The sequence below is a fragment of the Sceloporus occidentalis genome, unplaced genomic scaffold (assembly GCF_023333645.1).
Source record: "Sceloporus occidentalis isolate IW3139 unplaced genomic scaffold, rSceOcc1.0.p SCAF_15, whole genome shotgun sequence".
Classification (NCBI taxonomy): domain Eukaryota; kingdom Metazoa; phylum Chordata; class Lepidosauria; order Squamata; family Phrynosomatidae; genus Sceloporus; species Sceloporus occidentalis.
In genome coordinates, this window is record NW_028316995.1 from 14,038,429 (window position 1) to 14,182,607 (window position 144,179).

Here is a 144,179-nt window from a genome sequence, read left to right on the forward strand (position 1 = left end):
AGGCCCGTGTAAATTCAAATTAAAAATAAAATACTGCTAGTTATTAAATAGTTAATCTTGAGTTAATAATTTCAATAACTTTAGGATTTTGGCAGATTGCACACAGCACAGTGCAGTAGTGCATAGTTTTACTTTTTAAGCAGTAGCACTGAAGAGAACTTCCTCTAATTTTTTTGTCTTTAATTCGTTTTTCCTTTTTTTTATTTTTATTTTTTTATTTTTTTTTTTATAGTTTTTTAAACACTACACTACACTACACTACACTACACTACACACACAACACAAAATTTGAAATGGATCCTCCTTTTGGGACTAAGGAGGGACAAGCTCCATCTACCACCACCACCACCACCACCACCAGCACCACCACCAGCACCACCACCAGCTCTAAGATGCAGCCTTTGCGTCAGTCTAGTCGGCCAAGTAGGCCAAGCTCTCGCTTATCATTTGGGGAAGCATTGCTTGAAGGATCATCAAGTAAAGGAAAGGCACCAAAAGCAGGCAGTAGTAGTGCGGCTAGGCCCACAAGCTCTATGGTTTTTTACGGAAAGCCTAAAGCACCAGAAGCACGTTCAAAGTTAAAGGGTAGCACAAGTAGTACCAGCCCAGTGACTAAAAAGAAGTGCCTTTTGCCCCAAGCAGCATCTTCCCCATCCACCAGCAGCATGCAAGGTACCAAGCAGAGCCAAATTAGCAGCAAGACTCAGAGGGGTCCCAAACCAAAGCGATCTCATTCCTTTGTAGGGAAAACCACCACCACCACCACCCCCGCCTCTACCACCACTAGTGCTGCGCCTACTGTTCCCACTGGTACCGCCACGCCATGTCCTCCTAGTACCTCTAGCAAGCCACCAAGTCCTTACAAAATTTTTGTAAAGACAGTTAGAGAGAGGGCTACACATAGTGGAACTCCACCTAGCGAGGTAGCAGAGGAGCCTGAGACTGAGAGGCCAAGTGCAGAGTCTATTCTTCCTGCTCGCACTACTACTAGTCACGAGTCTCACGACGATATCAGTCTTAGCTCCAGCCTAGCAGGAATTCCATTCGATCTGGCTAATGAAGAGCTAGACTATGAGCCAGAGGAAGTAGAGGAGATGAGTGGTCAGGAATCAGATTCCTCAGGGAGCAGTGTCCAAATGACTAGTGCACAATTTTCCCCTGAGCCTCCACCTTCTCCGCTACGATCATCACCATCACCACCACCAGCAGCAGCAGCAAAACCTAGCAAATCTAAAGCAATTAGCAGTCCCACTATGGCCAGTACTGTTACCACCAGTCCCACCACCACTAGTTCTGCCTCTGTTCATCCACCCCGAGCAGTAAGAGCAGCACCCAAGGCACACTCCAAGGCTATGCGCGCCCCAATTTGGGAGCACTTTGAAAATGTTGAAGAAGGGCGCTATGGAAAGTGCAAACATTGTGGGAAGCTAATAAGCAGAGGGAAAGTGTCTGGCCATTTTACCAGTGCTAGCATGAAGCATCACCTCAGCACTCAACACAACGCTGTGCTATTGGGGAAAGATGCAGAGGTAAAACTTAGTGCAGGCAGCATAGCTGGTGGCCGTGGAAAAACCCCAACAGCTTCTTCTTCTGAGCCAATAGCAGCAGCAGCAGCAGCAGCAGCAACTAGTGCTGGCAGCCAGAGACCAAGGCAGGTTGGAGCACTGCATGCCCAGCCCACCCTGGAAGAATTTGGGGCATTCCACTCCAAGAGAACGATGCCCAAACAGCAGGCCAATAAAGTAACGCGACTTATTGGTCAGTTCATTGCTGTTGGAGGGGCATCCTTCTCCATGATTGAAGGGGAGCCTTTCAAACAATTGATGGCGGCTGTGGCTCCACAATACACAGTTCCGTCACGTTCCACTTTCAGCAGGAACATTGTCCCCTCGCTGTATCGGTCCTGTGTTGCAGCAGTGAAAGAGGAGCTTTCCAAGGCTGCTGATCAGTGTGTTCATTTCACTACAGATTTGTGGAGTGCACCTAGCGCCCAGCATGCCTTTCTTTCTTTGACAGCACACTGGTGGCAGCCCGGTGTGTCTAAGGAAGTTGCTGCAGCAGGCTACCGATCATTCCTTCTCCATGCAGAAGTGATGGATGAAAAGCACACTTCCCAAAATATTCTGCATGCGATTAGGAAAATGTTTAGCCTTTGGGTGGGAGCAGAGGCGGGCACCAATGTTGAAGTTGGTTTTGTGGTAACTGACGGAGGTGCCAATATGGTGAAAGCGCTGCGAGATGGTCATATTGTTGGTGTGCGCTGTGCAGCCCACATCATCCATCTTGTAGTGAAGGCAGCAATGTCAGAAGGAACTAATGTGGCAGCAGTAGTTCTGTCCCGCTGCAGAAAGATCGCTGGGCACTTTCACCATAGTGTTAAGGCTAGCCAACTTTTGAGGGAAGAGCAAGAGAGGTCAGGTCTTCCCGTACACTGCCTACGTCAGGATGTCAGTACACGGTGGAACTCCACGTTAGACATGCTAGAGAGGATTTTGGAGCAGCAGAGGGCAATCCATAATCTTGCCTCAGAGCACAATATTGGGATTACCTCTCCATTGAATAGGGAGGATTGGACAGTGATCGCCCAGCTAGTGGCAGTCCTTAAACCATTCAGGGATGCCACAGAAAATTTAAGCTCAAACACTGCCAGTCTGGCCCAGGTAATCCCAGTGTTCTCCCATCTAGGCAGCAAGATGGATGTGTTCCTTGGAAACCGTGAGGCTGTTCAAGGTGGCACTCTACATCCTGACGTAGCAGCCATAGTCAGGAAGCTGAAGGATCTGCTAAAAGTACACCTTCGCAAGCGAATGGAAGAGAGTCCCGAAATGATGCTAGCGTGCCTTTGTGATCCAAGAATTAAGGGAAAGCTAGCTTTGAAATTCAATGTTCTCAGTAGCTACCGGGAGCAATTGGTCAACAAGGTGCGTGACTGGCAGCGTAAAATGGGAATGCTGTCCGAGGAGGGTGAGGTGCAGGAGGAGGAAGAGATGATGTGGTCTGCTACCCCTAGCAGCAGCATCAGCAGCAGTGCCACAAGCAGCACAACACAGCTGAGTGGAGCAGCTGCGTTTTGGGAAGAGGCACTTGGCAGTATAGTTGGACCATCTGACAGAGCTAGCAGCAGAAAGGAGAGTAGTGCTGCTGAAATGGTCAAACTTTACCTCTGTGAAGTTCCTTCTGCTCCTAATGTTGATCCTCTTAGCTACTGGGATGAAAAGAAGAGTGTGTGGCCTGCACTCTCATGGGTTGCGCAGCAGCTTCTATCATGTCCGCCAACCACTGTTCAAAGTGAGCGCGTGTTTTCTATGACTGGAAACATACTGAGTCCACAGCGCTCACGCATGGCACCTCATCTGATGGAGCAGATTGCCTTTCTTAAATTCAATCTGCCCAAATTGGGTTACCCAGCTCTTAGCTTGGAAAGTTAAATTTTTTCTCTCTAATGTTTAAGGTAGTTTCTCCCCCTGGTTGCACTTGCTGCGGTGTGGCAATGCCTGCTACCTCCGCTGGTGTAGCCAATTTACGCTAGGGCCTAGTGTCTGAGCTCTGTAAGTCCGCTCCCAAACGCCTAGGACTGACAGTCTTTGGATGCTTTGCCCTGGGGTGAAACAGGTGAGTGGGTCGTCAATTGCCCACTCATTCACCTTTTTCCGTTTCCAACGCTGCTGCTGGTGGTGGTGCCAGTATCTTTTGCCAGTTCACTTCCTGGCTGAAATCATGCCTCAGATGTCCCTAATGGAAAGGGTAGTTTCTCCCCCCTGGTTGCACTTGCTGCGGTGTGGCAACGCCTGCTACCTCCGCCGGTGTAGCTAGCTTATGCTAGGGCCTTGTGTCTGAGTTCTGTAGGTCTGCTCCCAAACGCCAAGGACTGACAGTGCTTGGATGCTTTGCCCTGGGGTGAAACAGGTGAGCGGGTCGTCAATTGCCCACTCATTCGCCTTTCCCAATTCTGCTGCTGCTGGTGGTGGTGCCAGTGTCTCTCTTCAATGCCAGTTCGCTTCCTGGCTAGTGTCATGCCTCGAATGTCCCTGATGGTAAGGGTAGTTTCTCCCCCCTGGTTGCACTTGCTGCGGTGTGGCAACGCCTGCTACCTCTGCCGGTGTAGCCAGCTTACGCTAGGGCCTTGTGTCTGAGTTCTGTAGGTCTGCTCCCAAACGCCAAGGACTGACAGTGCTTGGATGCTTTGCCCTGGGGTGAAACAGGTGAGCGGGTCGCCAATTGCCCTCTCATTCGCCTTTCCAATTTTTCAATGCTGCTGGTGGTGGTGGTGGTGGTGGTGGTGCCAGCATCTCTTCTCTGCCAGTTCGCTTCCTGGCTAGAGTCATGCCCAAAATGTCCCTAGTGGTAAGGGCAGTTTCTCCCCTCTGGCTGCGTCTGTTTGCGGTGTGGCAACGCCTGCTACCTCCGCCGGAGTGGCCAGCTTACGCTAGGGCCTTGTGTCTGAGCTCTGGAAGTCTGCTGCCAAACGTCTAAGACTGACAGTGTTTGGGTGCTTTGCCCTGGGGTGAAACAGGTGAGCGGGTCGCCAATTGCCCTCTCATTCGCCTTTCCAATTTTTCAATGCTGGTGGTGGTGGTGGTGGTGGTGGTGGTGGTGCCAGCATCTCTTCTCTGCCAGTTCGCTTCCTGGCTAGAGTCATGCCCAAAATGTCCCTAATTGTAAGGGCAGTTTCTCCTCCCTGGCTGCCTCTGTCTGCGGTGTGGCAACGCCTGCTACCTCCGCCGGAGTGGCCAGCTTACGCTAGGGCCTTGTGTCTGAGCTCTGGAAGTCTGCTGCCAAACGTCTAAGACTGACAGTGTTTGGGTGCTTTGCCCTGGGGTGAAACAGGTGAGCGGGTCGCCAATTGCCCTCTCATTCGCCTTTCCAATTTTTCAATGCTGCTGGTGGTGGTGGTGGTGGTGGTGGTGCCAGCATCTCTTCTCTGCCAGTTCGCTTCCTGGCTAGAGTCATGCCCAAAATGTCCCTAATTGTAAGGGCAGTTTCTCCCCCCTGGCTGCCTCTGTCTGCGGTGTGGCAACGCCTGCTACCTCCGCCGGAGTGGCCAGCTTACGCTAGGGCCTTGTGTCTGAGCTCTGGAAGTCTGCTGCCAAACGTCTAAGACTGACAGTGTTTGGGTGCTTTGCCCTGGGGTGAAACAGGTGAGTGGGTCGCCAATTGCCCACTCATTCGCCTTTTCAATGCTGCTGCTGGTGGTGGTGCCAGCATCTCTTCTCTGCCAGTTCGCTTCCTTGCTAGAGTCATGCCCAAAATGTCCCTAATGGTAAGGGCAGTTTCTCCCCCCTGGCTGCCTCTGTTTGCGGTGTGGCAACGCCTGCTACCTCCGCCGGAGTGGCCAGCTTACGCTAGGGCCTTGTGTCTGAGCTCTGGAAGTCTGCTGCCAAACGTCTAAGACTGACAGTGTTTGGGTGCTTTGCCCTGGGGTGAAACAGGTGAGTGGGTCGCCAATTGCCCACTCATTCGCCTTTTCAATGCTGCTGCTGGTGGTGGTGCCAGCATCTCTTCTCTGCCAGTTCGCTTCCTGGCTAGTGTCATGCCTCAAATGTCCCTAATTGTAAGGGCAGTTTCTCCCCCCTGGCTGCCTCTGTCTGCGGTGTGGCAACGCCTGCTACCTCCGCCGGAGTGGCCAGCTTACGCTAGGGCCTTGTGTCTGAGCTCTGGAAGTCTGCTGCCAAACGTCTAAGACTGACAGTGTTTGGGTGCTTTGCCCTGGGGTGAAACAGGTGAGCGGGTCGCCAATTGCCCTCTCATTCGCCTTTCCAATTTTTCAATGCTGCTGGTGGTGGTGGTGGTGGTGGTGGTGCCAGCATCTCTTCTCTGCCAGTTCGCTTCCTGGCTAGAGTCATGCCCAAAATGTCCCTAATTGTAAGGGCAGTTTCTCCCCCCTGGCTGCCTCTGTCTGCGGTGTGGCAACGCCTGCTACCTCCGCCGGAGTGGCCAGCTTACGCTAGGGCCTTGTGTCTGAGCTCTGGAAGTCTGCTGCCAAACGTCTAAGACTGACAGTGTTTGGGTGCTTTGCCCTGGGGTGAAACAGGTGAGTGGGTCGCCAATTGCCCACTCATTCGCCTTTTCAATGCTGCTGCTGGTGGTGGTGCCAGCATCTCTTCTCTGCCAGTTCGCTTCCTGGCTAGAGTCATGCCCAAAATGTCCCTAATGGTAAGGGCAGTTTCTCCCCCCTGGCTGCCTCTGTTTGCGGTGTGGCAACGCCTGCTACCTCCGCCGGAGTGGCCAGCTTATGCTAGGGCCTTGTGTCTGAGCTCTGGAAGTCTGCTGCCAAACGTCTAAGACTGACAGTGTTTGGGTGCTTTGCCCTGGGGTGAAACAGGTGAGCGGGTCGCCAATTGCCCACTCATTTGCCTTTCCCATTTCCTTTTCCATTTCATTATTTTCCTTCTGATACACAACCAACCAAACATAACACACACAATAACACATATAACACATATAACACACAGTGACATCACACATAACACACATACACACACACTTACAATGCACAAAACACAAGGACCTTTTCCTTGTTATTTGCCCTGGCCTTCACTCACTAATAGCATTACATTAACACTATAACTCACACTTCACCCTATAACATTTTTCCATCCACATACCTGCCAACAGACCCAACTTTTTCAGGGACAGTCCTGCTTTTTTCCAGTCCTGTCCCATCTAATTTAGCTAAACTAGGTATGCAAAATGCAAATACACATAGGTAGTTATAGCTCGGTAGGTAACGCTACTATAAACATTTAATAAATATAATCAAGTACTAAATAATAAATCTAACTTTAAAATACATTTAAATAAACCCCTATTTTTTTTTAAAAAAAAACATTAAAATTAAATTATTATTATTTAGACATAATCCATCTTTAACCAAACCAGTGCACTGCTACTAATCTTAAACATAACCGTACATTAACCCTAAGCTATTTTTTAGTTCTTGGCCAACATTTTTCCATCAGCATACCTGCCAACACACCCAAGATTTTGGTGGACAGTCCTGCTATTTTCCAGTCCTGTCCAATAAGTAAGTTGGGTTGTTGCAAAGTATGCCATTGTAAATAGGTAGCAAATGTTAGGCATGTAAAGTGGTCCAAAATCAATTTAAAAATGTAAAATATTCCCTATTCTTTTATTAAACATCTATGGACAGTACACCTCGGTATGTGTGTGCAACTCTATTGGTCGTTTCGGCAGGGGGCTCGCCTGCCATCAACGAATGAAGTGCATTCTGCAGTTCTGCAATTCACTCGTTGATGCCAGACCAGCCCCCTGCCGAAACGACCAATAGAGCTGCACACACGTACCTTCACGGCAGCTGCTGCTGCTGTGATGTGTTATTAACCCCGTATTAACCCCTGCTAGGCAACCAGGAGGAAAACGAAGATTAAACGAGCACGAAGAATGTCCGCGAATATTCGCCCGAAGAGAAGACAGGAACGGGCGAATATTCGCGGAATACGAAGATTTTTTTTTCCCCGAAGACGAGCACGAAGACGAACACGAAGAGCCCCCTGGTGCCCAAGTCTAGTTAAAACGCTATGCTGATTCCATAGCTTAAGAGTTCCGAACTTCTACTGGTATTAATATCACCCTTACAAAAAAATACTGCAGTTTTTCTGAAGTAATACTGCAGTTTTTTGGACATGAAAAAACTGCAATACTGCACTTTTACTGCAGTATTACTGCACATTTACTGCAGTTTTACTGCATTTGTACTTCACTGTACTGCAGTTGTACTGCAGTTATTTTTGTACGGAAGTACAAATGCAATAAAGCTACAGCACATTGAAGTAAAACTGTAGGTTTGCAATATAAAAAAAAGTGCAGTAAATGTGCAGTAATACTGCAGTAAAAGTGCAGTAAATGTGCAGTAATACTGCAGTAAAAGTGCAGTATTGCAGTTTTTTCATGTCCAAAAAACTGCAGTATTACTTCAGAAAAAACTGCAGTAATTTTTCGTAAGGGCAGCACACTAACTTTGCATCAGGAGCTTCATGGAACCCTCACATCACCAAGTAAAATGCAAGGCGCTTGATCAAGTGGTGTAAAGCATTCCACCACTGGACTCTGCAACAGTGGAAATGTGTTCTGTGGAGTAACGAATCAAGCTTCTCTGTTTGGAAGTCTGATGGATGTGACTGGATATGGCGGATGAAAGGGGAACATTACCTCTCAGACTGCATTGTGCCAATTGTAAAGTTTGGTGGAGAAGGGATAATGGTATGGATTTCAGGGGTTGGGCTAGGTCCATTACTTCCAGTGATGGGAAATCTTAAATACCAAGACATTTTGGAAAATACTATGCTTCCAACTCTGTGGGAACAGCTATTTTCTATTCCACCATAACTGTGCCCCAGTGCACAAAGCAGAGTCCATAAAGTCATGGTTGGATGAGTTTGTTGTGTAAGAACTTGCCTGGCCCGCACAGAGCCCTGTCCTTAAACATACTGAACAACTTCAGGATGAACTGGAACAAAGATTGCAAGGCAAAGATTGCAAGCTGATATATAGCTGTTATATGTATTTTAGAAGTCCCTGTTGATGTTAGGGTCAAGTGTACCAAGTGTCCATAATAGTGTATTTGTAATAATAATAATACATGGTTAAGGGCACTTGGTACTTCTGTACATGGAAGAAAACTTGTAAAACACCATGGGAGAAAAAAAAATCAGAGAAACTCTGATTCACAGCAAGGAATACGATTCCAATGGAAAATATAGAGCTAGATGAAGAGTCTGGCAAGTACTCTATGTGACACAGACATACATCAAATGTATTATATACAGACTAAAGAGAATACTTAGCTTATGCATATTGCATTGTAACATTTCTTATGTTTGGGATAGATATGTTTTTTTTAGGATCAGTGATGTTTGGTTGTACAGAGATAATTAGAATTCCTGAGCTAGTAGAACTCAGCTTTCCAACAACCAGAATCTCAGTGACATTAGGGATGTTTTAGATTCCTTGGTTATTTCATATTCATATAAAAAATATTCAGTCAATTCATTATTTATACTATACATTAAGAATAAATGAACAACAGGAAACATGAAATAATGAACTGTTGTCTTAGACAACATTACCCATGATGCTTTTCAAGAAGAAAGATAATTAGCAACAGAAAGGTCATGGAAAATAATAATATGATTAGATGGCAATAAAAAAAGTATGGGCACATATTTGGATACAGACCAAGTTTCTTTTTTCACTTTAACTGAAAATCATTCTTTCAATATTTAATGAAATGCTTATGTTGCAGCACCTGGTCACATTGTCACTACCATCTAACCATTACCTCCCATGTGGGTCATTACTGCAGCCATTTGAATAGGGACAAACTGTTCATCAACCACAATAATGCCAGTCTTTAAATATCTACAGCTCCAAAAGAGCAGGAAACAGAATAGTCTTGGCTCTGTTCTTGGGGGAAAAAGCCAGGGGCAAAATATTGCTTTCTCTCATAACAGCCTATGCCATTAGCAATATTTTTTTCTTTGTCCAATTCAAAAGAAGCCACTTTGTTTTATCAGCATTTGCATTTCCTCAATGGCAAACCTTGGAAGTTCTTGTACTGTAACATATGAACAGAAAATACAAGCTACTTAAAATGTTATAGACCTAATACATCAATTGTCAAAATTATCCAAACAAACAGATGTCTTAAGTTATATTAATTTTCAAGGGGTTTTGCTCTTGGAACAAGAATTAAGAATCATCATCAGTGTTCAGATCTCAGCCTTTTCAAGTTGCAATGCCAGTTCTATAAAGATCTGACTACGAGTCTAATGGAATTTAATTACTTTAGAGATATTAATCATTTGTACAGTAGTAGAAGGAGTATTTTATTGCCACTTCTAAAAGCTTTTAGTTCTTATGCAAAGCAAGCTGTCAGTTGATATAATGGGTAGATTTCCAATAAAACATTTTGTTAGGCACATTGCTTAAAAATATAGATTTGTTGTAATTTATAAGGAAGTTTTTACCTTTGAACCTGTTTGTGATGTTAGTGAATATTATCATGTCCTTAGGTAAGGTAGGATGTAATAATACAGGGGTGTCCAAGTTTCTTCTGCAGTGGGCCAGCAATATATGTGTGTGTAGGCTACATTCATTTTTCATTGAGAAAATATGGCTCAATCAACCCATAATTCAAAATAATATGCAGTATTATAAATATGCAGTGTATAATAAAAAAATGTAATCACTTGTAAGTGACAGATTTAGACCACTGATATTGATCGGAGGGATCAATCAATACCCAGTGACCTAAAGTGTCAGTAATAATTGATCAGGTTGCAATAAAATGTAAAATATCTAAAAATAAAATGTACGGGTGTTTTAGTCATAACTTGCTTGTGTTTCATTCTAAAACCTTGGATCACAGTTGTCACTTATGGGAGGGGTACATCAAGTGACTGTCATAATGATTACAATTTTCCTGCTGCTGTGTACTATACTTCCCATAATCCTCAGCCAGTATCATGGGGGACATTCAACTGGCTGAGCATCAAGGGGGCGTTAGGTTTTGCTTTTTTTTTGTCATCCTTTGTTGCTATTAAATTTACTTATGTTGAACCACATTTGAATCATATTTGTATATTTATAATGAATATGCGTTCAGGAAAAGATGGGCATGTATTGTGGGCTGATTCGTGGCCCAACGGGCCACTTCAGTTGACTTGCCCCCCAGACCTTAGGCTGCCAGCCCTCCCCTGCTGGTAACTATCTATAGACTGTGTATATTACTTTGCCTTGCTACCTAGCACCAGGCTACTACAGAATTGGTTTGGAGTGCAATAGCATATTATTGGTTTTGTATATATATATATATATATATATATATGTATATATATATATATATATATGACACGTTTATACGCTTTGGCAGATTTTTCATTTAAAATCTTAAAAGATACGTTTCAGAATGGCATTACCTGTGATATATCATTGAAGGGCATTTGGGTAATTTGCCGAATTATGTATTTTATTAAATTAATTATAAATAACTGGTTACATGTACTATTTTTTACATCACAATAGTAATGTCTCTACTAAAAGCTAAAACTGCAGTTATTTTATGCATATAAATTATACACAATGGAAAACAGTGCAGATCCATAGCCTTTTATAAAAATTTAATTTCTGGTTAAATGGATTCATGAAAATAAATGATTAAATAAATATTTCATACATTATACATTGTTTTAATGCCAGGTGCATACATTCTTTAATATATACAGTGCTCACAAAAAGTATTTGCCCCTTCCCGAGTTCTTCCACTTGCGAGATATAGGGTTTTTACCTTCAATGAATGAAATGTTTGCTCACATTGCATTTGTGTCACGTCTGCCCACACCAGAGGCACTTACCGTGGAATTTCTTCTGCCCAAAATACAACCAGGTAAACCAGGACTTAGAGGCAGGGGACGGCTGGCAGCCTAAGGCCTGGGGGGCAAATCTAGTCAAGTGGCCCGTTGCGCCACCAAATCAGCCCACCATCCATGCCCATCTTTTCCTGATTTTCTAAAGCATATTGATGTAGCGTGATGGTATTGGGAGTAATCGGTACACTAAAAGTTTTCATACACGGGATGCCTGAAGCATCCCGTGTATGAACAATTTACTGCCACTAATCCTTTTTAATAAAATATGCAAATTAAAATAGAGTAAATAACACAAAACCTTTACTGTTCACTGATTTCAGGGCCTAGAATGTTTTGTCCACTGAAGTGACTACAACTTCAAGAGGGCGTTTTCCCATGGGATTATTAAAAATTATGTAGTATACCTACAGAAAATAAAGTAGTCAGTGCAGTCTTCCCTCCTTCTGACCCTACTGTGACTTTGAGAGATCCTCTCCCCTGTAATCATCCCTAGAGTCCCTTTGTCCCTCATTCACTAAGCCATAACTCCCTTTTACTTACTCCCTGTAGTTCAGGTATAGATCAAATAAACACCACATGTAAACAGCACGGGCAGGTATAGATCAACTGAATAAGACATACAAACCCTGTATTTGCAGGTATTCATAAATAATGTATGTAAACATAGCATAGCAGATAGAGATGAAAAGAATAACACAAAAACCCAGCTTTGCAGGTACAGATCAACTGGAAATCACATAACAACTCAGCATCAGGTATAGATAAAACCCCCTAAATTACAGGCATAGATCACAGATTACACACCCCAAAGCCAGCCCCGGTGTCCACACAGGCTCTGCAACACCGACACCCAGACATATACCATGAAAGGCTCTGCCACACTAACACCCAAACACACACATACCAGGACAGGCTCTGCCACACAGACAGCCAAACTCACACACCAGTACAGGCTCTGTCACAACGACACCCAAACACACACACACCAGGAGAGGCTCTGCCACACCGACACCAAAACACACACATACCGGGACAGGCTCTGCCACACAGACAGCCAAACACACACACCAGGACAGGATCTGTCCCACCGACAACCAAACACACACACCAGGACAGGCTCTGTCACAACGACACCCAAACACACACACACCAGGAGAGGCTCTGCCACACCGACACCCAAACACACACATACCGGGACAGGCTCTGCCACACAGACAGCTAAACACACGCACCAGGACAGGCTCTGGCACACCGACACCCAGACATACACCACGACAGGCTCTACTACACCAACACCCAAACACACATACCAGGGCAGGCTCTGCCACACAGACAGCCAAACACACGCACCAGGACAGGCTCTGTCCCACCGACAACCAAACACACACATACCAGGACAGGCTCTGTCACACCGACACCCAAACACACACACACACACCAGGACAGGCTCTGTCACACCGACACCCAAACACACACACACACCAGGACAGGCTCTGCCACACCGACACTCAAACACACACACCAGGACAGGCTCCGTGCCACCGACAACCAAACACACACACCAGGACAGGCTTTGTCACACTGACACCCAACCCCACACACCAGGACAGGCTTTGTCACACCGACACCCAAACACACACACCAGGACAGGCTTTGTCACACCGACACCCAAACACACACATACCAGGACAGGCTCTGCCACACAAAAAGCCAAACACACACCAGGACAGGCTCTGCCACACCGACACACAAACACTAGGACAGTCTCTGTCACACTGACACCCAGACACACACAACAGGACAGGCTCTGTCACACCGACACCCAAACACACACACACCAGGACAGGCTCTGCCATACCGACACCCACACACACACACCAGGACAGGTTTTGCTACACTGACACCCAAACACACACATACCAGGACAGGCTCTGCCACACAGACAGCCAAACACACACACCAGGACAGGCTCTGTCCCACCGACAACCAAACACACAGATACCAGGACAGGCTCTGCCACACAGACAGCCAAACACACACACACCAGGACAGGCTCTGCCACACCGACACTCAAACACACACACCAGGACAGGCTCTGTCCCACCGACACCCAAACGCACATGCCAGGACAGCCTCTGTCACACGGACACCCAAACACACACACACCAGGACAGGCTCTGTCACACGGACACCCAAACACACACACACCAGGACAGGCTCTGCCACACCGACAACCAAACACACACATACCAGGACAGGCTCTGCTACACAGACAGCCAAACACACACACACGACAGGCTCTGCCACACCGACACTCAAACACACACACCAGGACAGGCTTTGTCACACCGACACCCAAACGCACACGCCAGGACAGGCTCTGTCACACCGACACCCAAACACACACACACCAGGACAGGCTCTGCCATACAGACAGCCAAACACACAGACACCAAGACAGGCTTTACTACACCGACACCCAAACACACACACCAGGACAGGCTCTGCCACACCGACATCCAAACACACACATACCAGGACAGGTTCTGCCACACCGACATCCAAACACACACACCAGGACAGGCTCTGCCACACTGACAGCCAAACACACAGACACCAAGGCAGACTCTGCCACACCGACACCCAAACACCAGGACAGGCTTTGCTACACCGACACCCAAACATACACACAGGACAGGCTCTGCCATACCGACACCCAAACACACACACACATCAGGACAGGCTCTGCCACACAGACATCCAAACACACACACCAGGACAGGCTCTGCCACACAGACAGCCAAACACATACACCAGGACAGGCTCTGCCACACCGACAGCCAAACACGCAGACACCAGGACAGGCTCTGCCACACCGACACCCAAACACCAGGGCAGGCTTTGCTACACCGACACCCAAACACACACCAGGACAGGCTCTGTCACATTGACACCCAAACACACACCAGGACAGGCTCTGTCAACATTTTTTTAATTTTTTAATACTTACTTTTTTGCTGCCTTCCTTCGACGTGCTCTTCTAGCTGTCACAAGGAACTGTTCTGTGTGACTGTGCCCCCTAGAGCGGCACATCACACTGTCAATGTGATGGGCACAATGATTTTAAAGCGGCCGCGTGTCTTACCGCCGCCTTAAAAATCACAGCCACAATGGCTGCAATGGCATCTCAGGCACCAGCTCTAGCCCCGACCCCTAAACCTACGTCATAGCCGTACCTCCAGCAAGGTAAGTGTATGTCTCTGCGCCGACAGACATCTACCTGCCTACTGGTAGAGGGATGGCCAGACAGATCCTCCTGTCCCTTGTGTTGGAGGACAATACATTGCAGTTATATTTAGACATCTTTTATTATAAAACATAATATACATCTATACTTTGATTATATAGTTAATATTTTATTTTTTGTGCATGAGTTCAGCTTGGTTTATAATATTTCCAATTTTGAGGTTTTTATCTTATTACTATCTTTTATTTATATAGCTCCAACTCCAATTTACGCAGCACTTCTAACAATATTAAAGAGGTATGACAAGACTAGAATTGACAGAATAGACAAACCGAGGGCAGAAGTGTATGGAGGAAAAGTGTTATGGAGGGCCTTATATGTTAAGACAAGGATGTGGTGGAAGGGGAGATTCTGATCATGGATGTACGGCCGACTAATCTGCAGCAACTGCGTGATGCCATCAAGTCCATATGGACTAAAAACTCTGAGGAATATTACCAGCACCTTGTAGAAAGTATGACACGAAGAATGAAGGCAGTTCTGTGTACCTAATACAGTGGCCAGTGAGTATGTATTTATATAAATTCCCTCCTTAGGCTACATACAAAATGAAGGACCAAGAGAGAAATGTCTATGAATCAATGCAGAGAGACAAAACATATACTGTATATTCCATCCTAATAAATGAAAATGAAGCTGTTGACGCTTGAGGAGAACCCCTTTATGTAAATTAGGACTGTATTCATATGTAACAGAAATCAAGCACATCAGAACATTTGTAGTAATAGTCTACATAACAAAGCAGGAAAATTATAATGACATTTAGTTTTTTATTGTCTTAATTTAACTTGTATTTTTAATTAAACCATACATTTCTCTTTTCTCATATTTTCTTAATATAATGTGATCTAAACAATAGTTTCTAGTTCTTCCAGCTGAGTTAATTTATGAAGGGCAGGAAACTAATTTAATTCTTTAATTCTCCTTATCTATAAGAGCACTAAGATGAAATCAAAAGACCAAAGCAGAAAGCACCCAAAACAATGTTAATTGGAGAAAGAAAAATTCTATATTTGTATTATGCTTGCATTGTTTTCATTCTAACACCTTATTTTTCATGTATATAAGAGAACCCAAACTACTCCAGAGCGAGACAAAGATCAATGCTGAATGAATTACTTGCCACTGGTCAGACTCACTTTAATAAGAAAAGAATTGATCCATTAAGCTAAACCTAATTCCTGACCAAAAATGCTTGAAATTCTTTCATCATGTTGCTTGCTATATAAAGACTTACACTATTTGGGAGAAACAAGCTCATGCTGAGCCTAATACGATTAAATTTGTTGCAAATTTACTTACTAAAAAATCTATCAAGCTTTTAATATTTGTTACTAATACCAAACATTCTTATATAAAACCTTCATTGCTGTATTTGTAATGTACAGACTCATAAAACACGCAACTTCTATATAAGCAAAATTTTGGTAATGCCTTTAAAATATATCATGTTTGTATAAAACACTTTTCTACTTTGATGAGAGAAAACAGGAAGTAATGCCACATAATGTCAACGTTCAATTGTATTCTGGGGTGGAAAAAATGTAAGACATAAGAAAGAAGACAGAGAACAAAAAGAAGCAGAGACAGGGACAGAAAGGCCGTCAACAGAGAAGCTAGGTAGACATTAAGAAAGAAAGAGACAGAGTGAATGAGAATGTGAGAGAGTGAATGACGATGTGAGAGAGCATAAGAGAGTGAGTGACAGTGTGAGACAATGTGAGAGCATGAATGAGGATGAGCGACAACAAATTTTGTTTCCTAATGGAAAAAGCCATCCAAAAAGGCAGGAAACACAATTTGCTGTCCGTAAACGAATTCATCAAAAACAAAACAAAACATTTGTCTAAATCATGTTTGGTCTATTTCCACAAATCTACAAATGGCTACGGACTAAACCCACTGTAGTCTGTGCAACAAGGAGGTAAATTGCCCTGATTGCAATATGGTTAAAGCCTGCTCTTGGCATCATGTTCAGTGCACATGCCACACGCTTAGTTTTCGCCTTCTCTGCACACCTCAGTCTTCTTGCACCCATCAGAAATCAAAACACTTGCTCTTTTCTTTAATTACAGTCTTGCATCTCACACAGAAAGACTAAGGTGCACAGGCTGAATGGGTCTGAACACAAAGAGCTGCTTATCGTGCTGAATGCCATGGGCTGCTAACCGGCTCTTGTAGAGGGAGCCACACTTTATTTCATGCACTTAAGTAGTGCTTATTTGGGGCTGTGCAGTCTTACACAATGATCTGTATGCCCGAGTTTTTTCTCATTCTCAGAGTATAAAATTAACCAATTTTAGCAGACTAGCTTTCATAATTCAGTTTTCTATGATCTACACAATTTTAGAATGATGACAGAATATGTCACATAATAGTAAAATAGAGCCTGCCATTTAAGTGCTTTCTAAAGGATAACCTAAATGTAATTTGTTTGAATGTGTGAAAGTGTACTATAACATCACCTGACCCGGTAAATAAGTCATAGACCAACTATTAATTGGGTTGGTATTTGAAAGTTGCTTTATATGTCATTTTTAGGTTTATGTTAATAATTACGATATAATAACTAGGTTTCCATTTTACAAGTGTGATAATTAGAAGCCTACTTTTTTGGGAATTCATTAAGTACATTTCGTTTGTGCACATTCATAATTTGACAGGGCCAAGGTGAGCATGATTAATTGCACTTTTGATTTCACTTCTTCTTTAATATGATCTATGCTCCTGTTTTGTATAAAAGTGTAATACTGGATTTTAACAGTATATTCCTCCTATAAATAAAGATCTAAATTTGCAGCTCTGCATAAATTATACCTAGAGATTTTATACCAAGGAAAGTTTTACATGGATTTATATTATAGATAGATGATAGACCTTAAAGAGATTAAGTCATAAAACATAGCCACTATCAAACTCGTGGAACATATATTATAATTACAGTTCCTGGTAAATTTTAGCTAAATATTGTCCACATAAAAATTTGAATTAAAGTGCAATGATTCAGAGGACAGTGTGCATCATTCAGAAATACCATTAAACCAAAAATAAACCAGTCTAAAGATATAGTATTAGATTATAATAGAACTGGTATGTAGTAGACTTGTGTATTAATATGCGTACAAATTTTTATTTTAATTTTAAGGAAATATGCCAATTTTGAAGAAAATAATTTTAACATCCACTTTAAGTGCTCATCCTAAGCAGGGCAGTTCAGTCTGGAGATATCTGAAAGAGGACATTTAAAAATTAATTACAAAAGCTTGTTTTGAACACATTTAAAGTGTATATCAATATGGGCATTAAAAATAGTCTTGTACTGGACTGCGTCCAATACCAATGAGAATAGCAAAGAAGTAACTCAACTGAAGTCACTGACAATGATCTCTAGTTTACACATAATTATCTATTATATCATATAGGTATAAAACCCCATACTGTTTGCACTTCCAAAAAAAAAGATGCCATTGTTTGTCATTTTTGCATCTTCCAAGATGGCTGGTCAAGCTGTTATTTTTGGCTCATCATGGAACCCAAGCAGGAAGTGAGCCTCTATTTGGAATTCTGCCAACTATTCAATGTTGCTTGCTAGCAACTTGCCCAGGAAAAGGATCTATTCTTTATTAATAGTTGTGATATTACTTTTCTTGATCTGCCATATTTGACCCTGTTTTGTTTTTTGGCCTGTTGCCATGACTCAAAGTATACTGTCTGCTGCCAGCCACTAACACAGATTTGTGTTGACTATCCTTCTGCCTAACAGACCTGCAGTCCTCAGAATGCATTTGTCACCTTTCACCAGAGGGTCTGCTCCGGGACATCCGCTGCTTCCACAGCATCTGTTCTCCTTGCTGGGGGTTTGCTACAGGGGTCCTGGGGGCACTCCAGCCTCCTTTACTGCAGGTCTGCTAGGAGCACACATGTGCTATGATGGCTGCTTAAAACCTCCAGGTATACGGAGGTTATGACATCACATGCTAGGGGGCGGGGCTATGATTGGCTAATCAGCAGGTTCATCTGTTTGGCACCATATTTAAATCCCCTGCTCACTCTATTCTGAGCCCTTGTGTGGTACAAACTATGTAACTAAGCCCTGTGTGTTACTTGCTGGTATTTTGGTTTCCTGACTCCTGTTTTGTTCCTGACTACTCTCTGATAGCTTCCTGGATTGATTTTGGATTGTTTTGCTGACTGCATTGACCTCAGACCATGACCTGTTTATTCTATTGGCCTGTTCCTTCTGTGGATTCTCCAAAGCTACTCGCACCTGGGAGCTCAATCCTTAGGGAAAGGTAGCTAGAGGGTAAAAAAAACTTTGTGCCTGTTTTTGGTCCTATTTCTATTTTGCTATTTCCCACATTTCTGCATGCTATGCCTTGATTGGGCAAATGTATGTTTGCTTTTCAGAATAGAGCCACAGGGCTGAATTTAAAGCTAGCGATAAATGTATCAAAACAATCCTCCAATAGACTGCAATGAAAAATGCAGTAAACAGAGATTTGAGTTAGGGTGGTTTTCCATTACAATCTTGGGATGATTACATGTGATAGTATTTCTGACATTGAATTTGACCCATTGACTCAATAGTTAATTTTAGGCACTGACATTTGTTACAAAAAGCCAATTAACGAAGCTTTTAGTCAACCTGTACACTACTAATGTCATCTATATATCCAAGAAGCTCAGAATATGACATTTCCATTAAAGAAACACATGGTCCTTCTACCATCATTAGATTTACATCCTTTACTGAAGTCTCAATAAGTTATAGAACTTTTATATGTACTTTTAATAGCTGTATTTTTTGTACCTATATTGGTGATATAGACACTAATATGTAGTTGACTTGTGCATTCGGCTTCTTACGCATTGCAAATTTTAAAAAATTTCGTCTCACTCTCTGAATGTCTCCCTACGTTCTTTGCTGCCCACTTCTGCATCTTGCCGCTCTTCTTTATTTCTTTTCTCTCTTCTTTATTTTCCACATCTCCGTGGACGTAACCTCCAGGGGAACTTCCGTCAAAATGGTGGAGACTGAATTTCATTTAGTCTAGTTTATCTCTGGCTTTTATCTCACATTTGCAAACAGAGTCTATAGGAGGGCTACTATTTCACTACTTATGATTTATCTCTGGAAATTATGTCCAGTCCATTGGATTGTGGCTAATTTAGAGGCTGTCCAATAAAGCAAAGAAAAAAGTACTGGTACCGGTTGAGGGAATCCGTTGGCCACTGGGTGCAAGTCTCCCCACTTGTCTGTGGGGAGACTTGCACCCCGGAAACAGAAAAAGCAACTGGAACAGGCGTTCCCCTGCCTGGGGGCTTCCTGCCATGTGCCCTGCCTGAGAGCTTCCAGCAGTCTGCCCTGCCTGAGGGCTTCCAGCCCCCTGCCAGTCCAGCTACATATCCCTGTCCCCTATATGAGTTTAAGGTGCCATCCAGTCACAGCGCCCTGTCAAGAGACTTTCCAACCTGTGTGTTACCTACAACCTGTATATGGTATGTGCCTTTTTCTGCTGGGTAAACCATTCCTGTTTGTAATACCTGATCAGCCAGCACACTCCAATATCATAAATATCCAGCCTTGTGTGTTCTCTTAGCCTGTCTGTACCTTTTTGTGCGGTATCATGCATTGTGAGATACAGACAGAGCCCCAGGTATCCCCTGCAACTGGGCTCCTATTTGACCTGCTTATCCAAGTCCTGACAACCTTTTACATGGTTCACTGATGAGGTTCTATCATTGACATGATTTACTTTGTAGTTGAGAAAAAGATTTGCCAATTGGCTAAAAGGTCTCTCACCTATGAAACATATCACTGATTGTGATATGGCAAGGTATTTGTGGCTCATCTCAATAACAACGATTATTTCATTGTACCACTGTAAACTTCTTGGATGTTGTGTTAATTGGGTATTCAGCGCCAGGCAGTTTTAACTGATGTTTACAGGAAGCCCAATTCTTGTAAATGATATTGAATTTTTACTCTGGGTACCCAATAACCCCAAAGTTTGAATTTTGAATGGGATATGGCTCGTTACTTTTAAGATATGTTCTAGCCAAGTGTGTATTTATAGGTATTCACTATTATAATCCAATATGGACTATTTCATATCTCGGATAACTTTTCACCTATTATTCTTTTAGTATGCAAGAGCTTACTGATCCAGATCAAGTATTCAGTCTGATCTATTTAGATTCACTTACTAATTTTATCAGGACCATGAGGGTCTCTCATCCAATGTTGTAGGGACTGGATTATCTCTGTGATTTTTTAGTACAACAGGTCATAATATATTATAGCTTTCCAATGTTGGGAGTTGACATCGTTTTCATTTCTCTGTGGGCCTTACTATTTGTTGATTTGTCTACTATGGTTTTCTGAAATATGTTATGATAAATTGTTACTTGTTATCTTAATCATTTTTTACTAGCGTGTGGTGAATTTATTTACATCAATAAAGATGTACAGATCCTCTGTAATTAACAATTATTAAATACACCTGGTAGGGCACTTACGAGTGCTACTTATTTCCTGGTGTGGGTAACAGAAACAGACTCCTTTGGACAAAACCCGTTAGGCTCTTGACCTGACTTGTGACAATTGCACACTTTACTTGTTACAATAAAAGTTACGTTTTATATATAAGGATGCTTGCCATGGTTTCCTATATCACTGAAAACACCTGTTTTGGTTGTTTTTTCAAAGTGCTAATTCAGAGGCTGTGAATTAAGAATTATGAAATAATGGCATTGATGATCTAAATCTAGACCAAACCTCACATAAAAGGAGTGTTTCCAATCTAATTAAACAGTAGAACATTTATTCTACATTATTTATACATGCTTAGAAAGCAAATTGTTACTGTGCATTACCAATGCATTTCATTTTAAAATCCCTTTGTAGTTTTAATTCTAGAAGAGCACCACAAACACACTAACAGGGCCAGCAAGATCTCCATCTTTCAGTAGAGAAAGTAGAAACATTTCATCTGCTAGCAATGAAAATAAAACACACTGCAAATTGTTAAGATGTTGTGAAACTATATCATAATATTATAGTTAATATTTATACCTCTATTATTTCATTATTTTTACTCAAATTGTGTTGTGTCATATATAAATGTTATGATGTAGCATCAAACAATTATTTAAACCAAGTTAGATTGCATTACATAAACTGTACAAAATGTGCATGATCAGGGCACGAGCTGTAACACAGAACTATTTTTTGGGTTCAGTTTGTTAACTTAAGTTGTTGTTTCTCATATTAGAATAGTATTTCCAGTAGCAGACTGAAATTTCAAATGCAGGACTTCTGCATTTGAGTTGTTTTACGTGCTATAGTGTTTTCTGTTTTTCTTTTCACCAAAGGATGTTACAAAAATAGATTTTTGGTTCTAATGAAATTGAAAAATGCCATAAATAAAGCATGCCTCCTCTCATATTTATGAATATTATACAACTAGTCAATATAACTTAAAGCTATCAATATAAATAGGCAATGGATACATTGTAATTTTTAATGCAATACTATATATTGCATATAAACTAGCCTTTTGTTTTTTTCCCCCCATAAACTTAATACCTATCATCTTTTAGCTTGGAATATAATATATGTATTCTTATTTAAACTTATCTTGCAGATAAGGAATGTTACAGAATAAAGTCCACAAATGAAAAAACACTTTCTATAGATAAAAAATCAAAGTTCTGTCAAATGTATCAGAAGATATACACCTAAAACATTTGTACCTTTGCCCAAGCTCTCCACCAAACTAGTCCACACTCTTCATCAATGAATTAATGATATGAAAATATTTAACTTCTAAATAACTAAATCACTTTGGTGTAATTTCTGTTTATTAATCTACCTATAAGTAAATGCAATAAAATTACTTAATCCAATGTAGTTTAGCTGGTTACAGCAGTCATATTTAAATAGTTCAGAAACAATTATTTAACTTGCTGATATTTACTTGCTGATATTTAACTAAGCACACATTAAAAAAAATAATAATATGACCTATAAAAATGCAGGGCTTCCAGGAATTACAGTTGTTTTATTGCAGTTAGTAAGACGGAACATAAATTCAGATGGGGAATCTTTACAGCGTGGCAAAGTATTGGTGAAATACTGTACATAGGCATATTTTAATACTTTTATTATAGCTATTGTTAAACATAAACATTTTCTTTTCACAAGACCCACACTATGCAGCGTATTATAATTGATTAAAACTTCTTTTACTGGACATAAGCAAATATAAATCTTGAAAACTATCACAAGCTATGACATTTTCTACTAATTAGGTGCAATTAAGTGGTTCCCAATGATTATTTTCATTTATTGTCCTGTTTTCAGTGCCTGGATATTCACGCCTTATGTATAAAAGCTAATTGAGTCCTCAATGAAGCATCAAAACCTACATCCTATGCCTTGAGAATTAAATAGATTATTTCTCGCATGTAAGGTTAATTTAGTGTTAAAGTACTTTTCAGTAAATTACTATAAGAATGAGGCAGGAACACTGACAAATGCTCTTTTAAGCCTCAAGATATTAAAGATCTTAACAACTTAGTAGAAACCCAATTTTTTTCCCTGTTAACACATAATTATTATTATAGAACAATAATATTATCTTTTAGCCATTTTTACTTAACATATTTTCTAACCTAAGCAGCATCACAAGGAAAAGATGACAGTCCAAGAGCACAGGAAGGGACAGTCTATACAAATGTGGATAATGTGCATTCAGGTAAAGGCTGTTGGAAAGAGGAGGAAAATCTGTCAAATGTGATATATATATTTAATACCATATTTAGGTCAATATATTAAAACAAATTGAAAATAATAATGAAAATAATAGCGTTTTAAAACAAATATGCACCTTTCCCAAACACTACATTTTACAGTTCTATACTCAACGTATGCCAAAGTATTTGCAGATTAAAATAAGTCAAATGTAAGTACTAAACTCTTTTTTATATGTAAACCATGAGGAAAAGTATCTTATCTTCCTCTTCTCAGGATCTGTACGATTATTTATCCCCGTTAAGTTTAGGATATGATGAGATAATGATGCTCTGCCACACGCTGCTGATCTGTTTCCATTTGGTAAAGTAAGATATTTCCAAAATAATTACACATGTAGACAAACAAAAAAACAAGATATTATATATGCTGTTTTATCTAACAAATTCAGTAATGCTAAAAGCTCTGATGATGGCAGCTTTCCTTAAAGCGACTTTTATAATGTCAAGGTTTTATATCTCAAGTTTAAAATAAGCTAAAGGACCTAGAAACTCTTGAATTTTTTTTTGCCAGAACTTACGATTTAGCCCATTTTTTATTTTACGTTTTTCCACAAAGTTTATAGCATTGATATTAAAGTATGAACTTATGTGTTGTCAGGGTATAAAATGAATACTAAAGTATGAAACTATGTATTGTGACGGTATAATATCAATAATTTCTGTCTCTTGTTGAACTTTCTACATCACACTTTCATGTATACAATTTACCTGACAATTCTACTGTTCCAAATTACACATTTTGCAAACAATTATTATATAGGGGAAACATTTAATATCCTATTGAATTACACATTTATTAGATAGATACATTTGTCAACTCTAATTTTAAAATGACCATAACATTAAATCTAGTTTGCAATAAATTGTACATTAAAAAATATATTTAGCAGTTAATATTTTTCATCATACACTACACAATTCTAGTGGTGAGCTGTGGGAGAGATTAGTCCATATACAACTACCCTAATATGTTTTTACATTTACGCTGATACACTACAATTTTGTAAGCACACAATGTTTCTAAGATGAGATTTAATAGCCCTGTTACATATTGCTAGATAACAATTAAGACTCTTACACATGGCATCTTTATGTATGAAGTATTATTACTATCCATCAAGTATGCAGTTCATTTAAAATAGAACCTCTCTTTATTCTATACTGTCAACTTGCACAACATTTTTTCTTCTGTACTATAAAATGTTAATAGCTAATATCCAATGCTTTTATGACAGTGCCATTTTTCAAAGCTTCATCAGTTCTTTCAAATGGTATCATTATCATTTAAGTTGTTTATTGCAATAAAACAAGAAGAGTAGTGCACTGTAATCTGATGTCTTCTTAAAATAAGCAAAAAATCCATCACAATTCCATCACACCCATAACACTCATGCCATTGCCTGTATTAGGACACATATATCATTTTTATTTTCTCTGTTATTTTTGTATACATTTTAAAGAAAACCAGTATACATTATCTATGCAATTTAACTTGCATATTAATTCCAATAATGATCTGGTTCACAGAGACATTAGTTTGGGTTTTTAGGCAAATAAGACAAATCGGGTTTGTGTGATTCCTAAGTAACTGTATCAAAAAGAATGGCTTTGACTTATGTGTTTTTAGACGCATACAAGTATAATTTAGTCTTTTGTTATTCAGTGGACTAACATTATTGTTAACAAAGATATAATACTGGGTTGAAAGGTGCCTAGGAAAGTTACAGCTATTGTAGTCCTAATAATCTAATACGATAAGGTAGGAACTCCGGTGGCCAAGATCTCAACTGCCTTGCCAGAATTCAATAATAGTGGACAGGGGTGTCTCATTTGATATGGAAGTATCTTCTGTCACTCAGTAGAGTCGCAAAGGGAGCTAGAAAAGAGATGTCTGTACCATCAGTGTATATATATATATATATATATATATATATATATATATATATATATTTATGTCTTGTTTACCCATTGTACAGTGCTGTGGAATATGACACAGCTTTATAAATCAATAAATAATAATATGCATCATTTTATAGTATTATTTGACACAATAATGTCATAAACCCTAATAGTTATGGTTTTTTAAGTTTTGTAAAAAAAATTTAAAAAAAACTTTGCCATTTTCAACTTTTGTTCACATCCTCCATATAATAAATATACCAGTAAACATAATTTTAAACAAATGACAAGGCTAAATATTTTGTATTTGCTCACTTTCACTAAAATGACAATCTCTGGAGTAGAATGATAAAAAAAAGTCTATTATCCATTTGTATTCACTGAAAATGAGGCACATCATGAAAATCTGATAAAAATAGACCAAAAAATATATTTGGGCCAGAGGGTGTTAATGTGTAAGCAATGTGAATGAACATCATGACAAGTTTCTAGTTATAAAAACCTTTTTTAGGAGTTAATAAAATGCATTCTGTTTCTTTTAAGTCAAAGATGAGATAAATTTGAAACCGTACCTTGGTTTCTTGATGCAAGGACTCGCCACATGAGATCGTCTCCAATGCATTACTTTTGGCAAGCAGACTTGTCGTTCCGTTTTTCCTGCATGCATTACAGAGAATGTTAAATCAGTTTGGTGTCCATATAAATTTCTTTGAACCTTGCCATTGCCAGCGGTACCCTGTCATCATCGAGAGGAACACCATTTTCAGATCTTCAGCAGGTACTAATTTAATTTCCTCTACATACAAAAGCAAAGCGTGATTTTATAGATCAATATCTGATTATCTATGTTTGATATGTTGGCAGATAAAGGCCCTTATTCTGGTCCAAAGACTTTTTTGAACCTCAGAGGTATACCATTTTAGTTCCCCTGGGATCTGATTGGAAGGAGGTCTCAAAGGTCTGCAACAAACCATCCTGCTGTTGCTTGTGTTCTTCTATAGAGACTTTCTAAAGATTGAGATGAGAAGAAACGAAGATCAAGAACCAGGATGCCTTTTTACCCATTTTAATCTTTCCTGGTGTCTATCTTACCTAAAAATAATCGTTTATAATACAGATTTACAAAAAAAGTGTGATAATGGAGCTGAAAGGGAGAAATGGAAAGCAATGTCTGACCCTATATGATTTCATTAATGATGAGCCATCAACTTTCAAACCTAAAACGACTTTCTTCTTTTCTCCTCATCCACATGTCAGAGGACTTCAAATATAGCACCAGATTATAGAATCCCATTTAACAGGCCCAACATCTGAAAACACATGAGGCTTGAATATTAACTTCTTTTAAAATTAGGTTGCTATCTGCTTGTCTTAGTATATATTATACAGTAAAGGCTATCATTCCCCAAAGAAGGAAAAAATATATTCCTTAGTGCCATAAAAGCTACTAAAATGATCACTTAATGTTCAGTGGCCAAAGCTAATTAAACATAACATGACTAAGAAAGAATAATAAAAAACACACCACAAGCTGAATTCAAGACCAATATTATTATATTGTACATTATTGTAATGTTCCCTTGTACTGACTAAAGACCAAGATTCAGATATACAGACTGTTCTATGTTTGAGAAACACTCCTTGTGATATTGCTAGATAGTATAAGCAAATGGAATGCATTAATGTACTTCCTATCACTTTAGCCGCACCATCAGTATTATTCACGTGAAATTCAAAAATTAATTTTGTATACTTTTTATTTTTTTTATTTCATTATTATCTACAGCTTATTTATTAGCAAATTCAACAACTAAGGCTTATTTGTATGTAGTTTATTTAGTCTATTAAATACATCACTTAACAATTTACACGATATATTTTTAATTGCTACATTTTGTCTTTGAGTTTAAAGTAACATTTTGTTCAATATTTATATCCTTTATAAGAACTCTGTTCTCCATTTGGTCTTTATTTCCAACTTAAAATTAGTCAATAGATTTTTGTTTTGTTCATTTAAAAACTTTTTTTTTTTAAAAAGAGGCAAAGCTAGAAATGTTACTTCCTGTATACTGAACCAGAGTCCAACATGACTGCCGCCTAGGATAACACTGTTTTTAAAAGGAAGATTTTTATATAATTAAATAGCTTACTTAATTGAAATTCCCTCTAAAGAAAGAAAGCATGAAAAATAAAATAATTTTCACATTTTGTAGCATAAATTATTTTGTCTACCAACTAATTAACCCTTTATTACATTTCACTTTTTAGTTCATATTGCTGAAACTGTAATAAATTAATGTAATAAAATAAATACAAATGGATTCAACAATGGGTTCCTGTATGTCTTCTCATTAGATATTTGCTCCACTTCCTTCTATATGCAGAGATCTCGTGTTTCTGCTTCCTTCCAAAAACTTAATGAGCTTCCAGTTGTACCAGTTCTCACAATTCTGCTGGATAAATGTAGCCTATCACTTGGTAGTCTGCACCATTAACAATGTTATGTTTTAAATAGGTTCTCTCACAGACCAAATCAATCTATTTTTCGTTCCAAATAATATTTACAAGTCTGTTGTTACCTGTTAAGTTGTTTCTTCAGATCACCATATTCACATGTATCCATTTCCATCTAAGACACCTCAAAAACATACTTTTTCTAAACTAAGATGTGCCAAGCCATTTCCTCCATATTCTCATTCTGTAATCGGCAAACCATGTGTCTGTCTTCCTTGGCTCCTTCTGTTACAAATGAGAAGTGTTCCTGCTGCTATCATGCTCACTGGCTACTACTTGCTCTCTTGATCCCACTCCCTCTTTTTACCTTTATTGTGGGTCTTACACCCACACACATTTTAACTCCTCGTCATATACTGGTGCCTTTTCTGTTTCCTTCAAACCTGTTAGTGTCACAAATCTTCCAGAATACCTAATGTGTCCCTATATTTATCTGCGGTATGTTTGTACATCATAATTTGACATTGTTGTCTCTTAATTTCCCTGCTAGAGTTCTTGAACTTGTTTATTTATTTCACAAGTGAAAATATGCAAAAACGTCAAAAGTGCTGGAACCAAAACACTCAGAAGAGGCATCATGAAAGACTGTATGGGCAAACCAGTCACATCTAATCTGTTGGTATTGGCGGGTTTTACAGAGAAATAAATAATTATAATAACATAATAATAACAACATTTTTTGTAGAGGGATTCCCTAGTAGTGTTTTCATGAACCACTGAAGCCAATTAAGAGATATAACCTTTGGACACTAAAGGTTTAATACTGTAGATGTTAAATCAGCTAAATCAAATTGCCTGTTAAACAGTTGATTAATTTAACTTACCACGTTGTCTGTATGAGATCATAGAATGTAGGGATATGATCATTATCTAAGGGACTAGGCGGGTGGATAGATATTAATTAGCAACAGTAATGTAACTTTATCCACCTTCTAAATGTTAGAAGGGTCAGCAAAATATCTTCCAAGGCAGTCAGGATAACAATGCTGACATTATCTGTGGCATGGTATCTATTGCCAAGGATTATATAATAAAGCAATACCTCGGTTAGGTCTAGTAGTAGTATTTAAAGTCTGTCCCGTCTTGTCCAGGTTAGGATGAAGCGATGCATTAAAGTCACCCCCCCCTCCTATAATTACCTGTGGCAACTAGCAGACACCAACAATGACAACAGACAGACAAAAATACTCATAAGACCTGTTCAGACCATATATGTTAGCCAAGAGGAATCTCTGACCCTTAATAGAGAAAGCTATTTTAATATAATGTCCCTCAAAGTCAATCTTTGTCTTATAAATTATGTAATCTAGAGTCCTATTTAAGACAATTGCCACTCCCCTAGAATTGGAATAAAAAGGGGTGGCAATACACTCCCCTATCCACAAATTCTTAAGAGTGTTGGTGTCCCCAGTTTTCCAGTGAGTTTTGAGGCATTGTGGGGCTTGTATGATTTGAGTTTATTGACTATTTACTTCCTCTTCAAGGATGTGTTCAGGCCATCTACATTTCAGGATACGTCTACTATTTTTTTAACTAGCGCCTATAACTTATATTCCTCCTGCCTCTTTGTATAAAGATCAAACGATGATATATATATATATATATATACAGAGCGGGCCTTAGGCGTTGTGGCGCCCTGTGCGGACTACTCCTCTGGCGCCCCCCCTCACTGCCCCCTCAAACTACCCCTTCAAACTACACCCCCCTTCTGCCCCTTCAAACTACACCCCCCCTCTGCCCCTTCAAACTACATCCCCCCCCACTTACCTTGTTGCCGGAGTCCAGCGGTGAGAGCGGGAGGCATCCGTCTTAGTCTGGCGCTCAACATGAGATGCCGGCACCGCGACGGAGTCACGGAGAGTAAGGGGCGCGGAGCGGCTGCTGAGAACTTCACGAGCAACCGCTCGGCGCCCCTGCCCGGGACTTAGATTAAAGCACCGGGTTTTTTTTGTTTTTTTTAAAACTTTATTTAACATGAATGATGTTAAATAAAGTTTTAAAAAAAGCGATGTTTCAAGTTAAGTCCCGGGCAGGCGCCCCTGCTACCATGGCGCCCTGTGCGGTCGCACAGGTCGCACACCCCTAAGGCCGGCCCTGTATATATATATATATATATATATATATATCACATTTTCATTTGTATATATTGCTACATCATTTATCTTATTTCTATAAAATCTCTCTGTCTTCTTGTTGCTTCATCATTAAACACACAATTATCATTTTTTTCATTACTGTATATTCCCTTTTCACACATTTTTATTTATCAATGTAATCCTGGTCCTTTTCTTATTCCAAATGCATTAGTTTTCTACACTCATTCTATTATTCTTCACATGTAATGGAGGATCAAATTCAGATCTATTTTAAATAAGTTTCACAGAAACTCACACCTATGATTTTAAGGGCCACTAAACACAAATTTTGAGAAGCCAATGTTCAGCAAATACCTGTCTCCTAATCAGTGAAGAGGAGGAGCACGCAAATGGAAATCTATCACTATTTCCCAAAGTACTCCTACATTGTTTCAAGAAAATCAGTCAAAAGAACGTGTTAGAAGAGAACCCTTCACATTTCTTAGAAAATACATGGGGTTCTCATACATCTTAGTGCATTTAAAATTAAAATTGAAGAATCCAAAGTTATTTTACAGAGGGTAAATTTTCATCTGTGAGCTATGCTAGCCAATTGGATTGAAAATGGAAAAAGTTATTTACATTTTTAAATCTTCTTTGCTCTATGCCGGCATGAAACTGGCATAGAGAGTGTTTTGTGTGCATCCCCTTTAAGACACTGGCAGGTACTGTAAGTGTCTGAGTTTGGCTTATTTTCCATGTGAACATTAGACAAATGTTGATGCCTATATGTACAAACAGATGGATTTCAATATATTCCTCTATATTGGAAAGCTCTGAATTATTCATTATAAGGCAAAAAATGTATGGACCGTTTTGGCTTTTGCAGTTGCATTTAGCTTGGACACACAAGCGAATCCTGAGCTGGGGCGAATCTCCTAAGTGACATCTCTAAGTGAGGAGTTACAAGCAAAGAAGGAGAGTATATTCATTACTATTGCAAGGGGGAGCACTGTGTTTGTTTGTGTTGTGTTCAGTGTAAAGTTTTGTTGAAAAAAGCAAAAAAAAAAGGGTAAGGGCTATTTCAGGTGTGTTGCTAATTAAGTAACCTGCTTTGTGAGTTCTGCTTGGCTTTTGCAGTTGCATTTAGCTTGGACACACAAGCGAATCCTGAGCTGGGGCGAATCTCCTAAGTGACATCTCTAAGTGAGGAGTTACAAGCAAAGAAGGAGAGTATATTCATTACTATTGCAAGGGGGAGCACTGTGTTTGTTTGTGTTGTGTTCAGTGTAAAGTTTTGTTGAAAAAAGCAAAACAAAAGGGTAAGGGCTATTTCAGGTGTGTTGCTAATTAAGTAACCTGCTCTGTGAGTTCTGCTTGGCTTTTGCAGTTGCATTTAGCTTGGACACACAAGCGAATCCTGAGCTGGGGCGAATCTCCTAAGTGACATCTCTAAGTGAGGAGTTACAAGCAAAGAAGGAGTTAAAAAGCAAGAAGGAGGGTAAAGTATAAATCCTTGTGATTGCATATAATATATTTATATATATTTTGCGCCTTACTGTCTGTTTTTGCCAGTTATTGGAGCTATCCCCATTGCCAAGATGTCCTCCATGTTTGACAATGCGGTCAGGTGTACATCTTGCTCAATGTATGCAATCCTTGAGCAGCGCTTCGAGGGTGCATATTGCTGTGCGAGATGTGTGCGGGTTGCTCATTTGGAAGCACAAATCCTGAGTCTAGAGGAGCAACTGGCAACACTGAGATCTATTGACAACTTGGAGAGGAGTCTGCTGCTCACTGAGCAAGCTCTCTCGCAGGTAGAGGTGGGGGAGGATAGTGGGATGGAGGTACAGGACAGTCAGGCAGCTAGCTGGGTTACAGTTAGAAGGCGGGGTAGGGGGAAAAGCGCCAGGGAGGCTAGTCCTGATCTAGCACACCCCAACAAGTTTGCCCGGTTGGCAGATGAGGGGGATGTTAGTTCAGAGTTAGCAGTACTGCAGCAAGTCACTGCCTCTGACCACCAGAGGGGTGTCTGCTCCAGTAAGGAGGGAAGGAGGAGCGCAGGGCAGGCCAGACAGGTGCTGGTAGTGGGGGACTCAATTATTAGGGGGACAGACAGGGCGATCTGTCACAAAGACCGGGATCGCCGAACAGTGTGTTGTCTGCCTGGCGCTCGAGTTCGGCACATCGCGGATCGGGTTGACAGATTACTGGGAGGGGCTGGAGAAGACCCAGCAGTCATGGTGCACATTGGCACCAATGACAAAGTGAGAGGGAGGCGGAGTGTCCTTAAAAATGATTTCAGGGACTTAGGTAGCAAGCTTAAGGCAAGGACCTCCAAGGTAGTATTTTCTGAAATATTACCTGTACCACGTGCCACACCAGAGAGGCAGCGGGAGATTAGGGAGCTAAACAAGTGGCTCAGAAGCTGGTGTAGGAAGGAGGGGTTTGGGTTCATGGAGAACTGGGCCGACTTCTCTGTCGGATACAGGCTCTACGGTAGGGACGGGCTGCACCTCAATGGGGAGGGTGCAGCTGTGCTTGGGGAGAAGATGGTCAGAAGGGTGGAGGAGTGTTTAAACTAGGGAAAGGGGGGGAGGGAAACTACAATATAGAAGGGGAAGATAGTGTAGATAGAGAGCTGGGGCTTATAAATGTACCTGGGGGTGGAGCAGAGGGAGGGGTTAGAATAGTTAATAGGGATAGGCTTCATAGGGAAAAAAACCATACACCTCTAAATTGTATGCTTACTAATGCCAGAAGTCTGACCAATAAAACTGACGAACTGGAGTTAATAATGTCTGAAGAAAATTATGACATAGTGGGTATAACAGAGACATGGTTGGATGATAGCTATGACTGGGCGGTTAACATACAGGGGTATAGTCTATTCAGGAAGGATCGGAAAAAACGAAAAGGGGGAGGAGTTTGCCTTTATGTAAAGTCCAGCCTAAAGGCCACACTGCGGGAGAATATATGTGAGGGAAATGATAATGTGGAGTCATTATGGGTAGAAATATATGGAAAGAAAAATAATAAAATACTGATCGGGGTTTGCTATAAGCCACCAAATATAATGGAAGCAGCAGAAGATCAATTATTAAAGCAAATAAACAAGGCAGCTAATCACAATGAGGTGGTTATTATGGGGGACTTTAACTATCCCGACATAAACTGGGAAACCGAGACCTGTGAATCTCATAAAGGAAACCGGTTTCTGACTATAAGTAAGGATAATTATCTGTCCCAAATGGTACAGGACCCGACCAGAGGGGGCGCCCTACTGGACTTAATATTAACCAACAGACCTGACAGAGTAACTAATGTGCAGGTCAGGGGACATCTAGGAAATAGTGATCACAATATGATGCATTATAACTTGTCCTTCAATAAGGGAACTCTTAGAGGAGCCACAAGAACTATGCACTTTAGGAGGGCAAAGTTTGATCAACTAAGAGAAGCCCTTAACACTGTAAATTGGGAAAATGTCCTCAAAAACAAGAGTACAGACGCTCAATGGGAGATTTTTAAGAATATCTTAAATTCTCACTGTGAAAGGTACATACCGTATGGGAATAAAAGAGTCAGGAACAAGAGAAAACCAATGTGGATAAATAAAAATGTAAAGGGGGCAATAAATGGCAAAAAAAAGGCATTTAAGCTACTAAAACAGGAAGGCAGTGAGGAAGCACTAAAAAGCTATCGGGAAAAAAATAAAATATGTAAAAATCAGATAAAAGCAGCAAAATTGGAGACAGAAAGACTCATTGCCAAAGAGAGTAAAACAAACCCCAAAATGTTCTTTAACTATATAAATAGTAAAAAGGTTAACAATGAAAGCGTTGGCCCCTTAAAAAGTAATGAGGGAGAAGTTATAGACGGGGATCAGGAAAAAGCTAATCTATTAAATATATTCTTCTCTGCTGTATTCACAGAGGAAAATGAAATGCCAGGTAATATACAGCAGGATGAGATAAATGCCCCAGTACATGTCGCCTGTCTAACCCAGGAAGAAGTGCAGTGCCGCCTAAAAAAAATCAAAATAGACAAATCACCAGGTCCAGATGGCATTCACCCCCGCGTTCTAAGGGAGTTAAGTAATGTAATAGACAGACCCCTATTTCTAATATTCAAGGACTCTATAGTGACAGGGTCTGTTCCCCAGGACTGGCGCATAGCAAATGTTGTGCCAATATTCAAAAAGGGGACAAAAAGTGACCCGGGGAATTATAGGCCTGTTAGTTTAACTTCTGTTGTGTGTAAACTGTTTGAGGGTTTCCTAAGAGATGCTATTTTGGAGTATCTCAATGAAAATAAGTGTATGACTCCATATCAGCATGGGTTTACAAGGGATCGGTCCTGTCAAACTAACCTGATCAGCTTTTATGAGGAGGTGAGCTCAAGACTGGATCAGGGTGAATCGCTGGATGTCGTATATCTTGATTTTTCCAAAGCATTTGATACGGTGCCACATAAAAGGCTCGTACATAAAATGAGAATGCTTGGGCTGGGGGAGAATGTGTGTATGTGGGTAAGTAACTGGCTCAGTGATAGGAAACAGAGGGTGGTTATTAATGGTACATACTCTGAGTGGGTGACTGTTGCTAGTGGGGTACCACAGGGGTCAGTTTTGGGTCCTATTCTTTTTAATATATTTATTAATGACCTTGTAGAGGGATTGCATAGTAAAGTATCAATCTTTGCAGACGATACTAAGCTCTGTAACGTGGTTAACACAATAGAGGACAGCGCACGATTACAAATGGATCTGCATAGGTTGGAGGCTTGGGCTGGGATGTGGCAGATGAGGTTCAACACAGATAAATGTAAGGTTATGCACATGGGGAAGAAAAATCCAGGCTGGGAATATGTATTAAATGGGAAAACACTGGGGACGACTGACATGGAAAAGGACTTAGGAGTTTTAGTTAACAGTAAATTTACCTGTAGCGACCAGTGTCAGGCAGCTGCTGCTAAGGCAAATAAAATCATGGGGTGCATCAAAAGGGGCATAGATGCCCACGACAAGGAAATAATTCTACCCCTGTACAAGTCACTAGTCAGACCACACATGGAATACTGTGTACAGTACTGGGCACCAGTGTACAAGAAAGATATAGTGGAGCTGGAGAGGGTTCAAAGACGGGCAACCAGAGTAATAAGGGGAATGGGAGGACTACAGTACCCAGAAAGATTATCAGAATTGGGGTTATTTAGTTTGGAAAAAAGACGGCTTAGGGGGGACTTAATAACTATGTATAAATATATAAGGGGACAGTACAGAGATCACTCCCAGGACCTATTTATACCCAGGACTGTATCTATAACAAGGGGACATCCTCTACGGCTGGAGGAAAGAAGGTTTCTACACCAGCACAGACGGGGGTTCTTTACAGTAAGAGCGGTGAGATTATGGAACTCTCTGCCAGAGGAAGTGGTGATGGTAAACTCAATAAAAGAGTTCAAAAGGAGCCTGGACGTGTTTCTTGAAAGCAATAATATTACAAGTTATGGATATTAGATTAATAGGGACAGAACGTTGATCCAGGGATTTATTCTGATTGCCATATTTGGAGTCGGGAAGGAATTTCCCCCCTGGTATGGGGCAATTGGCATCTGCTTCATAAGGGTTTTTTGCCTTCCTCTGGATCAACACAGTAGGGACACAATATGTATATAGGTTGAACTTGATGGACTTTGGTCTTTTTTCAACCTTATGAACTATGTTACTATGTTCATTCTTTGATTTGCACAAGTTGTAACAGGACTTGATCCTGTTACATTTCTTTGTACATTATTATGCGTGTTCCATGGTGTGCTAGCCGACGGCATGCATAGTACTGTCCGTGAGTAATGTTTTCATCCCACGTCTCTGAGCCCTGCTGGTGCGTACTCATTTTTCTAGTGGTCGTAGTACCTTCATGGAATATGTATGAATTGGTTGTATGTTTAAATGTATCCTGCAACGATATTCAAAGTGCAGACCCTGTTCCCGATTAGCTCAAAGTACCTCCCCCAACCTATTGGCTGTTTTGATTAAATGTCTCTGTCCCCCCCAACGTACTGCCGTTTTGATCATTGCTCTGCACTGTTTGTTCAATCTGATTGCTCATCATGCCCCAGGTACTTAACGCCCTTTGGCTACAGATACAGGTGACTTAATTCTGGGTTTGTTTCACCAGATAACATTGTTCTTAATAATAAAAATCCCCATTTTTGTCAATCAGTGCATCCTGACTGGTGTGTTTGTGATCCGGTTCTTAGGAAACTCTCTGTGGACAAGCTATTTTTTTTACTTTGTGAACTGATGTGGCTACCCATCTGTAGGCAGCTCCGAGTGCCAATAAGGTGGCAACGATGGCCAGGTACCCTCCAGTATACCTGCTTAATGCTTTAGATTGATCATACTTTAAGGCACACAAACAGTTACCTGTAACCCACTTATTTAACGTAACAATATTGTAAACATAATTCAAGTCACGCTTTAGAAACAGATCACATATAAAACCTATTTATTGAAAACTGAGGCTCATATTCCAGTTGTACATGTCTGGATTGCTGTTTTACACCATCAGTCTCACTACTGAATGAAGTAAGGACCACCAACAGTGGAAAGATATTGTATTTTTGTGAAAAAAACAGTATCCAATTTTGAGACTGATGTCACAGGGCAAGATGTTGCTGGTTGTTTTATTCTCAGTTCCAAAAAAATAGATATGCGATTGGAATTAATACTGAATTGTGCCATTCTAATTCTAATAATAATTCTAAATCTGAATACATAAAATTTTCTGATATTTTATATTATCAGTTCTAACAATAGAGCCATATCTTGAAAAAGTAAATACTACAAATCAGAAGTAAAATATAAATAGATGTTTCTATAGCTTCCAAAATTAGATATACAATATTAAATAATAGGATATTTATGTTATCAACTGTATTTCCTGAAATTTAAATAGTATATATTATTATTAAGTAAGAATAATAATCAGGACCAATATCATATTAATCTTTCTGAAGGATAATAGAACAATACCTTGCATATAGCATATTATTGAATACCCTTTACTGTGCAGGTGAAATATTTTTAATTCCATTTCACAAAATTGTCTGCAATGTCAGCACATCCTTATTTTTAACAATCATATGTTTTCTGTGATATCCCCACATGTATTTACAAGGAAGAAACCACGAAAAGTTAAAAGGACCTTGCATTTATCATATGCATTTGGGTACATTTGAAAGCAGTACTGATCTACATTGGAAAGAACTGTTATTATGTAATGGCTTACCAAAGGTCACAGAACAATGGATGCATCAAATGACTTCTATTGTGAAATGGGCACTGACTTGGATTGGAAAGCACAGCAAAAATGGCCAAGTCTATTCTCTAAAGTGGAAGTGCTTGCAAGTTAGCCAAACCTATTTGTAACTGCAAATGCAACCACAACCAATGATGGCTGTTGTGTCCCTTTGAAGTACTGCTCTCTCTCCTTTCAAAATTAATTAACTCCCTTTATCTGGGTGAAGTCTAAATCTTTAAAAGTGATACTTTTCCATCTCCATCACTTTTTCTTTAGTTCGTTTCAGGAATATATGCATATTTAAAAATATTTAGTGGAAAAAGCTAAAAGTGATAAAGATTCCATATGATAAATAGTTTTATCACTGGTGAATAATCGTTACAGCTTTAGTACACTTGTATAATAAATGAAAAATAGCTCCATAAAAACATACAATAATGAAGGTAATTAAGAAATGTGTATTTCTATTTATGTCAGATCATTCATGCTTTAATTAGAAATGTCTTTTTGGATTTTTTTTTGTAGCCTGCATTTGCATCATCAGCAGAATCTTGAGTACAATTAGTTATAAAGCTAACTCCTACAAGTTAGTGTAAGATCTGCTTGATTCAATAAATTTTATGTGTAATTGTTCCTGACTCAACATCTTTCATTTATTCATCAAAAAATTTTAAGTGCTCATCTTAAAATCATAAAAAGCCATGATCATATAATTGTCTAATCCAGATTTAAGTAAGCCTTAAAATATACAATGGTAATAAATTTTTGCTTGTAAAATGTTTAAGGATATCCAGTATGAATGCAGCTTTGAGGAAACTGTAAATACGGGACACAGGTAAACACCGGAACAAGTGGTAAACCCTTAAAGAAGCTGTAAAGGCCATATACAATGCACATTGATTAATATTTATAAATAAAAAGGTGAATAACCCATTTAAAAAAAAAATATATATATATATATTTCTGAATTAGATTTGCTACTTTTAATATTGATTAGTGAAAAAACAACTCAAATATGGGCAATGGCTCCTACACATTTTACTGTTGATGCTTAATTTTTGTGCTGTTACATGCTGATCTATTTGATCACCTTCTGAAACAAGGAACCATTCTCCTAAGATTGTGTGTTTGCATACAAATTCTGGCACAATAGTCCAATGATATAAATTGAAATATTTTATTTTTTCGGCTTTTTATATTATTTCCTCCTACCACAGATTTATACTTTTCCATTGTTAGTGTCTTGTTGAACAACTTCACTTTTAGAGGAGTACAAGAATATTACAGATAAAGATCATATGACAAAATTACATAACATGTATCCAAGACAAACGTTAACAAACAATTAGGCCACTTCTAATCACAATTCCTCTACTTATATCCAAGGTTATAAGTTAGAACCCCAAGGTCTTTTACTCACTAGTTTATGCCCTGCGTCCTCATTTCAGTGTAATGGGTGATAACTTAACCAGGAGGCCCACCAATTATTGAATCTATCTATATTACCCAGTTGACGCCCATACCTTTCTCCATTTTGTGTTGAAATGAAATTTGATTTACTATAGAAGTCCATGAAGGGGCATTTATTTTTTTCCAATTCCTGGCTATAGCCACTTTCGAGGTCATAAGAATTTGGATCATACTGGATTTTTGGTAGACTGGGACTGATTTTGAAAGGAAGTGAAACAGAGCCATCTGAACGGTGTTGAAAATTTTTAAATCCGTAATTATTGAGATTTTGCAGAATTTCTGGACACGTGCAACCATCTTCATGTTATTTCTCAATTGCAATCATTACTAGAAAAGAGTTGATTACAAAATCAAATTCTACTAATTAGGGGAAAATATGGCATAGAACATGATGTTTTACTAGGAAAAAGCTATCCATTGTATTAATTTACGTAAAGTACATTATACAATGCTTCATTGACGGTATCTAGTTCATAATAAGATTCACCGATTCTACTCTAATATGTCCAGATTATGTTGGCAGTGTAATAGAGCAGAGGGGACACAATTCAATATATGGTCTTGTGAATTTCTTAAAAACCACATTTCCCAAGTGTTTCATGTTATCTTCAACCAATATTTCTAAATTTCTCCTCATTTTTTTTATTTCATTTAAACTTACCTTTTGAGATTTTTTTTAATTTTATTTAAAATTGCCTATCTTGTGAGACTCCAGAAGAAACGATCTTGAAATGAAGTTAAGTCTTGAATTAACCAACAAAGCGGCTCAGAAAAGTTTTTCTGTCTTTCTAAAAGACATCTGGTCTCCCTGCGAGAAAGTCATACGCTTAGGTCTTTAAGCCCACAAGTGAGTTAGTTTTTGATTTTGTCGGCATGTCTCATCTCTTAATTATCTTTGTGACCTTTAAGTAATGAGGATATAAGCTCAATGTGTGGGATGGCTCTGTTTCCCTTTTGTTTATTGTTTGCGATACATGAGATTATTTTGATATTAATGTACTTTATTAGTATAAGATTTGTATTTTGTATGTTAAATGAAAGTTATAAAGAAAAATGTATATGCTAATATACTATTTCCACAAAGGAAGCCTAGCATTGTTCAAAATGTCTTGGTATGTCCCCTTCAGTGTACGTAAAAGGCTTTAAATTGCATGAAAAGCAGAAAGGACCACACATATTAGCAGAGAGTAGTGAATTTAGCACTGAGCAAATTATAGGTCACTTTTGGTAAGAGTGACCTCAGTTTTGTGCTAAGAGCGGAATTCAGATTTAAAAGAATCCAAAATGTTAGTTACCAGTGTAAAGGTAAGAACATTGTGTAAGTGCATTTAAACAGTATTAAAATAAATAAAGATTGACCCCTAGGTTGTCTGCCATGTGTGTCCTACATAGCAGGCAAAGTGGGCCTCCATAGCCAGCTACATAGGACATACACAACTGTCTTTTTGAACCTCCCTAGCCCCATCAGTGACTTTTAGCCACTTCAGACACTGCCCTGTATTGAGGAAAGGCCTTCCTTCATACAGCAGTGCAGTTCTTTTAATGAAAAAAAACCTGCCAGGTCACTCCATATGCAGCTACAGGCACAAGGTGAAGTTTCTTTGGTGCCCATATTTATGTGGAGACCAGCCCTTACACCCTCTACTGAATTATTACTCCATCATTGTGATTGTGCTGAGCTAAACTCTTCAATGCCACAATCACATCATGGGCAGAATCGCAACATTGAAGGGGTTAAAGCTGCACAATCACTGTCATGAAGGCTTGTGAGGACACAGTGAAAATCAATGCACTGCTACTGTCATGGGACTTGAACTAGCAACCCTAAGCATGGCAGCCCATGCGCCTACTACTCTCACTACAAAAGTTGACACCCTGTGCCCACATTCACTCTCACTTACTATACAAAAATAGCAGCATTTCGGTGACGTCCTCTCACCCTATTAGATGATCAAGGGAGATGACATTACCGTAACCGTCGCCATTTTGCCGTAAGCGGAACTTTCACCAAAATGACGGCGCTTTCTGTGATGTCCTTTCCCCAGATTGAAGGATCTGGTGAAAGGACTTCACTGGAAGTGCGGCCATTTAGAAAGAGAGAAGATAGAAGAAGATGTGTAAGTGGAAGCAGAAGCAAAAGTGGTCAATAGAGAAGGTAGGAAAACATTTAGAGAGCGTTAGAGAGCGGATGAGAGTGTGAGTAAAAGGGCCTGTGAATTTTGCCTATGTATTGGGCCATATACTTGCTACACTCAATCGAGTAGGTCACACACTGGAAGGAATAATTAACATAATCCTTTATTGTGCATCTTTTTTTTTTGTAACAGCAGAAGTGAAATGCTAATCTCCTCAAACAATTTGCAATGTTTACAGATATATGCCCACACTGATACATACCATTAGATTGTAACCAGCAATTGCCTCATGGCCCTTTTATTTTGTACCAAACTGGGGGAGAGCATATTAAAGTTTTAGCCCAACAAGAAACAAATTTAAGCCTTTTGGACATCACTTATGTTAAATTGAAATCCATATGCATGACTTTAATATATTTGTTAATACTTTTAACTGCCCTAAATTCACTACCATATGATTGAATAATGCAAAAAATGACATGTTAATTGCGAGACTTGATCTTGTTGGTTAAAAGGTGATCTCTAATCTAAGGCCTGTTCCTTAAAAAAAATGTTTAACTCTGGAAAATTGGCCTGTGGGTATACCCTGAATAGTTGGGTAGGGTGGCAACTCTGAGCATGTAAAAGGTTCACTAATAAATAAAATAAAAGTCAACACGTTCTGAGGGACCTTCCCCAAGACTCCCCATGCCAGAGACTATGGTTTGTCCTCGGGGGAGAAAATACAAAAATAGGTCCCTTGAGCCTCATCTATGTTAAGAATGCCAGCGTAAATGCCATCATCTATGAATTCCAGCTCCACAATGAAGCCAGAAAAAGTAGTGTATTTGAATTTTGGTGCTCTTTAGTTTTTATAATTAAATGATGCCACACCACTGAAGTGTAATCACCTTCTTCACTAAAATTAAAAAAGTGAGTGTGCACAAAGTATTAAAATCAAGCAAAAATATTTTTTTATATAGGTCACAATGATATTGTTCAGGCAGTTCTAATTTCGAAAGTATATCTTTTGTATTTGTATTAATTTTCAGCTGTTACTAATTAGTTGCTTTCCAGTGAGGAGAATGGAAATGAAAACTTGCCCATTGAATTGTGGATTGTATTGTTAAATAGTTAAACAAAAATGTAAATATAAAATAAAAAAATTCCCACAGAAATATGAGTGTGCCCCAGATCATAAAGACATGGTAAGATGGGCTTGGTGATAAAGAACTTGACTGTCTAGCACAGAAACCTGACCTCAACCCCATCTAACACCTTTGGGATGAACTGGAACAGAGATTGTGAGCCAGACCTTTTTATCCAACATCAGTGCTTGACCTCACAAATGCTGTACTGGATGAACGGGCCAAAATCCCCAAAGAAACAATCCAAAATCTTGTAGAAAGTCTTCCCAGAAGAGTGGAAGCGAACTACATATCAATGTCTATGCATCTAGAATGCAATGTCAAAAAACTCCTTGTTGGTGTAAAGGTCAATACTTTGATACTTTTGATGTAGTATGTGTATGTATCGTGACAAACCCTGTAGCATGAGGGCCATTCATGTCACATTCGCATGTGATTCGCATAGAGCTCTACACGCTGCCCGGACTAAGCACCGGGGACTCAGAAGCACCGTTAAGTTTGGAGGAGGGAGGGGGAGGGAGTGTTAAATTGGGGGCATAAGGCATTTCTGGAGTGCTCTGTGAAATGCCTTTTAACCCCCTTAATGCCACTCTCCCTCCAGAAATGCCATTTAACCCTCTATATGCCACTCTGCCTCCTGAAATGCCTTATACCTCCCTATATGCCACTCTGCCCCATAATATGCCTTTTAACCCCCTAAATGCCAAAGTGGCATATAGGGGTATAAGGCAATTCTGGAGGCAGAGTGGCACATAGGGGGTCAAAAGGCATATCATGGGGCACAGTGGCATTTAGAGGGTTAAAAGGCATATCATGGGGCACAGTGGCATATAGGGGGTAGATGTGCATAACTGGGGGGGCAGGTTGAAAAAAGGAAATAAAAACAAAATATTTTTCTCAATCATAGCTTTTATTAACAAGCAATTGTTCACATAATTTACATGAATTAACATTTACTGGTAAAACTTTTTTTCCTATAGGGTCGTCTTATATTCAGGCTTTTTCTTTTTTTTTCATAAATTAATATTCAGATTTTGGGGGGTCATCTTATAATCGAGCAAATACGGTAATATAAAAGCTATACTTTTATACAATATATATGCAACCTAATAAAGTGCTATATTACCACTGATTAATTACCTTTTTGGTCACTAATCATTGATCCGTCTCACTTCAATAGCCAGGGACCTAATCTGATCATCATCCCTAACACTAACATTATACAGTACGGTAACCTAACATCTTATGCTATCAGCTAACTCCTATTTTCACTAAACTGAAAGGTAAAGGGGTGACTTTGAGGTCTTTGGGCTTTGTGCTTTCGGGGAATAGATATTTGGGACCTTTACTGTGTCTCACATGAGACATGGGCCTATTTACATTAACCTCTTAATGATCAATGATGTGTAAACAATGTTATGCAAAAACATACAGTAAGGACCAATGATGAGAAAAAATAAAGGTGGGAATAGAACTCAATAGGGCAAGCAGGAGGTGGGGTAGAGAATGCAATGGAAAAAAGTGCTTATGGTGAGAAAAGGTAAGAAAGTAATTACTATAAGAATACTATATTATAAAAGAATACTATAGGGGGTGTGGCTGGCCGGTCTTCAAGATGGACGCGTAGTCACTTCACTCCTCCGTGATGCCCTGTATTTCGCCCTAATTTCAGCGTTTACCTCTACCTTACCTGCTCCATCAGGTGGCTCGGTGTCTCGGCATGCCAGGCAGTACCCGAAAACCCGCAAAACGGAAAACGGTACCTGCGATTTTTCACCGAAAATCCTCCGCTCCGGATCTTCCCGCGCTTTCCCTCATGGAGCCTGTGGGCCCTTCTGCTGCGGTGCCTGTGGCGCCATGCACGAAGCGGGATGTCGACGAATTGAAGGACCTCGTCCTTTCCGTTAAGCAGGACCTCATGGATCACATCCACAACGAACTCCGGGTGTTGACGAGAGATGTTGCCGAAATCGGATCCCGGACAGACGCCCTTGAACGCACGCAGACTGATATCCAGAGGGACCAACGCCGAATGGAATCCGACGTGGACGCTCTGCAACAAGAGGTTCTCTCTCTGCAGGATGCACAGGAGGACCTCGAGAACAGATCGAGGAGAGCCAATTTTCGCTTGCGGGGCATTCCGGAGACCCTGCAGGATATGCCGGTCATTCTGGCCCAGGTCTTCACCCAACTGCTCCCTCACGTACCTGCTGGTGAGGTCCCTGTGGACCGGGCCCATCGGGCCCTGCGCCCTAAGCCTAAACCGGGTGAACGACAGCGGGACATCGTCGTCAAACTCAGGGACTTTTCTCATAAAGAGGGCCTGATCAAAGCTGCACGTACCACCACCCTGCGGATTGATAACTGTGAGGTCCAGGTCTACTCGGACGTCGCCCCCAGGACCCTGCTCCGTCGGAAGGCCCTTAAACCTCTCACGGATCACCTCCGATCGCACGGCGTTCCCTACCGTTGGAGGTTCCCGTTTGCCCTCCAGGTCGTCCGGGGTGATGTGTCGCGCACGGTCAAGTCGCTCTCCGATGCTGAGTCTCTGCTCCATGACTTAGGCCTGCCTGCCATCGCCGCCGGCCGGCGGAGGAACCGACAAGATCCGGGTCCCCATCGGGCGGGTGAGTGGTTTGACGTTCCCCCGGCACCGCTTAGGCGTGACTTGCCGGCTCCTGATGCTGCCCGCGTGGCTGACTGATCTCGGCTACGACGTTTCCTGCTGCCTGCACGGCTCCACCGCGTATGGTCTTCGTTGCACCCCTGCCACCCCGGCGAACGGACGTGTCCGCTTCGACTTCCCGGGTGGCCGGTCCTCAGTGATGTGTTCCAGCCCCTGCTGCTCGTCGCCGGTCGCCCCTCGGTGCTTCCGGATGCCTCGGATCCCTGGACGCCTTCACTCCCCGGTTGCTCGTTCTTCGGCCTCGTCGCCGGGGGCTCCCCGCCGTTTGGACTCCTTGTGCTGGGTCTCGTCCGCCCCGACCCCTCGGACTTACCTTGTGGTCGTTTTGTTTGGGGCCCTCCGTGCTGCCTGTGTCAGCTAAGTTCACCATACTGACTTTTTTTTTTGTTTTGTTTTGTTTTTTTGTTTTCCATACATGTTTGAGCCTTTATTTTGGTTTTCCGTTATGCTTTCGTTATACACAATTGGCTGGCGCCGGGCCCGCCATGACACTTTCTTACACCCGCTCCTCATTTTCTTTCGCCCATATGTTTTAGGCACGTTTCTGCAGGCCGTTTTGCCGTAATCTCGCCGTGCCGTCACTACTTCCCCTTTTCATTTGCTATTTTAGGATCACTCCCCTTGGCGCTGTCAAGATTTTAAGCTGCTGGCTAGAGTGGGTTTATTTTAGAACCTTCTATATTTGGCTGTTTTTGTGTTCACATTCCCTGACTTGAACGATGTTGTTTCCATAGGGTGATGAGTGATGCATTAGTACTGGCTCGCTGCATTCTCAGAGACGTCCCCTATCTTTAGTTCCACGTTCCGGTTGAGGGGTCTAATCCCCCTTTCACGCATTCTTTCCCATTACAGACGTCGCGTTGGGTTTTGTTTTTCCGACTCCCGCGATCTGCTTTTCGGATGCCGTTTGCTCTGCTAGCATGGTATTCCATACCTTACCACTAGGTGGCAGACGTGTTTTCTCCATTTTCTGCAGAGCACTACAATTTTTTTTTTGTTTTTCTTTTTTTTTCCTATTTCCCTTTGACTCACTCCATGTTGGCCATCATATTGACTCTTATTTTATGTTTTGCATACATGTTTAAGCCTTTGTTTTGGTTTTCCGTTATGATTTACTTATGTACACTTGGCTGGCGCCGGGCCCGCCATGACACTTTCTTCAACCCATTCCTCATTTTATTATGCTCCTTTGTTTAGTGCATGTTTACACCGGTCGTTTTTCCGGATTCTCGCCGTGCCGCCGCTACTCCACTTTTCATTTGTTGGTTAGAGGTATCGCCTCCTTTATTAGGGCTGGAGGTCCCACCTTGGTGATTTGCCATGCCAGTTCCCCCTCGAGACCTTTATTGGTCACTTGATCTGACACCTGAGACTGTGTCTCGGACGCCGAGTCAGTGTGGTGACTCGCCGGTCAGATTGCCTTACTCCAGGCTGCCCTACATTCCGTCCTGTAGGGTTCTCTGGCAGCTCCTACCCCGTATGCTGTATCCAATGTGTGTATTGCGTTTTTTGTCCCCTCTCCTTGTCCCTCTTTACCCCTTTTTTTTTTTTTTTTTCTTCTTCTCCCTGTCTTTCCTTACTTCTCCCTTGTTTTCTTTCTCTCTTCTTTCTTCTCCTCGGGCGCTCCAGGTTACCTTCCGTCTCATGGCTGCCACATGGCCTCTCAGCTACTTACCTACTCATCTGAATGGCGAGTGACGTCAAGATAATCTCACACAATGTCAAGGGGCTGAATTCCCCCCGGAAGAGGCGCCTGGCCATGACCTACTACCAGCGACACCGAGGTGATATTGTCTTACTCCAGGAAACGCATCTTCGAGCCTCGTATATCCCGTCATATTGGAGCAAACATTACAGTGCACACTTTCACGCCCCTCACCCAACTCTGAAGAAGAATGGGGTCAGCATATTCTCCTCCTTGGGCTTCCAGCTTCAGAAAGTGACTGCTGACAAGTGGGGCAGATACCTCCTGGTGACTGGTCTCCTGCACTCCCAGCCAACGGTCATCCTCAACGTTTATGCTCCCTCCACAGTGGCTACCTCTTTCTACGCGCACATCACGGATCTCCTGCTTTCGCACCGCAACCACCGTGTTATAGTAGGAGGTGACTTCAACACGCTGTGGGATGCTTTTCTGGACAGACGGGGTCCCTCGCCCTTGCTACATCCCCCTCCTAATTCCAAATACCTCAAGGAGTTCGTGAAGACAGCTGCCTTGGTGGATGCCTGGAGGCTTCTCCATCCGAAAACCCTGGATTTTACCTTCTATTCACACCCTCACCAGTCCTATTCTAGGATAGACTATATTTTCCTGGGGCAAAAGTCGGCTCACTCCGTGGTCTCCTCCGTTATTCACCCTATCACGTGGTCTGACCACGGTGCCGTGGAATGCACTCTTCACCTGTCTAGCGCACCAAAGTCGCGGGGACTATGGAGACTCGACGAATTTCTGCTCACTGACCCCCTAGTGCTGGAGGAGCTGAATAGAGACTTAGAGGACTTTTTTTTACCATAATGAAATCCCTGATACTGACCCGCTCCTTGTTTGGCAGACCCACAAGGCGTTTATTAGAGGCTCTTTTCTTCGTATTGCAGCTCGCCGCAAGCGTCTCTACCGGGAAACTCTGGACTCTCTTACTTCCAAGCTGCAAGATCTGGAATCACGTCATAAACACTCCTTGGACAGTAGTATTCTTCACGATATCATTCAGCTGCGGGGGGAAATTAACCTCCTTCACAGTAGACAGGTTCTGCACTGGTTTTTTGAAAGGGCCAACAAACCTGATGCCATGCTGGCCCGGAGGCTGCGGGCGCAGAGGAAGTCGCAGAATATCCCCAAAATTGTGGACTCTCACCAGAACACCTGGGTCCACCCTGCGGACATTGCCAATCAATTCGCTGAGTACTACCAAACCCTATATGATGGCAACAAGGCTCCAGACAACATGCATGATCAAGGTCCCCTGCTCCGTTTTCTGGACTCCCTCCCCCTACCGACCCTTTCCCCGGGTCAGGTCGACTCGCTGAGTGGCCCCTTCACGGAAGAGGAAGTCCGGTCTGCCTTAACTTCTCTTAAGCCCTCTAAAGCGCCGTGCCCGGATGGCCTCCCGGGCTCCTACTACAAAAAATTCCAGTCTCTGCTCCTCCCGCGCCTGCTTACCCTTTTCAATAGGTTTCTGTCGGGAGTCCCACCCACGAAGGAGATGCTGCAGGCCAAGATCATCGTTATTCATAAAGACGATAAAGACCCGTCCAGCTGTGGCAGCTACCGCCCAATCTCCCTCATAAATGCGGATATTAAATTGTACGCAAAACTTCTGGCGACCAGGTTGGGGGCGGTTCTCCCGTCGTTGATTCACCCGGACCAGGTGGGCTTCATTCCTGGCAGGGAGGCTCCGGATAACATCCGACGTACCGTTGACCTGATTGCTGCGGCCAAGATGACTCGTCAGGGCTCTATGTTGTTGGCGCTCGATGCGGAAAAGGCCTTCGACAGAGTCGACTGGACTTATGTGGGCTGTCTTGGACAGATTCGGTCTGGGAAGCAGCTTCCTCCGGGGGGCCCGAGCCCTGTACTGCCATCCTTCAGCCACCGTAGCCCTGATGGGCTGTGAGTCGTCGACACTCAATATTTGCAATGGCACGAGACAGGGGTGCCCGCTTTCCCCGCTCCTGTTTGCGCTCTGCATTGAGCCTCTAGCCGTGGCTATTCGGAACCATCCTGACATAGCGGGCATTCGGATCCATGATACTCAGTACAAACTGAGCCTATTTGCGGATGACATTCTACTCACCATCACCCACCCGCTCGTTTCGCTTCCAAACCTCTACGCTACCCTCGGCATGTTCTCCAAGCTCTCAGGATATAAAATCAATGAAGCCAAATGCGAGGCCCTGGATCTCAACCTCGCTGACTCCACCAGGAGCTCAGTGGCCGCCAGTTTTAATTTCACATGGCAACCTTCCCGGCTCAAATATTTGGGTATCCACATTACTAGAGACTTTGCTTCGCTGTACCGAGCTAACTCCCCCCTCTCCTTTTAGCTCTTCGACGGGAGCTCGACCAATGGTCCCGCTTCTCCATCTCATGGCTGGGCCGCATATACGCGGTGAAAATGAACATCCTCCCCCGCGTTCTCTACCTCTTCCGAGCGCTCCCGCTCCCTGTCTGCAAAGCTGACATCACAACTTTCCAATCCCGTATCTTCCGGTTCATATGGAGCCCTCGACGCGCCAGGATTAATAGGGCTACAATGTACAAACAGAAGTCGACGGGGGGCCTGGCCGTCCCTCATCTGTACCTGTACTACGTGGCGGCTCGCATCTCCCAGTTGGAAGCTTGGTCCTTTCCGGCCTACACCCTACCCTGGATAGATATTGAGCGCTACTATCTAAACCAACAGATTCAGAAGGTGCTATGGATGGATCCTCCCTTGCCTCTGCGGACGGAAGTATTGCCATCCATCACGGCGGCCCTCACCTTGTGGCGCTCGTGGAACGCCAAGCTCCGTCTCCGTGGCTCGGTCTCCCGCCTCACTCCTCTGTTGCACCACCCGCTCTTTCCGGAGGGCCATCATGTATCCCTTTTCCGTTGGTGGAGGGAGGCCAGTCTAGATACCTTGGGGTCGGTGGTCCGGGCGGGGGCGATGGTGCGGTTCCAGGAACTCAGGGATTCCAGACACATACCCCCCAGCGAACTCTTCTGGTACCTGCAGATCCGTCACTTTGTAGACGCCCTCCTCAGGAGAGGCGCCTTGTCTCAGCTGACTATCTTCGAGAGGCGCTTCCTTACTGGCAAGAGGTGTAAGGGTTCGATTTCCACTTACTACTCTCACTTTCTGGACGTTACCTTCCCTCACCCTCCTCCATACGGCGCAAAATGGCATGAGGAGCTTCAGCAGACCTTCCCGGACGACGCCCGGGAAGAGGCCACGACGAATGTGCACAAACTCACGGTTAACACAGTTACCAAGGAAAGGGCGTTCAAGGTTCTTGCGCACTGGTACCTGTCGCCGGTTCGGATTTCGCGTATGTTCCAGAATAGTACTGCTAATTGCTTTCGGGGCTGCGGGGAGAGAGGTACTTACCTTCACGCCTGGTGGACTTGCGATTTGGTACGCCCAATTTGGTCTGCCTGTTTTGATATGCTGTCTTCGGCCCTGGGCGTAGCAGTTGCACCTTCGCCAACTGTCGCCTTGCTGGTCATGGATGCTCCTGACCTGCCCCTGTCGCCTGCCGCCCAGCGCCTCATCCACCGCATTTGTTCTGCCGTTAAACAGGCCCTGGCGCGACGCTGGAAGGGCCCTCCTCCAGCTCAGAGTGAAATCTTAGCACGAATCTGGCACCTCCTCACGATGGAGCACATCACCGCCAAACTCAGAGATGAGCTTCCGAAGTTTGAGAGCATTTGGGATCCTTGGCTGGCTGCCTTCACAGACACTAGAGCATCTGCGTCCTTGCTTCGTCTTTAGCTGCGGCCGAGTGGGTACTTACCTGGATTGCTCGCTCTCTTCTCTTTCTCCTTTTTTTTTTTCATTTTTTTTATCTCTGCTTCTCCTCTCCCTTTTTCCTTTTCTTTTGTTCTTCTTTTTCTTCCCTCCACTCTCCCTACCGTTCCCCCCCCCGCAGTCTCTACTGCCTTAATGTCTTGTTTCCTGACCGCCGCCTGTAGTTTGCGGCCGATGGCCTCTTGGCTTGTCCCCTCCTCCTTGTATAAAGTCGCCCTATGTGGCGGTGCGCTCTATTTGTTCCCTCTTTTGGGGTTCTGTATGCCATACTCCACTTATCATTACACATACTATGTTGCTTTTGCTTCATCCTCTATGTTGCTACTACGATGCCATGTTCTGGTGCTTCTTCCAAGCCTAACACGGTTTATTTGTGAACAAGACAAAACAGTTATAAAATTGCATCGAGGTCACTACGTTATCTGGTCCCGTAGGCATTTCTGAGTCCTATTCCTGATGTTTACATGTGTTTCAGTGTGGCCACTGGTTTTCTGTCTTTACGTTACTGACATGTGAACGTTATATCTGTGTATCTGTTTGTATTACAGAAGTTGTCCTACTGCTGACCTTGCAACACTTTGTTATTCATCTATATCTGGTTTGTGACTGATGCCAATAAAAGGATTTAAACAAAAAAAAAGAATACTATAATTAAAGTGCGGTGATGCTGGTGGGTGGAGAAAGAGAAGGGTTCTACTTAAAATAAAGGAGACCACAACTTAAACCAGGTGCAGGGCAAGGCTGGGACCCAGGGAATGACGAAGATGGGAGTGAAAGAAAAAAGTAAAGATTAAAGGGTGTAAGAGTTCATAAACAGACACAGACAGCACGTGTAGCAGCAGTTGGTCCCCAATGAGTGAAGTACTGGTTGAAGGAGTTCCTTCAAAGTTTACCTTTGCTCTTTCCTTGTTGCCTGCTTGGTGAACTCTTTGTTTCACCCCTTGGTAAACTCCTTTTTAATGGTACTTAGCAAATTTGTACTTCGATCGAACATAGCACACAGATGCAAATAACTTTTGGCTCCCAAGTATTGGTCCAGATATAAGGGATGATTGCTTGACTGGTATGGGCCAAATATTTATTTATTTTGAAGGATTGCTAACAGAAGACTAATAAATCAATAAAGGCAATCATGAAAATGAAACAAAACGTATATGAAGGATTGGAATGAGATGATTATCTGGTGAATTAATCAATGCAGCAATGGTGCAGTAAATGGATAAAACACAGCAAAAGTCAAGTGTATTTATATATATAAGGATCACACAATTTCCTTCAGTTGCACATGTAAAACAGGAATTCCATGGACTTTGTTAGAATACTTACCACCACCGATTTTTCTGAGCACCTTATGAAACTGTAATAACAATAAAACGGGCAATATTTGTGGTCTCTTTTGTTGAGCAAAAAAAGGATTTAATGAACAGGAAAACGGCAGCATTTAATCTTTGTGGAGCATCCTGCAATTTGCAAGTGCTTTCTAAAGAAAGCTGTGTAAATGAAACATAATTATTTTTAGAATAGAAGAGTCTGTTATTAGTTGCATAACTGTCACACACATATTGTAAAGCTCCCTGCAGTAAAAAAATAAAATGCTGCAAAAGTTTCCTGGAGAGATTTTGCAATAGAAAGGATAAAATTGAAACAGCTACGTGAACTTTTGATTTACAGTCTCAAATGCCGAATGTTTGACGGGGCTAGAAAAAAATCACTTCCCTGAGATTTATAACTTAAAAGAAAATTACAAGCAATTAAGAACAACTGAAGTGTAAACAAATTAAGAAAAAATGCAATTTAACTCAATCAAAATATAGTTACCTTTAACGCGCAAGAAATCAGTGTATTCTTGAGATGCTATTATTAAGCATACTAACGGAATGAAAACATTTAAAACAAACCATAAGTCAGGCACAGAAAAAATAATATATCGACTATGTAACAGAAGTATATGTTTTTTTCTGTATTATAATGAATTATGTGTGTCACATTGCAATGTATAGTTTAGTTTGTTTCTGTCAGTCAGTGATCTGATCTAACTTTGGGCCACCCTAGGCCTGACCCACGACAGTGGCCCCATTTGCCTCCCCCTCTGTGGTCGGCGTCCCAAGTACAATAAAAGGTGCTGCATGCTGTCAAGAAACAGAGCGCCAGGATATGGCATCATAGACTTTAAAGAAGTCTATGGAGGCTCAGCCCAAATCATAGATCTCACTAGGCCCAGATACATCACTATTTTCAGCATGCTAATTTACTGAATCCATATAAGACACCAAAGTGTGACTTTGTGGTTTATTCTCATAAACTAATAAAAAAAGGGAAAATGTATTTTAACAAAAGTAAAAATTAATGAATGAGATGAAAGATTTTTTTCCTGATAGCAAAAAAAGTTGTAAAAATAAGCACCATATCCCGTTTCCCGTTATTTATTTATTTTATTGTGCCCCTGCATTTATTCTCAGTTTAATGTCCTGTTTCTCGCTCATGCTATAGAGTTTTTTTGCAGTTTCAAAAGATGAAATTCCCAGTGGCTGTCTCCAGCAGCTGCTCGCTGAAATGCAATCGCTGCTTCCTGCTACTATAAGGAAGTCTTACAAAGAGCAAAGCATGCTGGAAGTTGTAGTATACTGTGGTAAAAAGGTTGAATAAGACCAGCAGAAGAGGTGAAAAATAAAGTAATAACATAAAACAGGTATCTCCTCTCTTGAACTAGAAAATAGAATCAACTTCCTGTATTGTAGAGAATGTTAGCTATACAATACACATATACAATGGTGCTTACTGAGTAAAATAAACAATGTACGTTAAAATAATCAATTACATTGTAAGTACCGTATTTGCTCGATTATAAGACGACCCTGATTATAAGACGACCCCCCAAAAGCTGAATATTAATTTCTGAAAAAAAGAAAAAGCCTGAATATAAGACGACCCTATAGGAAAGAAGTTTTACCACTAAATGTTAATTCATGTAAACTATGTGAACAATTTTTTTTAATAAAAGCTATGATTGAGAAAAATATTTTGTTTTTATTTCCTTTTTTTTCAACCTGCCCCCCCAGTTATGCACATCTGCCCCCTGGCTTGCCAATCTGCCCCAGAAATACCTTATACCCCCTATATGCCACTGTGCCCCATGATATGCCTTTTAACCCTCTAAATGCCACTGTGCCCCATGATATGCCTTTTGACCCCCTATGTGCCACTCTGCCTCCTGAATTGCCTTATACCCCTTTATGCCACTCTGGCATTTAGGGGGGGTAAAATACATTATGGGGCAGAGTGGCATATAGGGAGGTATAAGGCATTTCAGGAGGCAGTGTGGCGTATAGAGGGTTAAAAGGCATTTCTGGAGGCAGAGTGGCATTAAGGGGGTTAAAAGGCATTTCACAGAGCACTCTGCCTCCAGAAATGCCTTATGCCCCACATTTAACACTCTGTTGTAATCCTAAGTGCTCCGGATATAACACCAGTAGTTTAATACAACCTTGCTTTATTGCTCAACATTACTGAATAATCAGGATATTAATGCTGACACAAATATAAGAGTATCATACCATGCTGCATCACTGCTTAACACCCACTAGCTTACAAAATGGCCACTGTGCTCTCTGACCTGTGAGGCATTACAGAGGCGGAGCCACTAGTTAAAGTGAGAGGGACAGTGAGATGCAGTATCCTACATTCCAGGCATAACACACTCCCTCCTCCAAACTTACCGTAGCTTCTAAGTCCCCGGTGCTTAGTCCAGGCAGCGTGTAGGGTACTACGCGATTCGCATAGACGACTTCTGCTGCAGACGGGAGGAGGTGTAGCTAGCAGCGGGGGTTGTCTGCATCCATCCAGATCACGGGGAACTCTGATCTCTGACAGCCGGGGAAGGTCTGCCAACCGCACCTCCTCCCGGCTGCAGAGGAAGTTGTGTACGCGAATCGTGTAGAGCTCTACACGCTGCCCGGACTAAGCACAGGGGACTCAGAAGTACTGGTAAGTGGGGGGGAGACAGGAGGATCCAGGTCCCCTGCATCGCTGCGGGGGATCTGGATCTTACTCTCATAGACAGACCTAGTTGAGGTCTGATTATAAGACGATCCCGATTATAAGACGAGGGGTATTTTTCAGAGCATTTGCTCTGGAAAAAACCTTGTCTTATAATCGAGCAAATACAGTAATTGAATTGCTTATACAATATAAGCATTTGCCTATTCTTTCCCTACTAGTGCTACGGAATGAAGACCATTGTCATGACTGCAGCTGCAGTCCACAGCAGGTGAATTAACAAGGCTTGTCTGCTATGTATACATATGCAAGTGATTCAGCGAGTCAGTCACTATAAACTTGCTCATTTTAGTCAGGGCCAACAGTTTTACTGACTGGTTCTTATTTAAATATTTGGCCCATACCAGCCATCATATGCCCTTTAATACATGTGATATTTGAGAGGTCCGTTCAAATTTCCATGGTGTCCCCCTAGCAATTGCCAGGGGGACTCCACAGAATCCCCCTTATCGCCAGTCAGTTCCAGTGGTGGCTTACTGAACGCTGCAGGTGTGTCTATTTAAACCCCATAAGTGAAAAGTACTCCCAATAATTTTACTATCAAGCAGCCAATCAGTGGCAACAATCAACAGACCACTAAGTAAGAGGGTAGTTGATAAGCTATTTTTTTAACCATTTTATTAAAGAATGTATATGAACCCCCTCAGCCCTCTACGTATTTGTACGTCCTAAAATAGCACTTAATAAAGCCATTTAGGGCGTACATGACATCAGTTTTTTGCTGTGGATCAGTCATTCCCTTCCAGGAGACATCACAAGTGACATCAACCGGAAGGTCAGCAGAGGACAGGCTATCACCTGCAGGGTCTGTCTAGATGTCTGATCGCTCCCCCTACATTGCAATCCTCAATATTGGAGAATATGAAGACTTGCTTGCTGATCACATTGTGATCAGTGCAGGGGGATCAGAGGGAGGAGAGGGATAAATAATGCTTCTCCCTTTTCCCACAAGCAGAAGTTAAAAAAGTTGTGTGTTTTTTAAAAAAAAATCACTAACAATAATAAAAGAAATACAAATAAACAATAAGTGATCTTAGTGATGTGACATCATTGGTATTAAAAACATTTTTGTAGAGAATAACAAAATAAATAAAAAATAATAATAAAAAAATAAATAAATATATATATATATATGCAATAAGCAGATCTTACTGGGCATAGGACAAAGTCTGTACTGACTGATTTATCAATTACGGGAGAACTAAGGCCTTCGGTCGTAGAAAATCCCCACATGCATGCATGTATTTATAACATAGCATGTTAGCCTATAGGTGTACAATTGTCACTGTGTACCAGTACCTGAGAATAGTTTATCATTGTACAGCATGTTACCCAAGGCCTTCTTAGGAGTCTGTGGTGTATGTATAGCTATACAAATGTGTGTGTGTCTGTATGTAAAAATGCCTCCTCTCTTACAATAAAAATACTTCCAACACTAGTGGGATATATATTCCTACTGGTATTATCACTGCTTATACCTTTCTTAATACCCTTAAACAACTTAATTTGCGCACTCCTCTCATTTTATGCGTAGTGTCTTTTGTGAACTACCGGGTTTAGCCAGTAACGAGAAACTACAACTCCCAGAATACCCTGCTCTGAATAGAACTTGCTTATTGGTGCCAGGTTTCTAGGCTTGCAATATCTTTGGAAAGGTTAGTTTTATGTAGTTTGTAATTAGCCTTCACTAAAAACTTTTTCATAAAGAATTACATCAGGTCCAGGCGATTGATTTTTTTCTTGTATAAAGGCGCGTTTCATGGTTTAGAGGAGGTGCACATGTACGTCTTTTCACTGCACGGAGGAATGCGGGGAGCGGATTATTCACTTTTTGGTATGTTCATTTTTGCTTACTTCTAAAACAAGATTATGTGTTATGCGATTTGTGTTGCAAATAAATAAAGTTTTGTTTAAAGTGCGTGGTCTGCGTTCTGCGACTGGGGATAATAAGCCTGGTGCAGTCACAGCGAAATAATATAATTAACTGAGAAAGCTGTACCCAGGGCACTCGAAAATAATGAAAATTAGAGGTTTATTATATAAAAAAAAACAACGTTTCAGCCCCTCACAGGTCTTGCTATAAGTCCCCCATGAGAGACTGAAACATCAAATTTGTTTTATCATAAACCACCAATTTTAATTATGTTAAAGCCCCTTGAGTGCTGCTTTCTCCATTTGCTATATATATATATATATATATATATATATATATATATATGTGTTATTTTGGTTATATCCACGCTGTTATACTTTTTTGTTTATGATATTGATATGTTTTTAATGTATACATTATTGTGTATTTAATTGGTTATAGTTATAATGTTGGACCCCTGTTTTAAGAATATTATTGGGATTGTAATATTTTGTAATTTTACCTCTTGTTTCCATGTCTATGTGTATTAAGAATGACTGGTGTCTAGTCTATGTTGAGTCCCTTTAGGAAGTACAGGTATGTCCTTAAAACCTGTGGCAAGAAGCTCATTAGGAAGTACCAGTACGTCCTGAGTTTGTTGCTGCAGCACAGGAGTTCCGGGTGTCTGTTGAGAGAGGTGATTGTGTATAACAGCACTCGCTGTGAGTGCCGGTATAACGGTACGTAATTCAAGGAATGCCCAATCATTTGTGCGGGTTCATAAAGCATGGAAAGGGGGAATCAAGTTTTAGCAAACATATGATAAAAAAAATTGGTCTCGGTTCAGAGGCAGAGTACTGGACCCAATAAACTGAGAGACAGAGCGTACCTCCCACTTAACTAGATGGCGAGTTAACTCGTCATAAGGTCACAATCAATGCAGCTTTAATGACCAAAAGGATGCGAAGGGGTCAAACAGTCAATAACGCATACTAAACTACTTACTAAGTGCTTAAATGTGCATTCTTGTATGATGAGGCTGTTTTCCTTTACCTTTAGAGAGATGCTGCCCATCTTTTACTGGTTGTGCAGCAATATTCTCCCTTTCTTCATCTAGGACCTCGTGGCTGTTTTTGTACACATGTGTATATTTAAACAACTAGATATCTCCAGTGGTAAGAGTAACCAGTTGGCAGCCCTTTTTTTTTTTTTTTTTTTTTTTTTAAAGTTACTGAGCAGGGGGTGTGGAGTTTAATGCCACAATGCCAACCATGTAACCTATAGATAGTTGACAGTCACTCCAAGAGTAAGTACGTCTCTATTACATTGCATTGTTAATTTTGCGATGGGTTTACTGTGACCAGAGGACAGTTGTACCTCCACCACCAAACTATTGGGCAGTCAGTTTCCTCGATGCTCCGCTGTTCAGTGAGATGGTTCAAAACCAATTACCCAACAGGTCAGATCGTACTATGGAATACTGAGCCTCCATAGTTCGCTGTCCTCAGGCGCCATCATATCCGGCGCTCAGCAGTAGGTCAGGCCTAGCACAACGTCAAAGATAAAGGTTGATGTCATACATTTTTGTGGACCATAGTGTTGTTTGTGTTATAATATCTACAATGATATACCTAACTGTGCAGTTTGAGATGACTACCTATGAAGACTTACTGGGTTTAATAACCCTGTCACAGCCTCCTTGCCTACACTTTCTCTAGTCGCTGGGATATCATAATGTATGTAACATATAAAAATGATGGTGATCGGTAAAATGTTCCTGATTTTTGGATTCTTCCTTTGGTTGTTATGGTTATAAGACCACTTTTGAATATATATGCACCTAAAACCCTTGTCATACATTGTTTTCCCTTTCCTGTATTAAAACACCGTACAGTGGTATAAAATTTGTACAGTGGTATACAATTTGTGTTTATTCTTTTTGTTCTAGATTGAGTAGTGTGAGCTGTACCATAAAGATTGAAGTTGACACCAAAGAGCCAATGTTGCGTCATTGCCCCCTGTTGTTGGCTCAGGACCTCCATGGGAGAGTGTATGATGGTTTCATCAGCCTGCAGGTATATAAAAGTAAACTTTTTTTTAAAGTCACATTGATCACCATTTGGATAGCTGTATGACATCTCTCTAGAGGGATTCATTGTGGATGTTAATAGCAATTTATTGATCACCCATACAGACAGATTTAAGCAGCTCTGCTGAAATGTTTGTACTTTATTTTTAAACAGAAATGTTTGCCCAAAGTTGTGGGGACAAAAAAACATCTAAGTGGAACAGAATCTTTATACAATGAGAAGATAGTGGGGGGAATGGATACGTTAATATTTAATTGAGAAGAGACAAGAGACGAAAAGAGCTTGACCATGCTAGGAATTTTTAGTTTTACATGGTAATCTGAAAATTATAAATGTTACTTTCTATCAGCAAACAATATACCATTAACTAAACCACATGGCACAAATACCGTATTTGCTCGATTATAAGACGACCCCCCAAAATCTGAATATTAACTTAGGAAAAAAAGAAAAAGCCTGAATATAAGACGACCCTAAAGGAAAAAAGTTTTACCAGTAAATGTTAATTCATGTAAACTATTTTTTTAAATAAAAGCTATGATTGAGAAAAATACTTTTTTTGTTTTTATTTCCTTGTATTTTCCAACCTGTCCCCCAGTTACGCACATCTGCCCCCAGGCTTGCCACACCAATATGGCACTGTGGCCCACGATATGCCTTTTAACCCTCTATATGCCACTGTGCCCCATGGTATGCCTTTTGAGCCCCTATGTGCCATATGCATATTATGGGGCAGAGTGGCATATAGGGAGGTATAAGGCATTCCAGGAGGCAGAGTGGCATTAAGGGAGTTAAAAGGCATTGTATAGAGCACTCTGCCTCCAGAAATGCCTTATACCCCTATATGCCACTCTGGCATTTAGGGGGTTAAAAGGCATAGTATGGGGCAGAGTGGCATATAGGGAGGTATAAGGCATTTCAGGAGGCAGAGTGCTCTATTAAATGCCCCCTTAACGCCACTCTGCCTCCTGAAATGCCTTATACCTCCCTATATGCCACTCTGCCCCATAATATGCCTTTTAACCCCCTAAGTGCCAGAGTGGCATATAGGGGTATAAGGCATTCCAGAAATGCCCTATGCCCCCATTTAACACACACAAGCGCACACACACACTTACTTACCTGTGCTTCCAATTTCCTGCTGTATTGCCGGGGCAGCGGGTTGACGTCTCCTTCCGCTGCAGCCGGAAGGAGGTGGAGTTGGCAGAGGGGGTTTGTCTGCGTCCGTCGCGCATACCTTCCCCGGCTGTCAGAGATCAGAGTTCCCCGCACCGGTGCGGGGAACTCTGATCTCGGACAGTCGGGGAAGGTATCCGCGACGGACGCAGACAAACCCCCGCTGCTAGCCACACGCGGATCGCGTAGACGTCAACCCGCTGCCCCGGCAATACAGCAGGAAGCACCGGTAAGTGTGTTGGGGGGGGGAGACAGGAGGATCCAGGTCCCCTGCAGCGGTGCGGGGGATCTGGATCTTAGTCTCATAATCAGACCTCTATTTGAGGTCTGATTAGAAGACGACCCCGATTAGAAGACGAGGGGTATTTTTCGGAGCATTTGCTCTGAAAAAAACCTTGTCTTATAATCGAGCAAATACGGTACATTGGTTTATTAAATGTCTCCGCTATTTATTATTTTTCCCCAGTAATGTTTTTTGGATTTAGCCCTTGTGAATAGTGCCTCACCCGTTCCCCTCAGCAGTTAAACATCGTACATAAAAAGCAGGCTTTTTTTCCCATCACACAGTAAAAGCAAATCATATTTCTGGGTAAGCTGTTACGCATGAACCTGAACTTAATGCATTTCAGAAGTGTGCTGGAAAAAGTGCTTTATTATATGCGCAGTTATAGATGAAAGCCTTTTTTTCTGTGTCTCTTCCTCCTCAGTCCTGGTTTATGTGATAGAATATTTTTTATCATCCATTATTACACTAACTGTATTGCTGGTCTCATCTCATGTATTACCACCTTTTAAAAAGTGTTCCTCATTTTTTTTTTTTCTTCCTTCAAATATATTTTCATACAGGATAAGGATTTTCGACTCCGGATAATTTTGCCTGCGGATTTGCAACTACAGAATGCAAAGTATCTAATGTTCAGTTTTAAGCTAAAATTGTATATTATTAATACCTTAACGATGTTTGAACTACTCAAATCTTTTTACTTTGTAGCATTATCTATTGGATTGATTCATCGTAGTATGTATGTATGTATGTATTATGCTGGGCCAACTTGCCCCTTTTTACAGGAGTAGCTTGGTTTATATGCCATATGATTTACCAAAAAGAGGCACAGAAATACAGTGCTATAGTTTTAAAAGCATAAACCATCATTTAACTGTATAAATTTCCACGCAAACATAATATGATCCAAGCCCTTATATATTATTGTAAAACTGCTCCAGTTCATCTGAAAGATATATATATATATGCATATGAAAAAACACTGTATAATGCATTATGTTAATTAATACACGTTGGTAATGTATAGTTAAATGGGCGAGGTGAAATGTTTAATCTTGTTTGTGTTCTTGCTACACGTTTAAAAGTGAATTATTGTATTTCTTAAGATTTAGAATAAGCTTACTGCAAAATATTGAGCATAAGGCAGACTGGTATATCATATGCAGGTACATTTTACAGACTGTTTTTGAAGAACAGGGGAAAAAAACTTTAAAATGATGATGATTGCAGAGTTTTCTGAATAAGTAATGGCTGGATATAGATTGTACAATAATTATTCGTTCTTATTTTCTTATCAGTTCATGTTGCTTACCTATATCATACACTTTGAATATAGTTTTGTACAGTAGTTTAATATTTTGTCCTCAGCATACAGTGCAGTTGGCAGTTGAAGAAAGCATTGCAAGGCTATCAACAGATTTTAAGACAGGTACAAGTAGTGTTTTACTATTTTTTTTTTATTTTTTTTTGTTTCTTCTTTCATCTGAGGTTGTGTTTACCTAATTTTGAGGTCTGCTAAGGAACAGATGATTGTTATTCACTCCTGATGTGTAAATCATAGAATTCAAAAAGGGTGTTCTTTACTTATATATATATATATATATATATATATATATATATATATGCGTGGATGCACAGTATTATATTTACATAAACGTTTGCACAGTACTATAATACCGTATCTGGTCGATTTATAAGACAAGGCTTTTTTCAGAGCAAATGCTCTTTGAGACCGTCTTATAATCAGACCTCAAATAGAGGTCTGACTATAAGACTAAGATCCAGATCCCCCACAGCGCTGCAGGGGACCTGGATCCTCCTCTCTGGTAACCTCCGCTGCTGCCGGCACTTCCTCTGGGGGGCTTCTATGACGGAGCGCCGGCGTAACGTGACCTTCCAGGGCTCCATCATAGAAGCAGCAGCGGAGGTTGTCTGCACTGCTGCCGGCACTTCCGCTGGGGCTTCTAAGACTAAGCACCGGAACTAAGGGGCAGCAGAGGTTGTCTACGTGCATTGCGCAGACGTCCACTGGCTGCCCCCACTAGACACCAGGGAGTCTGAAGTACGAGGAACGAGTCTGAGGAAGCACTGGTAAGTCAGGGGGGCAGAATGGCATATGGGGGGATATAAGGCATTCCTGTAGGCAGAATGACATATAGGGGGTTAAAGGGCATTTTGGGGGGTGGGCGGCAGAGTGGCATAATGGGGTTTAAAAGGCATATCATGGAGGTAGAGTGGTATATAGGGATGTATAAGGCATATCTGGGGGGCAGAGTAGTAAGCCGTGGGGCAGATATGCATAACTGGGGGGCAGGTTGCCAAATAAAAGGAAATAAAAAATCATTTTTCTTAATCATAGTTTTTATTAAATATGAAAAATAGTTTACATGTGAATTAATATTTACTAGTAAGACATTTTTCCTATAGGGTAGTCTTATATTCAGGCTTTTTCTTTTTTTCCTAAATTAATATTCACATTTTGGGGGGGTCATCTTATAATCAGGGTCATCTTATAATTTAGCAAATACGGTATATCTACATATGATGATGGTATTTAACAATAAGTAGATTCCATATCAAATTATAAAAGTGATGGTTTGTAACAAACAGAACCTACATTATAGTGGTACATATGTTTTCTAGTGAATTTAATACTGTGATATCTATTTCATAGCCGATGTAAATAAAGCACCACCTTTTCTGTAATTTTTGTCTATACTAAGAAGGTCTCATCTATAGCACATTCGTTTCAGCGGTATGTTCATTTAGTTTATCATGATGTATCTGTTACCCTGATGACTATGATATTTATAAAAGCTACACTACAAAGCCTATATAGCTGTTGAGAATATTACTACATTAAAAAGCCATTCAATTAATTTTTATTTTTATTTTTTTTCTGAAGCGACTACAGCATAGTGCAGACCTGCCAAGCTTTATGATGGAGCTGAAAACTATAGTGGTCAGTAATTTGATATTATATGGTTATAACAGGAGAAATATAAAAATAATTTATTTTATATAACTATTGACAAATAATATTTTACGAACATTTACATATTGCATGGTTATGCGGTCACAAAATATTTATTATGACATATGTATTTGTGCAGATTATATAGACTATATGGACAAGGTATACTGGTCAGTAATTTGATATTATATAGTTATAACAAGAGAAATATAAATATTTTTTATATAACTATTGAAAAAATATAATATTTTACGAACATTTACATATTGCATGGTTATGCGGTCACAAAATATTTATTATGACATATGTATTTGTGCAGATGATATAGACTATATGGACAAACCTGACCATTACACCTACAGGGACTTTGACAAGAGGTGTGTCCCAATACTTTTGTCCATATAGTGCAGGGGCGTCCAACATGAGACCTCAAGGTGCGGCCCGCGTAAGATCGGCAGCCAGGGCAACCGATCTTACGCGGGCCGCACCTCGAGCCCTGCTACTTACCTGTGTGAGGGTCTTCTGTACTGCATAGAGGAAGCGGAACCTAGCAGAGTTCACGTGACATCACATGACTCTGCTCCAGTCCTGCTTCCTCTGTGCAGTACCAGAGAACGCAGAGGGAGGCCGCGCCCCCTGCTGAAGTCTGTGAGCAGCATCGAGGAGCTGCAGTGCAGGTAAGGGGGTGGGGAGGGTCTTTGAATCAGTATGCATGATTGAGGGAATGAATCTGTGAATGAATAAGTATATGAATGAATGAGTGTGTGTGTGTGATAGCATGGATGTGTAAGTGCTGGAACCTAGGCATGATGGGACTGTGATTGCTGTTAGCAATCACACTCCTATCATGCCAAGTCAGCCAGTACATGCTGAAACCTAGCTAGCTGCCCCCCTTGTGTATTGATGCTGCCAGCAGTATGGGGTCTGCACATCACTTACAGCCACCCTGTACCAGCATGTACTGGCTGACTTGGCATGATATGAGTGTGATTGCTATCAGCAAGCAAAGTCCCACCATGCCTAGGTACCAGCATTTACTGGTTGCCTGGGTATGATAGGAGTGTGAATCACTCCTATCATGCCAAGTCATATTGCTAATTTTTTTGTCCAATTGTGGTGTGTTACCTACTTTTATTAAAAATGTGAGTTTTTATTATTATTTTTAAAGGTGGGGGGTCATTTTTTGTTTTGGTACCAGCATTTACTGGTTGCCTGGGTATGATAGGAGTGTGAATCACACTCCTATCATGCCAAGTCATATTGCTAATTTTTTTGTCCAATTGTGGTGTGTTACCTACTTTTATTAAAAATGTGAGTTTTTATTATTATTTTTAAAGGTGGGGGGGTCATTTTTGGTTTTGGCTAAGTGAACAGGGAATGTTTTGGTCCAGAATTTTCATTTTGATGCATCCCTAGAATAAATTAAGTATTTCATTTTTAATTATCCTGAATATGCATTCACAAACCTTTCTAGGCCCAGAAATCAGTGAGAGGAAAAGTAAAGGTTTTGTGTCATTTACTTTATTTTAATCTGCATATTTTATTAAAGGCCAGATTTTCTCACAGTGAAAAATGAGTGCGGCCCTCGCACGTATACAATTCTGATGAAGTGGCCCACTGCAGAAAAAACGTGGACACCCCTGATATAGTGTATATGCACATTTTCTAGGGGAGGGGGACAAACTTATATGAAGTGAATAAAATGCTTTAAAAGTATGTGCATAAATGTTGTCATTTCAGGAAGTTGCTCTTAAGAACACAAACATATTACAGACTGCTCCTGCTCCACAGTATTACTCCTGCCTTCTAAAAGATATTGAGGACCTTGGATGGGACAAGTATGTTTTATTGCAAAATCATGTTCATCTGACCTAATCATTTGCTGATTTGCATAAAAATATCACAGTTTCCTTTTTTAAAATGTAGTTTCTGAATTTCACAGCTTAATGAGCAATGATGTGCCTGGCACGTCATGGCATTAAATGAGCTTAAAAAGCGACCAAAGGTTTTGAAGCATTCAGCAACACTGAAAACTGCTCCAGGGACCCTGTGTGATCCCTCCCCAGAGCTTCCACGTGCACCATATACAATATGGCGGTGGACAACTGCTTTAAAAGAGTTCATAAACTGAAGTGGTGTTGCTGAAATGCCTCAATATCGAGGCATTCGGTGACACTGGAAACCTACCCAGGATGCACTGTGATTGCTCCCGAGATAGACCACAAGTGCCATAGTGAGAGATGTTTCCTTTTGCAAGGTGGTGGCGCCCACTAAAAAATAAACAAGTTCCATGGAGACCCCCCGAGAACTCTGAGCTCCACTTGCAGGTTAAAAACAGGTAGTGCATTCAACTGCAAGTCAATGGAGCACAGTTTACTAATCACAATGTGATTAGATTAATAAAAATATATGTATAAAGAAAAATCCCCAGTGATATCACCATCAGTGATATCTTCCCTGGCATAGAAAGAGTTAAAATACTAGCATTTGAAATAACCATGGGTGCATTAGTCTAAAAACATTTGTTTAATGGGATAAATTGAATTGCCTGGGTTCAAAGAAATTACTCAGCTCTAGTTACTGTTATTATTTGGTCTGAAATTTAAGGAGACGTAATGAGTGGACAATTACATTATTCGAAGGAATGGAGTGTTGTATTCTTAGCACTGTATCATGTTTTGCTATACACAGTTTTTCCTAAACCAGGAATCTATGAATAGCTTAACTTGTCCTGGAAGAAATACAGATTTGCCTAGGTTAAGTTTAAAATTTTAAAAATACAAAATAATTGGCCCAGCTTACCACATGATAAAGTGTCCTGAACCCTGGCACTCCGAGTTAAAAAAAATTTTTTGTTTTTTTTAGTTGGTGGCCAGTGAAGGGCTTTTTATATTTCACAATGAAAGCAAGGGACTTTTAATATTTTTTTTATTTTTAAAATGTTTTGTGGTCAGCTGTAAGGGAAATGATACCAATTGTCTCCAATTCATGGAGGAGAAAGGCAAAGGTTAACAGACACTAACTGTGCATGTGGTTCACTGTACGAGTAATTATATGCACATAAATAACTGGGATTGGCTGCTGCTGGTTTGTCCGGGTCTCATTAAGCATTGGCTTTATCATTTGACTTGAAGAGGTTAAAGGAACCTACAACCATTATGGGAACAGTGGGTCAGCTATCTGCTAATCAAACCTAATCTATCAGTTCTTACTCTTTAGGAATGTAGAAGTCATAGACTTGTCAAGCTTTTTTTTTGTTTTTAGTCAAAATAGAAATAAAGATAAAAATAGAACTATAATTAAACAAAACCAACTGTAAATGTGGTGTTTCTTTAACTATCAAGTAATATGTGCACCTTTAATATGCAAATGTGCCTGTCAAAGTTTAATCCCATTTAAATTACCTCATTGGAAACTTAATTACATCGTTCGGACTTAGACAAATAACAATGAATTCTCCTGGTGCAGGACATTTAGAACAGCTGCATCAATTTAAAAAAAAAAATGTTGATATGCAACAGAAAATCTACTTGTTTTTATGGGTTTTTTATTTATTTCAATCCAGATTTCTTCTTTTTTCAGTAGTTATTACTTTGATTATAAAGGTTATACATGTCAAATAAAGTAGATTGTGAAACTCCAAACTTTTTGGAATAACTATATTGAGACCTACATACTGTGGCGGATGTATATTAATTTAACAGTGAAAATGTTTCTGTACTATTAAGATTTTGTGATTCTATCATTTCCTGATTGATTACCCACATACAAAACTAATGAAGTTCCATGACTATTACAGCATATTGTGGTTTGACCCCATGATAAAGTCTTCAGTGCAATTAATACCATTCTGATCCCTAACTGAAGTTGCATATAACAGATTACCACTGAAGGTCAAAACAGCTAGTGTGTGGGTCAATTTACTTTATACAGGAAACTAAATAGATTGATGGTTTAGTAGACGTAATATCCTATACAGCCCCACCAGTGAATAATGTAAAGAAGGACTTTTTCAGTACTTTAATGTGTATTATTTATCCTCTATGGGGAAAAATATAGGAAAAGTTATGTTTAGGAAAAGATGAAACTCGCTATTCTCTTTTACAGCAGGCAGTAAGTAGAAAGCACTACTTTTGAAATCAATGGGAGCACTTTCCTTGCATGTGGGTTGATCTCATGAGGCCCCTTGGAACACTTGTGTGAGCCAGCATTGGCATATTCTGGCAATGAGTATGGCGTGTGTGCACGTGCAATATCTTACCCATATGCATAATTGGTGGTAGAACTTCGGTAACCAGTTTTACAAATTCTGCACTGTTAACTGTTTAAGCAGTGGTGTCGCTAGGAGGGCCAGATGGGGTTTTTTCCACCCTACAAATTATCGTGCCCCCCCAACTGAAATGCTGCCAGAGGCCCATTTAGCCTGCAAACCCACTTCTACACTTGCTTGCAGCTTCCATCTGCGTTGCTCGAACACTATACAAGTCAAATCTCTCTTACTACCAGGAAGCAGGAATGCAGCAGTCCAGTCTGGGTGCTGGGCGGAACCTATGGATGCAATCTGTGTGCTGGGGCAAGTCCTATATATATGCAATCTGGGTTCCAGGACTACCTTGGGGGTGTGATCTATGTGTGCAATTGAGAGTTTCCACGCATTATTTATTTGATCTATATCTTCAATACTGAGTTTACAGTTCCAGTTGATCTATACCTGCATGGCTGGGTTTGTATGTTATTCTGTTGCTCTATAACTGTAAGGCTATGTTTCCATGTGTTTCATATTTACTGTATACAAACGCTGTATTTGCAGGTATGTCTTATTCCTTTGATCTATACCTGCAATGCTGTGATTCCATGTGTTGACCAGCACCATTTATTTGCTATGCGATCGGCATAGTATTGTGCTCCTCCCCTGCCATGTGCATGTGGTGTGAGGATGTGTCACGCGGAGTCACCCTAGGGACAGAAGGAGGAAAGTGCGCACTGACTCTGACAGTCTCCTCCTAATCTTCAGAGTCAGTGTGGCAAGTATTTTGTTTTTTTGTGTTGCAGTGGAGGGCATGATTACATGCTAGAGAGCATGGGGGGAGGGGACCAAGCAAATATTAAAGACATGGTTAGTGGGTAGGTTTTAGATCTTCCACTAACCTGCCCGAAATACAGGGAGCACAAGGTTTATTTATACAGACCTCTGTCTCCCTGCTTCCTCTTGAAGCCTGCTATTAATGCCAAGCACTGCGATATGACATCATACACTGAAGCTGTTTGCAGTGCAACGGACCAAAGAGACGGGGCATGTACAAACAGACCTTGCGCTCACACCACAGATCTCAAGAAGGTAAGTGAAGGGGAGTGATTTGAAGAGGGAGAGCTAGTGAGGCATAGTTAGAAGGGAGAGAGAGATAGAAAATATAGGGGCATAATGAGCAGAAATGTGAATAAAAGGTGAGAAATAATAAGAAAATGTAGATATTGAAAAAGGTGGATTGATAATGAATAAGAGGAGAAATGGGGAGATAATGAGAGGGAGGAGATATTGGGACAAAAGGGAGATAAAAAAGAGAAATGAGAGGTAATTAGAGATGAGAAGAAAGGAAAGAGAAGTGGGAGAGGTAACAAGAAAAGGGGGAGCGATAAGATAATGAGAAAGGGGGATCAAAGAAAAGGGGAGAGATAAAAAAAGGAAAGGGAAGAAATAGGTGAGGTAAAGAGAAATGGGGGGGGGGAAGGGAAGGCTAAAGAAACAGGGGAGGGAGAAAGAGGAAGGCAGGCAGAGTATGTCTGTATATTGGGACACTCTGTTCATTACTGTTACTGTTTTGGGCCTAAAGAGTATAGCAAGAACAATGGGGACGTGTGAGTCAGACTGAGAGGAGACCTGAGACTCTGAAAGGAGACCACAGTGTGCACAATCTCGGTGCTGGATAAATCATGTCCATGCAATCTAGGCAAGTCCTGTGTCTGTGTGTAATCTGGGTACTGGGGCAAGTTGTGTGGGTGCAGGGACGAGTCCTAAGTTTGGCCAAGCCCTGTGTGTGTACAATCTGGGTGTAGAGGCAAGTCCTGTGAGTTCAATCTGCAGACAGATGTTCACAAAGGGTGCTAATTTATAAATATTTTGCAAATATTTACGTATGTATTTGTGTGTGTATATGTATTTATACAATTTATAACTAACCCCCCCCCCCACTTGTACCTGCCCTCTAAATATAATTGCTGGAGACAACACTATGTTTAAGGAATCAAAACAGTTGCATCAGCATACAACATACAAGTATGTTATACACAAAATACATAAATCTAAAAATCCAGGTATATCTCCTGAATATTGCAAATTAAGCACAATGAGCCTCTGCAGTATATAATAATGATCACACAGAGGAAATCTGTTATCCTCGTATAGTGAGTTGTCCCATAAAGAGTTCAGTAAAGAGACCACAACTGTAGTATAATTAATTAATTCAGCAGGGGATGCTAAAACCCCTCTGTGTAAACTCCCGTCCGAGTCCTGCTATAGAAGTAGTTATCACATTGAAAATGTTCTAAATCACAATTTTTCATGTACTGCGACATTTTTTTTTACATAAAAGGCACACCTTTGCCTTTTTCATCACCTCAGGACCTTTTCTGCAGAACCTAGTTGTCATACTGAAGATAAGACTTCAAAACATGCAAAGGAAAGCAACCCGATAGGATAGTTCATTTTGGTCTATAAAAAAAAAAAAAATAGATTCAGTAGAGTGCACCAACTCCACTAAAGTAGTCGATGCCTCCTGGATAGGGTGCCTCAAGCTGTCATTCAAATCAAGAAAAAAGAAAACGGGCATATAAGTGCATTACCTGTTACAGATAAAGTTAGTGTGAGGGGCCATCCATTGGCTTAAAACTTTATTTCTGAATTCTAGTTCAAAAATTCCATGGCAAAGAAAAAAATAAACTCTTCATCATTTTGACAGTAATAGCTTCTTTACTAAAATCCTGGTTAATGCATTTTTCCGTATATGTGATCATTTTTGACAACATCTCATTAATCTAGAAATGTTGGTACTTCTTTAATGGTGATGATGTAGCCACTTTTTGTATGTTTGGCAAATACTGCAATGTAAAAATCACTAACATTGCAAAAACTTCTTAGAAAATAGAAGTTCATACTTTTATTTAAACATTTTAGATAACCGGATAGGTCTATGATGTCCCACTGATGTAATTGCTTGTACTAGTTTTATCTTGTCAATCTTTACATTGATTAATAAAATATTCCTTTAAATAGTCACTGTAAGGATTTCAGAACAGACATTTTCATTCCTTGGAATACATCTCAGTGTGTGATCTGCTGATGATGTGACCTGTTTTAGTATTGATGTGAAAATAACAACAAATTTGATGCAGAACCTTTGTCACAAAGCAGATAGGAAGCTGTTTGTGCATGCCATTGAATTTTGTAAACACTGTGTAATTCACTACTCCTAATGCTTTTAAAAAATGTTAACTATTGCTTGTCTTGGCACTAGTAGGAATGACTTTTATATTTTTTGTACCCTTTGTGACAATGGCTGTTTTAACATTTCTGTGGTGTTGCTGGTTAGCTGTAATTTTCCTCTCTCTCATTTACCCACACAAATGAGATTTTTTTTTACCGAGACAAGAAGAGCTTTCTTTAGATAACATTATTTTGCTCATATCATCTATTTTATTTAAAAATATATGGTGAAGAAATGAAAAAAAAGCTACTAAATAGATATTGTCATGAGTTTATGTTTTTTTTATGTTTTTTTGGGGGGAGTTTGCAAGTTATAGAGCAGTAAATACAAGTAGCATATTACTATTCCAGAACCATTTTTGTTTTTTAAAATTCAGTCATTCTGCCCCATGTCCTTTTTGGGACATCTTTGAACCCTGTCAATTCAAAAACGAGACACCACAGGGCATTTCAAATGCTAGTATTTTAACTCTTTCCATGCTCTTATTCTACTAGCAGTCTTTGTCAAACTTTGTTGTAGTAATCCCTCCCACACACACACACACACACATCGTAATTCAGGTATGAATTTACAGCTCCTGGTATTTGTCACTGTCAAACAACCACCCAATATATGTTCAGCAACATCTCGAGTACAGTGATACCACCCATGCATGGGTTTTGTCAGGTTGTGTGGGGGTGTTAAAATACCACATTTGGGACATGTTCAATTCAGTTTTTCATCATTTTTGACGTGGTCATTTTGCTCCCATATCCTATTCGAAACATCTTTAAAGCCGACTCAGTTTACCCCATGAAATTATATAGTTTTGAAAATTAGACACCCCAAGGTATTTCAGATGCTAGTATTTTAACTCTTTCCATGGATTAATTCTACCACAAGTCTTTGTCAATGTTTGTGGTATTATTTTTTAGTGTATTTGTGGTTAAGAGGATATATTTCCATGAAGTGCCTGGCACATCAGTTGTCGCCAAGTGGTTAAAAATGTCGAGCTTTTTGGAAAAATTAATGAAGCAACAATCTGATAAAAAATATACATATGTTGCATGCGTTTTATATTAAAAGTTGTTGTCAGACCTGTTGTCATGAAACATGTTCGAAATAATATACTATATGTGTAGTAATACTAGACAAAATAAAACTAAAGTAGTAACGATCTTTGCCTTAAAAACTTTAGGACTTAAACTAATGTTCTATACATATATCTCAGCAGACATAGCCTTAGAAATTGGAGCACCCTTTGCACAACAGGAAAGTAAATAGAATATACGCATTGGTACTGAATGAAAGGACAGAAGTAGATCAAACACTGACGGGAAGTTTAATGCGTACTTAAGTAAAGGCTGACACAAACCTACTCCCTGTGCCAGAGGTGTCTGGAATTGAAAGCCAAAGCAGTGCTTACTGACCACAGCATGAGCTCTGACATGGGTTGTAAATAAACCCAAGATATATTACAACAATAAGCACAATATTGTCTATATCAGGAGTAAATCTGCCTTATGAGAAGACTGGCATCATTAATATATGTGACTGGTAAATGGATGTCTGAAAGCATAAGTCCTTTTTTTTGTGACCGCATAGATTTTATATCATGTTTCCTCAGATTATCATTTGTAGATACTGATTTTAGTACCATCCAATTAAAGATTGAAGATTCTTCTGGGCGTGAACACTTGGTCACGCTGAAGTTGAACTCTAGGGTGAGTTTCCTTTTTTTTTCCAGTAGTACATTTGGGCCATTTTACATCCAATTTAAAAACGTTTCATTTCTGGTTAATTTCAAGAATTTGCAATTATGTTGTTTCCAATTTCACATATGGTTATAGGTTGATTCTAGGCAGGCATGATGAATATTGATTCCTTTTTGACAATTTTACTACCGAAGCATGCTTTTTGTATGTTTTAGTATTTCACACAGCTCTTTTAATAGGCCAGCCTGATATTCTTTAGAACCAAGAAACATATATGATAGCATATATATATATATATATATATATATATATCTCCACTCAGCTACTGAGACCTCCTGGTTGCTCATACATCCAGGCCTCTCCACAAGCCAAAATAAGTTCAGATAAATCTTTGAAAATAGCTACATTGTCTGGAATCATTGGTCACTCTGATGGGTTTTTAAACTGGGTTCAATTAACTTTGTTTTATTAATGGAGAGTAACTATAGATCTTTGTGCTTGTGCTGGGGATCTACATTTTTCCTGGAAATATTTGTGTCCATGGACCTCTAAATAAAATAGTCACAGTTTGGAGCCTGCATTAACAATGTTTCAAGCTCTGCCCCGGGGGCCATATTTATATAGGAAGAAATTGAACTATTCTGAGATAAATCAGGAGAAACATTCCATTTATTATGGGGATTCAGACTTCTGCTTCCGAATACTAGTAGCTGTAGTTAAAAAAAAGGTTTAGACCACATGTGTGTCACTTGCAGAATATGACAAATCTAAAAATAAAATAATCCACAATTGTGCTGGAAAATATAATTTTAACAATAATTAAAAAATGACCATGCGTAAAATAGAATTTGTTGGGTTTTTTTTATTTCATGGATACTTTAAGAACTTTAGTAATGTTCTGGTAGGTTACCATACATGTATAAGTGGTTATTTAATGACTGTGTGCCATCATTGGTGATAACTACTGTAATGTCTTGGAGCTTGAGATATTAAGTAAATTGTCTGAAGAATTGTTTTCTTTTAAAGCCATTTCACAGTTGGTGAAATTACTGTTTCACTTACTAGTCTGTTAAGCAAAGCTATAAAGGGGATTACTTTGTACTTTCTTCCTCGGAAGGTATCTTTTTAATTTTACCCTACATCATTAAGTCGGTGAAACAGAGCTGCACCTTCCTGAAATAGACTACAATGGCATCTTTATAATGCTTTAAGTAATCTAATATTGGTTGTTTTTACTGTTAAATTCAATGTTCCCATTAGGGTAAAGGCACATGTTTTAAAGAAAGCAGTATTTGTGTTGCCTATAACTTGCACTTCTGACATATAAAAAAGCAACTGGTACATTAAATGAAGATGGTAACGTGCCAGCATTAATCCTCTCATTATTTAAACCAAGGTTTTCTGAACTGTTTGTGACTTTTTAATAATACCCTTCCTTGCCTCTAGCCACTTAAACTCCCCTAAGCTCGCAAAGCTTAAGTAGTTCAATTTTTCAGCTTTTATCTTTGCCCAGGAGAAGACAAATGGAACAGGGCAAGGATATTTGTGGCAGCGTGCTTATAATCCTGCATTCAGACGAGAAGGATAAGAACACAGGCCTTTCATTTACAGCATCAATTTCTATATCGCTAACCATTATAACACAAAAATGTCAAATAACCGGCCTTGTATGCGGTGAATGACACAGTTCACTTATATTATTGTATCCTAAAAATTGCTGTTAAAAAATAAAATAAAAATGATCCTCATGTACAAATGACCAACATATGGGAAAGAAACCAGTTTTGACGTTAAACTTATTTTACAAATTAAATAAAATGTGGTAACAGTAGTTTTCTTCGTATAATTAATCTTATCATTGTGTGGACCTCTACAGTTTTCCAAGTCCCACTCCGTCATTTTATTGTCCCCTCCATCTTTGCACCCCCCCCCCTTACCACTTCAGCAACCCTTCCCCTCCTCTCTTGTCTCATCTCAGTTCTTTGACCAACAGTGTACCTCGAGGGTATTGTGTGTGTGAGTGAGAGCACATGAGAGGGTGTACTGTTCTACCCTTCCACTAATATGTACTGTTTTTAAAAACAATAAAATTAACGTTTCTTCATAATAGCACCAAACTATAGGGTTGCGGCCTATGATCTGGACAACGCAGTGTGTGTATATATATTGCCCAATATTGCTGATTAACCTCTTGCTAATGATATAAGCACTCGTGTGATACACTTCTACATTTAGCCACCTTTACTTTATGTGGCTGCTATTTTTTTCAAAACCTTACTAATAAAGATAAAAAAGACCAACACTTTAAAAAGAGCATATAAGCTTGCAGGTCTATCAATTCTAAACAATTTTGTAATTAACATTGGGAAATAATATGAACTTATGACACAGGTTAGAAGAGAATAATTAGTAATAGTAAGGAGAGAGATGCTGAAAGTTTTCATGAGTAAATATGGGCATGACAGTGCAGTTTTTTGATGTTTATTGTGTAGTGTGCATTGTGTAGTATGCAAAAATATAAGGGCGTACTTCTTTAAAAGCATTTTTTTATTTGCGAAATATGTCGGCCATGACAGGTAAAATCACACCCTAAAAGGCAAGCACCATACCGTGTTTATAGATCAGTTTACTTACCGTTTGTTTTATTTTCTAGTACCCAAATGAGGCTCCAGAGTGCAATGTAGATTTCCCAATTCCTTTTGCCGTTTCATGGACACCACAGGTAACTATTTTTTACACTTTTAACACTTTAAGAGGTGTGTAGTTCCAGCCAAAACCTAGTTATTTCATAGAAACATAGTATACTTTCCTGAGTAATATTAAATATTGAAAAGCATTTATAGTTGATGAAACCTATACGTGAAAATTCCTGTGTTCTGTTCTTATTCATGACATTTTGACAAAGGTGTTCTAAATATAAATACCAAAGTTCCCTTAGTCTCCCGGTACATAGTGTAAATGGGTTCTCTTTCCATCAGGGCTGGTTGGCCTGGGGGAGGTGGGAGAGCAATGGGGCCATATATAGCTGGAAAAAAAGCAGGCTAGGACAGGGTAACGGAGTGGTGGGTGACAATTCATACAGTGAGGTGTGAGAATAGAGATAGTGTGTATATTTTAGTATGAGTGTATGTTAGTGTGTGTAAGTGTGCTGATGTGTATATTAGTTGCTGAGAGGAGGTCCTGAGCTTTGCCTGCCTCCTGCCTTATATTCACCAGTACATTAGCCTATCTAGCATGGTAGCATGCCAGATACTTTTTCAGGCCAAGGATGGTGCAGTCTTTAGTTTATATTGAAATGCTGCATGGATTTTAATGAAGATGTGCTTAATGTCAGTTTGCTTCACTGAGCCTTGAAAATAAGTTCTTTTAACTAATTTTACATGATTCCAAACATGTCCTGTTTATTAGTTTTATATCCATCCCCTGTCAATGGCTCATCCTTGTTAAAACAAGGAGGTTTATGAGTGCTCAACAATGTTAAAGCGCAAAATGTGGCAATGGTCATATTTGACAGTAACCATAAATGATCCTGCAAAATATGTATATCTGTACCATTTCTTGGGTACTTAGCTTTCTAAGGGGTGGCAATTGTGTTTTTGTCTTTAAGTGGTTATACGCTGTTTCCGTTTCTTTGTTTTTGTGTATTGCTCTCTGCCTTTAAGCAAAATAAATATTGTATCGCATAGAAATGGCACTTGTTTATATTACAGTCAGCTGCCTCCTGACAACAGTGCCAGGGATCTTCTCTTGCATGCGCATGCATAGGCTTTGGGAATACTTGTTTCTGAGCAGCTGGTTTCGGCACTCTTGATGTACAGATCGTGAAAGGAGGAGGTGCTTAAGTAGCGTACAGATATATTTTTTAAACTTTTTATAATAGGTCAATAAAAAGAATATAACAATATCTAACATGACTTATCTTTATGAAGTCGTTTAAGTTAATGATAGAAATGTAAGCTAGTTCTTTTACTGTAAACATTTTATTAAAAAAAAAAAGTGCAATATGCGTGTAGAATGTGTACATTACTTAATTTAGAGAATTTCAGATATCTTCTTTTTCAAAATTACTTTACTGTTTTTATGTGAAAATATATATTTTCTGAATGGAGAATTAGTTTCATTTATTTCTTTAAAATGTGGATACCTGATGCGGCCTTTTGCATTGTGTGCATAGCATTTGTTTGTTTAAGCAAAAAACATTATACATTCGTTAGATAGAAGCTCTGTGGTTATTTTATAAAATGCACATTAAGAAAAGGAGATGGTGTGATTTTTATTTTTTATTTTTATTTTAAATACGTGTCTGCTCTTTTGTCAGATTTACGGTTTTGTTAGTGCTGCTGGACTTCAAAACTTGGAAGATCTTTTTCTTTTTTTTTTCTCTCTCCTTTTTTTGTATGTGTTTGAAAAATAATAGATGCTGCTTTGTGGCATCCATATTAAAAATGGGTAATTTTCCTTATGGTCCCTGTCTTCCTGCTGGGTTGATAATGTTTTGATGTATTTTTCTTTTGCTCTGATGAGAGGTCTGCCGCTGCTGCTCTGACATATTCATTTGGATGAATAATTATAACTTGCACAATGTCAAGCCGAAGATGGTAGGGTTTTGTGCATCATGACAAGTCTAGTAGCCAGTGCAGGTGTCTCACAGCATGATCAGAAACAGCCAGTGAATACTGGCTCAGAGGAGACATTTAGAACGGTAAGAAATCAGCACCAAGGGCAATGCCACCGCCACTTCTGTTCGTGTGTTAGTCAAATCCCTGCAAAAGTGCTTCCCAATGACAAGTTGAAAAGCATTCATTTATTGGAGTTGTAGGTTTTATTTTAATTAGCAGGATAATTTGTTCTTCATTAAATGTTTAACATGAAAAGCAGCTTTGTCACAAAAGCTGAGTGCTAGGAATCTTTGTGGTCCTCAAGAATAATTACCTGCAAATTCTGGTCATGTATCACTGTGATGCATACGTGGCCTGAAAATGACTAATGGGACTGCGCAACCCGAGATGCCCTAAAGTATGAAGGCCTGAAAAGAGGATTGTTGTAAATGACACTATCCTCTTGCCATCATTAGCAAGACATTGTACAAGCTATGATTATTCATTGAAATGAATGTGTGAGAGGATGGCTTTCCTTAAAGGAGTATTATTCCTCCTTGCATTTAGTTTTTAAAAAAAAAAATGCCTTTTCTATGTTCAGCTATTTGTGTTACAATACAAAATTTAACATTTATGTTAAATAAGTTGTAAAGCATGTTTTTTGTAGTGTGCCGCATATAAAAATTCTAGAGTATTCTGTAAAATAAAATAAAAATCCCAATGTTTTAACGAGTCCTATTTTTAAACCAATGAAAATACTTAAAAAACAGTTTATGGTTTGTAGGCTTTACATCTGTTACTCGTGAATCTTGTGAAGAGAGGTATAGTAACTTTTTACCTTTTCAATTACCGTACATTTTCCTTATAAGAGAGGTGTATGTGTAAGTCACAATTACTTATTACGTGTTAATATGGAAATCACATATGAATTGTGGCTATTAAGACAATAACTGGTTAAGTGAGCTAAAAACTGAGGCTGAAGCCGTATTTTATATGCCCCTGTTACGGTTTTTCTTTTTTTATCTATAAATTGTGCTTTTACAGGCTCCAGCTATACTCTTCTGATACTATATGTTTATATGTTAACACTTTGGTGTTATAAAGAGGTATTTTGGTGCAATGTTCCCTATGATTACTCCACTTACACTATTTTTCCAATATAATTGCTCATTATAGTTATTTTTAGTTGTGTGCATGAATAGGGAAGGGCTACCAGTGGTGTGTGTGTATGGGAGAGGGACTGCACAGAGGGGAGAGTAGTTGCCGAATAATTGTGTGTGTGAGGGGATGCTGTATAGTGGTGTGTGTGTGTGTGTGGGAGGGAGGAGCTCTTGGATATCGCTGTGGCCACAGGAGGGGCTGACTTTGTATTCAGGTTGGGTGAGGAGCTGCTGCATAGTGTTATGTGCAGGCACAGGGAAAATAAAAGTAAATAGAGAAGTAAGAAAGTGGGGGGGGTGAAAAAGAAAGGGGGAGAAAAAAAGAGTGAAACAGGGAGAGGAAAATGCATATCGTAAATAAAGGACACATACACTAGTAATAATAGCATTTTAACAAAAAAAAATATGAGATAAAGAAGGTAAAAGTAGGTCTGTCACAAGTTGATGGAAGCAATGCTAAAAATAGTCTTGTTAAAATATATTAGGGGCCATATATTTTTTACCGTTAAGATTTTTTCTGAGCAAACCTTCATTAACCTAAAGTTTAGATAAAAAAGGCAAAAATAGAGCTTCACAGGTAGTACTGCAACCCACTAGTTTTCAAGCTGAATGACGGAAAAGCTTGGTGATTTGATTGATGCAAGTGAGGATTTGTATTTCTACTTTCTAAATTGTATTTTTTAATCAATAAATACCTATAAAGATAAATAGATTGTATAGATCTAGATCTATCTTTTAGGTAAATTGCTCTAAAAGGAAGCTAGTCAAATCCAACAAAATTAATTTTTAACAAATTACATGTATTAAAAATGAATTTGTTTATACACACTTTTGATTTAAAAAAAAGTACAAGTCACCTGGAGACCATTTTTTGCTTTAAGAAATGATCAGAATATAATTATAAGCAAATTTATGTCGACTATAAAAAGTAAGAAAATGAAAAGCAGCTTTTGCAGCCATTTGAAAATTACATTATTAATGTAAGTGTTCTCGAGCTCACAGGATCTGCCTTCAGAAATGTGTGATAATTATTTAAAAAAATGAAAATAATAGTACTTAGGATAAGAGTTTTATGGTGGCAAAGTGTCTGTTATTATCATTTAATTTCAGGTATTGGGTTTAAAACATATTTAAAACTAGTAGATATTATATTGTACATGTTGAACCTTGTTCATTTGTGGCTAAGTGCTGCTTAAATTAAATGGCAGTTAACAGTTTTAATATTTTTTAGTATTTGTATTCAGTTGTACAATGCATGCTATTTCCAATGCTTTAATGTTTTTAAATGGTTGCATCATCTTATATTTAACTATAAAAAAAGTATATACCTAACAATGTAAAATATTTACATTTAATTCAAAATACTGGTAGAGGCTTAAAGTTTAAATGGGGGGGGGGGGAAGCAAAAACACCATAACCATTTGACATCTATTGGTTAAGGAAGTGCTGCCCCAACAACACTGATGTTTATGCTGCAACACAAACTAAAACCCTCCAACATGATCTTAACAGCTCAATGTGTAAAACAAGGAGAAATGCATATACCTGTATTGGTCCTAGAGAACATGGAGAGTTTAGCTGAAATGGGAACTTTTTGTTGGGCCAACATAGAGGCATTTAAACTTTCATGAGCTCATAGGTCAGCATTACATCTGGACATGAGTAAGATACCTTCTGAGGTCTTGAAATCCCATGTCATTTCTATTCTCTTTCTATATGGGCTGAATAAAAGGTCTCACATTTCACTAAATACTCCATCAATGCAGAAAACAAACTGTTTTCCTAGTTCACCATTAATGGACAATACAGTATGACAAATCATTTTAAAATTAATAGCTTGTGTGTATTGATACCAGCTCTTTATGGTGTATGAACTTTAAGGGTAGCTGTCAAGAAGAAAATATTACAGCAGCAGTTATAATGTGTTCTATCTTGGCTACAGTTGCTCCAGATTATTTGTAAAGAGTTTTTTTGCCTTTTATCTCTAGTTCACAAAGGAGTGCTTTTATAAATAAAATTCCATAGATATTACATTTTAGATACTGGAACAGACAGTGTAACAATTCTTGTTCCCTTTTTTCATTATGTATATGTATACGTTAAACTCTGTGTGGACATGTTAAAGTAATATTTATTTAATAATGCCATTTATTTTTATTTTTTTAATCTCATCTTCCAGAGTTCCGTGCAAAATATTCACAATCAAATTGTATCCACATTGGAGTCATTAAAAGGCTTTTGGGATGCTTTGGATGAAATTGATAAGAATACCTGGGTACTGGAACCAGAAAAACCCACCCGCAGTGCCACTTTGAGAAGAATCGCAATAGGTTAATTTTTCAAGTTTATGTATTTTTTTCTCTAATTATGTGTTTTGCGCATCTGGGCATGTTGTTATTGTAACCTGCTTGTGAAACAAACAATATAACCTCATTGCAGAACAAAAGTTCAAGAGCCCCCTGTCAATTAAACTAGAAATACCTGAAAAAACCCAAACATTGCTCTATACAGCATTAGTATTAGAGGAAAAACTTGAGCATAGAATCATATAAAAGATATAGCACTTACTATTATTGTTTTATTAAATGACATTCAAATACTATACATTTCCCTTAATCCTTTTCTTGAAAGATAAATCACACAAGGGTTAAAATATTTAATTTATATCACCCATTTGCATTGTAATTTCAATATCTCTTTTAGGTAATAACTCATCCATCACAATTGACCTTGATCCGAGACATCCAACCATGCTTCCAGAGTGCTACTTTCTTGGGGCAGACCATGGTAGGCAGTTGTTTTTCAACATAAGTTTTAGAAATATGTTAATACTGAAAATGAATATAGCAATATTGGTCCGAGAGAAGATTGAGTCTTTAATTGAAGTTGATATCTTTTACTGGGCCAACACAGAAAAGACACAATCTCTTGGGAAGTTAGAGGTCCAAAAGGCACTTGCTAATTATGGTTCCAGTAACTAGATTTTCATTATATTTGAAAATATTAATGGCATTTGTCAGCCTGTCGTGCTCGTTTATGCTAGTTTTATAGCTCACACTTGGTTGTGTTTTAGGGATCTTCATATTTAACATTATTTTCTATTTGCTGTATTCTCTTCTAGTGGTAAATCCTCTCAGAGAGAAACTTAACTGCAACATACATTTATGGTAAGGTATATTATGCCGTAATCTACTTCTTGGACAGATATTTCACTGGGTTTAACACCAAACTCCCCTCTAGGTCAATACCACTTAGAGCCCTGCACGGGACTGTTTTCTTAATCCCGCTCCCGCTGAATTTCTGACCGTTACCGCCCGCTCCCGCAACAAATGTGTCCAATCCCGCCTGTTCCCGCAAACATTTTGTCACAGCTTTTAGAGAATTTAATTCCATCATTCACAGATACTCATTCATTTCCTCAATCACGCATAGTCGTTCATACAAACTCCCCCACCCCCTTACTTGAACTGCAGATTACCCGCACACTCCCACAAGGCTGCCTTTGCGTCGCTCGCATACAGCGTCTCTTATCTTGTCCCACCCAGAGGAAGCAGGAACAGAGCAGAGTCATGTGACGTGATGTAAATTCACGTGACTCCGCTGGGTTCCTGGGCGGAACAAAAGAAGAGACGCTGTTTGCGAGCAACGCGAAGGCAGCCTTGTGGGAGTGCACGGGATTACTGTGACCCGCAGGTACATTGTCTGACCCGCATCCAGATGCAGTCCTCTAATACCACTGTTAAAATCTGTTAAGGGGACAGACAAAAACAAACCCTAGCCTCTTCTTGATAGCAAGGGTTGTGGAAAGTGAACAGTTGTCAGTTATGACAGCCATATTGTTCCATATTGTTGATCACAAGTTTGAGTGCACACAGACAATCATACCTTGGTACCCAATCCATGCCACCAGTATTACAATCCCTATAGTAAACAGAGAGAAGATTGGCACTACAGTTCAAGCAGATCAGATAGTCTTCCCAGATTATAAACTACAATTAATATGTATTAAAACCTCACCATATGTGTATACAATATAAAGTAAATCTTAAAGGAACAATTGACCCCCATTTTCATACTAATTGAATATTGAAGTTTTATGGTGCATTCTCTAGTTATTGGAGCTACAAATTTTGCTTTTTTTCCTTTTATCTTTTTGTAGGGATCCAGAAAATGGCTTATTGCAAAATTTGAAAGATGTTTTGGAAATTGAATTTCCATCAAGGTCTCATTTAGAAAAAGCAGTAAGTTCCTTAAAAATGTCATCTTTGAGGTTAACCCACTAATATGGCTTTGACCTGCATGACATACATTTGTATCCATTCTGTTGACGTGCTTAAATTGTTAAAATGTTTCTTTCCTTATCATTTCAAAGCATAAAGTCTACACTTTCAATTCAGTACGCTCAGGGCTTTTATTTGGTGCAAAGCTCTTATTAACATCTGGTCTCATAACTATAACATGTTAATTAGTATGCAAAAAAACAGTGTTTATTTACATTTTGCATGCAAGAAAATGTAATGGCTTGATGGAGATGTATTCTACATTTCTATATTTACAATGCCTTGTTCTCAAGTATTTGTACCCACTTTACAGAAAGTTGTTAGGTGTCCTCACAATACAACAGTTTTATATCTGAGTTTATTTATTTTATATGTGCCTAGAAAACCTTGTTACTTTGTCATGTGTTCTTTCAAAAAACATTATAAAAAGCCAGGCAGCTCTTTTTTGACCACATTTAAACAAGGTTTGGCACGTAATCTAACATTTTTGATGTTTTACCATTTCAAGAGAAATGTTTTTAAATTGACAATGAAATTTTGGGTGTTAAAGCTGTTATTTTGCACAGACAAAATACCTGACTATTTGAATCAGACACGAGAACCAAAATAGTTAAGTGAAGGAGGCATTCTAGGCAACTGGTATGTTTCTCCCATTGACAAAGTCAAGATGGGCTTGTGGTAACACCAGCTCTTCCAACTGTGCAGATAACCATGTAAGACAAATATTAGTATAACCCAGAACACTTAGGTTTTTTTATATGAATGTATTTTGACTTTCAGGATTTTAGCATGGACTGTGGGATATGCTATGCATACAGACTTGACTCTGCAATTCCAGATCAAGTGTGTGATGATCCACGATGCGGACAGCCCTTTCACCAAGCTTGCTTGTATGAGGTAAGCATCCATTTATAGTAATATTTTGGTAATACATTTCAAGTTATCAAAGCACATAAAATGACTCTCCCCTGTTCTACGCTATATCTGCTTGCACTAGAACTTGTTCTGAATAGCTTTTTATACAAAACACTTTGTTTAAATTTAGTGTACTATTCTTCTTTTCTATTTATACAAAATATAGTATAATTGGAGGTTTTGATAGGAATGCACGCTGGCGTAACTACAGGGGTCGCAGCGCTCACAGCTGCGATGGGGCCCGGTGCGACCCCTCTGACCGGCACGGGGAGACATGAGCGTATCGGGGTCACATTACCCCATGGTGAAACTGAGGCTGTTCACACAGGGTGATAGCAAGATGTGGGAATGGTGAGAAGTAAGCAGGGGTTTGTATGTATGTATTGTTAGCATGGATGTCTAATTTTGTGTGTCTGAGAATTGATGTGTAATTGTGTTTGTGTGTGAGCATAGGTGTAAGTGTGTGTGGTTTCTAGTTACACTCCTGTCTTTGCAAATACCACTTCTTAACACAAAGGGTGTGGACTTCAGATAGCTATGTTTTACAGTTACATTACCTCTTATAACTAGAAAAACTCACTACTTATGGACCAGGTCCTGCTTACCAGGTAGTGGCTTGTACAATCTGCATCAATCAATCCACATGCAGCTTTCATGTGAAACATGACTCAGGTGACTTTTTTTTAGTATTGTAAAATGGTCTTAACATTGACTGATACAGAGTTCTGCACATTTGTTTGTGCCAAAGATATATATATATATATATATATTTTTTAATTTTTTTTCAGGTATATTATCCAAGCCATTTTTTTTGCAGTTCATACAAAGACCAAACACTGTTGCTATGACTGACATCAATGTTTTTGTTAATACTTCATGTAGAATTTTTTGGTATATTTTGTTAACTAGCAGTAACACTTTATTTCATGTAACCTCGCCTACTTTTGTTTGAAAGGTTTAGTGCCATCTGTAATGGGAAATTAAAAGCAACATAAATTCCACAAGAGAATCTGAATTACATCTCTACGCACAAAGGTTTCTGGGATCCCAACTCTTATTAGTTGTACAGTTGCCAGATGATGGAAACCATCTTTATGCCTGGAAAAGAAAAGAGGGGTAGAGCTGTCTGAATCAAAGGCATCTTTAGAATGTTCAGCTCACTTGTGTGAGTGAGTGTGCAGCAACAAGTCATTTTTTTGGGAGCTAAGTTACTATTGACATCAAAGACAACTCAACTAGGGAAGCTGTCAGTATGTTTACACTGATCTTAGTCCCAGGTGCATGGCTCGGTCTAAAGAGACCTACGCATTAATTACCGCATCTCTGGTCTGGTGTGGTCTTTGTAAACATGACTCTCTTCATGATTTTAACTTGCATAATATTAAATATACCCTTTTTTATGCAAAGCCCTAGTTAAATATGAAAAACTAAGTTTATGTATGTCCGTCTCCCTCCTTAGTGGCTAAGAGGCCTCCCTTCCAGCAGGCAGAGCTTCAATGTTATGTATGGAGAATGTCCCTATTGCAATAAGGTAAGGTTACATTTTGATTGAATGCAGTGATAGGTATTGATTATTGATGAATTATTTTTTTATTTATGAACAAATTACTCAGCTCTGTACAGTTTAATCAGGGCAGTTAATACATACAGACATTTAAGGAGTTGAAAACCCTGCCTGTAATCTGCCGCCTAACCTTTATGCAAAGTTCCTGGCAGGAATGTTGGGCTTATGAGGGCACCATTCGCAAACTTACAGTCTATGCATTGATGCTTAGTTTAGTACCAATATGGTTGCACAAGTACCTGTCTTCTAGCCTGGTAATGACTTAATCAGGTAAAAATTGGGGAAAACGAAACCTACAAATCATTTCTTTGAAAAGATAGAAGGAAAGAACCCCAGAACAGTCACCAAATTTTAAATTTTTTACCAATGTTATGTAGTTCTGTAATACAATATTGTTATTTCCACATAAGGCAAGTGACTTTGCAAGGCATAAGCAACCTATTATGTGAAGAGTTAAAAACAATTACATACAATCTTAAAAAAAGTTTTAAAACAGAAACATTACAATTTAAGACAGTTGCATTGTTTACTTTTTCAGCCTATTACACTGAAGCTGTCTAACAAAAAATACTGATATCATCCCCAAAGTTGGAGATTGCAAGAAGATGCCACATACTTCAAAAAAAATACAGAACAATAAATATCAGTATCAAAAGCACTGGAATCATTAAACTATATTTATATATGTCTTCTCGATCCTTGTGATGGTTTTCCAGCTGAACCTGAGAAGAATGATTATCATGAACAACGTTTGGAAATCTCACTGCTTGCTTGGTTTAAGGAAATGTGTAATTTTGACTCACTTGTACATTCGCCGTCTCCTGTAAAGAAAAAATAAAATATAAGTTACAAAAAATATATGCATATTGTCTGGTTCGTCTCATCTTAAGTGCATATCAACGCATTTACTTCCGGTGGTTAGCCAGTTACATTAGCCAGTCGCGAGAAACGTAATCAAAATCCTAAGTAAATAGTATCTATTATCAGATTGTGATATTAAAAATGTAAAAAGTTGACCACTCACATAGCTATACAAAATTTTATGTAGCAGCGATACCCCGTTTTTAATCTGTTCCTGGTGGGGTGTACTGTGTTTTGATGCGAGTCTTCAGTTAATGTACATTGTCAGATTCAATGGTATAATATATATCTTTGGTATGCTTTTGTATCCATGCTGCTAGATAGACAAGACAATAACATGGTATAGTTGCTAATCAGAAAAGTTTTTTGATTTATTCAGCGATATACAGAGCCCTCCTCAACCCTGCTTTTTTCTTTTACTTCTATCTCGTCACTAACTACTTGGCGACTGATTTCCCCTCCTCCTATATTATAGCTTTCCAAACCCACAACTATGAACTTCAAACATTGATACTGTATCTATTTGGGGCTTTCATTGTACTTATGTCAGCTAAAATTATCTCAAAGACCTGGCTGTGCGAGTATTATCTGAAGCTGCACATTAAATCGCTGTACACTGCCATAGGCCCTATTTCTGATAAGAGGACCCTCTTTTTGCACACTCGGGTATGAATACTGACAACCAGCAGAGCTTTACACATTATCAGGTTTGGATTTCATTAAATTTGCTCATCAACATTGTATCCTTATGACAGTGTTCTTAGCCAGATGAGTTTTCGCCACCTTAAAGACGTGTGGAGTGAAGTGTTAGTAAAAGCTGGAAGTCACTGTAACTTTGCTGGCTGCCCACACAATTACAGTGTGTTTCAAAGATCATAAGCATATGGAAGAATGACTCCAATTCATTGTTTGAGAGGCCATTCAAAATGTATAATCCTTTATTAAACCAACATACGTTTCCTTTTTACCTACTGCTGAACATAAACACCTGATGGGTCTGTCTGTAAGAACGTTAAAATGCTTTGAAAGCATCTACAGACTTACTTACAAAGAGCATTTATGTTCTGTTCTCCCATTAAGCCTATAGAAAATCTTGTAAAACTGAGTGATGGATTTTCATTTAAAATAAAAGGATAAAAAGGGAACCTATTCATAAAGATTTTAAGTTTATTGAAATAGTTCCATGGTTAGCTCGACGGAGAAATTGCATACTTGAAACAAGCACAATTGCAACTCCCCGTCTGCTTCCATTCACACTGACTGCTCTGCGTTAAGCAGTCAGCATATTTGTACAGCTATTGTTCGATATAAACTGCTTGTTTTTTTCTTTTTGACTTGTAGTGCAATAAATTGAACTTTTGACTCCCTTTCCTGTTAACCAGTATTTAGCATAGCATTGTTAGGTTACACTTTAAGATGCCATTGGAGAGAATTGCTACTTTTTTTGTCACTTGCTCCTTAAAGACCTGAGCAGCGATAGACAGAGTTCACAAGTAGTCAAGAGGAAGATAAGGGAACAGTGAAACCAAAAACAGATTGTGTCAGCAAGCTGAAATCCTATTTGTTCAAACTAGATATCACAAAGCAACCCAGCGTTTTTCTTTTTTAATAATTAAAAAAAAAGGAAGGAAAGAAGAAAAGAGAGGGTCATGTTCACAGCTGGAAGCACCATGTTGAGGACGAAAGGTTTATATTGAGGAGGAAGTGTCAAACTGAAAATGAAAGATGATAATACACTAACAGAAGTTGACAAATTTCAGCACTCATAAGTCAAATGAGTGTTCAAGTTTTTGTATTACTAGTCATTTGGATTGCACCAAGGTATTTTGGTCATATGTACTATGAGTGCCAGTACAATCTGTTTAAATATAATAATAAAAATCTTTTACCTTTAGTGGGTAAGTGGTGTCCTTATGAAGAGGTTGTCTAAATGATACTAAAGTACTACAACCCTGCAGTATATTGTTTATCATTTACACAAACATGGTACTTTAAGACATTGAAATATTTAAGTTTACAGTGCAGGATAACATTACCTTGGGTTCACTAATGCTTACCTGTGAGGAAAGACCCCTCGGTAGTCTTTTCTGCAAGGCACAAGGTTGTCCGTAGCTCCCATTGTTAATGTAATTAATATCATCCTTTAAGATATTCATCTCTGCTGCATTTATTTTTTTTGAAACCTATAGAATGAATATATTGTACATGAAATTACACTAAAAAACATCTTATATTCTTATAACCAGCAAGTCATATTTATTTTGAATATTTCATATCTAGATAAATTGTCAAAAGCATAAATTTCAACTTCAAAATGTCAAACAGAAATAAACAGTTTGGTTTAGTCATGAATGTGGCATTCTAAATTTTGGGAGCTTTTTGCAGAAGACCTGCAACGTGTCCACTCATAAGCCCGTTTTCTATTTTTATTTATGTATTTTGTACCAGTATACTATACCCACCCCCTCTCCAGTGTCCTAAAAGGGAATTATCTGTGTCTGCAAAAAACAAAACAAAAAAACCCCATACAAATGCCAAGTAAATACCTTAACCAATAAGATGTCTCTGAACAGTAAATAACTATAAATAATTTTTTGCACCTTAACTATTTTCTGTTATTAAAAAATGTATATTGCGTTTACATTACAATTGACCAACAGTATGGCATAGCCCCCCACCAAAAAAAACCCTCTGGCTGTCAATAAAAAATGTGAGAGTTAATTAGGGAAATATTGTTTTTGACCATAACCTGTGTGCAAGGGAACACATATACAGTACCTACCTAGAGCTATTTAACTCCTGTGTATTTCAATCAAGTTAAACTAACAGCACAGTAAAATAAAACCTGTGTATTAATATTTTAATATTTCACACTATATTTTACGTCATATTGATGAGATCATCCTTAAAAAGGTGCTATTCAATGGCTGATAGAAGATGTAGAAACATATGCACAGCAGGAATTTAAGCACACTTGGCGTAAGTATAAGGCTATCCTTAACATTAGTCTTTGGCAACCGGGGATGGACCTAAGTGGCCACTTGCTAGTTATTACAACAAAACTGGTTGCCTTTCACTCCCTGCGCTAAACATTTTGTAGCACTGTTTGCCGGATTTTTTATGTGATCTGCTACAATGAAAAGAGCCATGTTATCACACAGGAAAGGTGACAATCGGGAGATCATACAAAAATTACATATTCTCAATGGTAGTTAATTAGCCATGCAAAACCTCCTCAAACAGATATTCATTTCTATTAAGAATGATTACTATGGGAGTCTACAGATGTCAATACCACAGTCATTCAAATACTTCTTCCCCTACTAATTGAAGGTTGTAAAGCTCTCTTGCCAAGGTTTCTTTCCAAAGAGCTAATTTATGACTAGAAGGATTTTTTATGTCTTCGGTTGAAGCAGCTAAAAACATAGCAAATCAGAACCATCTGTGTACTGATGCCTGAATCACTGTTTATCTATCAGCTCATCATTCTTGTTAGTTTGCACCCTGAATTCTTGGCTGCTGTACATTTGTAGTGGCCAAATTTCATAAGAAATATTAAAAATTTAAGGAATCTTGATCCTCCTTTGCTGCAAAGGATATTAGGTTCTTACTTTTTTTCCTGATAGTATAATTTGAATATATTTTTAAACCTTAGCATAAAATACATTCAGTAATTTCAAAAGACAAAGCATAAACATAGAAGGGAACAAGATTCTTATTTAAGAAGCTGTAAAAGATATAACAAGCTATAAAATTGTTTCCAGTATTAGACAAGTAGCTTACCATTGATATATAAAGTGATAGTGTTCCATTTTCCATTCAAGATTACATTTGCTAGACACATAGCTATTTAGAAGAACACTGTTGATTTTCAGACTTCCACTTACAGAGCCATTATGTTTGATATATAACTTGGGCTTGTTTCATAAAGATAATCATTTTTAAGCATCCCTTGGCGTGTTGCAGAAAATGGAATGCACTCTTTAAATGGGCACTTCATCCATCAAACACTTTAATGTATGTGATAGTTGAGTCCCCCCTTTAAATTAAAGACTTTCCCTATTGTAAATGCATGGATTCCCTCCTTATGCACTTGCCCTCTTTCCCTGTCAGTCGAACATATCTCCTGCTCGCCAGTGCGTACATCCACTCTACTCACCAAGAGCTTCAGATCTCCCCACACCCATTCACAAAAGGCATTCCCTTTTATTTCAGTGGGAGAGTTTTCCTGCCACTGATTGGCTGCTTCAAACATTTTTTAGTTGTTTTAGCTAAACAATGCATATTGAAAGTCAGTCATTTATAAGCTTTATTTGTTGGTGAAGCTGTCTGTTGCACAACAGTGTCCCTTTAAATTACACACAGCTTTCAACTCCTAGATAACCTTCCCTAAACTGTAATGCAAACAGACCCATACTGTCACTCACAGTCAATATAAGACATGACACCAACAGTGTTGCAGCTATTTTATCTTCTAAATGAAAACTATTAATATTTGCAATACATTATACTTAGGGGACTCTGGCTGTCAGTTACATTGGTCTAAATTTGAATCCCAAGTGTACATCACTTCGCTTAATTGCATGTAGTCCAAATTGGGTAACGCTTCTAATCACTAAACTATCTGTTTATATATATATATATATTTTTATTTATTATTTATGTAAATAACCATAGTTCAAAACATTATATTTAATTATAAAAATGTTAAACTACAGCATTTAAATGCGGCAACACATTTTTAAGAATAGGAACATGTGAGATCAGATCTGAGTAACAGAGAATAACTTCCCTACTCCGTCTCAATCTGTCTAAAGCTTTTAAAATCAGCTTCCAACAAAGGGAAAGAATACCTCGAGTAGAAAACGTGTAACAAGTTAATATGCCTGTTTTTACTGGAATACAAGCAAAGTGAATTTCTGACGCACATGCCGTATTACGGTTATTGTGATCTGCAATTAACCATGATATATGTTTATTTAGATCGCTGAAGAGTATCATACAGAATTGGGGAAAGCTACAGCTTCGTTTCACTGTTAATTGAAAACAACAACAATAGCATTTCATTAATTATTAATGTCTGTGGAGTTATTCACTAAGCTCTGTTTTTATTAAGGTGTCAGTGTTTGCATTTTGCATGTCCATGCATTTAGAATAGACCGGCAATCTAAGAGGTGCACAGCTGGCCCTTTTTTGTTTTCTTTAATCCTGATTTTATTTAGTGAATCTGAAAGTTGATAACTCTTAGCTTTTATCAAAGAATTGGTACTATGGGAAAAAGTGGGGTTAGTGAATACACCCTGTGTATTATGAGAGGGAGTTAGAAAGAGAGAGATAACATGTATGTGTGTCTACATAGCCACAAGAGAGTTTGCTTACATAGACCCCAAACGTTAAAAGCTACATTTAAATACATACTGTATGTTTAACAGTTTTTGGATCTTTAAGGATGGACTTAAATAGCGAAAAAGTCAATGGAGCATTCAGATTATTTCCAGTAAATACCAATCCCTTCAAGAGGATTTTCTTTAGGGCTCCATAATTTGGCTTCTCAGTGTATGCCAGGCAGTTGATATCAGACATAAACTTCGCGATTTCATCTGAAGATGAAGAAAAAAAGATGTTAGATGTAGTAGGTATAGAGAAACACAAGACCAAACCCAATTTGGGGTCCCTCATACCATACAAATGACAGAGTAAAACAAGACATGAAAAAAACTGAAAATGTATTTTAAGTGTTTAATATGTCTAACGCAATATGTTTTTTGTTTTTTTTAACAGCTTTAATTTTAGAAATACACCTAAACTGAGAGTAATGACAATTTTACAAACAAAAGTACAATGATCATGTCATTAATCTGGAAGTTTAAAGCTTTAAGCAACATATCTTACATATTTCAATTGTACATTTACAGAAATCCAGCATTGATAGGATGTAACGTTTGTAGAGATCTTACATGTGTAAAGCTTGTATCCCAACTTTACTCCACTATATAGCACCTGCCTCAAAGAGGGTGAACACATCATGCTACTGGATTCTAATAATAATAACCTATCATACAGAGCTGCAAAATAATATGGCGCTATTCCCTTTTAATTTTTTGAAATAAATTAAATATAAATTATTATTATGAATACAGTATGTTAATTTGAAACTGCAATAGTTAAAACAAGACTCTTAGGACACCTAATGAAACATGCATTTATTCCTACTGTAAAAGAACGTTCAGCAAACCGAATTAACCCCTCCAGTTTCAAAGATGTAAAAAAAAAAAAAAAAAAAGAAAATAAAGTTTTGGCCTGGAGGATACTGAAGTGTTTTTCACAATACCAGATGGCAAAACACATTTATATTTGCATATAGGTTCTGGCAGTCAATGAGGAAATGGTAATAGGAGCCTGTGACAGAAAAACGTAATTTAAAAAAAAAAAAATATTCCAGACTCCAGTAAATAGAATAATAGATGATGCCTTTATGTTATTTCTTTGGTATAACCCTTTTCTTTTCTGTACACTTAAAAATAAAACAATCTACGAGACTAGTTCACCAGGGCTGCTGCTTTGTTCGTATCAGTAGGCTACTGTGACAGTTCGTTACAGACACTCCACAAAGAAGTTAGATATCTTTCACAAATACATGTTTTTACTGATTATTATTTATTGTTTTATACAGCGCCACCATATTCCACAGAGCTGTACAATGAGTAGAGAGGACATAACAAGTAATATATAACATAATTTGACTTACAGGAACAACAGGTGAGGAGGGCCTCAAGTTAGGGTGTATTACACAAGAGGTCAAAGTCCCACCAGCCACAATCGTCTAAGTATTGCAGGGGAGGTACTAGGAAAGGTGAGCTAAGCATTATGGAGGAAGTTCGTAGGCATCTTAAAGAAGTGAGTCTTGAGAAATTTCTTGAAGGACCAAACATCCTGAAATGCAGAGGCAGCCAAAGGGGAAGACTGATGGATGAGGAAGGTAAGTCTGGCAGCAGGGTTCTAGGTGGATCGTAGAGGGGCAAGATAAGTATGAGGGAGACCAGAGACAGGGTTATGATTACTAAGCATCACTAAGAGCCTTAGTGCCAAGTGTATGATTACCGACGTGAGACATTTCTGTTTATTGGTGTAACTGGTGTTTAACACTTTAAATAAAATGCAACAAATCTATTTAATTTAGCTTACGGCATCCATCCACTCCTCCTGTCCATTCAATGACTGATTGGGGAAGTTCATCCAAAAGCCTAAAATAAATAAATAATGAGAACATCATCATTTGGAGTGTATAGATTCAATGTTGGAATTATACGCAGTCTATCTAATCTCTCTGACACCCCTACAAAAGAATAATGTGGAATAAAATTATAATACTCTACAAGAACTTAAATATGCATTCTTCCAAAATGTAAAAATAAAACACTTTCCTGACACAGATTTTGCACCCATTATACAAAATCGTTTTCTTCCTCCAAGAATTTCTTGGCATGGATTGGTTGCTTAAGCTGTCAATCAGCCGCAGTACAGTATGAAATGAAATCTGTAGGGGTATTCTTGTCACTGACTGACAGCTTAAAGCAGGAAAGTGCTCCTATTCAAATCAATAGGAAAACTTTACATATGCACACTGGAGTCTAAATTGACCCCCACCCCCCCACGTGCAGTGTTCAGCAAAGCCAGATCTGGAGCTGAATGGAGGCGAGCACATCAGGTGCAAGAAATGCATTCAGCCAAATGCATCTCCTGCAGGGTATTTAGCTGTGGAGTGCGGAAATGGGCAAAATTAAAAATGCCATATTAGCACCATAAAATCCAACATTTTACTAACATACATATGTTTCAAACAAAGAGTGCTGCAGGGTAATTCACATTCAAACCTAATATTACCCCTGCCGCCCCCCCCTTGCGTCTTCATCTGGGTAAGGGACTAAGCAGGAGATCCAAACTGATCTCACATCCTAAACTCTAGTTACACACGTATTTCAACTATATAATATCAGAAGAAATTAACAGGTACATGTTCTTACTAAAGTGTTATCAATGAATGTTTAATGTCTGAAATAGAGTAAATTTTGGTCTATATCAGCGTGACCAAAAAGCAAGACATTTCTCTAGCTCAAATTTTGAAACATCTCCAATGTTTCCATTATGGTAAAGACATCTGGAAGAGAGACCCTATACTAAAAAGCACACCTTGTTTATAGCTTACAGGGTCACATTCAGCACGGCTATTTCTTTACAAAAAGCACAGGATAGATGTGCGTGTATCGGCTTACCTATTTTAAGACGCTGTTTGAAATTTTAGTTTGTGCCGAGTGCTGGGAATGAAACCATTTAACATGTAGCACAGAAATCTGCCTCAATGTGTGGATGTATGCTTCTTCTAAACCGTGCCACATCTCATGACCTAAGCTCTGTGTCTAATAAGGTTTTTTACTATACCTGCATTAGACTTGACCCTTTTATAATTCAGTATCTTTTGCATAATCACCTGTCTCTGGTGTGTTTTAGTTGGTCACAAAATGTTTTTCTTCAAACTATAGAATTCTGCTGGTCATAATGCAGGTAAATACCTAAATCAACCCTATTTTGTTAATCGAAGTTGTATAGCAGAGATAGCATATTTGACCACATAATATATGAAAATATATATATATATATATATATATATATATATATATATATATATATATTAAATGTTCATAGTCAAACAATGACTATAGCTGCAATAATAATAATTCTACTTGGCTGAAAGATTAATATTGTGATAGCATTGACAATGTATTTTGGAACCTATCAGGGCAAGCCCTACATCAGTTGCTGGAATGATTATACAAGGGTTAAAAATGGAAATCCTCTTTAAAAGTGTTGGAGTTTTCACATACAGTTTATCCCTTCTCTCTGATATTCACTTTTAAATTCACATATGTATTATTCATGGTAAGAGGCTTAAATTCATACATAATAAGAACAAAGCAGAATGAGTAATTCTAATTCTTCTAACTCAGTGCATTTAATGTTGAGATTACAATTTTTTTAAAAAAAAGTCATATCACAACAATGAAAATGGTTAATCTTTCAAGTTAGTCGCTGCTGCTAATTTTACACACTTTAAGGATGAAATCCTTACAAAAGGTAAACACTAAAACCTTTTCTAAAATTATTGTATAAAGATGAAATTTGGAGGGGCAGATTTAACCCCTTCTATTTCTATTGTTTTAAATTTCATGAATTTTTAATTCCTTCAGTACTGTACATATGTCTTCATTATTTTCACAACTTTTCGTGTGCATCTGCTTAATTACAATAAGATTTGAAAAAATAAAATAAAATAAAAAAAAATAAAAAAAAAAATCGCAGTTCACCCACTCACGTATAAATAATATGCATTATTACATTAAAGAAAAGAAAACAAAAAAAAAACATGAGATTAAAAAACAACCTTTAATTAAGGTAGCAGATTACAATAGAGGGGAACAAAATCAAGATTCTAAAAGCAGTCTGATATTACTGTGATCATTCTACTGCACGGGAAATGGAAAATTGAGAAAATTAGGAAAAAGGAATTATTATTATTTTTTTATTTTATTACCAAATTAAAAAATATCACCCCAAAGTTTTAACTCTAACAAAATTATAAGTTGAAACACTAAGCAACATAAAGAATTATATTTAAAGATGCTTAAAAAATTCAATTCCACTGAGGCAATAAAACACAGTTTAAAATGTGTAATTTAACTGTATTTTATTTTTTAATGTACTCTATGTTTGTTCACCATGTCTCCAGTGTGTGTCCATTATGCTTATTATTTGATAATTTGCCAAGGTGTATAGCGATGGAAATATTCAAATTTGTTACAATGTTGCAAATTGGCCTACTTTTTTTTTGAAGTATGGACAGCAGTGGGGTCCTTAAGGTTCTGGTCCCAGGGCAGTTTTCCGCATAACCAATGAAGCATGCAGAATGCAAGGATTTGCAGGTCTCCTCGTCTGGAAAGGACTACAGGAATAAGGGAAAGTAAGGGGGGGAGGGAAACGATGAAGTATCAGGATACATTTTTGAGGAATGCTTTAACTATTAGTGATGAAATATGAAAAAGAAAAATGGGCAAAGTGTTTTGTTTGTTCAGCTGTATTAAAAGTAAAAACGCCCAGCCGTCTTGGCTTTCCACCACAGACATCCAGTGACTTGTTGCTGTAGAAAGGGAGGGTCACTTTTCTTACCTCCTCCAACTTCATCCTTCCCCAGTCTAGCCTGTCACATGAACTTGATCCCCGTGGCCTCTGACATGATCCAGACAGCCCATAACCCTGCACCAACACTTTCTCAAAAGAGCCAGGCAATAAAAACAAAGAAAGAAATGTCTGCAGCTAAATTGCTAACACATGTTCCAGGAAGTCCATGGGGTCTACACTGGTCATACAGAGACCATTTGAGTGCAGACTAAACACTGATGCCCTTTCCTGTTTCAGAGTATTAAACTTCCATACTGAAATATAAGACAAAACTGCCATCTAGTGTATAACTCCTATAGTCATTGTGCTCCAAGATTTTACCTTGGATCATTGCACCAGGGAAATAGTTTTGCATTATTTGCCGCCACTGCCAAATAATTAATAAATATATATTTTTTTACCACATGCTTAATTTTAACCATTTAGGTTCTGCGTCTTTTTTATTTCATGCTAAATTATGTTATTCCATATGTATTATTAACCCTTTTCTCTAAAGGAGAAAAGTAAATAAGCTAAAAATGCAAAGAAAAAAACGGTTTACATTCTTTAAACTACATTAAAGACATTTTTCATCACTTCATTTGTAGGATAATGAGATTTATCAGCCATAATAAAATATACTGATACATAGATCATCAACCTAGATACAAATAAAAAAAACATTAACGTAGAATAATCAATGTAATACTATTTGCATAAAAATTTTGGAACTCAGCTTCTAGACATAAACGGAGCGAACAACAATATAGAAATGTGTTTTATCAGATACTTCTTTTAAAGTGCAGTAACATGTAATCTTACCTGCTGTTGCATGTAGTTGTTAAACATATAGCAGGTTTTATGGGCTTTTGTTATTTGAATTTAAGACAACATCATGCTGGAAACTTATATTTTAATTTAAAAAGTTAACTATTGGATTGTGCAGTGTCAACACATCACAAGTTGTTTTTTTGCCATGCATAACCAACAATAGCATCAGAATATTAACTCACACACATACATACTCCATCTAAACTGCTATTACGGTATGAGATTATTAAAGGCCCTTCAACCTAACAGAATGCTGTTTTGTCCCATGGGTGCCTTTTATTTTCTGCACTAGTTTCAACAACGAACTAATGCGAGACTTGGCTCTCATATTAAAATAAAAACACAATCTCCGCCACTTGCTGTTCTGTACTGATTTTATCAGTCATAAATCTCCCATTAACCGTGGAATGATTCCATTCATTCACATGTGTTCACAAGTTCTTTTTCCATTATGGCAACCAGATTACAACCTTATAAAACCCGTCCATTTGATTGCAGTTTTTTTTTTTTTCCTGGCACCTATTGATGTAAGGCAGCTATACACAAGTACAAACAACAGCTCCTTCGGGAAAACTACTTTAGGAAATGGATAAGGATACTCTTCTAGTAAGAAGAATCCGATACGAACTTTAAGTAATGTTGACTTACTCAAATTTAAATATCAATCACGACATAATTGCTAAGAGAAATAAATCACTATATAGAGTTTTTGTAGCATAGGATGGTTGATGTAATTGAATTTAAAAGAAGCTGCTTGCTATGGTTTTTAAAGAGAACCCATCATGAAAAAGCCTTTGCATTTGTCGACAGCAAATAATAAACTTCCTATACATTGTGTTTAAGCTGGTAAATCAGAAACTCTTATGTTTAGTAAAAATGTTAACCTACCTGCTATGATCATCAAGATAGGAAAGCATGCTACAAAAACTGAACTGAAGGTAAAAATTATTGTATTACTATAACTGATTTATAGAACGCCACCATATACTTTGCAGGCAGGCAGAACAGGCAAACAAAAAGAAGTGCTTCCCATAATTGGGATTTACAGAAACAAAGCATAATCTTATTATAGACAATTTTTCAGCATATGTGTCTTTTGTGAGAAAAAAATTTTGGTGCAAAAATATGAAAAAGTGTTCTTCTCAGCCTAGCAACCAATGGAATGGTCCAATCAGCAGGAAGCCTCTACTTATACATGAGTCCTACATGTGTGCATCTACGCAATGCATTAGTATGGTAAACTTACGGGTGTTTAAAATTGTATCTACAAATGCAAGTCTCACATTCAAGGCAACAGCATTGAAATACTTTATATTCACTATGGTACGTGTGTTGGATCTACAAAGAAATTAGCTATTGACTGCTTGTCTGGCAACTGGAAAATGTGCAAAAGTCTAGGGTATGCACTGATCCAAATATTACTTTTAGTACTACTAACAATGTAACAAATTAAAAACAGTACCTCAGAAGAAGAAATAATTCTATTTAATTACTAAGGCGTGTGCCAAAAATAACGCCGTTTTTGAAATAAAAGGATTTTTAAAAAAGTAAGCTCACTCAGGGTCGCAAATATTCCGCATATAAAACAAAGTTAAATTAATTTAAAAATCGTGCCAAAATGTATTCTCAAACTCATTTTTGTTTCAGTTTTCTATTTCCCAATGCAGTTCTTCCTTAAAAGTAATTATTTAAGATTTTAATTAAAGGTGCAGAACATATATCCTACATAAACGGATGTAATATAAAAAGCAACTGGTATTCTTTAAATCAAATATACTATTGCCTTTGTTCTGAAATTCCTTTATGGACCTGAATCTACAATTTAGAATATACCCAAGAAAGCACAAAATCTACAGTATGATGTATGTTTAAAATATCCATTATACTTGAGGAATCCTTATCTTTTTAAACCCAAAGCATTTAACTTTAAATAATAGAAGTCACTTTCTAACTTTCATATTTTATATGATCTGTAAAGCTGCATTAAGGATACAGATTCAAGGCACTTTAAAATGATTCACTAGTAGTACTTCAAAAGCACAAGCTTCCAGATCGTGTGTAATTTATATTGTCTGCTTCCGCTCACTATTCACAAGTGATGATACTTGCCGTAGTCACATTTTATCAGAAGAGTTTTCTTTGTGAAATATATTTGCAATGGTGATCGGGTATGAATGATAAGACAGAAACAGAATTTGCCAGCAGATAAGAAACATTCAGCCCATCTAGCACATACAAACCTGAATCAGCCCTTGGTTTCACCTTAAGATTCATAGATAGCCATATGCCTACCTCATATATGTTTAAATTCCATCTCTGTATTAATCTTTATCATCTACCAAAGGATACAATTCACTATATTTTGGTCTTAAATAAGTAAATCAAATTATTTTAATTGGTACAATATTTCATGCAAATACATAGTTCTGCCACAGGCAAGCTGTAGTAAAAGGGACTTCACACATACGATACATGGATACACGATAACATGGACTGCCAAAAATAAAGCCAATTTGGGGCTTTTTTGACAAATGGCTTCGCTTATATCCATATTTACCCGATTAAGTTGTACTATACCTTGTGTGGGGTATAACCAATGAAGTGTTCTGATCTCCATGGTAGTGAGGATACGCTTCCCATTTTCCAGAGGATCAAGGGTAGGCGAGTACCCATGTGAAACAAAGATTAGTGAAAATACATTTTAAAAGGGGTGTTTGTGAAAGCTTTAAGTATATATATATATATATATATATATATATATATATATATATATATATTTTTTTTTTTTTTTTTTTTTATGTATTATTTATTAGTGGAAGTTACCCAAGGTCAACAATTCAAGCTTGTAACAATTTTCACCTACCCGGCAGTATATATAAATACATGCTAAATGGCCCGTTTTAGTAGAAAAAAAACCCCCAATACATTCCAATTTGTATCAACCAAAATTCCCCTTAACAAGCCATGAGGCTATAATTAACAAGTAATATGGGAAGTATATGTGACAGACATTACTACAGGTTTGAAGAAATGTAACAGAAATTCATATTTACCATGTATTTAAATAATAAATAAAAAAATTAAAAAAAAATACTTTTTTTAGCCCAGGATTTTATTTCGATTTACTTTTTGTCTTGCTGACAGGGCAACTGGGAAAGTTTTGCTGCATTGACCACATTGATTCTGTACCATTCCATCAACAGTAAAACTTTATACGATATATATATATATATATTTAGGCATTGACCTTCTGTACCATCTCGCTTTTCAAAACCTTACCTACCATGCTTCTTTTGGCCGTCTGCTGGATTGAGACTGCAGCGTAATAAACAACTAAGGTTTAATTAATGGTAAATGAATACAAGGCATAGGTTATGCCTTTAACTAATTAGGGAATTGTTGAATTAAATCTGTCTGGGAATGCAAGGCAGTACAATCAATATCCAATAAAAGGACTATGTATGTAATTTAGCTGGAAAATGTGTTTCCGATACTATCAGAGTGAGTTTAAGTAACTAGAATATATAAACGGCAGCAAGGACAGTTTTTAAAGATATATAAAGAATTTTAGAGAATAGTGAAATCTTTCTTTTTTTATAAAGCAATTCCACTGAAGTACACACACATATATATATATATATATATATATATATATATATATATATATATATATATATATATATATATTATATATATATACACACATACATACACACACACATATCCATAAACTGTATACTGTATATAAGTAGATACTATGTGTTTCAATATGCTAGTTAAATAACCTAGTGACTCTGGAATTTAAGACGTAGACATTTGGTAATTTTTTTTCAACGCCATGTTTCCAGGATTCAGATTAATATTCTCTCTTTGAAGTTATTTTCCCCTTTTTGTTGCTATCCTACTTTGACAGCAACCCAAATTTGATAAATCAATTGCAAAGTAGCCCAAGAGAGCAAGATATATAAGGTGAAATACACTAATGGGGGGGATGTAACCCAAAGAAGTCGAAATAAAGAGAAACAATGTGATTTCACCCAAATTAAAGCTTTTAAAAAAAAAATTAAATTAGTAATTAGAATCAGACATATCTCCTCAGAAATCTCAATAATCAAACGGAATAAATAATACAGAATTCATAAAAATAGACACTGAAGAAAAAAGAAGCCATTAAAATATAACTGGTAATAAGTTAGTTACTAACCTCTATATCCACTTTATAAAGGCTGTAGTACAGTGTAAACTTGCTCTGAAAGGATGAATTTATAAAGTGAATATAGAGGTGAAAGGAGATCGCTGTTAACCTTATTTGCATAAACCTACCCAGAATCCCTTGTGGTTGTATCACAAGGTTTTTGAGGGGCAAACAAGCCTTCTTTATCCCTTTACTTTTAAGTGTCATCTTTACCCCAACATAACGTTTGTTATGTTCATTTCTAATTCAAGAGTTAGAATTATTAATAATTTAGAATAAAATTATTGTTTTTTTATCTTCTAATAAAAGCTTAGGATTCCTGTACTAACTAAAAAATAGCATAATGTGGTAACGGTTAAGCCATCACATAATGGATAGATATACCAATGAACTCTAAAGTTTTAAAGGGAAACTTGGTTCCAAGAGAGCAATCCTCAGATTCAGATGAACCAGACTGAAAAGGCTGTCAATTAAAACACAACTATAGGGGCAACTGTTAAGAAAGAAAACAAAAATGCCCCTTGGAAAGTCTTGTTGCACCAAATATACAAAAACACAACTGGCTCTAAAAGCAGGCTAAAAAAATACACAATAGGCAATTACTTTTATTGTCAACATATACAATATTATTTGGAATCAAGTACTATGTAACCAATATATCTATGTTTTGTGCATGCAAACTATAATAAAAACATTAATACTAAATAAATAAAGCTCCTAATTGCTACACTGGAGAAAAAAACCCTTAGCAGATGGATAAAAAGGAACAATCTAATCCGAGTCAGAGGATGTATAGCAAGTATATATCAGTTTACGGCTTCCTGGAAATTGGAGACACTTGATAAATTAATCCTTAGACTTGTTCATTAAGGTATCCTAAGTGCTAACTAATACAATTCAGTGTTAATTGGAACATGGCGTGGAACATCTTTTGTAGCACTTATCCTTTGACAAAACAGGTGCCATTATTCATCTCTTATGGATCCACCTAATTTTGCACCCAGGGGGCTATTTTCATAAATAATTCCTCTTTTTAGATTATTAATATTATATGTTTTTAGTAATGCACTCCACCACTAAGTTCTGAAACATCATTAGCAATGCAATGACTGCAAGCGGGTTTTGGGTACAAAAAATATTTTTTTAAAAATAAAGCCCCTCCTTTGCACATGAATTGTTTAACTGTGTTCCCAATTTCAACATAAAATGTGATTATATATATATATATATATATATATATATATATACACACACACACACACACACACTTGCATGCTACATCTAGATATAATTTTAAAATAAGTATTCAGGTTAATATATATTAATCTGCCTCTACAATAAAGGCTGCAGTTCGCGTTGCACAAATTACATATCCTTTAATTAAAACACTGATACAATAATAAAAAAGGAAGGCTTACCGACTCCCCTGTGAGCATCTAAGCTGGTAAACTCAATTGTCCCATTGGGTCCTTTTCTTGGGTTTTCTTTATACTCTTTGTGGTTCCCATTGGGGCAGTATCTGTAAGAAAGTCCATAATCTGCAAGATAAACCTGGAAGTCAAGAACAGATACATGAATAACGCTTTTGTCCTTTGGAAGTATAACCTTTATAATTAAGCCTTAAGAAACTTATAGGTTAAGGACAAGCTTTGATCTTCATTTTATTAAACCAAATGGTGCCTCAAGATAAAATATGTACATCTGGGGGTAATAACAGTTACCCTTCCACTTTAAATCCTTCCCATCACAGTCATATCTTCTTTCTGAATTTAGCCGGATTTCAGGCTCTTTTTTTTTCTCTTTTACTTTATCTCACCAGCTTTCATCTCTCCAGGTGGGTATCTACACATCATAAACTGCAATGTGTCTTTTATGTGTCCTCTCCGTTTATGTCTTAGAAGCTTTCACATTTCACTAACACACCTGATCATATCAAATAGTTTTATTTAACTTTACAAAGAATTGAGACTGAAGGAAGGGAGTCCGGGGTAGAAAACAAAGTTATATTCTGCTGCAAGTTCACACCATGACATTTTGTAAAAACAAAAAGCATAAATGAGAACACAGTTACAGAGGACTAAGCAATTTGTCCTGTACATCATAACGACTGGGACGTAATGCCGTTTGTCAATGATTTCACTCGCCAGTTCTGAGTAAGCAAGACAGAAAGCTGTAACTGATGCAAAAATAGCACTGGATGCTTTCTCTTACAACGATAACGGTGGCATACTACTAGGGCTGCAACTAACGATTATTTTCATAATCGATTAGTTGGCCGATTATTTTTTCGATTAATCGGATAAAAAAATGAATGTACATTTTTCATTTATTTAAAATAATTTAATAAACAAATGATGTTAAATACAAACGCAGAATAAAAAAAAAAAAAAAACTGATAAAATGCATTTCTTGTCTTTATTTCCCAACCAGCCCCCCAATTTATGCACATTTGAGCCCAGACATGCCACGCTGCCTCCCCGACATGCCACGCTGCCTCCCCGACATGCCACGCTGCCTCCCACATATACCGCTCCACGCTGCCTCCCACATGCACATTTGAGCCCAGACATGCCACGCTGCCTCCCAGACATGCCACGCTGCCTCCCACATATTCCACTCCACTCTACCCCCACATATGCCACTGTGCCTGATACACCTTATACCCCCTGATACACCACTCCATCCTCCCCAGACATACCACGCTGCTTCCCAGACATGCCACGCTGCCCTCCCCACATATGCCTTATATATCGTATATGCCTTATACCCCCATATATGTCACTCCATCCTCCCCAGATATGCCTTATACCCCCAGATATCTCATAGTCCCCTCAGAGTCACAGACCTGTTCGCATCACACTGACACCATACTTTTATAAATAAGTACAGGGTTAATCTTCACTGCCCCCAGGATTTAGATTCCACTTAGTCTGCCACCCTTTACCTCTAACTGCGCCTTAAGTTAACTTTATTAAATTAACCCTCAGTCCTCATCATTAAATTAACACTAAACACCCCATTAACCATAGCTACCCCTAAATTAACTCTAAATACCCCATCAAACACAACTACCCTAAATTAACCCTAAACACCCCATTAACCACAGCATCCCCTAAATTAACCCTAAAGACCCCCATCAACCACAACAGCCCCTAAATTAACCCTAAACACCCCATTAACCACAACTGCCTCAAATTAACCCCAAACACCCCATTAACCACAGCTGCTCCTATATTAACCCTAAACACCCCATTAACCATAACTGCCGCTAAATTAACCCTAAACACCCCATTAACCATAGCTGCCCCTAAACACCTCATTAACCATAACTTCCCCTAAATTAACCCTAAACACCCCATTAACCATAGCTGCCCCTAAACACCTCATTAACCATAACTTCCCCTAAATTAACCCTAAACACCCCATTAACCATAACTGCCCCTAAATTAACTCCCACCTCCCCTAACTTTCAGCAGCCCAAATATTAATTTTATACTTACAGTTAGATGAGTGTCACAGCCATGTGGTTCTGGCCTTCTGGGAGAAGGAAGGGGGCGGGGCCAGTTGTCACAGTGATTACAGGGAGGGGCTGGTAAGTAGGAGCTGCTGCTGTGAGTCACTGAAACGGTTTATATAATGAGGGGTATTTTTCAGAGCGTTTGCTCTGAAAAAACCCTCATTTTATAATCGATAAAAATCAATTCAACTAATCGATAATGAAATTCGTTGGCAACGATTTTCATTATCGATTAGTTGTTGCAGCCCAACATACTACAATACGCTCATCTTATGTATATAGTTAAACAATCGCCACAACCATGACTGCCCTAAAACATATGGAACCCAGACTAATTCTGCTACGGCGGAGGTCCAGTTGCATTTTGTACTGAAAAATTAGATTGCTAAACTCTGAAAACTATGGGTCCACTACTCTGAAATAGCCCAAACAGAGGTACCCCACAGTATGTCCGTTTATAACTTTAAAAAGGGGGCTTTCAAACCCTCAACTAACTCACACATATGACATGTGGGGTAAACGCATAATTATGATAGGCGTGCTATCTACACGACACTGCACTGACATTAATAGGTCGGAATATGGCTTGTCTCAAAATACATTGATACAAACGTATTAGTTGTATAAGCGTTAGCAGAAGGAACTTCACTCAACAGAAACAAATACGCTACTTTCGCTTTTTTAACTCGTCTCCTTGATTCGCTTCATCATTATGAGAATAGGTGCAAGTTCCTTTGCCTTAATCTCTATTCTGCACGGATCTCTTTCTACTTGCCATTTTTGTGCGAAGGCTTCGGGGGACTGTTCACGTACAACCTGCAGACCTAGCTGAAAAAAGAATCCCTAAACAAGCATAGGGTCTATATAAAACATTGAAAAGTAAACGTGTACGAAGAAACATGTTAACCTAACACTGTAAGTGTGAAAGCTGGAAGCTGGCAAATCAAAGCTGCAGCAGTACGACTATTCTGGATGTTACAGCCAGGGAGTTATTTAGAACGTCATTTCTTAGACTATTTCTTAAATTATTATTTCTAATAATTATTGGAACTTGGCCCATCCCTAACCACCTCCCATAAGTAGCATGAGGCAAGGAGCTTAATGAGACTGTAAAAACAGAATTTGTAATTAAGAGGTTTTCCCGGCCGCAATTTTTTTACACTTGCAAAACAAATCTACATGGAAAATAACCGGGGGAAAAAAAAAATACATTAGCCGAGTAGATATAATTATCTCTTATAAATGTAAATAAAAGCACTAAATCACTGTGAAATATTGTTATTCTATGTTTGGTAACACTATTTGACAGAAAACATTTAAAGTTCCATTTTAGTTTTTTTTTTTAAAAAGAAACTAATTTACAAGTCTTTTCATGAGGTTAATCGGTGTTTGCCCTACACAGCACTCTTAAATTATTCCGCTCAAAATGCATACCTTTTCTAGCCAAACGTTAGCTACTATCCGGTATGCTTCGGGTTGTATAATGCAAACAATGCAATATAGTTTCTACTTATGAGCCAGAAAGGATAAAGCCAAAAGAAAATTCATTCCAATTCTGTCTGTAGCAGCTGCATATTCAAAGCAGCTCATTTTGGTTGTTAAAATATGTTAAAACAGAACTGCATGTCATTCCTGGATGAAAATAAATTATCACTATTGTAAGTAAACCAATAACATTATACACTGCTGCATGTTTTATAGTCTTGCTAAACAGTGCTAATCCACATATCATTTCACGCCACTAGAAGATACATTAGCGCCCATTCACACTGGAGAAAAAGAGTTATTCCTGCACCAAGTAATGTATATGCGTGCAATCTAAATATGCAAACAAATATGTACACATTAAAATAACAATAAAAATATATCAATAAGTTTGTAATAAGCCACTTCTGTTCACATTACTTATATATTAATGTTTTATGTTGGAACAGCTTTGGATAAAAATGTGGCCAGCATTCTGTAAAACATGCATAAGCATACAGTGTTTATGCAAGAACAATGTATGGTTTTGCAGTTCGGCTGGTATCTATTTCTTGTTTGACTTGGCTACATTCCACACCAAAGCACTTAAAATACATAGACAAAAGTATTGGGACATACCTCTTAATAACTAAATTTAGGTGTTTTAATCAGACCCATTGCCACATGTGTATAAAATCAAGCACCTAGCCATGCAGATATTTTGGGCAATGCCATGCTTCCAACTATGTGAGAACAGTTGGAGCCCTGACCTCAACCCCATCAAACACCCTTAGGATTAACTGTCCTTCTCGTCCAACATCAGTGCCTGACCTCACAATTGCTCTACTGGGTGAATGGGCAAAAACCCTACAATCTTGTGGAAAGCCTTCCCAGAAGAGTGGAAGCAGTTCTACAGCCTATAGAATGTAATGTCATAATTGTCCCTGTTGGTGTAATGGTCATGTGTCCCAATACTTTTGTCCATACACAGTATCTCACAAAAGTGAGTACACCCCTCACATTTTGTAAATATTTTATATCTTTTCATGTGACAAGACTGAAAAAAAGACACTTTGCCTCAAAATACAGCCATTAATGTCCAAACCTTGGCAACAAAAGTGAGTACACCCCTAAGTGAAAATTTACCCAGACACAAACACATGTATATATATATATATATATATATATATATATATATATATATATATATATATATATATACACATAAACGCATACATTTCCCTATATAAAGTGCAGGCTGTTTATAAAGTTGTCACCTGAACACAAATGAAAAATGTGTCCCAGCTTAAATCAAATGAATTCACATTACCTTACTTGGATCAGTGTAATGTAAAAGAACATTGGCTGCTTTGATATCACCGTGTGCATACTCCTGTTCATGTATGAATTCCAAGATGTCTAACTAAAAAAACAAGAACGCACATTAACCCACTGCAATACTTCCCTGAAAGCAAACAGATGTAGCTTTTGAACTTTTTGAGCATGCAGATGTTTGATTATATATGTATAATACATATTTTGGAACATGGGATCTTGAAAGTTAATGTGCAAAAAAGTGGCCTCCCAAAAAACTGAAGACATTTAAAAGCAACCTAAACATGCTGGTTTCTCATGGCGAGGACGGTTACAAGATGTGAGCATCTAGCTGGGTTTGGGCGAGATGACATTTTTCATCTACTTCATAATACAGACCAACCTAACTTAAGTCCTCGTAGCTCACTTAGCCAAGCATTAGGAATTGTCAAGAGTTAAATATTTTTTTAAAGACATTCATAAAAATATTATATAGACTACTGCAGCATTTAATAGTTAGACAAATCCACTTTTTATATTATTAAAACTATAGTTTCACACTAACTTTTCTTCTGAACAAATATTTTCTGATTCATTAGAATGTTGTGAATTTGAATGCCGTTTGATGAATAAATATTCATATTGAGAGGCTATTTCATTTACCCTGTACAGAAGTTTGTCAGTCACAATTTTTTGAGCATTTTCCTGTGTTTTTATTTTGATGTTAATCCAATTATGGTACGAATATGCTGTAGACAAAAGACATAGGATGTCCTGATGAGTGAAATTATAGGATTCCTTTAAAAGTAGGAAATTAAAAAACACCGTCCCTTTTTTGAGGGCGGTGGAGATGATGGGATGGTTGGGGAGAACCTCTGATCCCCTGTAACTGGCCCAGGCAGGTGAGAAAGCCCCCCCACATTGCCTCCTTTCAATGCTTGTGCGGCAAGGCGGCTATTACAGTAAGATGAATGGGTGATCGGCCCAGGGAGGAGAAAAAGTCCCCAATTTGGAGGAGTTTGTTAAAAATAGGTTTACATTTTACAGACTTGGAAACTCAGTTTAAACACATATAGACAGTATAAATTATTATTTATATAGCACCATCATATTCAGAAGATTTGTACAACAAGTAAATATTTCGATATATCTTAAAGGTACATACTTTGCCTCTTAGATATTAAAGTACAAACACACACAGTTTCCTAAAAATAAAAGGGTTTCAAAGGAACAAGTTTTCCTCGGGTTACGATCTTCTCTTTTAACAATCAGATTTATTAGTGATTTCACTCACCACTAATTTTATACCTGTATGAAATGTAATTTTGTTCAAGAAATATTTATTACACAGGGCTAGGGAGACAGAATGGTGACATCCGCACTAAACGGAAAATGCAGATCTCAGGATAAAAGTAAATGAGAGAAAAAAAAAAAAAAAAAGATATATGAAAAAGATCTTATCAGTCTAAGTCTGCATGAGACAAATATCCAAGTGCCCAGCATTAAATGTTTGTCTCATGTGGACACCACCTAAAGAATAGTTTGCCCAAGAAAATTGGATGTAAATACATTTGTTTTTTTAACAAAACCTGTCCATAATAATGCGAATTTTTAGATCTTTTTATATTTTCTTAGGCACTCATTAATTACCTGCTTGGAGACAGTAGGTCTGAATGCTGGAAGTGTAGTATTCAGAAAAAAACCAAAAGTACCTGTTACACCTTTTTCTCTATCCATTAAGGGTCCCTCTTCTATATAGACTAATTTTAAATTAACAATCAACAGAAAAGAAAGGAAAGTATAGCATATTTGGCAACTTACCAAGCGAATGCCTAGTTGCATAATGGTCCTTAATGGAAATGTGCCACCGTTATTCACAAGCAGTTTCTGCAGATCCACTCCAAGTCGATCTATCACCATAAACCTGTAGCTGTGAAAAGACCATGTATTTTTTTTCTTGTCTCAGTTTTTATATTCGGTTAAAAATTATGAACTATTCTAATTCAGCTAAATTCAGAAGCACTATTCCTTCTAGGGCAGCAAGAACCAAGCAAAAAGGGGGATCCTCATTACCTTCACAGCTTTTAGCACAACTATACTCATTTATTAAAAAGCCACCTATAGTTTGCACTTTTTGTTTTGCCATTATTCTAATTGTTGTGGAGATCTTGTTTAATCGTAAGGGGTTATTTTATCTCAGAGACGATGAGGTTGGTGACAAAACGCGGCAAAACTTGCATATCTAATCAGTTTTGTTTCTTTTCCCCTCACCCTATCCTTACAAAAGTGGTGGGAACCAATAAGTAATGTAATATCAGAGTGAACGTAATGGGAAGGGACAGTCAGATGTTGACAAGTTAAGATGGTTGCTCCCATGGTATTTATATTTATATATATATATATATATATATATATATATATATATATATATATTTATTAATCCAAAATGTGCACATTTTCATCTTTTAAACACCATTACATAGAGTGAACTGGATCCACTAAGATGGCAGCGCTTAATGGCATATAGACATTGGGTATGCAGCTCATTTAGTAAGCAAAACACGTGGGCAACATGTCCTTCAAGAGTAAAAGATAAACAATGTTCATTTCCATGTTCATTTTGTTGTAATATTGCTTATTTTGTTCTTCCCAAAGGAGGAGACTGCACAATTAATATTCAAGACAGCATAACATGGTGCTCTCGACCAACGTTCATACGAACGGAGTTCCGCCAGCAACAAAAGTGAGGTTACATGTCTTGGTGTTATTTACACCCTTCAACAAATTTGCAGTGTCTGTATAATGTTGAGAGAACAAGCTACTTGCCATGTTAATTTTGGTAACTTATGTTTGTTTACGCTTTGGCCCATTGTACGCTGAGCATATGTATTGCATTTCTATATAATTTACAGGGGAATTTAGTGAAAATGTATAATTTGTTGACTAGCTGTACAAATGCTAAACCAGCAATAAAAAAAAATTTGAAAGCCAATGCTAACGCTTTGACAAGTTGCTCTGCCGCTGGAATAGAGACACAATTTATATGTAACACCGTGTTTATTTTAACCTCTAGATATCGTTAAATAGGTTTATTAACTGCACAATGCAGGGTTTGGGAAAGGAACACGTCCACTTAAGATTCTAAATAAAAACTGAATGCAAATGTGAACAAGAGAAAGACGTAAAACATATTTGCCATGGAGCCAAGCATTGCCTACAGTAAAACCTCAGGTATAAAACTCAGATACGACCACTAGCATGACGGCTACACATGAGATAAGTAGAAGGGAATCTGGGCTAAGAATACCAAATACGTATCTCCTATGTGTGCTCTACTTAGCGATGGCTATAAGCTGACAGAGCAGTATCATGTCCTAGTGTGTATAAAGCTAGTAGCAGAGAGTAGACATCCTAATGCTTTGATCACACAAAAAGAGATAAGGAATGGGAGGATGGATAGCCCAGTTCATTAAAAACCAATAAGAAAAAAAGCAAAACTGTATATATAATAGTTAAAAAATATATATATAACAAAGTTGAACATTTAAAAGATACATATTTAAGTGGACCTCAGTGTTGTCAAGTGTCCTCTACAAAAGGACCCCAATGGGATCTCAAGTTATTTTGTACAACTCTATGACATATTTGAAGAAGAAAAAAAGGATTTTAATAATTTTTTTATACATTAACATGTTAAAAAAAGGTTCAAAACGTTTGCATTTAATAATAATTATTGTCATATTGGTATAAATATGGTTTCAAACAATGGTCCTACATGAACAAAACAAAAAAAAAACAGCGTTATTTATTTGGGTACATTAAATGAGAAAGAGGAACTATATGACAAAAAAAACAAAATTTCTACCTGTTAAACAGCCCTAGTCTTTCAAATTTTCATCAGTAGAAACAAATCTGACTACACGTTATCTCACAAATAATGTTATGCAACCCTACTGCTGACAATTATTTGTCTATACCTTGTCAAAGCCACTAGTTTGATGGGGAAACATGACTTGGCAGAAATGAATAAATTAGTCACGAAGATTATGGATAAAATGTGATTTATCGTGCAACGTTGACAGATACGATTCTATAACACAAAAGACTCTTACCTTGTTGAGAGGTGTGTAACTTCTCCTGATCCCCAGTACTTGGGAATCCCCAGATAATCAAGTCTATGTTTGTTGATCCACATTTTCACTGTAAGATTAAACAAATGCCCAATTTAACTACTAAAACGTATAAATGCATGAATTCCTTTGTGGAATAAGTAAAGGACAATTGTCCTTAGAAAATGTTGTAATGCCTGTATTGTCCAGAACATTTATACATATACATCATTTGCTCTACCAGTTGTTGAAATGTTGCTCTATTTATTCCTTGTAGTGCTGATGCTGACCTACATTCTGCGGTGAAACACAGAGGAGAGGCGTTTATTTTTAACATGACTTTCTTCCTCTTTAAAAAGTAAAAAAAACACATTTATCCTGTAGTGCGATTTCCAAAGTGACCGTTTTGTAGGTGACTGAAAATGTAGCTGTTTACACAACCTCTCCATCTAATTGAATTTGGATGACTTTACAGCCAGTTGTTTCTAGGAATGAGGAATCTAATTCTAACACACACACACACACACACCAATAAACACACTGAGCTTTTTCTCCTCCTGTCTTGTAAGAAATAGATGCGTACTTATGAAACAGAGTGAGAAAAATCCAAAGATGGAGACTCTGCCTGAAGTGTAAATAAATAGTCATCTGAAATCACATGATACCTGAAATGACTGTTTAGCACCGCAGGTATCGGCATAGGCCTACATGTAATAGAAACATAGAATTTGATGGCAGATAACAACCACACAGCTCATCTAGTTGAGCATTAATATCAGTATGATGGAGATATGATCACCAATAAGGGGTTCCCAGGCAAATCTGTAACTATACTTGACATTTCGACAAGTCGAGAGAGTACTAAATGAATATCAATTCTAGAGCCACATGTTGGGCAGTAATTACTGAAATGCCCAGCAAATTGCAGTTACCAAGGCTACATGCATTCGTTTTAAAAGTCCAGTTCCACTCATACTAAGGTTTACTTGCCTATATGTCATTTTATTTTTGTGTCTGTAGGGTTATTCCCATAAAAAAAAAACAATACGGGGTGCTTAAAGAAGCTTTCTCAGCACATGCTTTTGTGTCAATTGACAAATCCTGGCACAAATTATGAATAAAGCAAATATTTACATGCTTAAGCAATCAAATCTAAAAAGGATTTCGGTATTCAACAGTACTAGGAATAATGTTGCTAATGCTACATTTAGTTGTAAAAAAGTGTGTAATGTATAACCATTAATATAAGAAACTTAAAAAAACACTTACTTTGTTCTTCTTTTACTGCCCTTTGGTAAAATTTCAGTTCACAAAACAAAGGTCCATTCTGGTGGTTTTCCTAAAAGTAAAGAATAAATAAATGGTACTCAACAACAATTAAATGCTTTCATAGGATCACAGAATTTGACTCCATATAAGCCATAAACCTCATAACCATTCAGTCCATCTATTCTGTGGCATAAAAAATGTAGCTTCACTTTAACAGTTATCATATTAATTGCTAATATACATTTACTATCATTTAAGTATTCTTAAGGCCATATTACCACTTTAATAACGTGCAAGGCATCTTCCGTTACTGGTTTATCGCAGTCTGGAGAAGCTGGGGGGGAAAGTTTAGGATTATTAAACATATAATTTATAAATAAATACATATATAAATAAAAAGGCAAGTTTTAGATTTTTTGCAACATAATGTTGCAGTCATCTCCCAACCCAAGGAAAAATTCTATCCAGGGTCTTTTAACTGTTAAGAAAGGGGAACAACATGAAAGTAAGAAATAGTTGCATTTTGTACACTACAAAAATAATAGATATTTATAAAATGTAAGTGTTTAGAGGCTAATTGCCTTTTTAAAAGTTTAGTTATCCATTGACTCCCAGGTAGGATGACCACATCAGCCATGTTTTCCAAGACACATATCATTTTCACAGCATTTTATCTGGGCTGGTCAGCAATATGTAAAAATTACATGTCCTGGAAAACATGGCCGATGTGGTCACCCTATTCCCAGGGGAGGCTTTGCTTTTAATTATGGTAAATTGATAATTCCAGAAGGTACAGAATCACTATAATGATGACAAATCCCCTCAGTATGTCAGAGGACAATCAGAGATAACCAATTCCTGATTTACAAAACCAATACTAGTTTATTCTTACATCATTAATTGATCATGTTAAAGATTTATGCCAAATTTATGAAATACGTATAAATTCTGTAAAGTAATTCTGCAACCACGTTGAAATACGTAAAAATTACCTAAATATATTAATCCAAATCCTCCTTGTCCAATAGCTTTTCCCAATCTCCAACATTTTCTACTTGTGTCAGTTAGGATCAAACCTTCTGGCAGTGGGGTAGGCAGTTTATTTTTAAGATATCTGTTTGGAGGCATTTGTTTCTAGAATAATCAAGAAAAGACAAATATTAGTATTTATTCCTTCCACAAAGTTTCAATGCGTTATCAGCATTATTGAATTGTGATTCTGCAAGAAAAAAAAAAAAATATATATATATTGCGTTCAGCAAATAAATACAACAAATGTGAAACTATTACTAAGAACAAGTCCCCATTATCTGGATCAGCTCAGCTTTTGGGGAGTGGAGCTATGTGGCCTACCATGGGGCAGATGGACCTAACGTAAGAGTACACTGAGCCCATGTTCCATCCTCTGAAGGGTACATGGCATAAAAACGAACAAGGAAAGTTTTAAGAAGCATCTACTTAAAATCAATTAAGAAATAACGGAGGTATTGCTAAACACTAACTTTCATTCACCAGGCAAGCCAAAAACTTGTTAGTGTTTACCAACGCCTCCGATTGATATGTGAGATATATATATATATCACATAGGTTAGTGTTTTAGGATACAGCCAGGAGATGAACGGCACATCAGGTGCAAGTAGTGTTAGGGCAATAATGCCCTGGTTGGACATCAGCTGGATGAATAAACACCCAGGACCACTTTTAATTATTCACTCTGGTATATGTTGTATAGGTAGGGATTCACACTTACATCACACAGAGATATGTGATAAAAGCAGCGATGTATTAAGAAAGAAGGCAAGCTGTAATAATCGATGTGAGATATAACTAATATAATATGTTTAAGGTATCGGTGATTCCCTTGGGGTATCGGTATAAATACAATTATTTGTATACAAAGAATGGCTTTGCACACCACATCATACACATTTCAATGCATTAAACAGTGCAACAGATTGCATTCGAGTTCGGTCTCATCTCATTCTGTACTTACAGTTTCTGTTTCTGTTTCAGTTCAGCCAAAATCCAGTAATTTCACTCATTGTGCTCAGCCCGCTTCTAAATTTATTCACACAACTTTATGAACAATTTCGCTGCCAGGGTGTAGCTGACATCATTATTGTTTCATAATACAGGGTTATAAAGGTCTATATATGCTCCGGAGGAAAGAAGTTTAGTAGTAACAAAATAATTCCTAAGAACTGCAGAAACTTTGAGGAAACGAAGCCGACTAATCACGTGACAGATCGGGAACAGCCAGGGAGTGTCAACAAATATTGTGAACACTTCTATAGGGAGTGTCGTAAAGTTACACTTGCCGTAATACACGAAACAGAATTGAGCACTCATATGCCTTTCTGCGCCTGCTGGCTATATAGACCAAGTAACATTCGCCTATTACACATGCAGTGCTGCCCTGCAGTATGTAGGATGTATAGGTAACTCATTCTCTCTGGAAGCTTATACAAGCCACATACTGCAGGTCAGCCCCTTACATCTGCTGGTTAGCAACACATGAAATATATGTGACCTAAAGGAAATGGCCATTGTGGCCATCCATGTTATAGGATATTAATATTATAAGTTTTGGTGGTAATAATAGAAATTCAAAATATTTTGATTCTGCAGTTTCTACGAAAGAGCCCATCTAAACTAGTCTCATTTCTTTGTTTTTGTGGGATACCTGTTGGGGGGACGGGGATGTGGCCAGGGCCGGCCCAAGGCAAAATGCCGCCTGGGGCGAATTTTAAAATGCCGCCCCCCCCATTATCTACCCTTCCTCTCCCTCCGTCCCTGCCCCCCCCCCTTGTGCTTACCTTTCAGCAGTCCTGCGGAGAGTCTCCCTGTTCGGTCTCGGTGCCGGCTTGTAATGCTGAGCGCCGGAAATCTTCCCGGTGCCGGCTTGTAATGCTGAGCGCCGGAAATCTTCCGGCGCTCAGCATTACATGCCGGCACCGAGACCGAACAGGGAGACTCGCCGCAGAGGAGAGAGAGAGAGAGAGAGAGAGAGGGGCGCCGAGCGGGTACTGACAGCTTGGTAAGCGAAAACCACTCGGCGCCCCTTTCTCTCTCTTTCGCTTTAAAAAAAAAAAAAAAAAAAAAGGGCTTGGGGCGGCAAAGTGCCGCCCCTTCAAAAGTGCCGCCTGGAGCGGTTGCCCCACTTGGCTCCATTGTCGGGCCGGCCCTGGATGTGGCTACCCACCAACATCACACAAAAGGTAGCCAGTGTGATGGACAATGGAGGGGCTAAGTGGTGGCGAGTTATACAAGATGCTCATTACTAATGCAGGGTCACATAACATTGAGTTGCATGACCCCACTGAGCCCCCGCCTTTGCAAACAGGCCAACCTAGTCTAGGGGGAAATTGCTCCTCGGGCCACCTACTTCTGGGTAAAGTGACATTTTGCTTTCCCAAATTATTTCCTCTTGGCGTATTTTCTATCATTGCTGACAGGTCTGGGGGGCAGGGGCAGCCTCTCTGCCGTATAACAGGGATCCAATCGTCCTTTTTATGATCAAGTCCCCTGTAGCTCCACTGCTAAATGGGTTAAAAGGGGGATCAGTACTATTGTGGAGGACTGAGCCAATTTGCGTAAAAAGGTGACACGTGTCTTTAAAAGGAGTTAAAGTATGATGTCATATCCTGACACAGCTGAGCTTTGGGCAGTGCCAACGGTAAATATGGGATGGATGCTGTTGAGGTGTGGCAATAGTATGGTAATACATCTTGATAGGAGAGCTGCATTAGGCTAGGTTTCCATTTGGTTTTTTTTTGCTAAAAACGCCTATAAAAACGCCAATAGCGCCACCTGGCGGTTTTTTTGTGAAAAACGGCTGCAGCCAGATGTTAGCTGTAATTCAATAGGAAATCGCAAAATGCCATTTCCACTTGGCGTTTTTCTGTTTGGCGTTTTTTCAGTCCTCTTTGGCGTTTTTCTGCTTTTTTGGGCTCTGTGGCAGTTTTTCAAAACTGCAGCATGTTCACACTCTGGCGTTTTTTGCAAGAAATCTTGGCTTTTATTCTCCAATAGAAGTCTATGGGAGAGAAAAAACGCCATGAAAAAGCCATGTGGGTTTATTGCCTTGGCGTTTTTTATGGCGTTTTTTCCACAGTTACAATGCAGAGGATGGACCCAGTATCTGTGTGTCCTACGAGAAATAGGCTGAAAACAAACAGTTTCACACAAAACAAAGTCCTGGACTGGTTCATATTGAATTTTACACCATTTGGAACAAACATGCCATTACAAACAAACATACGCGACCGGATCCTGCGTGCCAAAAGCAACAGCAAACAATTTGCACCATCATTTGGGGCCAATCTTCCCAGAGGAGCAGACATTCGGAATAAAGCATGCCTTACAAACCACAGAAAAGTGACAAAAGGGTCTACTAAGTAAATGACATCAGGAGAGGGCAGATACTTGCCATTTATCCTAATCCCTTTTAGCTGGGTGAAACTTCTAACTTGTAAAGGCTGGAAAAACTGCCTAAGGTCAAAAAAAGCAATTTCCACAGAAAGGCTAAAACGCCAGAAAAAACTCCAGAAAAAAACGCCAAAACGCAGGAAAATGCAGTGGCAGTTTTCTTGGCGTTTTTCATCAAGAAAAAAAACGCCGGACAAAAACCCAAGTGGAAACCTAGCCTTAGGCTGGGATACCTATGTTCACCTTGCACACACTGGGGTAATGAACATACCTGGGGACTCTCTGGGTTTGGCCCAGCATTGCTTCTCCGCGGGAGCGGGGGTCTTGACACTAAATGGGGGTGTTTCCTGCAATGCCAGCGGGACCGTCCACTGACATCAGCAGGACAAGGGTTGTGTGATGAGTTGGATAAATGTCCAAGTAAAATTATAGAGACTTTATTCACGTCCTTGGACAGTAAAATATAGAGCAGGGTAAACACAATGCAAAAGCAGGCTAAATGCTTGACACTTTTTTGCACCAAAAGTAGCCTTACATAGGCATAATCTACAGCGCCCACATGGAGGTGATTACAATTATTATGTGTAAGCATAGACTTGAGCCACCATTTCTGTGTTTTTGTCACTGTTGGTGTAACTGGCCTGGACCAGTAACAGACCTGGCTGGTTATGTGGCAAACAGTACAAATGGCCCATGGGCCACTGGACATTTTTCTAATTGCTGAGAACATGTTATTTAATAATCTACTTTCTCCAGTGCATAATTGTTGGTCCCAGTCCAGCAAAGCTAGGCCACAAAAAAACACATCACCAAATGCCATTACTTGGCCGTACTTCATCTCTTGTAAATACCGGACTGTGAATTTTACAATAGATCTAGCCAAAGCTTAGTTATATTATGATCCAAGCAGTAAAGAAATCTTTCAAACCTAAATTTTGTTTTTAAAACTTTAATTCCTCAATTTTTCTTTTAGAATGTTTTTGGGTTTTTTTAATGATCATGCTCATGCAGTAAGGATGTTACGTTTTACTACAGTAACTCACTGTTTGGGACAGATTCATTGTATTGTAACACTCTCATGGTATTTAATACTGACATTTTAGTATACCCCCTATTGAAATGTTTTCAAGTCTGGCACATATCTTTAAATACCACTGCTAAATTTACACAGCTGACATCTTTTTTTTTCCAACATAAGCAACATCTACAGCAAGATGTCGGGTTTTGCGAGCATTAAAACGTGAGAAATTTGTTTGTATTTCCTCAAGACCAATGAAGGGCAAATTTCACTATCTGCCTGATCAATCAACAAAACTTTTATATAATTACTGTGCTTCTGTTGGACTCGCAACAAACAGGGGTCACATCAACCATCTTTGTCACTGTCTTGGTGCAGTGGCAAGCATTCTAGAGGCTATGACACTATTTAGTATTCCTGGCCCAATGATTGAGATCACATAATTGCGATAATTAGGAAGATCACCTCAGCATATTATCAAAGTGACCCACCCAAACCCAAGTCCATATGGTTTGAAATAGCTAATGAGTCAGTTAATGTGCTATGTCCAGGAGTAATGGGTACTTGATATGGATGACATGAGGTATAATTTACCAACTTTGTGACTGATTAAGGTTTTCAAATCGACTTTTTTTTAGTTTTGCTAATTGAAGAGATCAAAGAATGACTTGGTCTTTGTTTTCTTTATAGAAAACAGTTTTCTGTTGAACCGATTCTGCTACATTACAAGGAGTTACAAAAAATATATTGCATTTTCAAATGCGTACATTTAGAAATAAGCTGAGGTAATGCATTTTTGTAGCATCAGGATCTCGAAAAGATGTCCCACAAAATATATTAGCTCTTAAGAAGCTGTCCCATAGAGGCTTGATTTTTTTTCAGGCTGCCCTACAATCATTGGCTGTTTTTTCAAAATTTTGACAAATGTTGGCATCTGCGCGTACACATAGTTTGACTTGCTTTGTAGAAATATTTTTTTTATGGGAAAAAAAAAAGAGTATGACAGACCATCTAGTCTGCCCGTTTTCCTGGTGTAAAGACTCAAACTTTAATGAGTCCTTGGTATCATTTTAGATTCAGGATAGCTTGACGTCCACCCCATGCATGGTTAAGTTATCTCATTGTTTTATATTCTTGATTGCATTGCTTTGACTAAAAAAAGGAGGATTGCTTGGCTGACAGCAGAGAGCACGGAAATACAAATATTCTAGCGTAAGGCTAGGTTTCCACTTGGGTTTTTGTCCTGCGTTTTTTTTCTTGATGAAAAACGCCAAGAAAACTGCCACTGCATTTTTCTGCGTTTTGGCGTTTTTTTCTGGAGTTTTTTCTGGCGTTTTAGCCTTTCTGTGGAAATTGCTTTTTTTGACCTTAGGCAGTTTTTCCAGCCTTTACAAGTTAGAAGTTTCACCCAGCTAAAAGGGATTAGGATAAATGGCAAGTATCTGCCCCCTGATGTCATTTACTTGGTAGAGTTCTACTTAAACGCCCCGGCGGACCCTTTTGTCTCTTTTCTGTGGTTTGTAAGGCAGGCTTTATTCCGAATGTCTGCTCCTCTAGGAAGATTGGCCCCAAATGATGGTGCAAATTGTTTGCTGTTGCTTTTGACACGCAGGATCCAGTTGATGTGTCGCGTATGTTTGTTTGTAATGGCATGTTTGTTCCAAATGGTGTAGAATTCAATATGAACTTTGTTTTGTGTGAAACTGTTTGTTTCCAGCCTATTTCTCATAGGACACACAGATACTGGGTCCATCCTCTGCATTGTAACTGTGGAAAAAACGCCATAAAAAACGCCAAGGCAATAAACCCACATGGCTTTTTCATGGCGTTTTTTCTCTCCCATAGACTTCTATTGGAGAAAAACGCCAAGATTTCCTTGCAAAAAACGCCAGAGTGTCAACATGCTGCGATTTGGAAAAACTGCCACAGAGCCCAAAAAAGCAGAAAAACGCCAAAGAGGACTGAAAAAACGCCAAAAAAAAAACGCCAAGTGGATATGGCATTCTGCGATTTCCTATTGAAGAACAGCTAACATCTGGCTGCTGCGTTTTTTTACTAAAAAAACGCCAGGTGGCGCTATTGGCGTTTTTATGGGCGTTTTTAGCTAAAAAAAACCAAGTGGAAACCTAGCCTAATAGTAGCGTGAAGCTGCGTGGAGTCCATAATGATAAAAATTGCCTATATTTACATGACGGACCTCTAGAGATCATACTGCCCTTGAATTAGATTAAGAACTAGATTATTATTATACTGCAGACATAAAAGATTATAAAGAGGTAACATAGCTGTATTAGGGATGTGCATCTGAATGGTCTCTCTCTTGTTTGTCAGGAGGCTTCTTGCTCTCCATGTAGCTCTAGATAGATGTCTCCTGAACTATAGCAACACAAAGTTGTTAGGCTACTTAAAACAAAACTATCACTTGAAAATACAACATTAGTCACTCTTGAAAAACTTACCTTTGTATTAAAAATATTTAATCCCAGTTCATTATGCAATATGGAAAAAATCAAGAAATAAATCATTTTTGTAATGTTTATTTTGAAACTATTCAGTTAGCTTTCATTCGCTTGGGAACTGTGTTAATATAGTAGAACATGATGGAACATAAAAATAAATTAAAATATCCTTAGATTGTCCTTAAAACGCAATTTCATAACTGTGCATATCAATACTTAAATTGAGTTCAAATTCTTAAGCAATGAGGTGTCTGGTTAGACTTTATACAGAGGGGACCCCACTACCTTTTAGATTTTGTGTTGTTCTTTATATCTGATATCATCTGTGACCATTTTTTAGCATTGATTTCAGTAGAGAATTATATTTTTATTGTAGGTGTCTTTTATTAAGTTTAATTTTCTTTGTAAGATGAACCCTAAAGAGAGAGAGTTAAAAATCCACATTACAAAACAGTTACCAGAGCAATCTTTTTTTATTAATTCGTTGAAATATGATATATAACACATTACGATCAACATTTAAATATACGGTGCAGCTATTATCTGTGCATTGTAAAATAATAGTAGATAACACTTTAGTGTTAGTGTCTAACATGACATTCTCTGTAGCACACCATTTACAAAAATAGAAAAATGCAAATTCCTTCATGGAGGTACAAGCAATACATGCTGTCAGATATGTTAGCAGATGTGTTTCTGCACTGATTACATCGAATAACTACTTTTTTACTTGTAATGTAATGCTATTTCCTGAGAACATAAGTGGCCCTTTGTATAGTAAAATGTACTTAACCAGTGCACATTACAGACATTACACCTTAGCAATAATAACATAATTACTTTAGCCCTATATCTTGTTTTCTTACCAAGAGAACATATGCCCTTTTGATTTTATATTCCTCATCCGCAATTATTCACATGTTAGTGCTACATTTCAGTATAAACCTAATTATCATGATGGGATATATTAAATGTGACTCGTTTTACTGCGCAATCAATATGTCTGACCTCAGAATAAAAATTGATCGTGATGATCTTTAAATGTAGTACAAGGGTCATTACATTAATGGCATACTAATGGGAGACAGTCCTGACCATGTACTATTAATAGATTAGTCTTGTTTCCCACATTTACTCTGGTTCGAGGAAGTATTCTGGCCTCCAGTCCATTCCCCTCAGGGAAAGGAAAAAGACAAGGCATAACCCTTACATACAGCTTCTTATCCATTTTTTTCTACACACCTAATGAAATGTCTACTTCTCTAGGATACCAGATAAAGACAAAAATTTAATTTTATTAAATTCCTACATATGCCCATCCAAATCGATCAGGAAGGTCACATAATTGTCATGTTATCATGAAGACAAATATTAGTTTAATGTTGATTAGCATTCATCTTCATCAAGTACTTGTTCTAGCTATTCTATACCTGCAAATACGCTATCACTCTAGATCATAAACATCTTATGTTGTTAGGACTAAATCTTGCACTGAGGTTATCACTAGCCACTAAAATCTTCCATGAAGACCAGCTCCCAGTAAAATATGCATTATGCATGTACACGCAGCCACCTACAATATTGAAGATGGGACATTGTCTGAGATGGCTGGCCAGCAGAAAAAGTCTAAATCAGGGCAGTTGGCACTATAACTATGATGATGTTACTGCTCAAATGTGGGGGTCAAACAATTGATCTGATGGACCTTTTGGCAAAAATTGGCACAAGTCTCTAAGTCTCAGAAGACTTTTAGATGTAGCATAGACAATTGCTTCTGAAATATAATATGGTCATTGATGGGGTTCAGGGTGTACCTCCAGCTTTCTCAAGAAGTAATATAATAAATGCTTAATTTTGGTACTTCAAGACTATCCAATAATTGAAGGCAAAATAATAATTCTGTCCATCAACTTTTTATTAACATACCTGTGAGAAACACCTGCTAAAACCCAACTGATTTCATTTCTAACAGCCGTTTTATATGCTTACAAGCTTATCTGGATTGGCATAGAACAGTGACGCCACGACAGCACACAAAGTCCCAACAAACCGCAGACACTAGAAATGTTACATCTGTCTCTGTAGTCATTATGAATGGTTTGTTAGGTAATATCTGTATCATGAACATATGAATTCATATGTTGGTTTGACCACCCTGTTTCACAGACCTCAGTTCTCTTATATTAGGTAAACATGTAAATAAAATATCTCCAAACCAACAACACTAACTGAAAAATAGAAAATGCTGGCTATAAGTAGTTTTGATAAATGCATTTTGTTATGCTGAAAGATGCAATAGCAATAGCCTTTGAAACCATTCTCCTTTCCAGCTGTAATGGGATGCCGGTCTGTGAAAGGTGATTTGGGCCATAGTTTAAGTAATATAATGTGCAACGAATATGTCATTAATTAACAATTTATAGATTACAAATGCCCAGGGTCATTCCTATAACTTTATGGGGAGAGCTATTTTCTGCTAAGTGGTTCATGAGAAATCTATTAGATTATACCATATCCAATGCCACATATTTCTAGTTAAAATCCCAAACCACAATACTATATACAATATTAATTTGGTTTACTATGAATAGAACTTTAACCATTTTGAAAATGTATTGCTTACTAATCCAGAAAAAAATGTCTATTTGACAAAAAAGAACAGCAGGAATCATTGATTTCACAATGCATTTTAAGTATGTTAAATACTCTTTTATAGGGAAAAATAGCACTGCTTCGCCCATGTATGTATAATGTACAAATATTTTATATGTATAATAAATATTCATGCACACTTTGTCTTTACTTAAAACCTAAGATGAAGAACAAAATAATGTAAATTATTTTCCATGATAATAATGACAATCATTTTATATTACTTTTTAACATATAAAAATGAAGGTTCTCTCAGCCACTTTTGCCATCCTGCAATTTTTATGTGATACTATGTCCATCCCATTTGTTATGTCTAGCTATTCTATGTATGCTAGTGTGCAGGTGACATATATATATATATATATATATATATATATATATATATATATATAATGACCAAAAGTATGTAGACACCCCTCTTAATTACTGAGTTTCAAGGTTTCAGCCACCCCCATTGCTAGTCAAGGATATAGTAATGCCATCTACATAGACAAACATTGGTAGTACAACGGGTCAAATTCAAGAACTCAATGACTTGTGAAACTCTGGCCCTGCTAGATCTGCCCCGTTCCATTGTACAGTGAAGGAAAAAATTATTTGATCCCCTGCAAATTTTGTACGTTTGCCCACTTACAAAGACATGATCAGTCTATAATTTTAATCGTAGGTTTATTTGAACAGTGAGAGACAGAATAACAACAAAAAAATCCAGAATAACGCATTTCAAATAAGTTATAAATTGATTTGCATTTTACTCTGTAAAAAAAGTATTTTACCCCTTGGCAAAACATGACTTAGTACTTGGTGGTAAAACCCTTGATGGCGATCACAGAGGTCAGACGTTTCTTGTAGTTGGCCACCAGGTTTGCACACATCTCAGAAGGGATTTTGTCCCACTCCTCTTTGCAGATCCTCTCCAAGTCATAAGGTTTTGAGGCTGACGTTTGCCAACTTGACTGTGCCCCTGTGCACAAAGCAAGGTCGGTAAAGACACAGTTTGACAAGTTTGATGTGGAGGAACTTGAGTGGCCCGCACAGAGGCCTGACCTCAACCCTATTGAACACCTTTGAGATAAATTGGACTGCCGATTGCAAGCCAGGCCTTCTTGTCCAACATCGGTACCTGACCTCACAAATGCTCATTTGGCTAAATGGGCACATATTCGCACAATCACACAATGAAATCTTGTAGAAAGCCTTCTCAGAAGGGCCCCCAACTCCATATTAATGCACATGGTTTTTGATTAGGATGTTCAACAAACTTATAGGTGTGATGGTCAGTTGTCCACATACTTAGTGTGTATATATATATACACATATATATAGAGAGAGAGATAAAACCCCTTAGTTGAGGTTCAAGAATTTCAACATGATTCTGGGAATGCTGATTATTTGTACACACAAAAAAACCCAAAAGAAAAATCATAAAAATAAAGCCTTGCTCCCAGTTGGAGTGCTCTCTCGGGCAACACCTTGCTGGCCATAGCTGACCAGCCTTAACACTGAATTAATTTCAGCCTCCCAGCCAGACCCGGCTAAGCCAGTCTCTAGAAAACCTCCCTCAGACAGCACACACAAAACGTTAGAGTTTAGAGAGAGACAGACAGACAGACAGACAGACAGACAGACAGACAAAAAATAAGTACTCATTTCATGTTTGTACATGTATCAAAAATCTCACAGGTTTAATGAATATGAATGCTTAAGTATTTACTAGGTTTGACTCCTACATCATTTATTAATACAATCTACACATTTAAATGTGTACAAAAACAGTTAGAGCACAACAGGACACATTATAGTGTGTGACAGATGTCATGTGGATATGTATAATTGATATACATTTTAAAGCATTGAACACGATTGAGCTTGATTCGTTGCCAGTAGTTATACATTATAAATAGAGTCGGCTGGGGATGGTAAATAGCTGAAATTATTATTGTTTTTTCTTTTTTTATGTCCAGAAGTATTAAACTACTGAAAAACATTAGAACAAATATTTTGGCAACATTTTGAATCTTCACTGTTTTCATTTCATTCCATTCCCTCCATAATAACAATCAAAAGTAATGAAGTTTATTGTAATATTCCTAAATATAATTCAGTGTTGTTTTCCTAGATGGATGTGAATCTATAAATACAAAGTTAATTTCCCCGATGTGTTATGAACATAACTGTGACACTGTTACAACAATTACTTTGCTGATTAAAATATATATTTGTTTTTCACCAGGCTGGGCTAAAAAGGGGTTTCTTACTGTGTTGTAATGAAAAATTGGTACAAACAAGCAAAATGGAACGCAGTCTTTTTTTCAGCTATGTTGCTTGCATTTGAGTTTGAAGTCCTTTTGGTACTATTAGCATATAATGAATGCTGAAATATCACAGGTGTCAAATCATATTTGTTATTTTACAGCTGAGAACAAGTACAGGATGTATTGCCATTGCAAATAAATCTAATATGAACCTAATGAGCAATAATGAGCAACAGTTTTGTCGTTATTTGAAACAACCACTGAGATGCTAATAAACTCTCATTTCTGTGGTTTATATGCTACACTGACTGAGATTAACACAACCATTATGTGCAAAAAAAACCCCAAACATATGCAAAGTTGGGAAGTGAAACCTTTTACTAATGTATGCATGATCTCGTTAGCTGGTGGATTAAAATATATTTTTTTCTCCAATTAATAATACAAAGTTATTGTATTTCTGCTTATGGGCAATTACAGATTTGTTAATGTTATGGAGGATAAAAATATTGGATTAATGATTAATTTTCTAATACTGTATTTCAGTCCATTTTTGACCAACAGTAATAACTAGACACCTTTCCAGCGCTCATGAATAACATTTTACCCAAGCTTATAAAAACACACAGTAGAAATAAATATAACTATAGTATAGTTGGCTACAAAGTACAACGTTTATATAAACTGATTACATCTCTGATCCCCATACCTGGGAACTTGTGAGCTTCGGCTATCCCGAGCCCTCCCCTGCGGGACCTGTCCAGGAGTGTCCACTGACATCGCAGGGAAACACCCTCATTTAAAGGGGAGTGTAGTAGATAAATGGAACAGTCTTCTAGCAGAAAAAGTGGAGCCTAATTCAGTGAACGGATTTAAACAGGCATGGGACAGACATAAAGCTATCCTCACTATAGGACCTGACCAAAGTCTAATAGGAGTTTATACACCTTACATCAGGAAAAATGGGCAGGCTAGATTTGCAGAATGGTTCTTATCCGCCATCCAATTCTGTTTCTATTTTTTTTTATGTTTTATGTATTTTTACATATACCAACAACTCTTCATAAAAATTAGGCTGACTGCACCAGATCTTCAAAGATATCCAATACCCAATTTTAGGTGTCCGCGTATGTTCCACTCAATCAAATGATTCTGTTGCAAATACATAGTTTCTATGCAAAATATGTTGTCATCCTAAAAGTTAAAATATGGCAGAAAATGGTGTGAAATATGAAATAATCAGATATTTTCTGTTTTAATGTGGTTTATGGTCATTTCACAATAAATACATGTCTCGTTGCTTTAGTTTATGGATATTTAAACTTGATCAAAAAACATTAAGGATTGTAGAATCTTCTTACATCTGCTGTCAATTATGAATGCACAAATTTACTCTAAGCCGAACATTTCAAAATAGCTTCAACCTCAGTAATAAATTATTCAGATCTCTGCAGTCTGCAGGTTTTTTGGTTCTTTTGCTCACTGAGAGCATTTTGTTTATACAACATGATTGTGTCATGACCCTGTGGTCATTTTTTTACTTTGTCTTTATGTCTTCTGATTTTGTTTTGGGTTGGTTTATTTCCCAATTCAATTTCTTGTGAGTTGTAATACTTTAGTGCCACCTGGCTAAATTAGAAGTACTTGGCATTTTGAATAATACTGAACCAAGATTAAAAAAAAATAAAGGTTTCATAAATAACCGTTTTTATTTTATTTTATGTTTTAATGTCTACTAGATATTATTTCACATTTTTCACAATGCACGTCTTTGGTGTTAGTCTGCCTTTTTTCTTTTCTTATATCATAAAATGTACTTGAATCTGAATTACATGTTTAATTGATATAATATCAGCATGCTAAACTGCCCTTCAAAGCCAGCTTTTGCATTTACCTCGGGTAAACAGTGCTTCTGATGGCCCTCTCTTGTGAGATTTTGCTTGGTAACATAGGAAGGAAACGTATGGCAGCACCCCTAGCAGCCCAGTGCCTTGACCAGCTGCCTACTTTGGCTACATGATAGGTCTGCCCCTGCTGGAAATAGGAGCAGTGGTGCATCTTGGCCTAGGGCAACAAGCCCTAAGACTATCAGGCTCCCATGAGCGCCACTACTTCATTGTCCAGTAACCTTGGAACTGCCACATATACACTATAGAGCGCTGCGACAAACCAGCACATTCACCGTAGTCACCTTATCTTGATGAAATATCCTATGCTCAGCATAGAGGATGACAGTCAGTGAGATATGTGGTGGAGAGCAGCAACGATATGTCAGTGAATAGGAGACATAAACATATCTGCCATGTAGCAACTCCCTCTTCCAACAATTTTCTTATAACTAGATCTATCCCTTGCATACATTTGACATTATAAATCTCTGACACTTAGTTTTTGAAACAGTCCTTGGGGGTTAACTAAATGCAATTTTTTTTTTCCTGCTGTGTCACAGATCCATCTTTTATAGAATCAGATTTAATACACTGCAAGAGGTGAGGAATGGGGAACTATTTACACTTTAAAGGATTATTTTGCATCTCTGCTGTAATTTCCTCTTAGCAAATTTCAATACATTTGACTTTTATGGGTCATCTGTTTTGCCATTTCTATTAAACATTGGTATTCATGACAAAAGTTTTACTTTGATTAAACTATTTTTACCAACAAAACTGTAAGGAGAACCAAAAGAAGAACCAATTGTCAATTGTGTTATATAATGAGAAGCATTATGTACCTGAACCTGCTACCTGTTCTTGCGACCTGCAATCATATTTTATTACATTTATTTATAGAGCACCAGCAGTCCTTACAATGCACCTGCTGTTTACACTCCTGACAGCTCTTGAGTGTACTCCTCAGGTGTTGCTTCTACTCCTTCAATACCAAAGATATATCGAAATCCCTGTTGGGTTCCTGCCTATCTATCCTATCTCAACCCATTGTGCCTGGTATTCCCATCGTCACCGTATCCCATTCAGCAGCGTGCAGTAATGGCCATTCCCTACTAGTGGCTCACAAGTCTGATTCAGCCTGACAATATGTGAGCTGCAGGGCCATATTAACCAAGGGGCACATTAAACAATCAATATGTCATTGATGTCATAACAGCTGTAACAGTCACTGGGTTACTGAAAGTGATATGCAGGAGAGTAGTCAAAATGTGCACCCTGTTTAATATCTTGGAAAGTAGAAGGCAGAGGTCAAACTATGTAATCAGATTTCAGTCAGGCTGAGAGTCCAGAGACAAGGCAGGGTACACCAAGGTACAGAGTTCATCAGAACCAAACAAGCAGTGTACACCAAGGCAGGGTAAAAGGAGCAAGCTGGGCCAGAAACTGGTAACAGAAATCTGAGCAACAGGCGACAGGCAGCAAGACACCTGAGCACCTAATAAGTGCGGGTGGAAAAGTTTTATACTTGTACATGCTCTGCCCATGAGAATATTCATGCATCAATCACTTAATTCACTACAGCTGTAAAGCTATCTGCAGTGTCCAGACTGTTTGCCATATAAACACAGCCTCTCTATCCTTGTATATGTACACAGTGTTTGAGTCCAGTATGAAACAAGGACATTGGAGTGCACATGCTACCTCTAATGGATATTTGCCATAACCTTACTGGTGAATGGTTAGGATGCCCACAGTGCAAGATATGCTGACCAGATAAATGACTGATCACCCTCCCCAAGCACAACCACTGGATACATTAAGCCCAATCTGGGTGCCTACTGTGAAAATCTTGGATCCTGGAAGTGTGGCATGGACCAGACTGGCCGGTTTAGAGGATCTCTCCTCACAGCAATAACCCTTCCATTGAATCAAACATTCCAGTTTTCCATGACAAACCCTTTCTAATTCTGTTCTATTCAAGATCACCATTGATCACAATTGGATCAGGGGTACTCACTGTTGGGCAGAGGACAGGTCTGGGGTCCAAGGTTTCAGGAGTGATACATGAAATACAGGGTGAACTTTGTGGGAAGCTAGCAACTTACATAACAGGGGATTGATGATCCCAGGGATAAAGTAAATTGAGATGTGCAGTATAGAGCCAAACCTTACTTCCAACATAGTAGTCTGGGGGTGGTATAAGCCACTTGTCTGCTGCAAGTTTGCAATATTTGGTGCAGTGGGGTTATTGTAGGCAAACTCAGCAAGAGGTAACCACTGCACCTGTTAATCTTGTCGATGAAACAGATAACACTTCAGATTCTGCTCAAAAGTTTGGTTGGTTTGACCATTGGGTGAAACGCAGTAGACAATACACGATCGGTAGTGAATCCCTGACAGAAAGCCTGTCAGGAACCACTTTTTCGCTGCCTGAACCATGGCTTTTTTTTTTATACCTGTGGCATTTACATCTGCGACCACTAGTGGCCACCCTCTGCCCTCTGGAGCACTCAGAACTCAGGTGTGCCTTGTTACCTGGGTTGAGCCCTAGTCTACATCCAGCTGGGCCTTGTTACCTGGATTACCCTGCCTTTATGAACCTGCCCTGCCCTTCAGTCAGGGCCTTTGTATTGAAGTCTATGGACCTTCCTGCTGTGGCTCTGCACCTGTACTGTTCCTGGTTCCCTGCTTTGTGTCCTGATCAAGTGGACTCCCTGCTATTGTGTCCTTCCAAGTGGACTCCCTGCTATTGTGTCCTTCCAAGTGGACTCCCTGCTATTGTGTCCTTCCAAGTGGACTCCCTGCTATTGTGTCCTTCCAAGTGGACTCCCTGCTATTGTGTCCTTCCAAGTGGATTCCCTGCTATTGTGTCCTTCCAAGTGGACTCCCTGCTATTGTGTCCTTCCAAGTGGACTCCCTGCTATTGTGTCCTTCCAAGTGGACTCCCTGCTATTGTGTCCTTCCAAGTGGACTCCCTGCTTTGTCCTTCCAAGTGGGCTGTGTGCCTTTCCGTGCCCTTCCAAGCGGGCTCCCTGTCAAAAGACTTATTACCGGTATTTATTTTGCCATACGTCCGGTTTCTTGCTTTGACTGTATTACCCTTATTTGCTGGTCCTGTTATACATAAAATACACTGCATTACCTGGAATTCTGCTTGTGGTGTCTTTGTTTGCATAATCATGCACCGTGGGTTACATACTGAACCCCAAGTATCCCCTGCGCATGGGCTCCTACCTGACCTGATCACCCGAGTCCTGACAAAGCCTTCCAAAAGGTGAATTGTACCCCATGATCCGATAGTATTAGAAAATTCCATGCAGATAAATTATCTCCCTCTGAAACATAAATGAGTTGTCTCTAGTTGTGGCACTTCACTGTCTGTCCACAACCACCATGATGGTGGTATATTGTTGTTCTCTTAAAGAAATGAGTTGTTTTTTTGAATGCCACAATGTTCATTATTTGGGACTTTGCAAAGTGGTTCTGGAGGTACATTTACTTGATGGCCTTTCCAGAAATGCCCTTCACAAGGCTGGGGGTAATCTGGAGGAAAGCAGGGTCTGTACTATAATAAGAGGTCAAATACTATTGAACTGGTAGCGAGAAAATGTCCCAGGGATTAGATGGCATCCTTACACAATGTTCTCCCATTACTGTAACAGACAACTTAATCTATGAAGGATTGTTTCTAGCATGAAAATGAATTCTTGAAGACAAGGAAGGAAAATCTAATAGTGGGAGAACGTAAAAAGGTGACCTTAATTAGACAGTTTTATGTTTTAATAGGATTGTTAACACAAAAACCATCCCTGAAACATCAATATCAAGTGCATCACAGTAAAGAATGTATTGTCTTTACAGTAAATAATTGATGATAATTCACGATAATCTCCCTTTAGGACAGACTGATATAGTACTTGTAAGAATCAAACTCTATTTGTTCCACTGATGCCTATAATGGATCTTTTTATTGTTTCAATATAAAACCCAGCATCTTGATTCATGACAACCACATAAGTGACCACTGATGCATGAACTGTATGTACAGTAGCTGTGACACTTCACGCTATACTGTAAGCATAGCAGTCTTAGTGTATACATTATTACTTTAAACATGTTTGAGATAAAATGTTTCATGTACAGATTTTGCAGTCCAGATTATCCCTAATATAATTCTAAATGGGCCAGTCAAATATACCTTACCCAGCAGTTGCAGCCCTGCTGCAGAAGCTGCCCTCTTCCTGTGTGGTCCGACCATGGGCGTAGGAACCCCTAAAAATCTGGGGGGACAGCATTTTCCCCCATCAGATCCCCACTTTCTCCCCATCTCTCACACTATCTCCCCCTCCCTTCTCACACTATCTACCCTCTCCCTACCCCCTTCTCACTAGCTACCCTCACACTTTCTTACTATCTACCCCCTCCCTACCTTCCCTTCTCAGAATATCTACCCTCTCCCTACCGCCCCCCTTCTCACTAGCTACCCTCTCCCTACCGCCCCCCTTCTCACTAGCTACCATCTCCCTATCGCCCCCTTCTCACTAGCTACCCTCTCCCTACCCCCCCTTCTCACCAGCTACCCTCTCCCTACCCCCTTCTCACTAGCTACCCTCTTCCTACCCCCTTCTCACTAGCTACTCTCTCCCTACCCCCCCTTCTCACTGTCTACCCCAGGTAAAAAAAGTTTTTTCTGCAGTGGGCCACTTCATCAGAATTGTATAGGTGCGCGGGCCGCACTCATTTTTCACTGTGAGAAAATATGGCCTTTAATAAAATATGCAGATTAAAATTATGTAAATGACAAAACCTTTACTTTTCCTCTCACTGATTTCTGGGCCTAGAAAGTTTTGTGACTACAAATTCAGGACTCAGGATAATTAAAAATGAAATAGTTCTATTTATTCTAGGGATGCACTAAAATGAAAATTCTGGACCAAAACATTCACGGTTCACTTAGCCAAAACCGAAAATGACCACCCACCTTTAAAAATAATAATAAAAACTTACATTTTTTATAAAAGTAGGTAACACACCACAATTGGACAAAAAAAAAATAGCAATATGACTTGGCATGATAGGAGTGTGATTGCTAACAGCAATGACACTCCTATTATACCCAGGCAGCCAGTATATGCTGGTACAGGGTGGCAATAAGTGATGTGCAGACCCCATATTGCTGGCAGCATCAATACACAAGGGGGGCAGCTAGCAAGGTTTCAGCATGTACTGGCTGACTTGGCATGATAGGAGTGTGATTGCTAGTAGCAATCACAATCCCATCATGCCTAGGTTCCAGCACTTACACATCCAACCAGTAAATGCTGGAACCTAGGCATGATAGGACTGTGATTGCTGTTAGCAATCACACTCCTATCATGCCAAGTCAGCCAGTACATGCTGGTACAGGGTGGCTGTAAGTGATGTGCAGACCCCATACTGCTGGCAGCGTCAATACACAAGGGGGGCAGCTAGCTAGGTTTCAGCATGTACTGGCTGACTTGGCATGATAGGAGTGTGATTGCTAACAGCAATCACAGTCCCATCATGCCTAGGTTCCAGCACTTACACATCCATGCTTTCACACACACACTCATTCATTCATATACTCATTCATTCACAGATTAATTCCCTCAATCACGCATACTGATTCAAAGACCCTCCCCACCCCCTTACCTGCACTGAAGCTCCTCGTTGCCGCTCACAGACTTCAGCAAGGGGCGCGGCCTCCCTCTGCGTTCTCTGGTACTGCACAGAGGAAGCAGGATGTGATGTGATGTCACGTGAACTCTGCTGGGTTCCTCTTCCTCTGTGCAGTACAGAAGACCCTCCCACAGGTAAGTAGCAGGGCTCTTGTTGTAGCAGGGCTCGAGGTGCGGACCGCGTAAGATCGGTTGCCCTGGCTGCCGATTTTATGCGCGCCGCACCTCGAGGTCTCGCGGGCCGCATTTGCGGCGTTTCTATTGGGGGGGGTTCCTTCGGCCCTGGGGGAGGATTTCTTCATTATCGGTCCCCCCCCGCATGAGTTACTGGGGGGGATCTGTCCCCCCCGGTTCCTACGCCCATGGGTCCGACATTTGTTGCTACAGATTGAAGTAGCCAATCAGTGGCAGGAAAGTGCTGGGAATGGGAATGCTTGCCGGGCATGCACGTAGGCATCTGAGCAGATCACTGCCTGCAACATTTGCCAACCCGGTGCTGGAGCTGACTGAAGGTGAATATACCGTATTTGCTCGATTATAAGACGACTTTTTTCCAGAGCAAATGCTCTGAAAAATACCCCTCGTCTTATAATCGAGATCGTCTTCTAATCAGACCTCATTCTGCTGGGGCCATGCGGCTTACCGGGCTTTGGTCGCGAGCAGCGTCTCTTCTATTAGCAGCAGGAGAACAGGAAGCTAGCAAAGTCCTCACATAACTCTACCTTCCCCCTCCTTCCTCTGGGGGCGGGGCCAGAGAAGTTGCTCGCACAGCCGGGCCCCTGCAGAAGTCTGCGAGTGGGAGATCTGCAGTTCAGGTAAGGGGGTGGGGGAGGGTTTTTGGGTAAGTATGTGTGATTAATGGAATTAATGAGTATTTAAATGTTTGTGAATGAGTGTGTGTGTGATAGCATGGATGTGTAAGGGGGGTGGTGGTGGTAGCATGGCATAGGGAGGCTGTAATCACACTACTATCATCCCCAGTACGGCTGCTTTGGCATGATAGGAGTGTGATTGCTGTTAGCAGTTATATATATATATATACCTCCAGAAATGCATTTTAACCCCCTATATGCCACTCAGCCCCATGATATGCCTTTTAACCCCCTATATGCCAGAGTGGCATATAGGGGTATGAGGCATATCATGGGGCAGAGGGGCATATAGGGGGTTAAAAGGCATATCATGGAGCACAGTGGCATATAGGAGGGTATAAGACATTTCTGGAGGCAGAGTGGCATATAGAGGGTTAAAAGGCACATCATGGGGCAGAGTGGCAAATAGGGCGGTATAAGGCATTTTTGTGGGGGCAGAGTGGCAAGCCTGGGGGCAGATGTGCATAACTGGGGGGGGGCAGGTTGGCAAATAAAAGGAAATAAAAAAATATATATTTTTCTCAATCATAGCTTTTATTAAATATAAAAATTAGTTTACATGAATTAATATTTACTAGTAAAACTTTTTTCCTATAGGGTAGTCTTATATTCAGGCTTTTTGTTTTTTTCCTAAATTAATATTTTGATGTTGGGGGGTCGTCTTATAATCAGGGTCATCTTATAATCGTGCAAATACGGTATTACATGCAGAGAGATGTGTACAGCTGAACACATCTTGTGCATGTGGGGGAGAGGAAAGCGGAGAATGCATATGGGGGTGATTCTGCAAAATCCCTCCATGTATTTGGAAAATGGACATCACAAAAATAAAAATGGGTATTATCATGTCTATTTAAGTGAAATACATTCATTAGGACCAAATGAGCAAGTTTAAGTTTGCACCATTTGCCTGACCCTGTTCATCTTTTTGTGGTGTTTGGGTAGGATGCACTGGAACCAGGATGGTTGGAGCATGTGACTAGTCTGTATACTCCTTTCTCTATCTCTCTTAGGGTTGTCCTCTTAACATATATTTGGCTTCCTTTCAAAGTAAAAAATAAAAGACAATAAACAAAATAATAATGACATTACTACTCTGGCATCATAACTGTTCTTAGAACATGCTAATGTTTTTTGATGATAACGCTCTGTACATGATACTACAGCTGATAGTTGTCATTTCTTATACTGTCTTTAAAATTTTCAGTTTTTACTAGCATATGAATATGCCCAAAATGAATATGTTCAAACATTGTAAATGTCCTGGGGAAACATTTATTTAAATGTATTGTTTTCATATAGTATATTGTGTACGAACATACTGTATGTAATATGCCAAGCTAAATAGTTTTACAATTCTGTTGGAGACAAAAGAAAAAAGACAGAACAAAGGTTTTTAAAGATTCCAAATCAGACACAAAACATTTGTTCTGCTCCAGCTCTTTGTGAACTAATTGGCTCTCCTGGAGGGACAGGTAATTGTACTTGCCTACATAAGCTGTCCTGAAGCTCCCTTGGAAAGCTCCAGTAAGCTCCCAGTGTTAGCAGCCATCAAGGATTTTACAGGTCAGTCACTGGATCGATACAGCTAAAAGCAGCAGGGACTGTAATGTCGAAAGCAAGTTTTAAAAAAAATACTGCATGTACCAGTTTGTTATGCTTCATACAGCCACTCAAGAAAGATTAATTAACCCTTAGAAAATACAATTCATCCAAAGGCTTGCAGGGTCTTGTCTTGGCCTGATTGGTGAACTGATGGCCAACATAGCTGGCAGGTCTGAATTCCCATTTTCTCATTATAGTTCCTTCAAACAGAGAGAAAAGAAACCATCATTACAGATGGACATGTATGGCTTTGTTTAGAAGTTGAGGGTACAAGTGACAGAAAGTGTCAGAGCAGGACTTACGATCTTATTTGTGATTTTAACACAACATTGGCCCAGCAAGTTCATGGATCACTGGGACATTTGAAATGTGTGGGCAAATAAAATAAGATACTGGCAATTGACCTACATTTATATTTACTTTTAAACCTTAAGTATCTTATGCTGCTGTAATTACAATGAATTAAGTTTAGGTAACTACAGATTCAAAAACTGTAGGAGTGCTCAGATATCATGGAACTCCAGGCTTCTTAAATTTTCTTTGTAACTACTTAACTCCTTAAACTATTTTAGATTGATTCTACAGAGAATCACATGCATGTTTAACATCAGATAACAAAAGCACTGTGTCCTTTGCCTTTCCTCTTCTCACTCTGATCGTTGAGCTGCAGAAACAAAAAACGGTGCTTCCCTGTCCCAAGTCACAGGTTTATAGAATTTTTATCTTATATAATTTTTTTTTACTTGCCCATTTTCTGATATTTAATTGTTTTAGGTGTGGTGGGTGGGTGGATGGATGGTTTGTATGGAATTTAGTCTACAGGGTCAGGCAGGTAGGGGTTAAAAAAGAAAAAAATGTCGAAACTTAAAATAAAGGAAAATCAGCTAGCCAAATACGGTGATTTCCAAATCAGGGCAAGTTATCAAATATATTTTTGGTAAATTTTTCACATTTGCACTAGCCATGCAGAATTCACACACGTAAAACTATCAACATTTTTTAAAATTTTGTCCCCCGTGTTTAAAAATTGAATTTAAGAGATTAAAATACAATAGGAAAGTTTTGTACCTACAGCATGATTGTTTTTTGAAATGTCCATTGGCTTATGCATATTTTATCGTAAATATAAAAAGGAAAGTAATATTTACCATATTTTCCAGCGTTTAAGACGACCCCCAACTTTTGCAGTTAAAATATAGAGTTTGGGCTATACTCGCCGTATAAGACTACCCCTCTACCCAGTATACAACAACCAGCCAATCACGGCAAGCACTGTACCTTACCGGTGATTGGCTGGTTGTTGTATACAAAGCCTGCTTGGATTGGGTGGGTCAGCTCTCCCTAACATACGTATACACCAGCTTACAAACACACATATACACATACACTGCCCTTAACATACGCCTCTCCATACATACACATTTATACACCGCCCTCACCATACACCCCTGCCTTTACACACACTGCCACTCTGTGTGTGCCCCACCGAGATATGCTGCCACTCTGTGTCCCCCCCCCAGATATGCTGCCACTCTGTGTGAGTCCCCCGAGATATGCTGCCACTCTGTGTCCCCCCCAATATGTGCCCCCCTTCCCTAGACTTACCAGTGCAGACTCCCGGAGTCCCGGGTGTCTTGCGGGGCCAGCAGGGGACATCTATTCTACGCAGAACGGTATACAACTTCCGACACCGGAAGTTGTATACCGTTCTGCACTGGTAAGGAGAATTGTTAGAGCTTACCGCGCAGACGTTCGGCGAGCGTAAACAACCTCCTGCCGTGGGAATTCCCGGCAAGGGAGATTGTTAAAGAACACCGAGCAGACGTGCCGGCAGCGGGGGTTTACGCGCATCGGCGCTGCTGGTGAACGTCTGCACGTTGCGCTTAGACAACCTCCCGTGCCGGCAGGGGAGGCTGTCTGAGCATATTGGAGAGTAGGATGCAGGTCCCCTGCACCGCTGCGGGGGATCTGTATCCTAACCCTGCCGGACCTCGAGCTCCCTGTTGGGCTAGTTAGAGGGAGGTCGTGATCTCCCCAACCAGCTCTGCTCATCGGGCGCCCGCTGATCAGGGCTAGTTGGGGAGATCACGATCTTGCAGCTGCCTCGGCGCGGCCCTTAAGACCGGCCCAGGGGAGGCGGCTTCTCCGCTCACCCCTCCCCTAGAGATTCCGGTCCGGCTCGGTAAGTAAGTATGCCCGGCGTATAAGACAACCCCCGACTTTTGATTAGATTTTCACGGGTTAAAAAGTCGTCTTATACGCCGGAAAATACGGTAATTAAGATTTAATTTTAATTACATATTATACAACCAGTTAGCAGCATTGATATGGACAAAACAGTGAGGATTGTACAATAATATACTTATTTAGGAATCAGTTTGAACCATTTAGACTTGTTTCCTGGGACATTCAGCGTTTAACATTTCTAGTGGCTGTGTTCAAAAGCTGTATATTTGACAATCATAAAACTGCAGGTATGCATGTTTAATGGTCGAATCTGTGTAGATCGTCACTCAAAGGATGTTAATTTGCATTCCATTATCAGATATTCCAGAGGGAAACATTTTATCACATTTTACCCTCCATAACTTTGCTAAGTATTAGTATTTGAGTCACTCAATTTTTTTGGCAATATAACTTTTAATGTGCCATTTTGATATGTTTGAAGGATACGAATATGACAAGCATAACAAGTAGGTACCTGCACGTTTTTGTGATGCGTTTGTTTGGTAGAATGTCATGGAAAGACAACGAAGACCATTGAGCGCATTCTGCTTGAGAAAGATTCATATATCATATATGTGAGTCATTTGTGGGATTACATGATGTTACTTTAAAGGGACACTCTGGTGTTTCAGGCTGTCTACTGAACAATGAATGCATATGAAAGTTCCTTCTAAGTACTTTCATATATTAATTCAACAAAAAAAGAAAAGAATATTAGTTGCCTAAAGGAGAAGCTTCAGCTCCTCACTCAAGTTTGCTAAGCCAGCACTACAACTGACTGGTGGTAAGTATATCATGTGCCAGGAAATGTGTTTGGCCAGGGTTTTCATGCCCTCATGGATTATGCATTAGATTTGAAGCTCTTGTTATCAGAGAGATGAGCTGATAGCTGCAGCCCTCCGTACTGACCTAAAGCCTCTAATTGCCTATATTTTGTGGATTGACTAAAAGACAAGTACAGTGAGACCATAGCAAGAAACCTATGTACCAGCTGGCACTCATCAGGGATGCGGCCTAGTATGCGACCGTGCGGCCCCCAGACAGAGGAACGGGTGTCTGGTGTTAGTCCACACAGTGCTGTGATCAGACAGGCAGCCTCTAGAGGCCGGGCTAACAGGCTGGAATCCTGACACTAATGCTGTTAAAGTAGGAGACAGATTGGGTAGTCCAGGAATAAGCCAGAAACCAAAAGCTGGGCAATGAGTTGTATCAAGAATGAGAGGGTTGGTAACTGCACACAGGCAGATGCAATGTAGTGAGGGTTAGCACTTTTTAAGTAAGGCTTCAGGTAGCCAGCTCCTCCCGTAATTATAGTTGATTGACTCTTGCAGAGAGATTTGCCAGGTATGTCCATCTTTGAATCTCCACCAATGGGAATGATCCTTGAACTTGTTGGGCACGCCCCCTGCAGCTGTAGCTCATTCATTCCACGTAGCATTAAGGGTAATCTAGGCCAGGGATGTGTCCTACACCGTACACCTTGCAACTTGAGGCCAGGAATGCAGCCTACTGTGCAATCACAAGGTAACTCAGGAAGAAGGTGCCTGAAGTAGGGGACACCCAGGGGCCTGACAATGTCCCCTGTCAAGCCAAGTGTTCTCCACTTTTCCTTGAGGTTATTGGTGGCAAAATTCTTGCATCCAGGAGATCTAACCCTTGCAAATGAGTGTGGGAGTTCTTTACAAAAAGGGACTTGTATTGAACATTAACACTCTCCGCCCCATTTATTTATGGATTTATATAACCCTCATATTAACTACAATGGCCTCCTTCATCCTTCTGGCTTCTTCTCAAGACATTTTACATCAGCTAAGATAAATGATGATGTGGGAAACAGAGCACTATTGGCCACCAGTCTAACACTTGAAGAGTGGAGACACCTACTGGAAGGGGCACGTACCCTTATCTGTATACTGACAGACCATAAGAATCTTCCATACATAACTGAAGCCAATGGATTGTCTCCTAGACAAGCTAGATGGTCCTTGTTTCTCTCTTTGTTCAATTTCCATGGCTCACCTGAAGTGTCGACTATATAGACTTTGTCAATGCATGCCAAACTGGTGCTGCCATGAAGACCCCAATGTCTCTTCCAAGTTGCCTGTTACAATCTCCTCCTATTACAAAACTTCCATGATCCACTCTTGCCATGGACTTTGTGGTGGAACTACTCAAATGGTTCACCTGGTTGCACGCCCTAAATTACCCTCTGCATCCAAGTTAGATCAAGTGTTTATGCGAGTAAGGAGATGCATAAATCCGGTGGCATATGAGCTTTTTCCTTCTTTGTTATCTAATACCCTTCATTTGTACCAAACCCACTCCTCTCCTGATCCTGTCAAAGCAGAGGGTTCTAGACCATCCAGATACCTTAGGGCGTTCTATGGACCTGGGGGTCGACCTTGGCTATCTCCCTCTAATATACATGAACTTTGGTTGGTGAGCAGTTAGCAGAAGTAACATCTCTCTTTTCCAGGTCCCAACCGTCTGGAGGTTAGTTCTAGAGGTAGGGGTACTGTCATGGTTTCATGTGCAGCCACCAAGCAGCACACTACATCTAGGAATACAAGAACTCACCAGTGGCACCTGTCTATCCACTCCTTGTTGCCATAGTGACCTTTTCTGTTAGCAGGCTATGTGATCAGAACCTAATTGCCACTAAGCATAGCCAGCTGCCTAGCAGGCTATTTAAATAATCAGAGCCAGTTCAGCCTTGGCTTTGTATGGTCTATAGTCCTTGTATTTTGATAATTCTGACCTCTAGTATCCGGATCCTGGCTCTCCCACACTTGGCCTATGGCTTGTTATGGATTTTGCTCCTAAATCACAACCTGTTCTAAGGCAACCCTATTTCTGGTTTGTTGCATACCAGGGTTAAGATTCCTGCATGCTGAGCGTAACAACCAGTGATGGAGGGGATATTCAGACAGGGGTAAAGGAGTGGTAAAGGAAAGGGTTTGGCCACTTTGGTCAGCAGAGATGGTTGAGGCTCCTCTACTATAGCAAGTCACATATAGGTGTATCAACTGTTCTCTCTGATGGCAGCCCTGTTTGCTCTTCTGTTACCAAGCGACCTGCGTTGATGTTTTCTAGTAAAAGTGAAATATGTGCTGGAACTAGATAAATTAAGTGCTATACCAAATTCTTTCATGTGCTGTAAATTATCAAAATTGTGGTTTCAAATGGCAAACACTTGAGTTATAATAGGTTTATTAGTGGATAGGGTGGCAGATTTACCTTACAAAGGTAAGATTTTTTTTTGTTGAGTTTTCCATTATGTACGCAGCACATAAAGTTTACGTCCAAATATAAAGCAACAAAAATAGATTTTTATCTAGATATACTCATAGTAACATAGTAATTTAGGTTGAACAAAGTTTAGGCTTGCTGTGATCTAAAGGAGGCACAAAACCCTCAATAAAATGATTTCCGATTGTGCCTTCTTGACTCCAAATGACAATGTTAGATATCGCTGGATCAACAAACTTTGGCTAATTCTATCATTATGGGCAATTGTGTCCCTGTATATTCTTTTTTTGCTTAATCAAGCCCTTATTTAAATACAGTATACTGAAATATTGGCCAGTATTGGCTTTGTATCTGTCAGAGCGTGTCTTACTAAAGAAATCTGGCAAAATGTATTTATATTTAGTGTTTTTTTTAGTTTGGTGGATAATTTAAATGTCAGTAAATCAATTATCAGATTAAATGTTAAGAGTGGGTCAAGCCACAATCATATGCATTTATGCTATCTAACTGAAGCTAGATGATTATGTGGTTTTGTTTTTGTGTACACTTTATATCTGCAGTAAAAGTTAATCTTTCATGCTAAATATCCTAGTAACGTTCATTTAGAAATAGTGATCGATTTAATACTTGCAGCTATGATAAGAATATTGAGTTGACTTTGCATGCTGAGTCTTTATTTCACCCTTTTCTATGTTGCATCTGCTTTATCATATGATGCTTACTCCATTTATAGTGGACAAAAATGTGAAGTTACTATTTATCTCAGCTATTGGGCATCAGAGTATGTCCCTTATTACTATGACCCTTCAATAACTGCTCATTTGTTAATTGTAAATATAGCTTTGAGGTTGTCCTTAACCTTAAATATCACATGTGCCTCTTTTTCACCTTATTAGGGGAGGGACACATGCAGGACTAAGATAATAAGACATAACCTTCCAGCTACATACCACCAAAATGGAGGATCGGGAGGGAAGAAGGCACCAGAAGCTACCTCGATCCTTCAATCAGGGAGAGTGGACATCACTGTAAACTGAGCCATTTTGGCGGACGTTCACACAAGAATATCTTCTGGCAACATTGCAGAGCTTCCAGTGACATCCACTCAGGGCAAGAGGATGTCACTGGAAGCTGTGTCGTTTTGGCAGAAGTTCACAGGGAAGTCATATCCGCAGAGATGAGAACTAAGAGAGAAGAAATAAGAAGATGTGAGAGCTAAGAAACACAGAAGCAGAGGTGGTTGCCAAAGAGGGTAGGGAGATATTCAGAGAGATTTCAAGGGAAAGAGCCTGCAAATTTCAGACACAAATTGTGAGGTTTTTACTTGATTTTGATCCGTTTTGTGGACTTTTTTTTGGAGATTGGTAGTCATTAAATTTACAATTCAAACAAATTCACAAACACAAGTCTTCCATATACATAGATTTTTTTGTATACCTTTTCTTATTTTCTTGTTTATTCCAAAACAGAGCTTTAATAGTCCTACATGTGAGCTTTAATACATGTGTATTAAATGTGTATTTAATACACATGTTTAACTCCTTCTTTCAGAAACCATTATGTTTTGAAGATGAATAAAGCGTATGCATATGAAATTTGCATTATCACTGGTATAAATTGCCCTTTAGGTTACTATAGTCTTACTTTAGATTGAAAAGATTTCATTAGCAACATTTATAGTGAACATACTGAGTATCACCATGAGTTAAATAAATGGTAATTTACCAGCGATTATGCCTCAAGTGAGTTATTAAGAAGCTGCTCAGTGTTAGGCTAAATGCATATTCCCAGTAGGTTTTACTGCATGCAAATTTTGTGTGTCACAAACTATACAGTTAAATATGCCATGTCCACTCAAAAACAGCTTTGTTGAAGCATTACAAAGTAATTGTTCTTCTGACATTGGGTAAAACACCATATTGATACCATTTAAATGCTACTAATAGGCAGGCAACTTGAATCCTAGTTTCAGGATGTTTAGGAGTTAATGAATTAAAACATGTCAATGAGAGACAGAAAAAGATGAATTGATCAAACAACCTTAATGTAGATTTACTATATGTACAGAATGTGACTGGATTACAGACAGTCTGTATTTTTCTTTTGTATCTTCGAATTTAAGTAACCAATATCAATTCAAAAGACAGGCTAAAAAATTGAATGTGTAAAATATCTTGTCAGAAGCTAGGTCTAATTGTAATACTAATATATTATGAGGTCAATGTTACATAGAGAGAAACCATTTTTTGTTCTGATAAGAAATCATCTAAATACATTTATGTTTGCAGATTAGAGTTTGTATATAATGTTTTTTAAGAGCAAAACTCATCACATCTTTAGTTTTTAAATTGTATATGGGAGCAAATTTTTTCCTTATATACCACACTATTTTTTGTTACTTTTAAGTTTAAAATAATGTTTCATTTATCCAAATTGAAAACAAAGTGTCCTCTTGCATTTAGTTTTGACACTCAAACATCAAAGTGGAGTCCTCTGGAGCGGTTCTGCTCCTTTTAGCTCTTATACAGCTAGCAGTTCCAGGTTTTTGAAGTGACGTTGTAATCCTCCGCCCATGTGCACTACGCATATCGGCTTCTTCAAGGTGCTATAAGTGCCAATAGCCTCCTCTCTTCTCATATGTCCTTATGTTATTAACCCGTAGTTTTGTAAAAGTGGGTATGTATGAACTCTGGAATATATTTTGTTTTAAAAATATATATTTTATAATTATATGAATACAAAATGTTAATCTTAATCTTGCATTGGGCTGTTTTTTTTTTACTTTGGTAGCCCCTTGTGAACACTCCTTGTGACGCAGTTTTAACATTTGTGTTTTAAAATTCTATGTTTAGCTGTAATTTTCTTCTTTCTCATTTTGATCACATCATCTATTTTACTAAAAATAAATATGGTGGAAAAATAACCCACCTATCTAATAAAGCTAATGAAAATACCTGCTAAATATATTCTAACATTTGTCCTAAGTTGAGAAATATCCAATGTTTTTTTGCACGTTATAGAGCAATAAATATGAAAAGTGTATTGCTATTTCAAAACTATTTTTCTAATCTTGCACCCATGTCCTATACATTTTATTTTTTTACATTTTTGGGATTTTTTTTTCTTGGAACTGGATAGTTCTCCTTATGGTTTCACGCTGACACCACTGGGGTCTTTTTCTTTTTACATTTTATTTTTATTTAACTATTTTTTAATGTTTAGATTATTTTACTAATCACATACTATTTAGTGAACTGGGCTTGGAGAACTCTCTTACTTTGTAATGGGCGCTGCCATCATGTCTGAGACAGCATGTCTCTAACTTTGGCATTTGTGATCACTCTCAAAAGTGATCATAAGGGGCTTATGATTTTTTGTGTTGTTGAATGCCGTAATAATGTTGATTGCTTCCTAAGCATACATGCAAGATATAAAGCCTTAATGTGGCACCACAATCTCTCTACAAGCCACCATCTTACCTCAAGTTACTTGGAAGAGAGAAAGCTTTTCTGTAACACCACAAGCTTTTTGCAAGTCAGTATCTTATCTCAAGTTACTTTACCTCAAGTTAATTGCAAGATAGAAATCTCTCCTGTAAAGCCACACGTATTTATCCACATGTAAACCACTTCTCCAGAAAGCTATGATGTTTGTTAATTTATCTTATTATTGCTTTCCCTGTTCATACCTAATATGTATTT

General features: G+C 38.9%; 2 protein-coding genes across 2 annotated transcripts; one reads left to right on the top strand and one right to left on the bottom strand.

The window, feature by feature from the left end:
• The first annotated feature begins 58,139 nt into the window (after nt 1–58,139).
• LOC149303280 (E3 ubiquitin-protein ligase FANCL-like) lies at nt 58,140–84,928 on the top strand. Its single transcript, XM_089481562.1, has 14 exons — nt 58,140–58,214; nt 60,252–60,310; nt 61,057–61,117; nt 62,594–62,650; nt 64,403–64,500; nt 71,750–71,846; nt 74,491–74,559; nt 79,775–79,925; nt 80,299–80,382; nt 80,717–80,762; nt 81,755–81,836; nt 82,656–82,772; nt 84,250–84,321; nt 84,893–84,928. Exons 1-14 carry the CDS (start codon nt 58,140–58,142, stop codon nt 84,926–84,928), a joined length of 1,104 nt encoding a protein of 367 aa, XP_089337688.1.
• Nucleotides 84,929–85,130: 202 nt separating this feature from the next.
• On the bottom strand, nt 85,131–113,254 carry LOC149303281 (serine/threonine-protein kinase VRK2-like). The gene is made up of 12 exons (XM_089481413.1): nt 113,119–113,254; nt 112,405–112,460; nt 112,127–112,196; nt 110,861–110,948; nt 108,570–108,678; nt 106,765–106,857; nt 101,872–102,004; nt 95,092–95,212; nt 92,401–92,459; nt 90,721–90,815; nt 87,273–87,398; nt 85,131–85,175 (listed from the first exon to the last, which is right to left on the bottom strand). Exons 1-12 carry the CDS (start codon nt 113,252–113,254, stop codon nt 85,131–85,133), a joined length of 1,131 nt encoding a protein of 376 aa, XP_089337539.1.
• Between the last annotated feature and the right edge of the window lie 30,925 nt (nt 113,255–144,179).

Bases quoted from the DNA above. Each gene is read 5' to 3' on its own strand.
- LOC149303280 (XM_089481562.1), top strand. From the start codon at position 58,140: ATGTTGCGTCATTGCCCCCTGTTGTTGGCTCAGGACCTCCATGGGAGA. The intron at 60,311-61,056 runs GTATCTAATGTT...TTTTGTCCTCAG, and splicing joins TTGCAACTACAGAATGCAAA to CATACAGTGCAGTTGGCAGT. The intron at 80,763-81,754 runs GTAAGGTATATT...ATCTTTTTGTAG, and splicing joins AACTGCAACATACATTTATG to GGATCCAGAAAATGGCTTAT.
- LOC149303281 (XM_089481413.1), bottom strand. From the start codon at position 113,254: ATGCCTCCAAACAGATATCTTAAAAATAAACTGCCTACCCCACTGCCA. The intron at 106,858-108,569 runs GTAAGTTGCCAA...TTGTTTTTTTAG, and splicing joins TGCAACTAGGCATTCGCTTG to TTAGACATCTTGGAATTCAT. The intron at 90,816-92,400 runs GTAAGCTAAATT...CTTCATCTTCAG, and splicing joins AGGAGGAGTGGATGGATGCC to ATGAAATCGCGAAGTTTATG.